Below are 144179 nucleotides of genomic sequence, written 5' to 3'. Positions count from 1 at the left end.
ATTTGCTATTTTCTAGGTTCTCTTAGCTTCTAAAGATACCTCAGGTGCCATCTGTCACCCGGACGCCTTACTGCCTTCCCACTCATTATATGTTCTCCCTTGACTATTTCAGGTTTTCAGTGAAAAATCCCTTAGAAGTGAACAACTGATCCCTTCCTCCTTATCCTGAAGCTGCATTGTGAGCTGTAAACCATGGGTGACACGACTGGCATTTGAAATAACAATGACACAACTTCTAGCATGACAGCATCATGACAACTAACAAGCAAAAATGTTACTTGGAGAATTAAGGTGTGCCTATCCCAAACTGTGCAGGAACCCTGGTGGGGGAGTAGCTACACATTGGGCTGCTGATCTCAAGTTTAGCAGTTCAAAATCACCAGGTTCTACACCCATGAACAATTGTCATCTCAGAGGCAGTTCTATCCTATCCTATAGGGTCACCATGAGTCAGAATTGACTCAGTGGCAGTGAGCTGCGTGAGTCCAAACCATTCTATTTTTAATCGCCTCACATGCATGTTATCTGCTCCTAAAACATTGTTGCCTTAGAAATCCTATATAGGATTTCTATGAGTCACAATAGATTTGATGGCAATGGAATATGCTTCTGAAAGTTGCACATTGAATAAGGCAGATTTTAGAAGTATTCGTACATTTAAATTATGGTGTTGGCAAAAAACAAAATATGGAACGTAAGGACTGCCAGAAAAACAGACAAATCTGTTTTGGACAAACTCCAGCCGAGCTGCTCCTGAGAAGCAATGATGTTGAAACTGTGTCTCATGGGCTTTGAACACATTGTCAGGGGAGAACTGTCCCTGGACAAAGGCATTGTGCTCGGTAAAGCTGAGATCAGTAGCAGAGAGGAAGCCCTTCCATGAGGCGGATGGATACCGCGGGCTCACGCCGACCCACCGTGTGAGGCTGGGGCAGGAGCAGAGTCCCTCGGAAGCTCCAGTCTACTGTGTGAAGAGAGCTGTGTGTTAGACACTACGCCACACCATGCGCCATCATCTGCACTTGGAATCGCCCCTGCCGGGGCCTCAGAAGGACTACAGATGTGTCGTACTTGCAGCCTAGCCTCATGCCTGCCTGCTCATCCCCACCAGCCAGTTTCTGATATCCCCAAACCAAAGTTCTCAACCAGCTCATTCTACTTTAGCCCCTTCTGAGAAGTTGCATTTCCACTACAGATATATTGATTCAGAATCTGTATTTTGTTTTTAAATCACTTTATTGGGGGTTCAATTTTCATCACAATCCATCCATTGTGTCAAGCATTTTTGTACACCTGTTGCCATCATCAGTCTCAACACATTTGCTTTCTACTTGAGTCCTTAATATTAGCTCCTCGTTTTACCCTCCCTTCCTACTCCCCCTCCCTCATGAACCCTTCATAATTCATAAATTATTATTTTTCATATCTTACACTGTCTGATGTCTCCCTTCATCCACTTTTCTGTGTTCATCCCCCCAGGAGGAGGTTATATGTAGATCCCTGTAATCGGTTCCACCTTTCTACCCAACCTTCCCTCCACCCTCCAGGTATTGTCACTCTCACCACTGGTCCTGAAGGGATTATCTGACCTGGATTCCCTGTGTTTCCAGTTCCTATCTGTACCAATGTACATCCTCTGGTTTAGCCAGATTTGTAAGGTAGAATTAGGATCATGATAGTGGGGGAGGAAGCATTTAAGAACTAGAGGAAAGTTGTATGTTTCGTTGTTGCTACACTGCACCCTGACTGGCTTATCTACTCTCCGCAACCCTTCAGTAAGGGGATGTCCAGTTGCCTACAGATGAGCACTGGGGGATCTCCACTCTGCACTCACCCTCATTTACAATGATATGATTTTTTTGTTCTGATTATGTGTGATACTTGATCCCTTCGACACCTCGTGGTAACACAGGCTGGTGTGCTTCTTCCACGTGGGCTTTGTTGCTTCTGAGCTAGATGGTCGCTTGTTTACCTTGAAGCCTTTAAGACTCCAGATGCTGTATCTTTTAATAGCTGGGGACAAGATCATGAGAATCATCTGGGGTTCTTGCTAAAATGTAGCTTCTGATTCAGTGTGTCTGGGGTGGAGAAGTCCAGCTGGAGGTTGAATCAAAATGAACCAATTTGGAAGCCATGGTGAAAAGGCAAGCTGGTTTAGTTTTAGAGCATAGGCCTCTAACTCATTAAATGCACCTGTGAAAAAATGGCCCCCTCTGACACCCAAGCACGATAGTCACTGAAGGAATCGTGTGTCTTTCTGCAGTTGCGGGGAAAGACTGCACTGTGCCTGGTGGGAATTGAGTGGAAATAAAGACAGGGACCAGGTGTGGCGACAGCTGGGGAGGAGCTCCACTACGTGTGCACAAGGGAAGGGGGAAACAATGGACATGGAAGCAACAGGTTCTTTACCACTTAACCAGTCACAGGGAAGGCAGCTAGGACACAGGACCCTCTCCGGGACAGAAGGGCAAACAAGCCCATGCCACCAGCCCTGAGCTGAATTCCACAGAGGCCTTGGCCACTGAGATGGGCCAACACGAGTCTAACATGAATACTCACTGAGATTCTGTCCTAGTCCCAAACTCGGACAGCTCATATATTGCATAGGTGGCCATCAGAATTTCTAGGGTTTCTAAGTACTTTTATCTTTCAACCTTAATCCAGCATATAAATAACTTTTTGGTAAGCTTCAAAGATAATTGGGAGTTTTAAAATGGATTTGACCATCGTCTGACTCTTTTAGTAAGAGGGAAAAAAGATATAAGATGTTTAAGAAAACAAATGCAGTATTATTGCAAAAGTATCAATATCGGGCATGATTTATCTCAGAAGAGTGAATTTCTTTCCTGTCAATGACTGCAAAGTAGCTAAAGATACTTTTTAGTGATTTGCTAAAACACAACTTAGGGTTTCTAGATCTCACTGAAATTGTAAACAAAAGTTCACAACTCCTCTAAATTTACTTCTTCTCTCTCTGACCTGATTACATCTTGAAAATAAACCACGAACAGGCAAATTACAAACTAAAATTAGCTCAACAACAACTTGCCCTAAATTTACTTCTGCTAATTTTTCTTCCTGTTTCTTCTTAAATGATCTGGCCATCACTTTAATGTTTTAAGTCAACTACTTAAAAACTACCAAAAATAACAATATTAACTGTTTCTCTCTTGATCGATAACAAAGTTTTGCTCACCATGCATCAAGACTATAGGAGCTACCACCAATATATGAAGATTTTTTTCTGATATAGCTCATAGGTCTTTTTGAACCCCATCTTCCCTTATGCAGCAACATTTTTGGTACTTACTAAAAAACCAACAAAACAAATAAGCAAACACTGTGGGTTACATTGAACTGTCTTCCTGCACATGAGTTATTCCGATGCTTCCTTCACAAATTATTATCTATCGATCCGATGTTTTGCTCTTTTGCCATTAAAGCAAGAAAGAGAAAGTCATGTCTCTTCAGCCTCACTCTGAAAAGCGTTCATGTACTGGGAAGACTTATTAGTCAGAAAGAATAGCAAGGACAAATAAAATACTCCCATTTTCACAAACAGCTGCACTGACCTAGTTTACTCTTGCCATTGATTTTTAATTCCTGCATGTATGTACAGGCTGTATCCTTATGGCTCAGTAATTATGTGGCCCTAAAGGTTTCCATTATTCCATTGTTATTTTATTACATTATCATTTTATTATTATTGCCCCATATCAATACGGATTTATGCAATAACCCACCAGTATCATTCATGGGCATGGTGGCCTTTCCTCAATATCCTGCCAAGCAGGATGCATGGAGACATTTTCTGAAAGAGATCATGGATAAAGACAGCTCTTGAAATACAATAGAGAGAATATTCTACCGTTATCTTTAGCAACTATCTGAACAATAAAATACCAAAAGGTGATACTGGAATTGTGCTTCCAGATTGCAGAGTAATGCCTGCACAACCACGACAAACTATGTGATTGGCACTATTGCTGTGGGAAGTTGTAAGTACCTTCCTGAAACAGTAAATCTCCAGATGATTAAAAATCTGAACTATCTGGATCAAGTTGGTGAAAGGATGATCTTGTGAGCTCCAGTTTCAGACTTTAGAAAATGGTCATCAAGATGTCGCGAGCCACACGTTGATGCGTTCCTTAGTCTACCAACATCACACTACTAAGGACTATCTAATTCAAGTTTATGTCTGCCACCTGGGTTGTAACTCGTATAATATGGGCAACAGAATTAGAAAAAGAGATTTATCATTCTTCTCAGTCAAGAGTTTGGATCATTCTTGCACATCTCTCAAGACTCTGCAGGGGAGTCTTCTGTTCAATCAGGTGGGAATGGACACTGTGACAGCTTTGATTCTGTGTCAGTCAGTCAAGGCGGTGTCTGCATTAGGGCTAGTTTTCTTTGGGGCCAGTACATGACTAGCCATGTGGGTCACACCTCCTCTAGCCTAAAAGAGTTGGCTACTTGCATTTGAGGGCTAACCCAGGTAGACTCCAGGACATGTTTATACAACCTGGATTTCATATATTGTGACCATAGCTTTGAACAGTTAAACAAATTCTAGTAATCCATTTTGATTTTAATCTGTATCTGTTTAAGTTGCCAAATGTACTCTCCAGAATTTTATAAGTGACTGCATATTTATTGAGCTATCAGCAAATCTCACGACTCAGTATTTGACAAAAGAAAAAAAAGTCAACCCTGATCGTACCCCAACAGTAGTTTCTGAGATGAACATACTGTATCTAGAGTGTCCGGCAATGGGACCAATCTAACGTGAGATTGTTTTGTGGTTCCCTGGCCTGATTAAAGAATGATCAAAGAGGAAGAATAACATTTTCACTTTAAGGAATGCAATTCGAGGTATGTCATGTTTTCTTTTTCTCTTTTGGAGGGCAGTGATCTGCAATTCTCATTAAAATTACTGGGTGGGACCATGAAGACATTCTGTATTTCCCTTTTCCTTAGTGAGTCTTGGTAAGAAAAAGTAGAGGAAGATGCTGATGGAATTATATCACTCACTTGGAATTGATTGCTAACAGGGACAATTGTAATTGTAAACATTTGGAATGCCAACTGTGACATTCAGGGAATGGTCAATTTTGCCACCCCACTGGGTAGACAACCGGCCCTTTCAGAAGCAGGAACGGGGACATCTCACCACGATCCAGTACGAAGAGTGGAGCACCTCGTTTGGACCCAGCACTCCCTGCATGCTGAAAGTCCTGCTTCCAGGAGACAGAGAGCAATGGCGCAGAGAAGAAAAGGGCAGCAAGAGAGACAGCAACAGATGGCAGAAAAGTGCAGAAGCAGAGGTAGGAGCACCAAGAGCCAGAGCACAAGACAGAGTGTGGTTCTGGGACCACTGAGTGAGGAAGGCTGAGTGTGCGCAGGCAGGAGGCTCACGTGCAGAGTGGGGTTTGCTGACCCAAGGCTGGAGTGGAGTGTCTTCAGGCGGAGGCTTAGAGGCAAATTGAGTGCCTTTGGACTTTGGTCAGGAGTGCTTGAGGAACCTTGTAACACGTCCTGTCCTGCCCACCCTCACAACTCTCATTCCCCTTGAGCTTCTTGTAGCCACTGCTACAAGTCAACCGATCTCATCAGGAATCTTCCTCTGCGTGCCATACTCCATGAAGGATGGTGTCCTCTCCAAAACGGATCTTTCCACACAGCGTGTCCAAAACACATGAGTCTTCACCTCGAAGGAGCATTCTGGTTGTGTGTCCTCCAGAGAGTTACGTTTGTCCCGGCAGTGCTCCCAACAAAGTTCAACAACACCCTGCTTTTTTCTTTTGTCTTCTTAAGGTATCATCCAGTTTGGGAATATGATGAGATGAAAGATAACATGGTTTGATGAGGCACACATCCGTCCTCAAAGTAGTATCTTCACTCTGTAATACTCAAAAAAGCCTTGTGCAGTGTATTTGCCCAGTGCAATATACTAATTTTTTATAATTGATTGTTAATCTATGACCATTAATTGTGGATCCAAGTAAAATGAAATTCTTGACAATTTGGATCTTTTCTTGTTTACGTTGGTGTTGTCCAGTGGTCCAGTTGTCAGGATTTTGGTTTTCTTTATATTGGTCGCATTGCATCCTGAAGACTGCACTTGTCTATCGTCACCACTGTCATCCACAAGTGCTCCAAGTCCTCCTTGCTTTCAGCAAGCAAGGTTGCATCATGTACATATCCCAGGCTGTAAATGATCCTTTCTTCAGTCCTGGTGCTGTGTACTTCCTCATATAATCCAGTCTTTCAGCCGTTTTGCTCAGCATTCAGTTTGAGTAAGTGTGGTGAAGGATACATCCCCGATGCACACCTTTCCTGGTTTTAAACGATGTGCATCCCTTTGTTCTGTTTGAATGATGCCTCTTTTCTGTGCGCTGGTTCTGCAGGAGCATAGTTAAATGTTCTAGAATCTTCATTCTTCACAAAGTTATCCATAGTTTCTTCTGATCCGCATAGTTGAATGCTTTTGCGTAGCCAATAAAACAGAGTTAAAGAGATATTCTGATAGTCTTCTGCCTTCAGTCAATATCCATCTGATGTCAGCAATGATATTGTTTGGTGGTTTCACATTCTGCTTGGAAACCTTTCTCTGGAATGGGCACACATATGGATCTCTTCGTTCAGTTGCTTACATAGTGGTGATTTCCTTGGCATTGTTCGAACTCATATTGAGCCTAGGGGACAGACTAGAACCACCTAGGGGTGGTGGGGAGCACCCAGCCCCCCTGCCTGGGGTTCTGAGTCTATAAATCTTTAGTGGAGCAAAAGGTCCAATGTTTTTCCTGAAGAGTGGCTAGTAGGTTTCAGCAGTCCTCCTGTCTATAATCAGAACACAGAACGGATAGACTCTGAATCTAGGAAAATTTAAACCAACTAAAAATGCACTGGAATACACAAAAATCTATATCCTAAGCATTCAGTTTAATAATGCCTATGATATTGATTTTTATGATATTCAATTAAATATCCAATGTCACTAATTTCAATCTTTGTACATTTCATATTCTGATTATTAATGGGTGTTTGAAGCTGTTTTTTCCTTCTCACTTTAGGTTGTGCTGCATCAGCTAAAGAAGGTGCCAAAGCTTTATTCTGTTTGTGTAATCCAGGTCGATTCTTCCTTGAGGAGACAGCTCCTCCCAATGCTTCCCACCTCCTGGCCTCATTTGATATGGCACTGCATCAGACCACTTTCCAATGCTTCTCAAAGTGTTTTCAGTGGCTCGTCATTCAGAAGAGGGCTGTCTCTTCCATATTTCTTGTTGTCAGAGTCTGGAAGTTCTGCTGAAGCCTGTGCACCATGGGTAACACCAGTGGCATTGGAAATGCCCGTGGAGGAGTTTGCTTGCAGGATTACAGCAATATGCAAACCACCACAATGAAACAAACAAACATATGCACCCAATTTTCATACAAGGGGTTACATTTCTTTGTCACTTTAACCCCAGTTTAGTCATAACTGTACACATTTCATATTTTGATCAAGTATAGTTTTTAAAACGTATGACATGACAATGGGAAAATTATGTGATTCATAATTTTTAAAGATTGTACACGTGCAAGGCAGTGCTGTTTTCAATGATAAGAGATGTGACCAAAGCCACTGGTCTCCACTGCGATGTGGTGGGTTCAGTGTAATTGTAAGAAGGCTTGAAGCAGTGCACTGAATGGGCAGTCTGTGCACTTGTGTGGTTGTCTTGCCCTTCTGGTGACTAAACAGAGTGTTTGTTGAAGGCTTCTCAGAGTGATCTGGCATGCTTTGTTTTAATGATAATCACGTTGTTCAGTTCCATGCGGTTCTATTGTACTGATGAAATAAGTGTCCCCTTCAGAAGAGGGTGAATGTCCTACTGGTCGGCAGTTATTGGACTTTTCAGAACCAACCAATGACAATAACATTTTCACGAGGATATTAGATCAATGTCCTGTACATTACTATATTGCTTTGTAAACCATTAGTAAGCTGTGATTACAGGAACATCTGATATATATCTAAGCATCATTTTGAAAGTGATCTATATATATTCCATGGTATTGACTTCACAAATTCTTCTTTCTTTTTTTCCCTCAAAAACTTAAACGTTTCTGACAACTCTGCCTTTAGCAAGTGAAGTAATGAATTGGCTAAGAAATATGCTCACTGTGTGAATGTTTCACATTTTGTTAGTTTACATAATATTTCAAATATTTTACAATGCTATTTCGTGCTTAATAGACAAAGTATGGGGTAAACATAACTTTAATATGCACTGGGAAAACAAAAACATTGTGGGAGTCACTTTATTGTGATATGCAGTTTCTTGTGTGGTCTGGAACCAAGGCTGAATTACTTCCAAGCAATGACTACAGTTATTTTCAAACAATATGAGGGTAAATTGAAAAGTATTGCTAAAAATCATAGACGCTTTCATGAATGAAATATATCAAAAAGTAAAACTGCTGTTTCTTGAAATATCCTCCATCAAGGTCTACACATGTTTGAAGGCTGTGTTTCTATTTCTCTTGTTTCCCTTCCTTGTGTGTCAGTCTGAGTAGACTAGAGAAGCAAATTCATAGACACTCATATGTGTATAAGAAAGAGCTTTATATACAAGAGCAGTTAAATATTGAGAAGATATCCCAGCCCAGTCTAGATCAAGTCCACAGTCTGATATTAGCCCATCTGTCTGATAACAATCCATAAATTCTTCTTCAGACTCACAAAGCAGATGCAATGAAGCTGAATGCAGGAAGATCACAGGCCAGTGGGTGCAAAGTCTTGTGTATCCTGTGGTGGTAGAAGCATCTCAACACTGGCAGGGCTCTCCACTTGGCTCCTCTAGTTCCCATGGCGGCATGGAGTCTATCAGCAAAGTGCCATGTGTCTTGTCAGTAAAGCCTCTCTCAGGGAGTGAGCAGAGAGAGTGTGTGTGTTTCCTTCCTTCAAGGAGGAAAATACAGGTGTTCCCAGAATCCTCAGGAGAAGGCCATGACCACAGAGAGGCCTTATTGGCTATGACCCGATTGACAAACTAGACTCCACCCCTTCTCTCCTAATCCTCTGAAGTCCCAAATTGACATGAGACTATTTAACAACCACACTTGGGTAATTCTAAGTCCTTCAGTTTATACCATGCCCCAAATGGTAGTTGGGACTTCCTTGAGGGATGAAAGCCGTATTCCTTTTAAATGTTCTTTGAAGTTTGAGAAAAAAGAGAACTCTGAATTACAAGATGACAGCTGTAGGGTGGAGGGAGCAAGATTTCCAAAGGAAATACTCCTAGAACAGTCAATGCTATCCTTGAAGAATGAACAGGTGCGTGGTCATGTTGGAAAATAAAAATTCCTCAGCACAACTTTATGGGCCATATTTAAAAATGCAGGTTTTAATTTTCTTTATGTTCCTTTATAATAAGCCAAGTGATCATCCTGTGTTTTTTGAGAAAACCTATCATGATTAGTCTTTGGGACTAAAGCCAAAACCAGTAACGATGACATTCTGAACCAACTTTTCTGCCTTGATTTTACCTGGCTCAGCAGACACCCTTACAAGCATGTTTTGAACACTCAAAAAGATCAACAAACAGATCTGGAACTATTTATAGACTTTTCTTTTTTGTTGTTGGTTTTTGTTTTCTTTTGTTGTTTTGCTTTGTCTTGTTTTTATGCTTACTATTTCTCTGCATGTCTAGCTATATAATATAGGTGGGATAAACAATCTGGAGGAGAAAACAATGGGACCAATGGTTTGGGGTAGGGGGGACATGGGAGAGGAGGAGATGGGGGAGAGAAAAGGGAGCTGCAAGAAATCCAGGGACAAGGGAGCAAGTGATTTAAAATTGATGGCCAGAAAAACATAGGATGCCTGGTGGGACTTGATCAAGGGCAATGTAGCTGAGAAGAATTACTGAAACCCAAATGAAGGCTGAACATGATAGTGGGACAAGAGAAAAGTAAAAGTAAGTAGAAGAAAGAACTAGGAGACAAAGGACATTTATAGAGGTCCAAATACAGGCATGTACATATTAAAATATATTTATATATAATGATAAGGAAATAGATCTCCATACATATATTTATATGTTAACTCTTAAGGCAGCAGACAGACATTGGGCCTCCATTCAAGTACTCCCTCAACATAAGAACAATTGTCATAATAACCTGGCATTGTGTGATGCTCACCTTTCCTGACATGATCACTGAAGACAAAACGGGTGCATAAGCAAATCTGGTGAAGAAAGCTCATGGAGCCCGGCTAACAAAAGATATAGCATCTGGGGTCTTAAAGGCTTGAAGATAAGCAAGCAGCTATCTGGCTGAGAAGCAACCAAACCCTAATGGAAGAAGCACACCAACCGGTGTGATCATGAATCATATCAGTGTGAATGAGGGAGAGTGTGGAGTGGAAACTCAAAGCCCATCTGTAGACAGTTGGCCATCCCCCTTACAGAAAGGTCACAAGGAAGAGATGAGCCAGTCAGAATGCAGTGTAGTACTGATGAAACATACCACTTTCCTCTAGTTCTTTGATACTCATGACCCACATTCTACCTCACAAATCCAGCTAGACCAGAGCATGTACACTGGTATAGATAAGAGCTGGAAACACAGGAAATCCAGGACAGATAAATCCATTAGGACCAATATTGAGAGTAGCCATAACAGGAGGGTAAGAGGAAGGTGGTGGGGGGGAGGGGGAACCGATCACAATGATCTACTTATAACCCCCTCCCAGGGGGACAGACAACAGAAAAGTGGGTAAAGGGAGACAGCAGTCAGGGTAATATATGAAAAAATTATAATTATCAAAGGTTCATGATGGAGGGAGGGAGGGTGTGGGAAGGGGCCACAATGAGCTGATACCAAGAGCTCAAGTGTAAAGAAAATGTTTTCAAAATGATGATGGCAACATATGTACAAATGTGCTGGACACAATGGATGGATGGATGGATGGATTGTGATATGAGCTGTACGAGCCCCCAATAAAATGATTTTTAAAAAGAAGAAGATGTATGTTCTGAATAGAAGTTTCCTAGAAGATACTCTCAGGTGACTTGGACAAGTGTAATCCTGAGAGAAAGTGTCTGATTGCAGAGACACATCTAAGCTGTTTCGTGTGGAGTAAACTTGCCTATGAGTGAATGTGGGAACTCTCCCGGCAATACTTTTTGACCTGCCTCATAGTGTCTTTGACTTTAGTTCCGCTTTGTCTGTAACTTTGTTTTTGAAACATACTTTTATTCTCCTGTTTAGAGGATAGCCTAATATCTTCCATGTGTATATTAAACATTTTTCTAATTATGTTTAAAACCAACAAATGCATTTATATTTCTTTTAACACTTTAGTATCTTTTCATACTTCAAGATCTCTCCAAGCTCTCTGTTCTGTCCTCTACATTTTTGTTTAATATTGTTTTAGTATTGGACATATTTTCAACATATCCATCAAATAATTATGCTTTCTTATCCCATTTTACTTGATAAATAATATATTTAAATAGATAATTTTTAATGGGGCCAGTAAGTTATAAATAATTTTTGCATTTGGATGTTAGAAAATGTCATCTCTATGCTCACCTTCCAACATGATCGCTGAAGACAAAATGTAGTGAAGAAAGCTGATGATGCTTGGCTATCAAAAGATATAGCATCTGGGGTCTTAAAGGCTCTAACATAAACAAGCAGCCATCTTACTCATAAGCTACACAGACCACCTGGGAGAAGCACACCAGCCCCTGTGATCATGAGCTGTCAGTGGGATCAGGTATCAGACATCTAAGACCCAGAATAAAGCCATACCCAAGGTGAATGGGGCGGGGGGAGGGGGGAAGCATGGAGTGGAGAGCCAATATCCATTTGTAGAAAATTGGACATCCTCTCACAGAGGGGTCACAGGGGTGAGATGGGTCAGTCTACAGATGGGCTTTTGGTCTCCACTCCACACTCCCCCTCATTCACAATGATTTGATTTTTTGTTCTGATGATGCCTGATACCTACCTGATCCCTTCGACACCTCGTATCACACAGGGTGGTGTGCATCTTCCATGTGGGATTTTTTTGGTTCTGAGATAGATGGCTGCTTGTTTACCTTCAAGCCTTTAAGACCACAGATGCTACATCTTTTGATAACTGGGCACCATCATCTTTGTTCACCACATTTGCGTATGCACCCATTTGTCTTCAGCGATCATATTGGGGAGGTGAGCACACAATGATATGATTATTTTGTTCTTTGATGCCTGATAACTGATCCCTTCAGCACCTCATGCTCACGCAGGTTGGTGTGCTTCTTCCATGTGGGCTTTGTTGCTTCTCAGTCAGATGGCTGCTTATTTACCTTCAAGCCTTCAAGATCCCATGTACATATGTAAATATATTTATATATGAGGATGTGGAAATAGATCTATGTGCATAAATATATAGATTTAGTATTAAGGTAGCAGATGGACATTGGGCCTCCACTCAAGTACTCCCTCAATGCAAGAATATTTTGTTTTATTAAACTGGCATTCCATGATGCTCACCTTCCCAACACAATTGCTGAAGACAAAGCGGGTGCATAAGCAAATGTGGTGAAGAAAGCTGATGGTGCCCGGCTATCATCGCTCATATTTTTACCTTGAATAATATGTAAATTACATGCAGAATACTAAACTGGCAGGTATTTTCTGTGAGGATTTAAGTTTGATATGTTAATATTTTCTGACATCTACTCTTTCTTATCTATCACTTGTGTGTCAGTTTATCCAACCATGGTGGCTTGTGCGTTTCTGTGATGCTGGAAACCATATCACTGGTATTCAGCAGTTACTCGAAGTGAACAGGTTTCAGTAAAGCTTCCAGACTAAGAACATGCTACAAAGAAGGAATAAGCTGTCTACTTGTGAGCAGTTAGCCACTGAAAACTGTTTGGAAAGCAGTGGAATACAGAAAGCTTCACGAATACCAACAGAACATTGGCAGATGTAGTGCAAGAAGATGAGGCCCAGCTTGGAAAGCACTCAAAATACGACTGAGGAAGAGCTGCCTTCCCAAATGAGAGGCGACTATAATAACATGGGTAAAGTAAAACTTTGGGAGCTTAATTTGTTGACGAGGCACAACTCTAAACAAGAAGAAATAGTTGAATATATATTCATAATTATAACTGGGAATGTACAAAATATGACAGTATAAAAATTGGAATTCTTAAAAAATGAAATGGAAATATATAAAGATCAATATCCTTGGCATTCGTGGTCTGTAATGGAGCTGGTATTGGCCATTTTGAATCAGGTAGTCATATGGGATACTGTTGCCAAGAATGGCAAACTTAAGAGGAATGGTATCATATTCATCATCAAAAAGGTCTTTTCAAAATCTATCTTGAAGCAAAATGCTGTATGTGATAGGATAATGTCTATACAAAGAAATCTAATGAACATACTATTAGTCAATATTATGTACCAAATACTGAAGTTAGGGGTGAAAAAATTGAAGAATTTTACCAATGTTTACAGTCCAAAGTTGATTAAACATTCAAAGTGGATGAATTGATAATTCTTGGTAATTGGGATGCAAAAACTGGAAACTAAAGGAAGGAAAGTGTTTGGATAATACAGAATGGTGGCACAAAGGAAGCTGGGGCCACATGATCCAACTGGAAGACCCATGATTGCTTCATGGCAAATGTAGTTTTTCAGTAGCACATGTGGACTTCTCTAGTTGCAATGTACAGAAATAAAATTGACTGTATGTGTGGGAAGAGATAATGACCCACTGTGGAGCAGGCCATTGATTACTCATATCTAAGTTCAAGTTGAATCAGAAGAAAGTTAAATTAAAGCCATTAATGCCAAAACCCAACCTTGAATATATACAATCTGAATTTTGAGGACATCTCCAGACACAATTGGAAGCATTGCATGTTAATGACAGAAGACTTGATGAGCTGTGGGAAACCTTTAAGAATATCATAAATGAAGAAAGCTGACGTTCACTTAAAAGATGGGAAACATAAAAAATATTAAAATGCCTGTCAGAAGAGACTCTGAAACTTGTTTTTTAAAGCAGGATAGTGAAAGCAAATCAAAGAAATGATCAAGTCAAAACGCTGAAGGGAAGATTTTGAAGGATAGCCGCATAATGCAAAGTGGAAGATTATGATGAAATGTGCAAAGACGTGAAGTTAGAGAGCCCAAATTGAAGAGCAGGCTCATATATCTTAAACTGATAAAACTAAAGAAAAAACTCAAGCCTCAAGTTGAAATATTGAGAGATTCTATGGACAAAATATTGAAGCATGTAGGACACATTAAAAAATGTGGAATGAATGCACAGTCATTGTACCAAAAAGAACTAGTCAACATGAAACATTTCAAGAAACAGTATACGATCAAGAAATAACTGTACTGTAGGAAAACATGCAGGCTTCACTGAAGACACTAAGGAAAGACAAGGCTCTGGGCGTTACAGAATACCACATGGCATGCTTCAACAAGTTGATGAAACCCCGGAAGCATTCGTTCACCTATGCCAAGGGATTTGGAAGACAGCCACCTGTCCAACTGACTGGAAGAGATCTATATTTGTATTCATTCTGAATAAAAGAGAGCCAACAGAATGCTCAAATTATAGGGCAATATCATTAATATCACATGCAAGTAAAATTCTGCTGAAGATCATCCAACAATTGGACATTGACAGGGAGCTGCCAGGAATTCATGCCAGGTTCCAAAGTAATATTGTTGATGGCTGACAGACCTTGGCTGAAAGCAGAAAATACCAAGGATATGCTTATTTGTGTTTTATTGACTATGCAAAGCATTCAATTGCATGGATTATAAGAAACTATGGCTAGTGAGAGGACTGGGAAACCCAGAGCACTTCATTATATCCCTGCAGAACCTGAACCATGATCAAAGGGCAGGTGCGGAAACAGAACAAAGGACTACTGCAGGGGTGAAAATCAAGAGAGTTGTGTGTCAGGGCTGTGTCCTCTCACCATACTTACTTAATCTGTAGGCTGAGCAAATCATCAGAGAAACTGAGCTTTATGAAGACTATCATGGCATCAGGTTTGAAGGGAGGATTATTAACAACCCTTTGTTGTGCAGAGGACACAGCCTTGCTGAAAGTGAGGAGGACTTGAAGCAATTGCTGTTGAAGATCTTGGATTGCAGTCTTTGGTATTGATTCAACTCAATGTAAAGAAAACAAAAATCCTCACAACTGGATCAGTAGGTAACATTAACTTACCTGGAGTCAAAAATGAAGTTGTTAAGGGTGCCACACTGTTGGATCCACAATTAGCTATCGTGGGAGTAACAGTAAAGGGATCCAAGGGCACACTGCATTGGGTAAATATGCTACACAAGAACTCTATGTAAAGTGTTGAAAAGCAAGGACGTTGTTCTAAGGATAAAGATGCACTCCACCCAAGCCATGGTGTTTTCAATCACCTCACATGCATGTGAAAGTGGACATTCAATAAGGAAGACTAGAGAAGTACAGATGAATTTTAATTACGGCGCTAATGGAAAATGTTAAAAGTTCCATGGATTGCCAACAGAAGAAACATGTGTCTGGAAAAACAGCCAGAATGCTTCTTGGAAGCAAGGATTGTGAGATGTGTCTCACATACTTCGGACATGGATCATTCCCTGGAAAAGGACATCACGCTTGGTAAAGTCCAGAGGCAGAGAAAAGTAGGAAGACGCTCAGCAAGATGGACTGGCCCAGTGGCTGCAGACATTGGCGCCAATATGAAAACTGTGAGCATGCGCAGGACCCGGCAGCGTTTCATTCTGTTGACCTCGCGTTGCTCTGAGTCAGAATTGGTTCAATGCCACTTAACAACTACATTCTTGCTTGTGAGAAACCTGTTTTCATTTTAAATGTTATTTATACCTACATAAGTAATTTGCCATTGTATTCTGATCAACAAGATTTAAAAAAATTAAATATAGTCTTACGACAATTATGTATGGATTGGTTTCTAATGATACTACTTATGGGTTGATAATGGTTTATCATATAAAGATGGATTATTTTTTATTTGGAAATGTTTTTTTTCTTTTTCATTTGTTACACTAGACTGCTAGAAAAGCAAAACCAGAGCTTTATATCAATTCAAGAAGGTATCCTGGGCCTTATATCAATTCAAGAAGTTATCCTGGGCCAGTCCAATTTGAGTTCCTGAGGGGAGGCCAGCCGGAGTCCTCAATAGACCCATGCAGCTCCTGGTCACGGAAGTAAAAAAGGGAAGAGGGAAGTAAGGTGGTCACAGACCAGTGGCCAGGATTCTATGTCATGGCAAGGATTCTATGTCACGGCAACATGGCAGGAGGTGACAGCTCCAGGGTCAGCTGCCCACATGGGGCCATCCATGGAGGCAGACACAGAACCCAAGGAAGGAAGGCAAAGGACCAGAGAGAGAAGTCTCCAATGTCTTTCTTAGGAAAAGATCACACCCCTAAGAGGCATCTTTAGGCTATGACCTGATTGATAGGATACTTCCCTACAGTTTTCAGAGGTCCAAGTTGACATAAAATCTAATTCTGACACTTGTTCAAAGTGATTTTATGAATATACTTTTGAGAATGATATCTCGATCATTGTTTTATGTCTAGTGCTTCTTTTGAATATATTAAGTACACTTAAAGTTTCGATTTTATTTTCCATCATCTATGTAAAATATACCACTTGCTGTCTTCTATTTCTTTTCTTGACAGTAAGATACTCTCTTGAAAATTTTAATTTGCAAACTGATCTTCAGCAAGAGCTATTTCCTACTAGAGTTTTCTTTCATAATTTCCCTGTATTTGAAAGCACCCTAATGCAGTGGTTTTGAATCAAGTTTGATCAGTTCTTTTGATGAACAATCTTAATTTTGCATGTGTTATAGTAATTTTGTTCCTGTAAGGCATGAAGCACAGATTTAGGATTCAAATTGGTTGAGGCAATCTTTATTCAATCCATGTTGCTGGTCTATGACATGATCTTCATACATTTTTTCCTTTACCCTCAGTTTATAAATGGTACTGCCCTTTTTAATATGCAGGGAACCCAGTTAAATTTCTGACTTTATCAGTAGTTGTCATCTCTACTACAGGTCTGACATTAACATTCAGTCCTGAAGATTCACACTTCAAATCTTACTCACTGACACAACTTTGCATTTCATCTTATTTTTGGTGTCTGAAGAGTTTTCTTTCTTGTTTTGGACTTTGGTGTTTAAAGATTTAAGAGATGTTTTTCCATGATTTCAATGAGTTTGGAACAAGTGCGGGTATTGGACAGGGCTTCTTATCATCTCAGCTTATCACATCACCATGTCTGGAATCTTACAGGATTCTCAGAATTGGGTCAAATTTAAGGTTATAATGTTCCACACCTAATATGGAGCCTTCTAGTTTACATGTGATCAATATATATCTAAAATCCCTTATTTAGCCTCTCAAGATCGGTGTATTGGGTTCCTTTTTTTTTTTGGATTAAAAAATTATAAGGAACAATTGTGAGCTGCTTTAATTCATTTTTAGAGTTTTTTTTCTTTAAGAACTTGGGGTTCTGAAGTCAAAAATAGAAAGAAACAAATAAAACAAGTTGTCCTTTCAGCTCTACCACACCGTAACTATATTATTTTACACAAGAAGTTATATGCTGTCTAGTTGACCCTTGAGCCATCCGAACTCATGTCATGAGTCACCCTGTCCGTTGCATCATGCACCAACATCTTGGTTAGTAGATGAGTGCTTCCAGAACTCCCTTTGAGGGACCGTTTAGCAATCCCAGGCTTCCATTTCTGTGAAGTCACAGTAACATGAGCTGCTTCCTAGACCATTTTAAAGGAGCTAATGATATAAAGTTTCCAAAATACTTTTCCTGGTACTTAGCAATGTCCTGCTAAGCAATTGTGTTTTCTTTAATATTCAGGATTCAACACCAAGTTGCTTTTTGTTATTCTTCATCTAATTTGCATGCATGTACACACACGTACACATGCGCTCGTACACAGATGTCTTTAAAAATCAGTGTTGGCACCAGTCACTATCTCTTTTGATAGCCGGGCACCATCAGCTTTCTTCACCACATTTACTTGTTCACCCACTTTGGCTCCAGCCGTTGTGTCGGGAGAGTGAGCATCATAGAGTTCCAATTTAATAAAAGAAGGTATTCATGCATTGAGGGAGTGTTTGAGTAGAGGCCCAAGGTCCTTCCGCCACCTTAATACTTGACCTATAAATATAGACACATAGATCTATTTCCCCATCCTCCTATATATATTTGCATGTACATGTCTTTGTCTAGACCTCCATAAATGCCCTTTGACTCCTAGCTCTTTCCTCCATCTCCCTTGACTTTCCTCCTGCCCTACTACCATGCTTCGTCACCACCTGGGCTAGAGTATACCTCTTCTCTAAGCAACCTTACCCTTGATCATTTCCCACCAGGCCTTCCACTCCCCCCTCTCTACCATTTGGGGTCCCATGTTTTTCCCTTGTTTGTTAACACCACTTCCTTACCCCCCCACCCCCCCACCCCAAGTTCCCCCGGAACTGTCGGTCCCGTTGTTTTTCCTCCAGATAGTTCATCCAGCCTGTCCTATTCAGACAGACCTGTGGAGACACTAACATGTACGAAAACAAGACAAGCGGCCATCTAGCTCAGAAGCAACAAAGTCCACATGGAAGAACACACCAGCCTGTGTGATCGAGTGGTCCAGAAGGGGTCAGTTATCAGGCATCAAAGAAAATCAAAAAAATCATATCATTGACTGCACACCTCCATGATAGGATCGCTGAAGACAAATGGGTGCATAAGCAAATGTGGTGAAGAAAGCTGATGGTGCCCGGCTATCAAAAGAGATAGTGTCTGGGGTCTTAAAGGCTTGAAGGTGAACAAGCGGCCATCTAGCTCAGAAGCAAAAAAGCTCACATGGAAGAAGCACACTGGCCAGTGTGATCACGAGGTGCCAAAGGGACCAGGTATAAAGGCATCATGCAAAAAAAAAAGATATGTGTGTATATGTATATATATATGTGTGTGTCTATATATGTATATATGTATGTATGCATATATATATATATATATATATATATATATATATATATATATATATATATATATATATACCATATTGAATGAAGGGGGAAGTGCAGAGTGGAGACCCAAGGCCCAAGTGTCGGCCAATGGAGATCCCCTCATAGAGGGGTTTAGGAGAGGAGATAGGTTAATTAGGGTGCGAGGTAGTACCGATGAAGAACACAGCTTTCCCCCAGATCCTGGATGCTTCCTCCCCCCAACTACCATGATCCGAATTCTACCTTGCAGGGCTGGATAGGGCAGAGGCTGTACACTGGTATATATGAGGGTTGGAGGTACAGGGAATTCAGGGTGGATGATACCTTCAGGACCAAGGGTGTGAGGGACGATGCTGGGAGAGTGGAGGGTGAGTGGGTTGGAAAGGGGGAACTGATTACAAGGATCCACATGTGACCTCCTCCCTGGGAGAGGGACAGCAGAGAAGGGGGGGAAGGGAGACTCCGGATAGGGCAAGATATGACAAAATAACGATGTATAAATTACCAAGGGCACATGAGGGAGGGGGGAAGGGGAGGGAGGGGGGGAAAAAAGAGGACCTAATGCAAGGGGCTTAAGTGGAGAGCAAATGCTTTGAGAATGATTGGGGCAGGGAATGTATGGATGTGCTTTATACAATTGATGTATGTATATGTATGGATGGTGATAAGAGTTGTATGAGTCCCTAATAAAATGTAAAAAAAGAAAAGAGGAGAAAAAAATGATTAGGGCAAAGACTGTACAGATGTGCTTTATACAATTGATGTATGTATATGCATGAACTGTGATAAGAATTGTATGAGCCCCAATAAATTGTTAAAAAAAATCAGTGTTGGCACTGGAAGTACTCATTGACTCTGCCAAGAAACTTGGATTAGAGCTGCCTGGCCAATTGATGGGAAGATATTCATATTGATAACCATTCCAGGGAAAGGTGACCAAACAAAATGCAGAAAATATTTAACAATATCATCAATATCACACACAAGTAAAATTCTGCTAAAGATCATTCAATAACAGTTGCTGCAGAATATCAACTGGCAGCTGCTAGAAATGCAAGCCAGATTCAGAAGAGGATGTGGAACAAGGGATATCATTGCTGATGCCAGATGGATCTTGGAACAAGACAATACCAGAAAGATATTTACTTGCATTTTATTGATTATGCAAAGACATTTGACTGTGTGGTTCATAACAAACTATAGATAACATTGAGAAGAGTGGAAATTCCAAAACATTTCATTGTGTGTATTCCGAGCTTGTACAAGGATCAAGAGGCTGTTGTTTGGACATAATAATGGAGTACTGCTTGATTTAAAATTAGGAAAGGTGTGTATATTCATTCCATTTTCTTCATGTTGTCAGTAGTTACCAGACCCTGGAAAAGAAGATTATCCTTGGCAAAGTAGAAAAGCAGTGACGAAGACAAAGTTCCTCCAGGAAACGCATGATTGCAGTGACTTCGAAAAATGGATCAAACGTCACAATTGTGAAGATGATGGAGGAGTGGCCAGTGTCTCCCTCTGTTGTGTACAGGGTCACTAAGAGTCAGAATTTTACAGCTTCTTACAACAAGAGCATGCAATTCTTGTTTGTCATTTTTTCATTCAGATATTCACTAATATCTTGCCTGTATGATTCCAGCTGAGAAAAATTAACTTAATTTTATTGGTTTTATTTTGTAGGATTTTTTTGTACCTATTAAATTTCCAATTTTCATATGCATATGAGTCAATAGAAAGGAACATGACTTGGGTTAGGCATACCTTAGTCTTCAAAGTTACATCCTGCTTTTCAATACTCTAAAGAGGTCTTGTGCAGCAGATTTACCTAATGCAACTCAACTTTTGCTCTCTTGACTGCTGCTTCCGTGAGCACTGATTGTGGTATTGGCCCAATTGTGAGGATTCTGGTCTTCTTTACATTGAGTTGTAATCCATACTGAAGGCTGCACTCCTTTATCTTCTTCAGCAAGTGCCTCAAGTCCTCTTTAACTTCATGACGCAAGGTTGTGTCACCTGCACGTCCCAGGTTGTTATACGCCTTCCTTCAGTCCTGATGCCACATGGTTTTTCATGTGATCCACTTTCTCTGATTATTTGCTCAATCGATGAGTTAAGGATGGGTATATTGATTACAGTTTCACTTTGTGAATCAGATGGCAAGATACTCTTACCACCTCTATTAATTCTCAGATAATATTCCTCCCATATATTGACTGATAACATTTTTTTCATGGAAAAAGGCACAGGAGTTCTTCCAAATGGTTTGAAGAGTGTGCGCATATTACCCTACAGTTGTTTTAGATTGAGCAGATTGCTCATATTACCTTGTAGTTATTTTAGATCAAGCAACTTGGTCCACAGACACCGTTAAGATACCTCAATGATCCCTCTGTTTTCACTGTTTGAAAACAAAAAATTCAAACAACAAAACAACAGCATCTTGTAATTCCTTTATATGTTTGTCCCTACATGTAATTCTCCTTAAAAATTCAGCACTATATTTGCAGCAGGAACATCTATAATATGCCCAAAGATACGTATAAGTCACTGCATTCAAGTCATATTAGGAGTCTTCCTCTTTTAATTTCATTAGAAAATTGAATTTCCAAAATTTGAAACTAGTCAGGTGAATAATCTTAATATTTTCTTTATTTCTTTGACCTCAGTTTTCTCATGGATAAGTCAAGGGAATTGAGGATAAATAATTACAGGGTTTTATCCAGTTCCATTATTTAAAAATTCTGTAATTCCATGAAACTGGTTCACAGTCTCTAAGCTCCAATCAAATCACAGTGCATTCCAGTGCCATAGTAACCCAGGTGCACTTCACTACAATTAAATCAGAGAAAGCACAAACAATGCCCAGCCAACAAATCTAGGTATCAACCCAACAGGTGATTTTTATTAAGAGAGATTCTGGAGACTTCATTTAAAGCCACAGTTACATTGGAAAGAAGGCGAGGAAGAAATAAAGAAAAAGAAAGAAAGAAAGAAAGAAAGAAAGAAAGAAAGAAAGAAAAAGCAACCCTCTACAGAACCAATTAGCTAACAACCAAGGAGGCAAGAATGAAATGTTATTAGCATCCTGGAAAAAATTATACCAATTCAAATCTATCTGAGGTGTTAGGATTTGAGACCTAAATGTAAAATTGTATAGTTAGATGAAAGCTTTTTATGACAGGAGTCCACCTGCCCCTGATTTTCTTCTCAGTTTCATACCTGATACTGAAAGCTAATATATTCAGTTATTTCCTTTGAGCAGGAGAAACTGCAATGCATTGCTGGAAGCCAGCAACACTGATTAATGTATAGAGCTCATCATTGGAGGGTAGCAAAAACCTATATTATGCCTTCTTGATACTAAATATATGTACTTTTAGGTTCTGTCTTCAGTCTATGTTACAGCCCACCAAGGAAGAAAATCAAATTACATACTGTACACATAAGCCTCAAAAAGGACTGATTACTGATTAGAGAAAGGGGAGAGAAAAGTGGGATAGAATTGCAAAATGCTCTATGGGAAGGCACAAATCTGAATTGTGAAGAACTTATTATCATGCTGCTGCTCTCAGGGAAATGAACATACCCATATATATTTTAATTAAAATATGGAGTATTTAATCAATTCCACAAAGCTCTTAGTCAGCGACTTTGGGAAGAAGAAATCTTTTGTTTTTGTCTTTGTTGAAACCAAAGACAAAGTGATTTATTTGCCTGTGTGTTTATAGTTTTTGAGATGGCATAAATCAACCATTTGGTGGTAATTACTGTAAGTGACAACATACGGAAATTTTTATTTAATAAAGAGAGCTAGGGTTTAGGAGGAAATTAATTTGCTTTAGAATAAATAAAATGCCTTTGAAAAATGAAATATAAATGGATTATTTGAAGTTCTATCTGGAATGGGTCATTTGAAGAAGTGCAATGTTACTTAAAAAGTATTAAAAATATATATACATATCATGTAACTTTATATTCAACTTGGGTGATTATACTGACAAAGCAATCTCACTCTTGGTAATTGAATAATTTTATTGAAAATAATATTTTATTGGGTGTTAAACTATTTTATAGACCAAATTATGCTCCTAATTAATTATACTTTGAATTAAATCAAGTAAGTTTCTACGAACATTTTGTCTTTGGGAATGAGGTACAAAAGACTTTCCAGCATGAGGGAATTGTTCCATAAAACAGACAAAAATCCATGTCCTTATGCAGAAAAATGCAAGACTATCTGAATAACTGAAAAAAGTGAGGTTTAAAAGTCTGGGAGAATTCTGAATCAGCTGATGCTACCCGGTTATTTCTTGCCTATCTGAAAGTCAGCTGTAGCGATGCAGCTGACCGCGCTGATAGCATCATTGTCTTGTTGGCGAGCCCTGGCCTTCGGGTTTCCGTGTGGAAGACACCTGTGGAATCCGAGGGAGGAGAGAAGGCCCAGACTGCTTGCGAGCTTGGGAGAGGCATTGTTCTCTCAGTGCACAGGGAGCCTGTTCCAGACCTGGTTCCCAGAGATCACGTGAATAATCCAAGCACTGTCTGGTAAGTGAACTATGTCTGTATACCAAGTATTTCAAGTACACGTCACACAGGTCTCAGAATACTGTTCTTGTTTAGTTCGGCTCCTCTTTATTGACACCAGTTCGCCTTCCCCAGTTGTCCCCAGGAATCCCGAGTGCTCCAGCCGGAGGGGCCCTGTATTCAGCTCTAGACGTCTGCTCGAGGTCCGTGTCTCTGGCCATACTGACCATCTGAAAGAGGACGTGTTTAGCCGAGATGGCCTTTAATTTTCAGAATCTGGGCCTAGAGTCTTCCCATGGGATTTCGTTCTTTCCTTTCTACACCGGGAGCTGAGCAGAGAATGTGATGATTGTATTTACACATCTTACTCTCGCTTCCAAACATGTCTTCAATGACACTGTAGCTTGAACTCTAAAAGCTGAAAAATGTTGACAAATATATTTTGTTTATTTCCTAAGTAGAACCCCAATACTTTATATAATCAGATTTCTATGTGAGATGTTGAGAAAATTTTGCATTGGAGCTCAAACAAAATATCGGAATCTGACCTGACCCACATGATGTTTGCAAACAAAAACAGTTCGCGTTTCCGTCACTCGGCATTAGTTGGCATTGCTAGTATGTGTTGTTTAACTGTTTGCGGCTGTGCTCCAAGCGTATTGATATAATTTTCTTAGTTTTTGTGGCTGTTTGTACTGTTTTTAGATTAAAAAAAAAATGGGTGGGTCCTAAGCAAGAGGTTTTTTTTAAAAGAATCATCATGTAAGGAACTGGTTAACAGTGCTATTGATATTGTTGATGATAATTGAGTAAACCCTTTTAGAAAACAGTTAAGGAAATGCCAACAGCAGACTATAATAGACGGGTTTCTCCCCACCCCCACCCCCCCTTCGAGAAAGCCAGCCAGATCCTAGTGAAAAAAGGCAAAGAAGGGAAAAACTCCCGAAAAGCAGCTACCAATTGATCTGATGGAAGGGGACTCCCCTTCCTAACTGTGACTCTCTCCATCCCTCCTCTCTGCTTCGTGTCCGCAGATCCAGATCATCAGTCTCAAGGTACGGGCCATCCTATAGTTCTTAAAAAATTTTTAAATGTTGTGTTTCTTATTTAAATTACATTATTTAATTCTGAATGAACTTACTTTGAAATTTCTGTGTAATAATTTTATAAAAAGGCACGGTTAGGGTAAAAGCTTGGTGGTCGAGAATTGATTAGTCAATATTCAGTTATTTCTTTTGGGAAAAATTGATTTGGAGCTTGACTGCATCGCATCACGACGTTTTCTCTAGAACGGATTGCATGGCAGTCTGGGGTTCTGCTGTGTCGCACTGAAAGCTTACAAGCTCCCACTTTAGCTTCCCTCCCTCACTCAAACCTTAGGGTCCTACGAGAATAATCTCCTTCCTTCCGAGAAGGCTTCTGCTCTCAGAAAGCTCAACTTTATTGTCATGATTCCATTCCAACTCACAGAAGCCCTATAGGACAGAGTAAAACTGCTCTTTGGGGCTTCAGAAACTCAAGATTGTTACAGGATTAGGAAGCTTCATCTTTCTCTGGTAGAGCAAATTTGAACAGCTGATCTTTTGTTTCGCCCTGGTGGTGTGGTGGGCTCTGTCTACAGTTGCTTATGGCGTAAGAAGTGAGGTCAATTGTAAATAAGTTATGTCAATTCTTAGTAAAGGAAAAGAGCTAAGGATGATTGCTGATAAATTCTGACATGAAAATGAGGGTCAGACAGCAATATTGGATGGCATAACTTTTGATGCAGGTCTTGAAGATTGAAGAAGAATTAGGGGAAAAGTGTCTGGGAATTATGGTGTATTTATTATGTCCCACCATCCCTACCCCCATCTCAAGATAACGCAGACTGAGCAAATTAACTAAAATTCTAATTAAAATATATGGCACATGTAAATTTCAAGAGCAAATGACTATTCTGTATTGGATGCCTGGAAAGCAATAAAGTCAAGCAATGCTGCCCCATTAATTTCGAAATCAAAGAAGATATGCCTAAAGTTTCAGTAAATACACAATCTTATCATAGATGGAAATGCAAAGTTTATGATAACATATGAATGTTCTTAATGTATTCCCTTTTCTGTCTGAGCCATCTTCATAAATTTTCTAGAGACTGAAATCATGTGAAACTCTCTGTGGTGCTACAGCTGAACCACTTGGCACTCTGGTGCAAAGACAGCAGTAGTTCTGTCTTGTACATAGAGGCAACTCACTCAAAGAGTTCATCTAGGCAATTCTAGGGGCAGCTCTCCTCAATCTTTTAGGATTGCCGTGTCAGAATTCACTTGATGATACATGACAATGACAATATAAGATCATTTACTATAACATTGTCAATACTGAAATGCTTTATTAATGACTATATATATATATATTGACAGGAAGATATACCTTAAAGGGTATTGAGTTTCTATTGTGAAAAATTGGAAACAAATAATTATGATGGTTGTAGAAATGATAAACATAACTCATGTCACTGATTTATACACACAAACACAAAATGTTTAAATATCAAATATTTTAATCAAATATATATTTCACAACAGTGGAAATATTTAAAAACAAGTAATTATCCTTTATCTAATTGAAAACCATGTCGCCAGTAAAAATAATGAACTAATTTTTAATTGTCTTATTTGTGGCAACTTGATTATTGTTAAAAACAAGTGAAATTTGTATGCTCTTCTACCAAAAGTAAAAAATAAACAAGTGTATTTTATTTTGATGTATTCATTTATTTTTGAATATGCAAAGAGTATTTCTAACATAATTATAAAAATTGATAAAATGGTTTTCATACCTCTTAAATATCATACCACAGATTTTTATTACACACAGAATAATTATAATTCCAAATAAGTACTATACAAATGGCCAATAACATATTAACCATAATAAAGAACAAATTTTCACTTACTTGACTGAGAACTCAGTTGTCTTTCTAAAACTGAGAAAGCTTGTCGTTTATGAATTCCAGACAAGTTTTAACCTTATCTATTAAGATGTTCTCTCTCCAGGCTCTCTCTTCTCCTATGGACTTCTCACTGGATAGATAGTGCAGTCTCTGCAGACATCTTTTATATAGCTTGTACTTTCTGATCATCATTTTTGCTGCTTCTGGGTAATTTTTTTGTAATCTTAGATTTGGTATGTCTTGATTTCTGCCTACTGTGTCCCATGAAAATCATATGAGGGGGAGATTGAGAAATGCCTGTTCATTTGTTTCTGATACGAGGATCACTATACTGAATATCTTCCTGTCTTAAAATGCCAATTTATACCATAGGCTTTCCCTCATAAGATGGGAAATGTGATTCTAGTGTCCAAACCATGTAAAAAGATATGATAGAAATTCTAATTGTCGTTTTTAATCAAAAGCATTGTTCTTTCACGGAAAGCAAGACCAATCATCTTTTTTTCTCCCCAGGATTGATTTTAGTTTCCCTTTGTCTGACAGCACTGAGGAACAATGATTTTGTGGAGGGTACCATACCGAATCCCACAGTTTCCACGAATACGAAGGCTATCTCTCTCTGCTGGGTGGACATTATAACATAAATCTCAGCCACGATCCAGGGCGTTAGTTGTGGTAGCATTTGAGCCCATCTCTTTGACCTTCAGCTACCTTTTCACTTCTGATCAGAGATATGTTCTTTGTTTTCAAATGAATTTCAAAAGTTCACTAAATAAAAATTAATTCCAAGTAATAATCCCAGCTCTGCATTACAAATAATTAGAAGCATCTTTCCATGAAGGATTAGGGAAACCAGGTTGTAAGAAGAGATATTTGTCATGTAAATATTTATCAAAGGATTCATATACTGCCCAGTGAGAGGATTTTTATTTTTGAGGAATAACAAAGAGTCTCAGGTGACTATAGGAGAGAAAGAAGGCTAGGGAATGAGACCACAGAAAACCCTGAGGTTCACATCATGAAGACCTTGGGGAACCTAGAAGCCCAGCCTTAATCAGAGTAGGGAAGAAAGACAGGACATCCACTCTGAACAACAGTGACAAGATGATGAGTGAGTAGATTGGTGTCAATACAGTGATTTTACTTTCCTAAGGCTGCTGTCCCCCCCCTCCCCCCAATAATACTATGGATGAGTTTTGTTGTTTTTCATTATTGTCATGTTGATTATGATTCATGGCCACCACCAGTGTTTCAGAAGTTCTATAGGGGGATTTCTTGGCTTTAATCATCATTCATGCATGCATGTATGTATGCAAGTACATATCTATCATCTGTCTATCTCTCATCTGTGGTGAAAATATACACAGCAAAGTATACACGTAATCAACGATTTTTATGTGTATATATTAATTGATTACATAGTGCCACCATTCCTGCTATCACGGCCATATGGTTTCCCCACAGCTACTTTTATTCTGTCTGCTCCACAAAATTCTTACCCATGCTTCAGAGTTACTACTGTTAACCTGATAGCATATAGTTACATTTTATTACAGATTAAATTGTTCAAGGCCGATATTGTGAAATGGGTTAAACTGTTGTTTCCAGATGATTTCTTAGGATTGTTTTAATTCAGGGATTAAAGATGATTTTAGAACAATCCAGTCAAGAGCTCTCCAGTCCCATGGATTGAGGAAGTCTCACTTCCATTGGCAGTTGAAGTTCTATCCCTGTGTTTCCTTGTGTTGGCTGAGATCCATCTATTGGGCATCTCATTAGTCAGTCAGTTTGTCATACTATGGTCCCTTGTGTGTTGCCATGATGTTAGAAGCTATGCCCTTGGTTTTTCAGATGCCAGCAGGTCACCTAAAATGAACGGGTTTCAGAGGAGCTTCCAGACTAAGAACAGATCACAACGAAAGAATTATTCACTCCAGAGAAATTAGCCACTGAAAACTATATTCATAGCATCAAACATTGTCAGATAGTAAAGGTCTAATGAATAGAACCAGAGCATTGTCAGAGATAGTGTCAGAAATGAGCCCCTCCAGTCAGCAGGCACTCAAAATATGACTGAGCAAGACCCGCCTTCTCCAAGTAAAGTTGACCCTAGTGACTCCAATGAAGTAAACCTGTGAGAGGAAAGCCTTTGGAAGCTTCATCTGCTGATGGGCCATGACTCCAAATGAGAGGAAGCACTGCAAACCTCAGTTAATGAGCACATTGCAATATACAAAGAAGGAATCTAGGAAACTTGAGAGGTGCCAAAAATGAAATGGAACTTACGAAAATTTACATTCTAGGCATTAGTGTGCTGACATGAACTGGCATTGACCATTTAAAATCAGAAACTCACACAGTTTATTCCCTGTGCTGGGAATAAAACAATCTAGAGGAATGCTTTTGCATTCATGGTCAAAAAGGCCTTTTCAAGATTTATCTTGAAGTACAATGCAATCTATGATTAGATTATATCTCCCTGCCTTCAGGAAATCCAATCAATGCAACAATTATTCAGATTTTTGGTTACTGAGACTAGTGATGAAGAAATTTGAGAATTCTAACCATGTCTTCAGTCGGAAGTTGATCAAACATGCAATCTAGGTGAATTGATAATTATTGGTGACTGCAATGCAAAAGCAGGGAAGAAGAGGAAGGAATAGCAGTTGGAAAATATGGTCTTGACAATAGAAATTAAGCTGACATGACAGAATTTTGCAAGTCTAATGACTGCTTCATAACAGTTTTTTTAACAAGTAAATGACAACTATACACATGGACTTCTCCAGACAGAATAGATAGAGATCAGAGGGACTCCACCTGTGGGAGGAGACAATGGGGAAGCTCCACATCAGCATCTGTAGGAAATTAAAATGAGTCCACAAGATTTTGGGGAACATATTAAGAACATCATTCACCAATTAAACATATTGACAGAGATATGATGAGCTGTGAAAGGACATCAAGAACAGCATTCACAAAGAAAGCCAAACATCATTAAAAAGACAGAAAAGACAAAAGATCTAAGTACCATATATACTGGTGTATAAGCCGAGATTTTCAGCACAAAAAATGTGCTGAGAAACTGGGGTTCGGCTTATACACGAGTCAGTGGTACCCCAGTGAGGTGTAACATCTCTCTGGGGGCTCCCCAAGGTAACACGATGAGTGCCCGTTATCTCGCGGGTGATTGCCTTTTCTCTGCTGTTCATTCAAAGCCCCGCTGACACTGCAGGCCTTTGAATGTTTGTTTACTCACATCTAACCAATCAGAGCCGTCTTATGACGTGTACCCTTGAATAAGCCTTTTAAAGACCATGTGCGAAGGATGTGGCATGAATGGATGTCATCTGGTCAAGCCCGACTAACAAAAGGAGGAAATCTCATGAAGCCTGACATAGAGTTAATAGCAAAGTGGGTTCGAGATGCATGGGAAGGTATTCCAAAAGACATGGTGTCATGTGCCTTCCAGATTGTAGTATTAGTAATGCTATGGATGGCAGTGAAGACTGCGCTCTGTATGAACATGACAGCAGTGATGGTGATGACAGCTATCTCAGTGAGGGCAGCGTCTATGATGACCTCACACCAGATGAAGCTCTGCAGTGGGATACAGATGATGATGATGAATCCAGTTTTGACAGCTCCTTACATTTTAGCTTGGTTGCTGATTGAGCTCAGGGAATAGTACTCTTAAGGTATCATTGTTGATACCTTATTGTTTTTGTTGAACCTATTTTCCACTTACTGTGCTGGTTTACTAATGTTAAATGACTTGTCCTTTTATTTGTGTTTTTTATTTAAAATAAATATTTAAATACATTACCCCACTGGTGTCTCAATTTTCAGTAATTTTATTTTCATTTGTTTTGATTATTGAAACTCACCAATAGCTTCTGCATTTTCCACCCTAGGCTTATACTCGAGTCAATCAGTTTTTCTGGTTTCCCAGGTGATAATTAGGTGCCTCGGCTTATCCTCGGGTCGGCTTATATTCGAGTGTATACGGTAGGTGTCAGAAGAGACTGAAACTAATGCTTCATCTAAGGCAGTTTGGACTTCTTCCTTCAGCATCACCGATTCATGCTCATATACTTCCTACTAAAAGGGTGGAATGCCAACTAGTTCTTTTGGTACAGTGACTTTGCAGTCTTTCCATCTTGTTTTGATATTTCCAGTATCACTCAAGCTTTTTCCAATAGCATCTTTTAATATTAAAACTTTGGCCTTGAACTTTTTAAAATAGATTTTTAGGTTTAACATATATTTTCCCCAATAGGTCTTTATTGTCTTGGATGCCCTTGGAAATTTTCGATTTAACTCTTTGACTTCATCATTTCTTCCAATTGCCTTAGCTACACAAAGCATTAGCCAACAACAGGTCTCCAGGAATTGATGGAATACCAATGGAAAACAGTTATTCATCTATTCTAGGAAATTTGGAAGACAGCTACTTGGCTAATTAACTGGAAGCTATACATATTTTGTAGCCATTCCAAAGAAAGGTTTCCCAATAGAATGTTCAATTTTTAGAATAATATTATTAATATCAATATCACATGCAAGTAAAACTTGTTTTAGTTAATACAATAAAGATTGCAGTAATATATTGACAGGGAACTGCCAGAAGTTCAGGCCAAATTAAGAAGAGGACATGGAAGTAGGTATATCATTGCTGATGTCAGAAGCATCTTTGCTGAAAGCAGAGAACACAAGAAAGATATTTCCTTGTATTTTATTGTGTATGCCATGACATTCAACTATGTGGACCATAAAAAGCTATGGATAATTCTGAGAAGAATGGGAATCCCCGAATACTAGATTATGCTTATGTGGAACCTGAATCTGAATCATGAGGCAGTGTGCAAACATAAAGGAATACTTTGTTGTTAAAATCAGATAGGTGTGTGTCTGGTGCATCTTCTAACCATTCTTACTCAACTCCATGGCAGGGAATTGTTGTTGTTTTTAGTGATTGGTGCATAAATTTGAATAATTTTTATTGACCGAATTTCCTTGTTCTTGTATATATTTTTTTCTTATCAACGACAGAATTGTACTTCAAGATAGATCTTGAAATTTCCTCTTGGACAATGAAGGTGACATCATTCATCTTAAGTTTATCATTCTCATATAGTAAAGCTATGATGGTCTCATTGAAAATAGCCAATATCTGTCCCATTGAGCTCACTAATGTCTATTGTATCAATCTTTATGTGTTCCACTTTATTTTTCACCTCCTATTTTCCTTGATTCATGCTTCTCATAGTCTAAAGTTCAAAATGTGAATTGATGTTTGCAGTTGTCTCTTCTTGTTTTGAGTTGGCCCCATCAGCAAATGAAGCTTCCAAGGCCTCTGCTCCCGAGGCTGCACTCTAGTCATATCCTTCTGGCCGACTAGGCCTTTAGAAGGCCGCTCTGCCGCAGCCTTACTTTGCTTTCCCCTAAACCTGAGGGGGCTCGTCTGTGAGTAAATACTTCTGAAACGATTTCGCCACTATTCACAAGGTTGTCAGTATCTGACTACATTTCTTTGGTATTCATGAAGTCTTCAGCGGCGAATTCCTCAGAAGCATGCAGCCGATTCTTGCTTTGTAGTCTTTTCTTTGTCTGGAAGCCCTGCTCAAACTTTGCCACTCTGGGTGAAGATCCTGCTATGAGCTAAACTGTCGGTGGCATAGGCTCCAGCATCACAGCGACACACAAGCCCCCAGAGTGCAGCAGAGTGACTGACGCATGATTCATAGAGCCTGATATAAAGCTTCTGAGACCCCAGTCTGCATCAGAGCAGACGGCTTCATCTTCTCTACCTCCAGGAGATGCTTTAAGTCTGGAGCCATATTTTCTAGGAAGCCCGGTATTCCTCCAAGCTGTAATGGCTGTACCCAGGGCCCCTAAGTACAATTTCACAATTATACTTACCAATCACTTAGGAGTATTTATGTAACGAAGAATAATTGTGTGAGCCATGTTTTTTTTACTTGTCTGTTTTTAGTGTGTGTGTGTGTGTGTGTGTATTTTGGGGAGATTTAGAACTTACATTCAACAAAGGAACTTTAAGCTGCATCTTCTCTTGTGCATTTATTTTTTAATTTTTAAAACAGTTATAAGAAAGTACAGAAAAATTACCTTTCATAATAATCCATTTAATTTCAACCATTTTGAGAATTGAATAAATGCAAAGCTAAAGCAGTAGCCTTGCCCAGTGGTACTCAGAGTCATTTAGTCCCAGTTTATGGACCACTGCCAGGCCATGAACTGTTTGCTTCCTACCAGATAAGGAGCTAGCAGCAGAATGCAAGTCAATTGCATCCCTAAGCACATTTCTTAGTACAGACTGGTTCCTGCAACCAGATTTTCTTAATAATTCTTTGCCTATTGATTTACATTCTGGCACAAGTTCGTTACGTGACAGTTTGAATAGCGTTAACCACTCCTTTTATTATACATAATTAAATTGAAGCATAATTATCATAAAGTTGCTCCTGTAAAGTCACATAGCAATTTAATGCACTTCAATCTAAAACTCTAGTCTCGGATCCCATACGCTGTCGAATAAGCCAAGCTCTCTTTCAGAACAGTTTTAGCTCCTCATTTCCTTGAATCATTTGACTCAGCTCTATAAAAAAGTAAAATAAAATAAAACTATTCCTCTCCACGTGTTCTTCAGGTTTATCTTCCCAGAATCCCCCTCCCCCCTTTTCCGGTGGAAAAGAATCCTCGTGTGTTATGGTATTATTACTTAACTGTTTATAGTCTGCCATTTTCCACACACCAAGTCCCCCGCAGCGTCTAGTCAGACAGTCTAACACAGGTATTGTCTGTCCCATCTGGTCCTCCCCGTTCTGCAGGCAGGCCCCTATATGGTGCAGCAGCTGCAGGTCCATATGGTCTCAGGTGTAGCCCTAGGTAGAGCATATTGCAGCACACCAGTCTGCAGGCCTTGTGGCATGAAGAACTGCCAGGAGGCACACAGCTGAGTGAAGTAGCCACCACTGTGCCGAAATCTGAGGGCAGAAGGTGTTCTTGGCCTCCAGGCTGATGTGGACTTCCAGGAGCAGTCGGGGAGCAGGAAGCAATACTGCCTGGGACTGCCAGGGGCATGATGACATCCAGAGCGGATGCACGCTGCTCTGTGAGGGCTCGGAACCCTCCTATCCACAGAGAAGTTCCTTGAATTACAATGGGGATGGAAACCACAGATAAAGGGAAATGGATGCTCCTGAACTTGGAATATGGGATTTTTTAAATTTGTTATTTTCTCCAGTGTTGACATTTTGGCTACAGAAGTTTGTGGTTGTTTTCTTTGTTCACTCTCAAAATATTTAATTTGGAGATAGAATTCCTAAATGAAATCTGCTTTAAGATTTCTAGCTCTCATTCCTTATTTTTCTTGCTTCACTAGTAGTAGCCATCATGGTATGAAGGGTTGCAATCAATAACCATGGAAACATTTTTAAAAGATCATGTCGAATTTTTAAATTCCTGATCAATAGTAGCGCAGGACACAAAGAGGCACTTCCCAGTTACTTTCAGGGATGGGCCCTAGCCTCCCTGTCCTTTCTCAGAAGCCCCAGTCTGCCTATTTCTCACCTTTAACAAAATGATTCTTTTTGGAGCTTTATCTTGTTGGCTGTTTGGGGATACTAAACAAGTGTCAGGATCACATTTGGACATTGTGCACACATCTCTGTATTTTCTTATTTTAAAGTCATCCATAAGAACCACGGATAGTTTATCATGAAGCGTTTAGGCTACTGGCATTCAGCGAGTGTCGGTGTGGACGGATAGAACTCAGCTCTGTGCCTAGGCTCAATCTTGCCCTAAGCAGATTCCCAGGACGTTCTTTCACAGCACCATTGTGTGAACTCAGATCGCTGGTGTTTAGTTTGCAGTGCAGCTCAGTTTGTGTCACCAGAAACATTAATTTATTTCCCAATTCTCATAAACTATGTGATTTTATGGAAAGAAATAACTTCTTTTATGGAATGATATCCATCTAAACTTCACCAATCGCCAGTTACCCAGCATGCATGTATTCAAGAGAGGTTCTGACTTGCGCTGGCTTCATGTATTTCACAGCTGGTGGGATCAGTGTGGACTAAAACCTCCACACACTTGGTTGTGAAACGACTGCAGCAGGGATCTCAGAAGGAATGTTGGAATCACTTTTATGAGCAGTTTGCATTATAGAAAGGAAGGGCATGATCTTTAAGTTTATAAATGACATAGGATTATGAAATGAACTAGAAGTTTACAGTCATCCAATAAGTCAAAGTATAATAAAGATGATGACATAATATATAAGAGTTATCAGTTTTATAAATATCCTGGTTTTACACATGGGGAAACTGAGGCTCATGGAGGTTACATGATTTGTCCAAAATTGCATAACTAATAAGTAGAGGAATAAGGATTTGAAGCCAAATCTGTCTCAGAACCTGACTTCTCAACCATACCTATTGCATCCTCCCACTCAAGATCCAAGAAAGGGAGAGCTAAGAAAAAGATATAAACTTTTATTTTGAAACTACTTTATTAAAAATAAGTAGCAATACAATAGAATTAAAAGATTTTATTTGCATGTGGCCTTTTCCCATTGGCAGAGGGGGGTTGTGCATTGTGAACTTTGGTAGACAGAAGTTTTTCTACGTGAAGAAGCAGATGAACCCCAATTCCTCAGAAGGGCACTCTTATCGGGTCAGAACTATCATTCTCTGGCAAAGTGATTTTTCCAAAGTGCAAAACTTTGAGGTCCAATTCACTGTAAGCATCCTCATGTGTATTGTTTCTATGTCCTTTGGGGGCTAACTTGAATGTGCTATCTGACATTTCCAGCTTTGGTAACTCAGGGATTTGCTTCATGTCTTTACCGGGAGAGTCACAGCACCATGTTTTCAGAGAAGAGTTGTATCCTTCTAAGTGGTTTAGAGACTGCTTAGAGATGTCTGTAGAGTTGAGTGTAATATAAACAAGGGTTAGAGCCAAAGAGGTAGAGCTATTTTATGATCATGGTGTTTGAATTTAGTGCTACACTAAGTGTGTTAAACAGTAATTCTGTAGAGTAATTCTGTACAGTACTACACTAAGTGTGTTAAACAGTAATTCTGTAGAGTACTACACTAAGTGTGTTAAACAGTAATTCTGTAGAGTAATTCTGTAGAGTACGACACTAAGTGTGTTAAACAGTAATTCTGTAGAGTACTACACTAAGTGTGTTAAACAGTAATTCTGTAGAGTAATTCTGTAGAGTACTACACTAAGTGTGTTAAACAGTAATTCTGTAGAGTACTACACTAAGTGTGTTAAACAGTAATTCTGTAGAGTAATTCTGTACAGTACTACACTAAGTGTGTTAAACAGTAATTCTGTAGAGTACTACACTAAGTGTGTTAAACAGTAATTCTGTAGATTAACTGAGATTAAATAGGAATAGCATTTATTTAAAAGTGTAACAATGAACTAAGGTTATATATGTTATTCTGATCTTGAGTAGGGTATTTAATAATGTACAGGGCATTCTGAAGACACCCAAGAAATAGTCATCAAGGAACTATTTCAAAATGCAGTAGGTAACTTATTTTGAATGTCATTTCCCTGGTCTGATCAGGCAGTATTAAATGCTTTATTAATTTAAAAGTAGCAAGCTGTTTCGATAGACGTTATAAGGAGCCCTGATAGCATAATGGTTACATGCATGATGCGAAGTCACCTGCCTGTGAGACTGGGGGTCTGTTCCTGTCATTACAGCTCAGGACCACCCAGGGGCAGGTGTTCCAATGAGTTGGCGTCATCTCAAGGGCTCTCACCACTCCCACTGACCAAGAACAGCATTCTCCTTCCGCATGCCCCCACCCCTAGGCCCTGGAACTGTCTCCTGAGATTGCTTAGGGAGGGGATAAAGCGAAGCTGATATCAAGGAGTTCAAGAAGAAAGAAATATGTTGAAAAGGATGATGGCAGCATTTGTATAACTACGCTTGATCTAATGGAACTATGGATTGTAATTACATAACTAAGAGCTCCTAATAAAATGTTACAAAAAAGAAATAAATAAAAAGAACAATGTTACAGCAGATCTTTCAGGAAAGGGAGTTCTCATCTGATTACATATATTTAATGTGGAAGCTTCTTATTCTCATGGATTATTTGCTGGTGAGGTCAGTATTGCTTTAAAACAAAGACAACAGACTTAAACCAAAAATACCTTTGCGAAGGTAGACTGCAATTTTACACGATTTCTTCTCTTGGCTTCTCTCAACAGTGAAGAACATCTCTGGTTCAAATCCTTCAATCAGCAAAGTACCCTTCTGAGCTCCACAGCGTGCCCACCGTGCAGCCCAAGAATGAGGATGGCTCAAGGCGGGCAGGGTTGGTCCCCAGCAGAGTTATGAGCTGGACGCATTCCATAGCACCTCACAACCGCAAAAGCATGCACAGGCTACAGGGAAAATTGAGCAGGGAGGCATTTGCTAGGTCTTCCGTTTCCTGTTCTACATGCCCAATAATTCTCTCCCCGCGTCTGCCTCCTGAGTCCTTGGCTGCATTGAGTTCCCACTGCTCTATCTCATTCTCACACCCAACATTGTTGCCTTCAACACGAGCCTCTCTCACCTCCAACGAGGGTGGCATTCTCAATACTTATAGCACAGTGTACTGCGCTATTAAAATATTCCTCCCCAAACCAAAAAATAACATCTGCTTTCCAAGAAGTGTGTGCTCTTGAATTCATCAGAAAATTCCTTTTTTCCTTGCCCTTCTTTCGCCTGTTGTTTACAATGTTCATATTTTTAACCCACTCTTGGCAGGCACTGTTATGTCAATGGCATTTCAGGACTTTTGCTGAGGTGATTCTCCTTTTTAATTTTGCATGTGTCACTGAGTCCTGAATGGCTGCAGCTTAATTGGCTTTGATTTGTTGCTAACGGAAAAGAAGCTTGTTGTTCAGAGGGCTGCTTGCTGCCATTCAGCCTCTCCTACAAACAAAGGACTCGGCTGAATTGCAATGTTATCAAAGATTTGCAGACAGGGCCTGCAGAAGTCATCCTTCCTTGGGTGGAAGTAGGGCAAAGGAGTTTGCTGTCGCCTAGCTTTGGGTTTGCTGACACTGGGACTTCTGACAATGTTAGCTTTGTTTGTTATCCTCGTGAGTCCTCACTCAGAAAGGGTAGAAGATTGCATTCCCTTTGATACATATTTGGCTCTATCAGAAGTAGCTCCTGGAAGAAAAGAGTGGATTGCGAGTCAAGAGCAAGGAGGAGAAAGGGATGAGGTTGCTGCATGAAACCCAATACCTCACGGAAAGGAACTACTTGTATAAGCATTTATTCTTCTTGAAAATAGCCCAAATGCCTTACAAGATCAGGCTTTCCCCTTAAAGAAGATAAGTTCAAAGCTACCTTTATGACTACAAATGCCAAGTTACCAGTGAATTTAGGATTTTGATCAGGCTCATCTGTGACTTACTAATTCTCCTTCCCTGCCTGTTTCCCACTTTCCAGGTCCAACCTAACTGTGTAACCTGTTTAATTCTTAGGTCACAAGAACCTGCTCTCTCTTCTACTTATTTAGAACACAAGCCCTGCACGGCCTGCTTCTTTGGCAAGACCCTGAATATCCAAGAGAATGTTTGTTACCCGTCGCCTACGTGGCAGGTGGCCCTGCTTCAAAAGGAATGCACAAACTAGGTGTTTAGAAAGTATTCATTCCATTAAATGTCACGTATATATTTTCAGTTTGAGTGGCAGAAAGCTCTTGGTAATAATGTGTTTCAACTGTCCCTCTAGAGAAGAAACTGTGACCTTTGGTTGGCCACGAGATAATGAGATCCAAAAGTTGTGTGTGAAACACGTATGGACAGAGAGGAGCTCAGGGATTCCACTGAGGAAGTCACGAAGACCACGACCAAAGCATTCATTCCCGTCACCTGGCGAAAACCACAACAATCAAAGTTCACAAAACCAATAATCAGATCAATCTGAAGCCCCTGGTGACAAGAATCACAGATGGAGCAAGAGATAGAAAATAACTGCATATTCATGTGTCAAATATTGTTTTCATAGGAGAGGCAAAATTAACAATTCAACTTAAAGAATTTTAGAAAGGAGTACTAAAAATGAATCTGAACAGGAGCTACAGGCATTTCTTTTGATATTTATAGCTATCTCATGTCACTTGGTAAGACTTCCTGCAAGGGAAAAAATAGATACTTGTGAAATATCTGTTACCTGCATGTCTTACTAACTGCGAGTGTTATGAGGTCAGAGGTTTTGTTATGCACATTTGCAACATGGTCTTTCCTGCTTCCCACCTTCTGGTTAATGTCTGTGTGTTAACAAGTGTTGAAGAAAGATAGGGCTTTCTATTCCTGCAAGAGTCAGTATCTCAGGAGCCATCCTAGCCTGCCCTGAGGGGCGCTATGTGTCAGTTTCAAGACCGAGGCAGTGAGTTTGGTAAATTTTTAAACAAAGTCCCAATGCTAACTGGGGCACTCAGTCATGCGGGAAATATGATTAAGAAATTTCTCAGGGGTATCCTTTTGCTAGATATTGGTGTTGCGAAATTAAATAAGATAAAATTTCTGTTTGCAAGTGGCATGAATTTATGGAACAGTAAAACATTTTTCCTTGTAAATTTCAGCAAATTAAATTAGATAAACAGCATGAAAAGTGTCACCAAGCAAAAGTTGTTTAAATTGACTCAGAAAGGTCAGATCGTGCTGCAAAGAGGAGGGGTTCAAGCTAAACTCTGAAGCAGCATGTTTCTGAGGAGATGAGAAAGGAAGAACTGCCCATGTCGATGGAACGATCTGAGCTCCAGTAGCAATGGGAGCAAGATCAGGGATGTCAACGTATCCGAGCTGGTGTTTCAGTGACTTCATGTGCTCCATAGGGTTATGAGGAAAATAGCCCCCTTACTCCAGCTAGAGGAGAGGAAGGGCAGCTATACTGTTAATACTAATGATGATTTTATTAGTCCTAGTAAATGTCATTTATTAGTACTTAACTTGTACTGACACTCAGTGACTATCAAGAAATAGCAGTATAATTTACATGACCAAAATATACTCATTATATAAGACTAAAAACTTCATTTTCAAGTATAATTTATTGGGCACAGAGCCATAGAAATAGAGTCCCTTTGGTATATTTAAAGAATTCTATCGATAAAATCAGAGCCCTGGTGGTTGTAGGGTATGCCCTGTGCTAAAATCCACAAGGGCCGCAAATCTAAACTACCAGTCACTTGCCAGGAGAAAAACAGAGTTTTCTACTTAGTCTTCAAACTCACAGGGGCAGTTCTACCCTGAACAGATGGCAGTGAATTTGAGGTGTTGTGTGTGTGGGGGGTGGGGTGGGGTGGGGTTGACAGATAAAGTGAGGAGCCCTGCTAATCTCCTATGGTTCAACACCACAATCCAATGTGTAGGAGAAATACTAGGCTAGTTGCTCCCATCAAGATTTATAGCCTTGATTGAGAGACATAGCGTCTGGGGTCTTAAAGGCTTGAAGGTAAACAAGCGGCCATCTAGCCCAGAAGCAACAAAGCCCACATGGAAGAAGCAGATCAGCATGTGTGATCACGAAGGGTCAAAGGGACCAGGTAGCAAGCACCAAAGGAAAGAAACAACAACCATATCGTCATGAATGAGGGGTAGTGTGCGATGGGGACCCAGTGCCCATCTGTAGACAACTGGACATCCCTTGCAGAGGGATAGTGGGAAGAGATGAGTCTTTCAGGGTGCAGTGTAGCATTAATGAAACTCACAACTTTCCTCTAGATCTTAAATGCTCCCCCCACCCCTATCATGATCCAAATTCTACCTTACAAACTGGTTAAACCAGAGGATGCACAGCGGTGCAGATAGGAATGGAAAACACAGGGAATCCAGGACAAATGAACTCCTCAGAACCAGTGGTGAGAGTGGTGATACCTGGAGGGAGGAGGGAAGGGAGGGAGTAGAAAGGGGGAACAGATTATAAGGATCTAACCTCCTCCCTGGGGATGGACAACAGAAAAGTGGGTGAAGGGGGATACCAGGCAGGGTAAGATATGATAAGATAATAATTTATAAATTATCAAGCATTCATTAAGGAGGGGGTAGCAGGGAGAAAAGGGGGACAAAATAGCAATAGCTGACTCCAGGAACCTAAGCGGAAAGTGAGTGTTTTGAGAATGATGAGGGCAACAAATGTATAAGTGTGTTTTACACAATTGATGTATGTGTGGATTATGATAAGAGTTATATGAGCCCCACTAAAATGATTTTTAAAAAGATTTATAGCCTTGATAAACCTCAATAAAACCAGCATGAACTTATATAGTGATCTTGGGTCTTGATTTATGATAGATAAGTTGGGATTGCGGGCTAGGCATTGGGCTGTTAGCTGCAAAGTTGGTGGTTCAAACATACCAGCTGCTTCACAGGAAGAAGATGAGGCTGTCAATCCCTGTAAATATTGATAATCCATGGAACTCTTAATAGGATTCCTGCAATGTGAGTAGGAACTGACTCCACAGGAGGGAGTTTTTAACAAGAGGGGGCCGTGGTTTCGCCATTGGGCTATGAATAACAAGGCCAAAGGGTGAAGTCCAGCAGCCACTCGGAGTAAGAAGATGAGGTTGTCTGCTTGGTGCCTTGACTTGATGGCAGGGGATTTAATTTGGGTTTTATAGACAGCCTGTTTAGTTCTTTCCTTTTACAATGAAGAAACAAAGGCCAGAGAGGTTGAGTGACTTCACTCATGTGACTCTGCTCACTGACCCACACAGTTAACGAAGATGACAGACACATTGGATGTCACCATCAGAAGGGCCATAACCATCAGGTATGATATTGCCTTCAATGAAGGGACTGATGTCAAGAGACACTGACAGAGCGCATGTGTCACACACATGCATGCAGGCCAGTGCTTTCTCTTGAAACCAGGATTATCAGTGCACATACGCAAACGCAGCACAGTGAAGTCTAGAGAAGGAGTTGTGGACACGGGGGACTCTGTAATCAGTTGAGAAAGATGTGCTAAAGAGAGATTACCGTCATTTGTTAAGAGGATGTTTGCCAATAGTGTGATAAAATAAGATTTCCTTTTAACGCAGACATTTCTCAAAGCTTGCATTTTCTGATTCTCTGTATGCATTCAATACCCAGGTCTGTATCTAGCCAATGCCTGATGGCTACTTTTATTACAGAATTTATACCACTGTATCAGACTGATTGGTTGATTTATACTCTACATTAGTTTGAACTCCATAAAGTTCGAGTCTACATGCCCATAATGCATCTCTGTACCTCATAACCAATGGCAATACCTGGCAGATAATTGTTGCTCAATAAATGCTTGCTGAATGAATGGCCCCAACATGACTTCAAATCATTTGCATATTTCCTTTTGCCTCATTCAAAATACCTGGCATTTAACCCAAACTTTCCATATATGGCTTATCTATAATGGGGGGGGGGGTGTGAGTCAGAGAAGAGTGCACACATTTCTTAAATTTCTGAGAACAGATGGTGAATTTTAAAAGTTATGAAAAGATGTTAGTGAAAACGAAGACAATAGCAAGAAAAAGCACTGCATTCTCTGCCAGCATCTATCTGGGTGAAGTCATCAGAGGGACTCCAGAAGTTTCCTTTTTGTTTTTGTTCAACTTTTGACCCAGTTTCTCTCTGTAATCAATCTGGGAGCTATAGCCAAGGACTCTCTGACACTTGATGACAGTCACTCCAATTGGCAAAGAGAATGTGACAATCAGGCTTATTTTTAAATAGCAGTTGAATTGAATTCATGTTAAGAAAAAAGGGAAGGGGCTAGAGAGAATGGGAGAGAGAGAGGCTTCTACTGTGGAAAGCTCCCTCAGTGCCTTGAGAGCTCCCCTCAGTTTGGGTAGCTGAGAGAGGAGTTAAAGAAAAAGCCCAGTCAGGAGTTGTTGGAGGAGTTAACTCCTTCTGTCCTGATGTCTGTCCACAGCCTAATTTTCCAAAAGGGTTTTCTATGACATTCTTCCTGTCATGGATATGATAAGGCAACAGAGATACCATAAGAGACTCAAGGATCCAGTGATTCACAGTCTTGCCCACAAGTTGCTGAGGATAATCACTGGTCAGTAAGGAGGGTGTGTTTGCAGAGGAGGGGAGGGAGGGACACCAGGTGGAAAATGTCTGAGCAAAATCCTTGGAGTTGGCAGCATGTGCTGCCTGAGTTCTGAGTAGGGATAGGACATCAGGGTATAGCGTTCAACTGTAGCTTTTTTTGTACATAGGGTCATTATCTGATTGAGGGACCTAACAACAAACAACAGACGTTCCAAGGATTTCAAGGACTGAAACAATAAATAGTAATAACAGATATAATTGTACGTTTTAGAGGTTTGAGGAAGATGTTAGGAAAAATATTCCATTCTGTCATAGAGTGCACACCACTAATGCGGCATTCTCGATTGGATATGTTTTGTAAAATATGTGTTGTAAACTCTAAATTCAGAGTCCATGCTTATAGACCCCACTTGGACTGGGCTCTTTGTTGAAGGAGCCCTGGTGCTGCCGTGGCCGAGTGCTGATTGCTGGCTCCTCATTCAGTGGCTGGACTCCACTAGCCACTTTGAGATGAAAGATGTGGTGATCTGCCTTCACAAGGTTCAGTTTCTGGAACATCTACTCTGTGCTAGAGGGTAACTCTGTGCAGCATGTACTGGGGGATAATGCGTTTTGTGTTTTGGTTGTCATTGTTAGTGAGGTAGGATTCATGTAGAGCACAAGGGGGTACCCCCCCCAAAAAACCCCAAAACCCAAAACAGGAGAAAGCTCTGAAGGGCAGACCTTTCATAGCATGCATTTTTCCTGCTAGGGGAACATCAAGAAACTCACTCTGAGTTAGTACACCCAATGGTGTCACCTGGGAAGGTTTTCTCTGGTCACAGTAAATTTTTTCATAAAAGAAGTTTTGCTTGAATCTCGTTTTTTGTAATCGCTGATTTAAGAGAACAGCATGCTACTGTGAAATTTTGTTACCTGCTCAGGAAAAATGCCACAGAAACTGTTATGATGGTCAACAAAGTTTACAAGGATAGCGCTATGGGGAAAACTCAAGTGTACGAGTGGTTTCTTATCTTCAAAACAGGTGAAATGTCAATTGATGCCAAACCTCATTCTGGATGTTCATCAACTTCCCAAACAGATGAAAATGTCAACAAAATTCATGCACTTGTGTTCAAAGACCAATGATGGACCGTTGAAGAAATGAGACAGTTATCTGGAATATCTTGGAGCTCGTTTCAGGGACTTTCAATGAGAGATTTGGGGATGAGAAGGGTTGCTGTGAAATGTGTGCCTCGGGTTCTGACCGAGCAGGACAAAGAGAGTAAAGTGGAAATATGCCGTGCTTTGAAAGAATAGCTCTGAAGTGACCCAAGACTCCCCCCCCCCACCCCAAGATCATTACTGATGACCAGATGTGGTGATATTCTTATGAGACAGAAAGCAAACATCAGTCAAGCCAGTAGAAAACACCATCATGCCCTTGTCCCCAAAATGTTCATGAAGCGAAATCAAAGATCAAGATGATGGTCATTTGTTTTTTGATGTCATTTTGTTTCGCCAGGTCAGACTTAAACCAAACTTTCTGGTACTTACAGGTACCAAAAAGACTGTGTTAACAGTGAATGACCAAAAGGCCTGATTTGTGACAGACAGGGCTGATTCTGCCACCACGATAACGCATCTGCACACGCAGCCATCTCAGAGGTCTAGCTTTTGGCAAAACATGGCAAGCCTTTCTTGCCCCATGCACCTGACTCACCTGACCTCCTCCATGCAACTTCTCTTTGTTCCAAGAATGAAGGAAGATACGAAAAAACAGTGATTTGAGGACATAGAAGAGAAGAAAAAAATGAGGGAGGTACTGTCAACCATCCAAATAGATGAGTTTGAAAAATGTTTCTGAAAATAGAATCGCAGACTAGACAAATGTATTCAGTGTAATGAGAGTCCTTTGAAGGTTATATAGTTTTGTTTTTAAATCATTTTATTGTGGGCTCATAAAACTCTTTTTTTTTGGCTCATAAAACTCTTATCACAATCCATACACCCACAAATTGTGTAAGCACATTTGTATATTCGTTGCCCTCACCATTCTCAACACATTTGTTCTCCATTTAAGCCCCTGGCAACAGCTCCTCATTTCCCCCTCCCTCCCACTCCCCCCTCTCTCATGAACCCTTGATAATTTATAAATTATTATCTTGTTATGTCTTACACTGTCCGACATCTCCCTTCACCCACTTTTCTGTTGTCTGCCCCCCAGGAAGGAGGTTATATGTAGATCTGTGTAATCGGTTCCCCTTTTCCACCCCACCCTCCCTCCACCCTCCCCGTATTGCCACTCTTACCACTGGTCCAGAAGGGATCGTTCCCTGTGTTTCCAGCTCCTATCTGTACCAGTATACATCTTCTGGTATAGCCAGATTTGTAAGGTAGAATTGGGATTATGATAGGGGCAGGGGTGGGGGGAGGAAGCATTGAAGAACTAGAGGAAATTTGTATGTTTCATCATTGTTACCCTGCACCCTGACTGGCTTCTCTTCTCCCCGCGACTCTTCTGTAAGGGGATGTTCAGTTGCCTACAGATGGGATTTGGGTTCCCACTAGGCACTCCCCCACATTCACATTGATATGATTTTTTTGTTCTTTGATGCCTGATACCTGATCCCATTGACACCTTGTGATCACACAGGCTGGTGTGCTTCTTCCATGTGGGCGTTGTTGCTTCTGAGCTACATCGCTACTTGTTTACCTTCAAGCCTTTAAGACCCCAGACGCTATATATTTTGATAGCCGGGCACCATCAGCTTTCATCACTACATTTGTTTATGCAACAGCTTTGTCTGCTATGTGCATATATTTATAGGTAGCAGATGGACATTTGGCCTCCATTCAAGTATTCCTTCAATGTAAGAATACTTTGTTCTATTAAATTGACATTTCATGATGCTCACCTTCCCGATAAGTTTTTTTTTAATGAAATACATAGCTTTGAAAACAATTTCTCTGTATTTTTTAGAGAGGGGATCCCTCTCATATATCTTGAGTCCATTTCTTTGGGGATATGAAAGATATTAAACAAGCTTGTGAGCAAGAAGAGATGATGCCAAGCCACACAGAGATCCCTGAGAAACCAGTCACAAGTTGCAGAGACAATGGCCTTCTTTCCCAGCCAACACGGAGACTTCCCCCTGAGGCAGGACGCTGGATTCAAAGTTTCAACCTCCCAAACTGTGAGAAAATAAAACTCTTCTGTCAAAGCCACCCATTTGTAGCATTTCTGTGATAACAACACTCGATAACAATGACAGATAATTATCAAAAATAGTCACAATGAACTGCAACCACAAGCTGAGCTGCACAATTAGGGTTATCTACCATCTTCTTGCTGGGATTAATTTCCTCAGAGGGACAGATTGTGGTTCCTTTGCTTGTTTTCCTTGAGTGGACTAGAATGATGGTAGGAATCTCCTAGGAGATTCTTAACGCCTAGAGAACCAGAAAGAAGTGGTAAGTGGAAGAGGGGACTCCCTCTATGGTTATCAAGATGCATGACATATAGCCCAGTTTCTGGAGTTTTCTTGGCCTTGAATATTGGTTTAGGGCTATAACATGGATGAGAACAAGGTGGGGTCAAGCATACCTACCAGATTGCAGGTTTTCTATTTTGCCACCTCAACTTTCCAGTACTCCATGGCGTTGGTCACCAAAATCACTCGTGTTGCTATGTGAGAGGAGAAAACAGCAAGGGAGCAGGGTGTCAAGTTGGGAGAGGCCAAGCACACAACTCCCAAGATGTAAATGGAAAACTCCCTTATTTTCTTGGCTCTACGATGTGGTCGCAGTCTCACAAGGAGGGAGCAAAGAATGTGACTCTTGGGTTTTGTGGATTTGGTCTTCTCAGGCTGTATCTAAGAGGTAAGGCATCTTGCTTTTAATCCTACAGCATGCACCTCTACCTCAATCTTGAATAGACAGGAGATTCTTTGTCCTTATTTCATAGCGATACTTCTCCACGGACTATTTGGAGCATGAGCCAAAAGGTAGATGTTTATGGAGGCACCGTCAGCACGGCTGTGGTTCTTTTAGGAGTTCCTTACAGCATGGGCCATAGTGGTGCATTGATTATATGTTGAGCTGCTAACCGAAAGATCAGCAGATCAGAACCACCAGCTCCTCCACGGTAGAATGATGAGGTTTTCTACCCCATGAAGAGTAACAGTGTCAGAAACCCATGGGAGCAGTTCTACCCTGTCCTATAAGGTCGCCACGAGTCAGAACCAACTCAATGACACTGAGTTTGGTTTGGTTAAAACATTTACTTGTCTTTTCTCAAATAGAGAAAGATCAAGGCAAAACATACCATTATCAGGTAATGCTAAAGGGGGTATAAGAATCAAACAATTATTTTGGAATGTATAATTTTAAATTGGGGGGTCAGTAATGTTTTCATATTCTAACAACTTAAAATTTTACATACATTACACAGAAATTATAACCACTTATCTTTCTCTCTGCACTGGTATTCTCCATGCTCACCATAGTCTGAAGATGCCTTTTTGTTGGTGTGGGCTAGCACTGGACTATTGACTATAGGGTCAAAACAAAACAAAACTCTGCTGTATTGTCAATTCCTATTCAGAGTGACTCTGTAATATTTCCAAGGTTATCCATCTTTATGGGAGCAGACAGCCACATCTAACTCCCGAGTAGTGCTTGGCGAGTTTGTGGTTAGTCCAACACTTATACCACAGAGCTGGTAGGGCTCTGCCACAAGATAGGTAGTTAAACCCACCCACCGATCCATGGGCGATGGATGACACTTTCTATCCCCTGAAGATTGACAGGGGAAACCATATGAGGTCAGTTTTCTCTTCCCTATTGGTTCACTCTAAGTTGGAATTGACTCCATCGTAGTGCATAAAAATCTTTTGAGGTGTGTTTTTTAAAGTCATATTATTGGGGGCTCGTACAATTCTTATCACAATCTATCCATACATCCATCTTGTCAAGAACATATGTACATTTATTGCCATCATCATTCTCAATACATTTGCCTTCTACTTGAGCCCTTAATGTCTGCTGCTCATATCCCCCCTCCCTCCCCACTTCTCCCACCCCATGAACCCTTCATCACTGATATATTATTATTATTTTGTCATATATTACACTGTCTGACATCTCCCCCTGCCCTTTTCTCTGCTGTCCTCCCCCAGGGAGGAGGCTATATGTAGATTCCTTTGTGTTAAACTAAAGGAAACAATGTAGCAATGCAGTGAAGTCTATGAACCTACCACGCCTTTTCTTGTGTTTTTCCTTATTTGTCTGGCAGGAGTTTCCGAGTGCTTTTGAGGTTCACTAAGTCAAAGAAGAGAATCAAAGAGAATAAAGACTCTTCACTTTCTGAAGGTGTTCTGGGTTTCCTTGTTTTCTTTAACAACAGTGTGTACTCAGTCTTAATCTTGTCATATTAAACTTTCCCCTCTCTTTCTAACTTAATTGTTTATCATGTTCTGAGTAATTTGAAATCTGAAATATTGCCTGGATGAATATCCTCATTATCTCACCTCTTACTCTCTTTAGTCCCATCTTCCTGTCATTCTCTTCAGTGAAGCATACAGGCTTCTAACTTTCTGTAAAATGAACACTGTGCTCCTGAGGAGCCTGTACATGGAGAGGGAGGCAGTTGTAGGAAGTGAACAAGGGCACACTGCATTCTTTAAAAGCAGGAAATATGTGTATCTGGTTTGTGTCCTCTCATCACACTTATTCAATCTGTATGCTGAACAAATAATCAAAGAATCTGAATTATATGATGTAGAATGCGGCATAAGGATTGGAGACAGGCTTATTAATAACCTGAAATATGCAGATAAGACAGCTTTGCTTGCTAAAAAGTAGGGGGACTGGAAGTGCTTGATGAAGATCAAGGGTCTCAGCCTTCACTATGGATTACCACTTAACTGGGTAATAGGCAATATCATGACAAACAGAGAAAATATTGGCTCTGCACAGGACCTAATCTTGCTTGGATCCATAATCAGTGCTCATGGATGCAGCTATCATGAGCTAAAGAGATGCATTTCATTGAATAAATCTCTGCACAAACGTGCTTGAAAGTGTTGAAAAGCAAGGATGAGTGTTTGAGGACTTTGGTGTGCCTGACCCAAGTCATCGTATTTTCAGTGACCAAAAGTGCACGTCAGAGTTGGACATTGAGAAAAAGAAGAATCAATGCATTTGAAATATGGCACTTGCAAAGACTATTGAAAGGATCGTGAAACAGTGGTTCTAAAACAGTGGTTCTCAACCTTTCTAATACCGTGACCCTTTAATACAGTTCCTCATGTGGTGGTGACCTCCCCCCGCCCAAAACCATTAAATTATTTTCTTTGCTACTTCATGACTGTAATTTTGCTAATGTTATGAATGTGGCGACCCCTGTGAAAGGGTCATTCGACCCCCCACAAGGGTCGCGACCCACAGGTTGAGAACCACTGTTCTAAAAGGACAAACAGAACTGTCTTGGAAGAAGTATGGCCAGAGTGCTCCATAGCAGCAAAGATGACAAGACTTCATTTAACATACTTTGGACATGTTATCCAGAGAAACTAATGTTTGGAGAAGGAAGGACATCATGCTTGTTAAAGTAATGGGACAGCAAAAAATAGAAAGAACTTTGACAAGATAGATTGACACAGAGGCTGCATCAATGGGCTCAAGCTTAAGAACAGTTGTGTGGATGGCACAAGACTGGGCAGTGTTTTGTTCTGTCGAGCATAAGGTCACTATGACTCAGGACTGACTCAATGGAACCCAACAACGAAATAAAATGAATAAACGAAACAAAATATTAAAAGTAACCAACTGTCCCCATTGCCGCAATCCCAATTCATGATGGCTATGTGATCCATGAGGTTTTCAGTGACTGATTTTTAGAAAGTAGATTGCCAAAACTTTCTTCTGAGATGCTTCTGGGTGGACAGGAACTTCCAAACTACCAGCTAGATGTCCCTTGTGTTACATAATTGCACCATTCGGCGACTTCATTGAAGTATAGAGGCATGTAAATATGCTCTGGGAGCATAGAAACTCAAAGTACTGTCATCAAATTCATTCCAACTTGTAGCACCCATGTAGGACAGGGTAGATCTGCCTCTGTGTATTTATGAGACTATGGGAGCAGAAAGCCTCATCGTTTTCCTATGGTACTTGGGTGGTTTCAAACTACTGATCTGTCCTTAGCAGCCCAATACTTAAGCACTGTCTCACCAGGGCACAAAGTGGGAGCACAGAGAAAGGGGAAAATACTAAAGTGTGAAGATGGAAATTAAGTCAACATAGGCCTGAGCACAGACTGACCATATAGATAGAAAGCAAGAGGGTTGACCAATTTTTACAATGCACTTGAGAGTTTTGATTTAGCCCAATAGGCTAATGGGAGTCATAGTAGGTTTTCCGAAACTATAAGAATTACACGGTTGCTTCTGTTTCAGAAAGATGGCTGTAGTGAAACGGCAGAGAAGGGGTTGAGAGGAGAGGCGGAGATTGATGATTGCATAAATTCAGATGAAATGGTGATTGGCAGTCCACAGAAAAGACCACAGTAAGTTAGAGTTTCACTCGTGATGTCGAAGCAACCAGGTATGGTTTGTGAAGATGGAGTAAAAGCAGGAGAAAAAAGCCAGGTTTTTCCCTGAATGACTGGGTTTCTGTTGGAACCACAACAGAGACCTCAAAAGCACATGCGGCGTGAGTAAAAGGAGAGTAGACAGGATGAATAATAGGTAATTTTTTAAATGTTGGGTTTTAATTACCTATAGTTTAATCATGATAGAAATGTTTACAAAACCTTCTCTTTAGAAGACAACTGGACCATTTGCTTCAGAGAGGTGGCACAAGAGAGAGGGTGAATGGGTTACTGAAGGGTACACATCAATGCAGTAATGGAAATAGAACCACAATTGTGTGCTAAAATATACACTGTCACATAACTGGCCAATTATGGCAGGAGACCTTGAAGGAAGGAAATTGGATTAAAAAATGCAACGGAAAGATACACTCTCAGGTGAAGATATTGAGTTGAAAGAATCTATCCCTTGACTGGAAAAGAGTATACCCACGGGGCGGCCACAGGTAGGCTCCGTACTGACCAACACGACTCAGCTCCCGTACCCTGTCCCAGATGGTAGTTAGCTCTTGGATAGTGTTCATACCGCAGAAAGAGGCCACGGCTATCAGCTGACAGCTAGACAGACAGGTGACTTTACCTGAACATAACTGGGAGATGAACTGACAGCCACGCTCAATCCATGTGGAAAGCAAGAAAACTTGGGAAGCAGTGAGAAGATATTCTAACGGAGGATTCTTCCAGGCCATTGGAATTAAGGGTGGACACTGACAAAGCAATGGAGAGACGGAGGATGTGCCGAGTCCCCACCAATGACTAACAAGCTGGCCAATCTGGGTGTGTGAGAGGAATGTGGTCAACGTTCCTGTGCTGAATCTCTGGGCTGCAAGAGTGTTATTTAAAAGTTTTCAAGCTCTTTAAGCTGACTAAAATCCATGACAATGAAACATAAAATTAGAAAAGAATATTACACATCTCCATCCCCTTGAGTGTTCCCTCCGTGACCGATCAAATTCCATGTCTTCCTTCACCATAGCCCACCTCAAGGCTTCGTCATCAGAGGGCTTGTGTCTGTAAACTGACTTTGTTTATGACCATTTGAATCAATAGTAAATCGCACTGCATTTTCCCCCTTTATTCTAGTGCTTCATTGCAAAAGCACATGGGATAAATTAAAAATTTTTTAAAGGTACAAAACAATAAAAATAGAAATTAAATAAATTTCCACTTGGAGGACTGGAAGAAGTGGCAATTGAACAGAACCAGTAAAATATACAGGAATTGATTAAATTGAGTGAAAAGGAAAGAATATGCCTGAATTTTTACCTAATGGTGGCTTGAACTTACTCTCCCACCAGGAGTGAGAGGAAAGCACTCAATTCCGGCACCTCAGTGGCAATGCCAGTTGACCCAATCATTTGACCAGAAGAAGACAAAATAACCAGCAGAGTTACCAAATTTCCTTCTGTTGTATTTTTATTTTTAAAGTTATTGCATTGGTATTATGCAGATTCAGGCATAATCTATGATAAAAGGTGTATTGTTTAGGAGGACCAGATTTCCCTTTGCAAAAATAAAGCGAATAGATTTCTTTTTGTTTTGTGTGGGCAGCTTGTTATATTATAAAGGTGCAATACAATGCAGAGAGATTGCCATTCAGAAATGTAATGTGACTCGTTTCTAACTCTTTTCAGTGAAGTGGATGGAGAAATGTCGGGATTGTCTTTGGCTGGCAGGGTGCACATTAGAGGGGGCACCGACACCACTGTTTCCCTGAACACATGCTGAAAGCACTACATCGTTCAGGGCTCTTAATCTTTTCCAACTGAGCAAAATGTTCAGCATGAACTTTTAAATATAGTGACACCTCGTGTGTCCAATCTGCTGAAATTTGCAGCAGGAAACCAGTAATAGGGAAAGCTGTGAAGGTTTGCAGTGATCACATGCTGCCAAGAGTCCACACTTTCTTTATGAAAGAAAAGATGGTTGACTTGGCAATTGACAATCAGATGTGATGGTGGCTTTTTTGCAATGCATAATTATATCTGAATTATTTGCATGGTGAAATCAAGCTTAAGGCTTGAAGCTGTGATGTTTCCAGTAGGGCAAACTCTGAATTTTTAAAAACATTTATTTTAAAATAATGATTGTAATCAATTGTTGTCATTACACAATAACTCATACCATATTTTGCCATTAATTATATAGTGTAATAAACATAATTCATAGTTATATTTATGAATTATATAATTTGATGTTTTTACTGAAAAGGCTTTTTCATTATTGCTATAACCTTGGTCCTTAATTAACTATATATATATGTGGGTGTACATCTACATATGGATAAATATTGCTATATATAGAGAGAGTAAGGTATTTATTATAATATGTATAATGTAATCTCTAAAATATTGGTAGATCATATTTATCCAATAAACTGAGCCTGCCCCCACTTCCATGGAATCCATTCTAACTCAGAGTGGTGCTGTCTGGGTTTTTCAGAAACTAAATCTGGGGCAGCAGCTGGCCTTATTTCTCCCACCCAGCTGGTGGGTTTAAACCATCAACCTTGTCAACCCTTAACCTGCAGAGCCGCCAGGGCTCAGTGAAAGTCAAAGAATGCTTTATTACATGGGTAAGTCTAAAGTATGTAAAAACATATAAACTTCATTAAATAAAAGTTTCAGAACAGGAACTTACCTCCATCTTGGTCTATCTTCTGAAGATGGTGGTATCTGCCGCTCTCTAGCTCTTCCCTGAAGAGTTCTGTGTTTTTTTTTTTTTTTTTGCTTTTCATCATGTCAAAAGACAGTTCTGGCATGCCCAAAGGGATACAAGTTGTGTTCCTTTTAAAAATTGTTTTAATTTGGGGAATCAAAAATATCTAAACAAGCAAGTCAGAGCTGCAGGGTGGATGTGATAAGCTTTCCCAACAAAATGTCCACAGGGTAGCCTTGAAGAATGAGCACGTGCCTGGTTACATTGGGCACGTTAAAAAGTAAAAGAGCAACTGAGCAACTTTCCTAGACTTTTTCCTCACCAATACAGTTTCCAATTTCTGAAAGGGTCCTCCTAATAAATCTCCATGATTGTCCTAATAAAATAACTATGGCTCTATGTCTTTGGAGTCCCAAATAACGAGCTGCCTTATCTGCCTAGATTGAATTGGTCCAGCAGAGAACCCAGGAAGCCACTTTTTAGAACAAGACCTTTGTTTGGAGGCCACTCTCATGAGTTTAAGGCAAAGGTTTGCATTACTGAGATAACTTGTCTGTTGCCATCCACTGATTGCAGAGAGATATTTAAACATACTTTCTTTTGAATAAACCAAACTTGTATGAATTGGAACACTCGTAACAATACACTTCGACTTAGCCTCTACCTTAGGGTGAGTTCACCATAGAAGCAAAACCAATGATGTGTATATATGTGAAGATATAAATATAGAAATGTGTCCAGACATAGACATTTATATCAAGAAAGTGGCTCCTACAGGTGTAGAAGTGGGTAAGTCCAAGTCTAGGTAGGTCTCGAGGTCAAATGCTAGACTGGAGGCTTCTCCAAACTCGGGTAGCTATAGGATCTATGCATCCAAGATCACCCGGGAGACAATAGGCTAATTGCTTTGGAGACAAATGAATCCACGGTCAACTGGCTGATTGCAGGCCACTGGTGACTCCTAGGATTAGCGGGCAATTTGGCCAACCATTGCCTCAAAACCTGAGATTGATGATGAGTCAGACCAGGATCCAGGTTCCACAAAAAACAAGCACTCTTGTCCACTTATCTTGGAGGTAGGCCACCCCACCCCACCCCAAGAAATATCATTTGAATTGCCTCAGGCTGTGACCTGAGATCTTCTGTTGTGGCTTATAGCAGATTACATTATGGAATAAATTACTTATGTTTGGTCACATTGTGGGGTCTTAGCTAGGTCTTAACTGCCAAACATTGGGAATCCTGGCCCAGCCAAATTGACACAAAACCTACTTGTCATACTTACCTATGTATGTTTGTATTAATTATTTTTCTTGCTGAAGTAAACAATTGACAGTTCCCATTCACTGGTATTATTTAGTGAAGAAAAGCAATCTACTTCACTTGAATCAACATTTGCAGTAAGTATTTGCTACAAAATTAAAACTACGGAGAGCATTTGTCCTTTACTTCAATATCCTCTCACTTAGAACATAGTAGAGGAGAAGAGAGAGACATGAGCAGGTCTTTTAAAGGAAATCTAGCAATCTGTGATAAAATGATATACAGAACTTGGTAACATGGAGCAGGAGGGTCTGATTCAACTCTGGGTCAACTGAGGATTTCTACCTGGAGCTGAGCTCTTGTGCCTTTGGTTCTAGCTCTTCATATCTCAAGGGTCAAAGTTTCACAGGACTTTACATGATTATTGAGTGAGTAAATATATATATATGAAATTAGTCTGCAACTTTTGCTGTTCTCTGACAATGTCACTTGTTGACATAGCGAGGAGCGGCCACACTTCCACACGGAGCGCGAGCCTGCTTTGCAACCACGGAAAAGTCACTTACTTTCTGTGGTTGAGTTCTCTTAAATGCCAGGTGAAGGTTTGACCTAGATAGCTTGGAAACCATTCTCTTATCTAAAATGTAGAATTTCTGATTTAAAAATGTAAATACAGTTTTGTTATATATTAATTAAAATAATGCATTTAAAAATCACACAGTAATGTTTAAATTAATTGTGTATAAATAACTACTTCTATATAAATCTGAAATGAACTTTAGAGAGGACAAAATATTTATTTCTTCTCTCTAAAACAGACTTCCTTGAAACAAAGTACAGCTATTTAATATCTGTTGGTATTGAGAGGCAAACCCTCAACTACACCAAATAAAGGGAAAATGCCTTAGATTATGCAGAAATCTCCTTGGGATGATGATATCCATATATCAGTTTTATTGAGTTCTTTAGAATCTTTAGATGGTAGACACCATGTAAAAATTATAACTGTAATAGTAAACAAAACTGAGAAACCACCTGACAAAATTATCTGGAAATTACTCATGTGAAGCTCCGCAGATCCTTACCTGGAAGATGAGCACAAGTCTGGATCTGGGCACCAGGCTAAGTAGCTCTGCCATGGACCTTTGGCGCTCGTGGTGCACGGGGTGCCCTGGACTACTATAAACAGCAAAGCTGATGTAAGAAATCCAAGTTCACTGGTCTGTGCTGTGGAGGCTGCCAGGTGCTTGATCTGGCATAGAACTTCAACCTTTACAGCACAAGCCACGCTCCATATAAGGACCCATCACACCTAGTATTTATGAATTTAGTTTCTTCATCTGTGTCAACACTCTTCTTCCCAGTTGCACCTCCGCACCTTAATCTACTGCTGCAACGATGACCTCAGACAAAGCAAAAACTTGCTGCTTCGTTTGTCCGTGCAGGGCTGTGCTGTGCTTCCTTCTTACCAAGCAGGGCTGCACTCAGTACCCAGTGGCACGCAATGCTAGGTCCCCTGTTTGTCTCGCTCTCCCCTTCTCCCTGCAGGTTGTCTCCATGCAGCCCCTTCATAGGCACAGGACTGCCCGTGTGACGTGTCCTTCCTTAAACCAGCCTCCATCTCCCCTGTGAAGCTCAGACCCACCTCCTCGGAGAGAAAAGGGAAAATCAAAGCTACAAAGCGTAAGTAGCCTCTAGTGGCAAAGATTTGTCTGGTCTTTTATCCATCATTCATCTGAGTACCAGCAATCAAGAGCCATTTAGCTACCAGGTACTTACACTTTCATGTATTTGCAAGTTGTTCTTAACACTCCCTCCATCTGGAAGAAAGGTTTATCAAGGTCTAAATTTCCTTAAAACAAAAACATATTTTTATTGGGGATTGGAGGTGAAGGTTTACAAACAGGTTATTAGTTTTATATACAACAGTTTGCGCACATTTGGTTCCCTCTCACCGATGGCAATCCCCGCAATGTAAGACCACATCTCACTTCTTCCCTCTCGCTCTTGTTTCTATTTCATTCTTAACCCTTCTGAAGTCTGTCTGTGGGTGAAGTTTTCCCTTTGCAGCGCAGTGGTTAATTATTCTAAGATATGAGAACCTCACTGATGTTTTGTCCCCCTTATAGACTTGTTTATTGCTTTATAAATACTAAGCCTTTGGGATTCAGTTTGACCACAGACCTGAAGAATGACAGAGGGCCATAGGTTTGGCAGGTTAACAAATCACTATCAGATCAGTAAGCTACGTTGCTTTATGATTTTGAGGGTGCTTCCCCCACGTTTCCCCACCACTCTGTGCAGGATTTTTAAAAGTGATTCTATTCAGAGCTGTAAGTAGTAGTGGCTGGACACCAACTAGTTCTAGTCTCAGGGTCATGAACACTGACGTTCTTATGACCTGAAGGGTCTGATTTCCTTTACTCCTCCTTCAGACAAGGAGAGGCCAGTCGCTGTTCATGTTTAGGATGTTAACACTTGGAAAGTTAATGGGATAGCAGGAAATAGAGTCAAGAATTTCTTTAAATAATCATTTTGTTGGGGCTCATACAACTCATCACAATCCATACATACATCAATTGCGTAAAGCACCCTTATACATTCATTGCCCTCATCATTCTCAAAATTCGCCTTCCGCTTGGTTTCCTGGAATCAGCTCATTTTCATTTATTCCCTCCCCCTCCTTCCCAGGTCCCCCCTCCCTCATGAACCCTTAATAATTTATAAATGATTATTTTATCTTATCTTACACTGCCCAGCGTCTCCCTTTACCCACTTTCCTGTTGCCCATCCCCCAGGGAGGAGGTTATATGTAGATCCCCGAGATCGGTTCCCCCTTTCTAAGCCCCATTCCCTCCCGGTATCGCCACTCACCACTGGTCCTGAGGGGTTCATCTATCCTAGATTCCCTGTGTTTCCAGATCCCAACTGTACTGCTGTGCATCTTCTAGTCTAACCAGGTTTGCAAGGTAGAATTGGGATCATGATAGTTGTAGGGGAGGAAGCATTTAAGAACTAGAGGAAGGTTGTGAGTTTCATTATTGCTACACTGAAGCCTGAGTGACTCATCTCCTCCCCACTCACTACGCCTCTGCAGGGGATATCCAATTTGCTACAGATGGGCATTGGGTCCACATCATGCATTCCCCTCATTCACGATGATATGATTTTCACCCCCACTTTTGTTGCTTGAAACCTGGTCCCCTCGGCCCTTCATGATCACACATGTTGGTGTGCTGCTTCCATGTGGGCTTTGTTGCTTTTGGGTTAGATGGCCGCTTGTTTACTTTCAAGCCTTTAAGTCCCCAGACGCTATATCTCTTAATAGCCGGGCACCATCAGCCTTCTTCACCACACTTATTTATGCACACAATTGTCTTCAGCGTTTATGTGGGGAAGGTGATCACACATTGATGGATTTTGTTCTTTGGTGTCTGCTACCTGATCCCTTCAACATCTTGTGTTCACTTAGGCTTGTGTGCTTCTTATCTGTGGGCTTTGTTTCTTCCGAGCTAGATGGCCGCTTGTTTGCGTTCAAGCCTTTAAGACACCAGATGCTATATCTTTTTGATAGCTGGGCACCATCAGCTTTCTTCACCACGTTTACTTATGCACACGTCTGTCTTCAGCGATCATGTCAGGAAGGTGGGTATCATGAAATGACCATTTAGCTGAGCAAGGTGCTATTGTATTGAGGGAGTGCGCATGAGGAGACCAGAGTCAAGAATTTCTAATTCCCACTTCAGGGCCCTTTCTCATTTTGTCCACCAGAAAAGCTTAGGCAAGGGACACAATGAAATGGTAGAAAGAATCTGAATGCCCACCACATTGACCTTCACTTCTGTTGAGCATCGTGGATTTCCCCAAAGCTGATGCAAGGCACCATTATGCGCTTGACCATGTGATGAGAGACCCAAGTTTTATTTTAGAGAAAAAATAAAGAGATACAGAGGGCAACTCTGAGATTCAGAATACGTGCAAAGAAAGCTCTGACATCTGTGACCTCAATAATTGGGAAGGTTTTGCCACGCTGTGATGGGAGTGGGGCCAGCAGGCAGCCCCTGTCAGATACTATGTCAGGATTGATAAATGCATTATTTGGTGCCCTGTCAAAATTCTCATGTTAGCTGGGCATGATCTCTCTCTCTGTGTGGAACATGGGTTGTGCCATCTGCTCACTTTGGAAACATCATCTTGAGTCATACCCTGTGCCCAAGTCAAGCCTGTAACTGCCTGACATGGAGAGAACTTAAGTGCACCGAGAGATTCCAAGTCTGATTTTTTCGTGCACAAAGCCTTGGTCCCATGTCAGGACCTCAGAGGATTGCTTGTGTCCAACTGTGGCTCTGGGTGCTGATAAATCGTTGTCACCGGTCTGAACATCCATTCAGGGATTGCTGAAGCCTTGGTTGAGTGCTAATGTTTTTATAATGTGCCGCCTTTGCGACAGATTGGGACCAGAAAGCAGGCTGCTAAATGCCTTTTGTTTCTCTTCAAACAAGGTTCTTTTAAAAATCACCACTCTCATCAAATCAGGGCTGTGTCTCTGCTCAGCAGAACCAACTGTGACCGCAGTCAGCTCGGGTATTCTATCAAGCCACTCAAGCTCCCTGTCAGCTGCAGGGGTCTCCAGCTCAGTGTCAGGAGGAGGATGGGATGAGGCTCTTGATTAATGTTTAAGTCCTTCAAGTACTCCATCTTTGTGTCTAAAAAGCACCAGGGCATTGCTGGGATGATGAGGTGGAATCCTTGATTAGTTAAAATGTCAGACCTGACCAGCGGCAGCAGAGAGCTCTCAGAACGGCATGACAGTGTTGAACTCTGGAAACCTTGAGCCCTGCGTTCCCATATCATCTCTGTTGTTAACTTTAGAGTAACTTTAAGAAAGTTATTTGGTTCTCTGAGCCTTGATTTTGTTTCTTTCTTTAGTGAAAAGGGTTGATTTTGTTTGTGGAATGATTAAGAACACGAAATCGTCTCTCACGATGCATGGCTCCTAACTCAATAAATGTTTGTTTGATTTTTGTGAGTTTACATTCTTCACCATTAGAGATTTTCTAGTATAAAAGTAATTACAAGTTAAGTTAACATAGATTCAACATCTGCATATAATTGAAGTGGTAACCATGTTTTCTGAAGCCTTCCTATGAAATTTAGACTACAAATACAACATTTTTGGCAAAATAAGTAAAATGATACCTTTATCCACAATGAAATAAAATGCATTATTAATAGGGCGGCTGAGAAGTTTGAGAGGCTTAGAGGCTAGCCAGAGCCCATCTTAATGCAGGAATCCGGACGGTGACATTCTTGTTTGATACGCGCCCCAGCTGGAATATGTCCAGTGCTGGCCAACTCACTGTCACGTCACATAGTAAATTATATGCAAATAATTCAAAGTAGGCTCGGGGCTAATTGCAAATGTTGACCCACTTTTTTCATAAGGATCCTGATCTTAAGTATTTTTAGCTTTATGGTTATGTGGTCTCAGTTTCTGCAGCTCACCCCTACGATTGTAAGGTAAAAGCAGTCCTGGACGGTGCACATGCCAATGGACATGGCATCCAATCACTTTGTATTGTTTCTATGGTAGCTGCAATTTTGAGTCAGAAAAAGAAAACAATAAACGGAGGCAGTCTTTGTCTTGCTATTTCCTCGCATTGCCTGGTGAGTTTGCTCTTCACTAAAATGTAGTGCGAACTTGAAGCTGGTCATTCCTGGAGTCTGTCAGTGCAGGCTGACTAGGTGACTGCTCAGCTGTTGACCAATAGATGATTGTGGCTGGGAGCCCCCAGTGGCTCAGCGGGAGACACCTGTAGCAGTCTGCTTCTGTGCACACAATAGCTTTGGTCGTCCGTAGTAGAATTCTACTCCAACTGAGGGAGGTTTTCTGACAGAATAGATCCAGTGATCTTTCAACCCCAAGACAGAGTATCTTTGTCTTCAGCGAGAAGATTCTGATGTATATTTTTAAATCAAGTTTTGAATGGAAGTTTCCCTCAAACACATATTTTGAGATACTAAGCCCAAGCTTAACTTGTGGACGTGACCCTGTGCGTCAGTGAGGCTGGATCAGTTTAGGGGATAGCCTAAACCTAATCACTGCTTCCTCATCAGGAGCAGCATAGACCCAGAGCAAGCAAATACAGGGAATGAGGGGTAGTGGTGGTGGAGGCCAGGGGATAGATGGTACACGAAAATGACAAAGAGTGCTATGAAGGCCTGCTGTCACCACAGGATCTAGAGCAGTGTTTGCTAAAGTGGGTGATATCGCCCTGGGGTCCACTGCAATAATCCAGAGGGGGAAAAAAGAAGCAGACACCTTACCCTTTATCTGGGATTATGGGCTAAAGTAGAGACATTTTTAATTGCCAGGATGCACTGCACTGAGTGATATTTTTTCTGAAATGGGGCCATGAACCAAATAAGTGTGGAGACCAGTGATTTAGGGGAAGAACCTGATGTTTTCTCACATCTGGCAGCTCCAAGCTCTCCTTTAATTGTAGCTGCAGCATCACCCCCTGGGCCAATGCACATGGCATCCACTTTCCCTCTGTCCATGCTCAGGATCTTATCCTCTTACAAAGGACAGTACTCAGAGGAATGGGGCCCACCCTGCTCCAGTATGACCTCATGCTAGCATATCCAATAACATCTCAAATACTTTATGTCCAACCAAAGTCACATTTACAGGTAGCAGATTAGGACTTTATTAATAACAATATCCATCATACACACAAGTGTAAACAATCAATGATTGAAAAGTGCTAGTCTTAGGGACTATTCATATTTATCACATACTCAACCAACATTGAGCATGGGATGGTGATGGAGAAAGCTTGTGCCCTGTTTGCAGGGAGTCAAAGATCGAGTGGTATGTGTGGGAAATACAGGACGCATTCATAGATCACTTGCTATAATGTCTCCAGACGAAGCATAGTGCAGACTTTTACTACGAGGACACATTCATGGATCCTTACTATAATGCCTCCAGACGAAGCATAGTGCAGACGTTTACTACGAGGACACATTCATGGATCCTTACTATCATGCCTCCAAAAGTAGCACAGTGCAGAATTGAACTAAAGCACTATGGGAGTAAGAGCGAGACATAGGAGAGATCTGAAAATACTTGGCTTTTAAAATCAGGTATGGATGGATTCATGAATTTAGATTTTTTCACTTAGATGCGAAGCAGCATTGTATAATTCAATGTACTTCTCTAAGCTTCCTTTTCCTCCAATGTAAAATATTATTTTTGTAGGACTATCGTTATTAATAGAGATAATATTGATGGTTATGGAAATATATAGATATACTGTGATGAACAACGTTTATGATGGCTCTTCTGCTCAGGCCTCTGTAACTCCGCCCAAACGATTGGGCGGGACTCTGCAAACAGTGTGTTTAAGTTGCCACCACTAGCTGTAAGGATAAGACTCCTGGCAGGAAACAGCCAGGAAGCACAAGGCCATTGCAAGAAGAGCACACTCAAAGTCTCTGTGTGAAGTGTGGGAGGCCAGGCCAGAGGAAGGAGCAACGGTGGCACAGAGGCTGTGGGACAGAGGGAAAGGACCCAGGCCGAGATCAGAGGCGGAGGCCAGGAAGCCAGGAGCCAACAGAGGAGCCTCCTGGACTATGGGATGGTGAGGCAGGGCAACAGCCAGAAGCCAAGGAACCACGTGGCTGGGCTGGGCGGCTGAGGACCAGAGGGACACCTGGCCACTGGCTAAGGAGCGGTGGTGCTGTGGACCAACGAGTGTATCCTCACTGTGTGCTGATCCCAACTTGTGGTCACCTGCTAACGTGCCCAGTAAACCCTCATAAGTGTGCACGGTTTCTGAGAGTTTTGTGTGGCTGTTGCAGAGTTCTCAGACCCAGCATAGAAGCGCAGTGGTGTGGGAGGGATGGCTGCTGTCTGGACACGGCAGGTAAAGGGGGATGCAGAGGGGGCACGTGTGACTCCTGCATGGTGGCAACAGGGAAGCCAGTTCTCTCTCTCTCTCTCTCTCTCTCTCTCTCTCTCTCTCTCTCTCTCTCTCTCTCTCTCATGCTAACGAGCTCAAGAGACAATATTTATCTTCTTACTCCTGCCAGTCTCTGGAAGGGGATATCATGCTTGCTAGAGCAGAAGGTCAATGACAAAGGAGAAGCCCCTAGTTGAGATGGAGTGACACAGAGGCTACAGAAATGGACTCACACAGGATTATGAGGATAGCATAGGCCCAGGCAGTCTTTCATTTTGTACACCACTGGCACCTAACAAGTACAACAACACTGAGCAACACCTTTGAGAGGCGTGAGGGGAAAGTGGAGACAGGTGGAGCTGCTTGGAGGTCAGTTTATGAGTCCTTGAATTTGAATTTAAAGACTTGACTGTTTTCTTCATACATTCAGAAAGTAATTCCTTCCGTTCCAGACATAGGACAGTTTGGGAATGTTTTTATAGTAAGTACGTATTTTCATTTCCTTTTGCCTCTACTCTAGCGGTGCTGTGGGTTAGGCATTGGGCTGCTACCTTCGAGGTTGGTGGTTCAAGGCCACCAGACAATCAGGGAAGAGGAGGCTGGGCGCACCTTTGAAGATTTACAGCATGTGGATCCCAAGGGCAGGTCCCCTCTGTCCTCTCCTTCAGGCTCCTGTGAGTCAGAGTCATCGAGATGACTGGAGGCCTTGGGGTGTTGTTTTCACCTTCCTTACATTCTTGTCCAGAGAACTTATTTCAGTACGACTACAAATGAGTGTCATTTATTTTCTGGCTTTGACAGGCACTTGGGACTGTTGGGGGTTGGAGTGGGAGGGAAGGGGTCTGTTGTCGTGTGAAATAAAGCTGTGAGGCTTTGCCTGTTCAGAAAAGAGAAGTTCCAGACCACGTGGTGTGTGTGTGTGTGTCGTGTTTGTGGTATGTGTCTCTGTGTGTGTGTGCATGTGTGTGTGGTGTGCGGTGTCTGTGTGTGCGCACATGGGGAGACCGGGACAGGCATGGCAGTTTCCGGCCTGCCGGGCACACACAGTGATTGATGTGTGTGTGTGTGGGGGGCTGGTATTTGTGGAGTGTGTGTGCATATGTGTGGTGTGTGCACATGTGTGGTGTGTGCATATGTGTGGTGTGTGCACGTGTGTGGTGTGTGTTGTCTTTGCATGCACGTGCATGGGGGAGACCGGGACAGGCATGGCAGATTCTGGCCTGCCAGGCACAGTGATTGATGCTTGGTGGTCCCTGGCGGGGGCCTGCCAAGCCTGCCGCTCTGGCAGCTGTTGGCGCTGCTCCTTGATTGGTGTCTTGCCTTGCCCTTCCGGCAAGCCAGGTGGCTGCCAGCTTGAAGTGGGAGCTTTGCTGGAAGTCCTCTGGAGGTCCTCCGCAAGGGCCACACCCGCTGTGCCTCGGGGGGTGAGGGGTGGGAGGGGGTGCAGAGCCCATTTGGTCCAGTGAACTGCCATCCACGTTGAGAAGATGATGCCTTAGGTGTTGGGCATGAGAAAAGGGGTTCAGGAGCGCCTGGTTATCGCGGCGCAGGTGCAGGCGCATGCTTGGCCAAGCGCCAGGGCATCCAGGCTGCCCTAGGGTTGGCAGGGGCATTTGAGAACGTTTCTCACAGAAACCCCCACACAAAGATCTCAGTGTTTGTCATGTAGTAATACAATCCAGAGGGTGAGTGCACCTAACCAGTCTTTTCCCTCACCTGGGAAGAAATCAAGATCCTCTAGGCGAAATGTAGAAGGTCCTGAAGGGCCTTTCAGGGCTCAGAGGAACCTGGGCGCCAGGATGCTCTACAAGTAGCAGGACTTCCGAGAGCGGGGCTTCTCGACCTGTGGGTCGAGGCCCCTTTGGGGTTGAACGACCCTTTCACAGAGGTCACCCGATTCATAGCTGTAGCAAAATGACCGTGATGAAGCAGCAACGAAAATAAAGTTATGCTTGGGGTCCCCATCACACAAGGAGCTGTACGAAGGCTCGCCGCGTGAGGAAGGTGGAGAGCCGCAGTCCTGGGGTGTCACCATGTTTCTCCGCTGAGTTCCACGCGTGTCAGGAGCAGAGACCAGCGAGGGGCGATGAACACAGGAGCGTTGAGCACAAGAAAGGAACATGAGCGCCATCGCTGTGCCATCCCCTCTCTGAGGCTAGGTGCTTTCTTACTTATTTCTTAATTCTAGTCCTATTTTTCTTTATATTTTACCGTGAACCGCTCTACATGTTACTGCTGTTTCCATTTTCTAGATAAAGAAAGCAAGGCTTGACAGGCTAAGGAACTGGCCCAAGGCTAAGTCCACAGGACTTTAAAGTGTGGAACAGATTTGTGGAGAACTCCGTGTCTTCCACGTTTCACACTGCCACTCTGCAAAAGTCTGCTTCGAGGCAATACTGTGTTTTGTGAGTGGGCAGCTACTTTTCAACACAGCCACTGCTCCTTACGTGCTCTCCCCAAACACACCTGTAGAATGGAAGAACGAGAATTGACCGGTTCTTCGGGTGAATTTCATAGGCAAGTTTTTCAGGTAGCTTAAACTTTACCTTCATAAGATCTAGAGAAAAAGAATGGTTGTAAACCTACTGTGGTAGTAACTGTACAGTCTGCTCGATGTGACTGAACTATGGAATGAGATGCTATATGTATTAACACCCATTTAATACAACATTTTTTAAACAGGAAAAAGATATCAGAATTAAAAATGAAAAAATGACTATAATGTGGTATGTATGTGAATTTATGCATGTGCTATTAGTTATTTTGGGAATAGAGTATATCCACCTACCAATTTTTATATCCATTCGTATATTTGCACACATTCTAATTGCTTCCAATTAATATCTGGAAGTAATAGTAAGCAAAATTATAAAACAAAGTTATGAATTGTAATATGAAGTTCTCTTCAGAAAAATATCATTTTGCCACGAAATTGTGCTGGTTTTCCTCTGGCATAGTGAATAATTTGTGGCCATCCCTCTTGTTTTCATGATCTATTTATCTTATTGTTCTTTTCCAAATTCTGGCTTTGAATCCTCTCAGCATTTCTGTTTGCTCATCTGTAAGCCAGAGTGGTTGACAAGATCACTGGACTGTTTCCGGTTGGCTGCTCATGAAACACATGGACAGATTATACGAAACCCAAATTCAGTGTTTTTTGAAAAAATATTACCTTTTTGGTGAAAGTGTACACAGGAAAAAAAGGTGCTCATCCAACAATTTCTAGACATACTGTTCAATGTCATAGACTTATTCTTCTTTATCCACCACACACAGGAATTATTGACATGTTTGTTTTTACCAAAAAAGCACAACTATCACAGAAACTACAACAGTACATGATCGGTGCCCCATCCACATATCCTGTGATCTCAGATAATCTTTATTACTATTACTTTTGTTATTGAGATTATCTACACCAAAATGTATACCTATCCAAACATTTGTATATGAACAATTTAGTGACACTAATCCAGTTCTTCAAATTGTACAACCATTTTTACCCTTCTTTTCTGAGTTGTTCAGCCACTTTTAACATTCCTGTTCTTCAACACTTTAAAGAAGTCTGTGCCTTTGGTTTCCAGATTGCTGCTTCTATTGTATTGATTGTAGAGCCAAGTAAGATAAAGAACTTTGACAACTTCATCTTTTTCTCTATTTGCCATGATGTTACATATTAGTCCAGTTGTGACAACATTGGTTTTCTTTATGTTGAGTGGTAGTCCATATTAAAGCCTGAACCCTTGATCTTCACCAAGTGTGTCAAGCCTACTGTTATTCACTGAATCCCTAGTGGCCATGCAGGTGAAAAAACCTGGTCCTCGGTCCTCATAAAGACCACAGCCTAGAAAGCCCCCTTGGTGTCGTTCCATGGCAGACCTCCCGGGGACTCTGTGGGTTGTGATTGACTCAAGGGCACTCAGCAACTGCATAGCTCTTCTTCGGGGACAGTGGAAAGGCGATCACTCAGTACTGGTTGTGTGGCTTTAAGTCCCTCAACCATGAAGCTTCTTTACATGGGAACAGAATTCTCAGTAGTGACGATTTCCTTGTCAAACCCAGCAACAGGGGGCATCCTGTGCCTCATGATGTTGAGAACAGAGGCTACTACTTCCCCAGCACATGTGGCTCTCTAGACTAGAAAGATTAAAGGACTATGCCCCTTGATTAGAGAGCACAGTGAAAACATCTGGGTGGCAGCACACTGCAGTTTTTGGAGTTTGAAAGGTAAAATTATGAGGCATTCCCCTTGGATCAGATTGGACCCTGTAGAAATAAGATAGATTTGGCTCATTTGGAAAGGTTCCAACCCAAAAGGTCTGTGTGCCAGGACAAGGTGACCCCAACAAAAATAATTTATCCAAAACAGGCTTGGAGGAAGGGTTCAGAGGAGTCTGATAAAAAGGCATTGCCTGGATTAGGGGAAATTTTACATGGGAAGCATTGGGTATGTCCCAACAGCAAACAGCTGCACTCAGAGGGAGGAGCCAAGATTGAGCTGAAATAATATCAATCAAAATTGGACCCTATTTCCTTAGTTCCAAAGCAATATTCATTTAAAATATTTTTTAAAATTCTGAAATTATGTTTCTATTTATACTTGGTTATATCTCAAATTAAAATGAAATATGGCCATTCCTTGTCACCTATTTAACCACTCTTTGCTCCTTCAGAACGCCTGTGATCGGAAACAGAATAAAAGTCATGGGAGAGAAGCGGAAAGAGACTAGCCCACTGTGCATCGTTAGGAGAATAGATCTAGTGTGCACTGGCAGTGGGTGGGGAAAAACGTTTCCATTAGACAAAGGAAGTTTTGACATTGACTAGAATTGGATAGACGTTTTATACTCAAAAATGAAGGTTTTTGTTGTTATCTTAAAGTTATTGAATACATTACAAGACAGTGTTATTGGCAAAAAAGGAGGTTATAGAGCAGATTTGAAGGTCATGGTGGAAAAGAAATTAATTATTAACTTGTTTTTTAACATATGATTGTTGGTAAGCTTAATAAAGGCAAAATGAATTGAATAGGTAATTCAATCATCTGGAGCTTGGGTAGTATTCAACAAAGAGATGCCTTATATAAAATTGCTTCTTGAGGCGTAAAAAAAAGAAATCCTTTACATGTGACATATCCTTCTTTGCTAGTAGAAATGTGACTGAATTTTCTTCATATCTTTTATTACGTAAGCCAGAATTGTTTTACCCATGAGATTCTCAAAGAAGGATTATTTATGAGTTGAGGTTCAAAGAATGAGGCAATGGAGAACTCCTGTAGTAATTGAGGACAGGGAACAAATGCTTACAAATGTGCAATTAATAGAATGTTATTCATATGAAGCTTATCTTAGTTTCCTAGGACTGTCATCACAAAATAAGTTGAGTGGAAGGTTTTGAAGAACATGACAGTGTTGTCTCACAGTTGTGAAGGAGAAAGCTATGATTTCACGTGGTCAGAGGACTATGCTTTGATTGTTCTAGGTCGGTGCTCAAGCTTCCTAAAGCTGCTACTCTCTCATGAAGTTCCTCAGGTGGTGGTGATCCCCCAACCATAACATTATTTTCATTGCTATTTCATAACTGTCTTTTTGCTACTGCTATAAATCAGGCGACCCCTGTGAAAGGTTTTTCGACCCCCAAGGAGGTTGCGAGCCACAGGTTGGGAGCGGCTGCTAGCAGATCATTGCTTCTCCCGTAGCCTCGTTTGTCCTGCGTGTTTCCTGGCATTCTTGGACTTGTATGTGGTCAGCACTTGACCTTCTCCTTCTGCCGCACAGAAGACACCTGTGCCAGATGCCAATTATACATCCATCATGTGCCTAAGCCTGTATTTCTTTTTCATAAGATGACAATCAGAAGGGATTAGGCTCTGGACTCCTTCTACTCCGTGTAACCACATTAAGAAAATAAACAACAAACCCTATTTCCAAACAAGACAAAAGATTTAAGACTTCAAAATGTTTAGTTTTCTTTTTCTTCTTTTTGTTGCAAGGGGTACTATTAAGTCCCCAGCAGAGCCCTTTCCTGGGAAAACCTTGTATGTCAGTCTGGGTACATTAGAGAAATAAATCCACAGAAACGCATGTATAAGAGAGAATTTTATATAAAGGTTAAGTGAACATCAAGATAGCATTCCAACCCAGTGCTGCCCAAGCCCACAAGTCCAACATTAACCTATATGTCCGACACCAATCCACCAAGTCCTCCTCCATATCACAAAACACACACAATGATACTGACTTCAGGAGGAAAGCCAAATCAGTAAATGTGTAAGCATCTCAGGGCTGGCAGGGTCTTCACACGGCTGCTCCAGCACCCAGGGCTGCATCGGGGTAGGTCCATGTGGTTTCTCCTCTGGATGTCCTGTAGGAAGTGAGCCTTGCTAGCTGAAGCAGGGATCTGGCTAAGGCAGCTGCACCTTGTTCTCACCATTACAAAGCAAGAGACCCGAGAACTCGAAAGGTGAGGCTCACCAAGCTATTTATCGCTCCACCCTTCAATTATCCCCACATGTGTTTATAGGCCAGGTTTGCACAATAAACTTTAACTATATCACCTTGTATTTTCACTTTGTTGCTATGACTCTTCCCTATGCTTGCAGTGAATTTCAATATGACAACTTCAGAGAAAAATTTAGCTTCATAATCCCAGCCATAAGAACCCTCTTTGAACTCTCTGAACACCTACTGTAAGCCTCTCATCTAGATTTCATAGTTTTCTACAAAACTGCTGCTTTGTTGTTATTGTTTTGTTGTATATTGTTGCTTGCTTTTGATCAGTCTTGCTTTTGTGCATGTTATTAACTCCCCAGATCTGTTTAATAAGGTAGGCTGGATAAACAATCTGGAGGAGAAAACAATGGGACCAACAGTTCCTGGGGCGACATGGATAGGGGGAAGGGGGGTGAAGGTAGTGGTGTTAACAAACCCAGGGACAAGGGAACAACAAGTGATCCAAATTGGTGGTGAGGTGGGTGTGGGAAGCCTGGTAGGACATGATCAAGGGTAATGTAACCAAGAGGAATTGCTGAAACCCAGGTGGGGACTGAGCATGATAGTGGGACAGGAGGAATGTCAAGGGAAATAGAGGAAAGAGCTGGGAGTCAAACGCAGTTATAGAGGTCTAGATAAAGACATCTACACATGCAAATATATTTATATATGAGGATGGGAAAATAGATCTATGTGCCTATATTTATAAGTTTAGTATTAAGGTCACAAAAGGACATTGGACCGCCACTCAAGTACACCCTCAATGCAATAATATGTTCTATTAAATTGACATTCTATGATGCTCACCCTCCTGACACAACCACTGAAGACAAAGTGGGTGAATAAGCAAATATGGTGAAGAAAGCTGATGGTGCCCGACTATCAAAAGATATAGCGTTTGGGGTCTTAAAGGTTTGTAGATAAATAAGCGGCCATCTAGCTCAGAAGCAACAAAGCCCACATGGAAGAACACACCAGCCTGTGTGATCATGAGGTTCCGAAGGCATCACTTATCAGGCATCAAAGAACAAAAAATCATATCATTGGGTGCACACATCCATGGTACGATTGCTGAGCACAAACGGGTGCATAAGCAAATATGGCAAAGGAAGCTGATGGTGCCTGGCTATCAAAAGGTATAGCATCTGGGGTTTTAAAGGCTTGAAGATAAACGAGTGGCCATCTAGCTCAGAAGCAACAAAGTCCACATGGAAGAAGCATGCCAGCGATCATGAGGTATAAGGCATCATCAGAGCAAAAAAATCTTACCATAGTGAATGAAGGGGGAAGTGCAGAGTGGAGACACAAAGCCCATTTGTCAGCCACTGGAGATCCCCTTGTAGAGGGGTCTAGGGGAGGAGATGAGTCAGTCAGGGTGCAATGTAGCATCGATGAAGAATACAGCTTTCCTCTAGTTCCTAAATGCTTCCTGCCCACCCCCCACCCCCCGCTTTCATGATCCAAATTCTACCTTGAAAGTCTGGCTAGACCAGAGGATGTACACTGGTGCAGATAGAAGCTGGAGGCACAGGGAATCCTGCCCGGTTGATAACTTCAGGACCAGGGGTGCGAGTGATGATACTGGGAGGGTAGAGGGAGAGTGGGTTGGAAAGAGGAAACCGATTATTAGGATCTACATGTGACCTCCTCCTTGGGGGATGGACAACAGAAAAATGGGTGAAGGGAGAGGTCGGACAGGGCAAGATATGACCAAATATATAATTCATGAATTAGCAAGGGCTCATGGTGGAGGGGGGAGCAGGGAGGACCTGATGCCAGGGGCTTAAGTGGAGAGCAAATGATTTGGGAACGATGAGGGCAATGAATGTACAGCTGTGCTTTACACAATTGATGTATGTATGGATTGTGATGACTTGTATGAGCCTCTAATAAAACGATTAAAAAAAAGAAAAACAAAACAAACCAAAAAATAACATTCTAAGGCAAAAAAAAAAAAAAAGAATAGAAACCCAAAGGAGTCTCTGGGACAAATCTGGCAAGCAAGCAATAAAATTTCCAGGAAGGACTGGGGTCAAGAACACAGGATTTAAGTCAGGAGGATCTGTGGGATAAGTCTAACTCATTTGTTCCCAAATTGAAGTCATCATAAAGATCATAGGACTATGTTTGTTCAAAGATTCCAAGATTTAGCATCTAGATCTAATAAAGTCAGAAGTTTTGGCACCCCCCCCCCAAAAAAAAAACACCTGCGTGCATGTCAGGATTGTAAGTTGGAAGAGTAAAACATGTATCTTCTGAATATCTGATATTCATGTCTTTTATAATAGCAAGGGTGAATGTGTTTGTGTATTGGCTAATTTGGTTTTAGTTTATACATTTGGGAAAAGGGGAAAAAAGTTTTCTGGATCTAATACCAAATATGTGCCTAGCAAGTCCTGGTATTTTCTCATCTTTCCCTCTTGGCACTACTTCAAGAAATATATCATTATACCTACCTCCGTATGATAGAACTAAAGACCAGGAACAAAGTTGTTAATGGCCACAAAGAAAAATAATGGAGTTATAAATTTCATTAAATTTAAAGTTTAAATGCTCCAGACTCAAGTTTGTAAGTAGCAATCTCAAATGGATCCAACACAGGTCTGAAACATGGTATATGTTGATACATACTTCTCAAATGAACAATGTAATTGGAAGAAGGGTTTAAAAATTGAATTACACATTTCAATTAATGATTGGAGTAAATTGTAAATAATCTACCCTTATTTCTGCTCTACAGAAATCACCAATAAAAATGATCTCTATGCATTTGCATTTGGGGGCCCTTTCTTGTCTTTTTAAATAAACCAGGCCATACAGTATCTGTGCTGCTGTGATGAGCGCACCATGCACTTTTCAGGCATGCTATTGTTGTCAGGGGTCATCTAATGGTTCCAACTATGGTGTGACAGAGTGAGACACTGCGCTGTCCTGCGCCGTCCTCACAATTGTTAGGCTCGAGCCCGTTGTTGAAACCATTATGTCAATTTGTCTCCTGGAGGATCTTCTGAATTTTCGCTGCCCCTCCACTTTACCAAGCGTCATATCATTTCCCAGGGACTGGTCTCTCCTGAGAACATGTCTAAAGTACGTGAGATGAAGTTTTGCTTCCTCACTTCTAAGCAGCATTCTGGCTGTCCTTCAAGACAAATCTGTTCACTTTGTTCAGTGTTGAAAAATCTGGTCATTTTGGCAATCCATGGCACCATAATTCAAATTCATTGATTCTCGTCTTCCTTAGTCAAGGTTGAACTGTCACATGCATATGAGGCAATTACCATGGCTTGGGTTCAAACCAGACTCACTCCATTGAGTCAATTCTGACTCAGTGGTTCCATAGGACAGGATAGAACTACCCCTGTAAGTTTTTGGAGACTGTAAATCTTTATAGGAGTAAAAATCCCTGTCTTTCTTCCACTGAGTGGGTGGTGATTTTGAACTGCTGACCTTGTTGTTGGCAGCCCGAGGTGTAACCACTGGCAGCCCGAGGTGTAACCACCAACACTCCTTTGGTTTGGGTCAGGCATACATCACACCTTAACCCTCAAAGCGACCTCCTTGCTCTTCACCATTTTTCAGTGGTCTTGTGTAGCAGATTTGCCAGTACAACGCAGCATTTGATTTCTTGAGAGCGGATTGGCTTCTAAGAGTATTGCGTGTGGACCCAAGTATTTTCTTGGATTGCTGTAGAATTAGAAATGTTGCTAGGTGCATAGTTGGCAGTTCAAACACACCAGCCACTCTGCAGGATAAAGATGAGGTGTCTGTTCCTGTAAAGATTTACAGGAAAAGGAACTATAACTCATAATTATATTTTGCCCTATAAATCCTTATGAATTAAGATTGACGTGGGGGCAGATTTGGCTATTTATTTAATTATCTTTTGAAGCTATCTCCAAAGCTCACCATTCAAGAGGACCTCACAGAAAATCTTTTGGTGAATGCCAAAAGTGATTTCTCTTTCTCCTTTCCTCACCCATTTTCATTTCTTCATTCAGCATACTTTATGTGCTGGGCTCAGCAATAATGAGATGAGAAAGTCTAAATCTCAATATCCCGGAAGCCTATATGCTAAAGCAACAAATTCATACATGCATAGTTCAGACTTTTCCACTTTGGTATTCTTCAAAGCATCACCCAGGGGAGTGCACTGCCTTTGTGCTACGACGCTCTTCTGTTCTGGCTCAGTCCTTTGTTTTTGGCTCCGAGTAGACACATGTCTGTGTGTGTTTTAAAGTGCAGTGAGCTGCACGCTACGGTTCTCTTTTCTCTGCAGATTTTGTAGGTGTAACATCTCAGCCCACACAGCCCACCTGCTCTAAACTCTGTTTCATCTTTCACAACTGGTGTTTTTAACAGTGGTGCTGACTCTATTAGTTACTGAAGCATGAATCAACCAGATAGATTTGAGTTATCCAGCCTGTTGAGGAGAACTTGGAGCCAGCTGTCTAAGTGAGGGCAGCCAGACCTCCTGCCCTGACAGAGAAAAGGAAGGGCATGAGTCTGGCAGGGTCACAAAAGGGGAGACGTGTAAACACAGAAAAATGATTGAGCTGTAGCTGTGCTTAAAAGAAAGGAAAAATGAAAGGCACAAAGAAGTAAAGTTTCTCAGTATGCAGGTGGGCAGTTAGCATTTCAGGTTTTATTTTTCCTGTTTCCTAGGAAATGTTTCTTTCTTTTATTTTTCAGGGACATGACTTGACTTAATAATGTCCATTGACATCTGTGTTACTTACTGTTCTCTCCAGATAACAGTTAAAATCGCTCTGCAGAGCAAGAGTGCTGTCTAGAATCAGAGTCCTCTGATTCTCCAGTCCAGTCCAGGAATCGATTTTACAGTTAGAAAGCCCTGGTGGTGTTGTGGTTATGGTGGCACTCTGAAGGGCAAGATCACAAAGTCAGCAGTTCAGGCTCACAGCTGTTCCCCTGGAGGATGACCAAGCTGTCTCCTCCTGTAAAGAGTTACAGTCTGCGAAATCCACAGGGCCCGTTGTGTCCTGTCTTGAAGGTTCTCTGTAAGTTGGAATTCACTCGATTGGGCAGTGGGTTTGGTTTGATTTTGAGCACAAGGGCAGGTAAAGCTAAGGCAGTGTGCCCGCTGTGACCCATTGGTTCATTCTGCCATCTATTTTTAAAATAAATTCTTGTAATTAGTCAGTTATGGCTATCAGTTTATGCATTATACATGTCAATTTCTTTAGTGCAAGCGAGTTTTGAGATTTCAATAAAAATCTTATGGCTAAAAAAACTCAAACAAAAAATGTTTACTACATGGTCTATCAAAAAATAAAAATTGCTAGATGGATATTATAAATCCTCAAAATATATTGACTTCCTTGATCCAATTTTCAAAATATTTTTATTCTTGATAGGTGCCATCAAGCTGGTTCCAACCCATAGCCACCTTATGCACAACAGAGTAAACCACCGCCTGGTCCACTTCATCCTCACAACCAGTCCTCTGCTTGAACTCCTTGTGGAAGCCACTGGGTCAGTCCCTCATATGGGGTCCTTCCTCTTTTCTGGTGCCCTTCTACTTTACCCATCATGACACCCTTATCTAGAGACTTGTCTCTCCTGACAACGTGTCCAGAGTCTCTCCATCTTTGCCTCTAAGGAGCACTCTGGAAGTACTTCTAGAGACAGATTGGTTGGCTCTGTGAGAAGTCCCTGAAACTCTCCCTATTTTTTAGCCTTCACCACAATACAAATGCATCATCGCCTCCCCTTCAGTTCTCCTCATTCAATGGCCAAGCTTCATAAGCATAGGGGGCAATTTAAAACACCATAGGTTGGGTCAAGCACATGTCCTGTAGCAGCAGACTTACCCAATGCAAGGCATGTTTTGAGCTCTTGACTGTTGCTTCCATGAACACCGATTGCCCAAACAACATAAAGACATTGGCAACTTCTGCCTTTCCTCTATTTGTCGTGATGTTACCAATTGGGCCAGTTGGGAAGACGCCGGTCTTCTTGACATTGAGTTGTCATCCCTACTGAAGGCAGCAATCCTTGCTCTTCATCGGCACGTGCTTCAGTTCCTCCTTGCTTCCAGTAAGCAAGGTTGTATCATTTTCATATTGTAGGTTATTAATATGTTTTTTCCCAATCTTGGTACTGCATTTCCCCCCATATAATCCAGTTTCTCTGATGACTTGGTCAGTGTACAGATTGATTAAGTTTGGTGAGAGGATGCAACCCTGACACACACCTTTCCTGATTTTAAACCATGCAACATTCCCTTGTTTTGTTCCCTCCACTGCCTCTTGATCCATATACAGGTGCCACATAAAGACAAGGAAGTCTTCTGGAATTCCTATTCTTTTCAAGGTTGTCCACTGGTTGTTATGATCCATAAAACTGAAATCCTTTGCACAGTCAATAAAACACAAGTGAACATCTTTTCAGGATTCTGCTTTCAGCCAAGTTGCATCTAACATCAGCATTGACATCCCTTGTACCATGCCGTCTCCTGAAGCTGGCCTAAACCTCTGGAAGCTCCCTTTCAATGCACTGCTGCAACTGTTGTTGGAAGAGCTTCAGCAAACTTATCAGTGATATTGTTCGATAATTTGAGCAGTGTGTTGGGTCACCTTTCTTTGGAATGGGTGCAAATATGGATCTCTTTGGCCACTTGGCCAAATAAGTGCCTTCCTAATGGCCTGGTGTAGACAAGGAAGTGCCTTCAGTGCTTCATCAGATTGTTGCAACACTTCAGATGGTATATTCCATCCATTCCCGGAGCCTTGGTTTTCGCTAATGCTTTCAGTGCAGCTTGAACTTCATTCCTCAGCACCATTGTTTCTTGCTCAGATACTATCTCCTGAAATGATGGAATGTTAACTAGTTCTTTTTGGTACAGTGACTCTTTGTAATCTTTCCATCTTCTACTTATGTTCCCTGCATAGTTCAACAATTTTGCCTATAGAATCTTTCAATATTTCAACTTGACGTTTGGTTTTTGTCTTGAGTTCTTTCAGTTTAAGATATGCTGAGAATGTTCTTTGTAGTTTTCTAACTCTAGATCTTCATACATTTCATTTTAATATTTTGCTTTGTTTTCTAGGACTGCCCTTTCTATTCAGCTCTTCAGCTTTATTATTTCTTCTATTTTTCTTTACCCATTCTATGATTAAGAGCAAGTTTCTGAGTCTCTTCAGACATCCACTTTGATCTTTTCTTTATTTCCTTTTGTTAAAAAATAATCTTTTTTTCTTCATGAATGATGTTCTGATGTCCTCCTACAGTTTATCAGGTCTTCTCTTTCTAGAGTTCAATGTGCCAAATCTGTTCTTGTGATAGTCTAAATATTTAGGTGTGAGAATAAATGTCACACTTTGGTTCTTATAGACTTATTTTAATTTTATTCAACTCTTATATGAGCTTACATATGAGTAATTGATGGTCTATTCCTTTGTCAACCACAGACCTGGTTTTAGCTGTTGACATTGAGCTTCTCCAATGTCTCTTCCAATAAATGTAGTCAATTGATTTTTGTCCATTCCATCTAGAGCATTACACATGTATTTGTTATGGACAAATCATTGGTTTTGCAAAATCCTATCATGCGATATCCAGCTTCGTTTCTATAATAATTTCATATTTTCCATCTACAGTTCCTTCCTCTTTATTTCTAACTTTTGCCTATCAATAGTATTTCAATAATTATCAATGCATTTTGATTGCATGTTTGATCAATTTCAAACAAATACATTGGTAAAATACTTAAATTTCTTCATCAATAGCTTTTGTGTTTGGTGCATAAAATTTAATAATAGTTGCATCCATTGGATTTCCTTGAAGGTATATAGATATATCCTATCACAGAAAGTATTGGACTTCAAAACATGTCTTCAAGTGGTCCTTTCTTACTATGAATGAAATACCAGTCCTACTGATCGTTCATTCTGGGAATAGTAAACCAGGCTAGTTTCTGATTCAAAATGGCATGTCCCAGCCCACTTCAGCTCACTCATGCTAAGAATATTGATCTTTATGCACTCCATTTCTTTTCTGATGATTTCCAATTTCCCTAGAATCACACTTTGCACATTCCAAATTCTGACCATTAGTAGAAAGTTCGCCTGTTTCTTCTTAGCTTGAGTCTTGAACCATCAGTAAATGAAGCACCTGAAGGATCCAGTTCACAGGCTTTACTCCACTCATGCCACCATCCTGACTGCACTCTGAGAAATAGGTCCTCCTCAATCACATCTTGAGTGCCCTGGGCCTGGAGAGGCCTTCCTTCTGGCACGATCTCTCACAATGTTCTGCTTCCATTCATTAGGTCGTCAGTATCTGACAATATTCCCCTGCAATGCTAAGGTTTATAGCAGCCATTCCCTCTGAAAGGGGCAGCTGGTTCTTTCTTTGTTTTCTATTCGTAGTCTGAGCGCTCCACTGAAATCTGTTCACTTTGGATGACCCTGCTGGCTTTTTAAATACCAGTGACATAGATGCCAGCATCACAGTAACACACAAACCACAGGATGACAAACTGACAGATGAATGGTGGTCAAAGGCATTTAATAAAGAAGATTTGAAGTTATGTACCTGAAAAGTGAATGAAATTAAGCTAGTTTACATATTAAATACCACACATCAAGCTATATTAGAGGATGCTATGAATACTTTGAATTTGAATGATTAAGAACTCCCTTTCTTTTCTTCACTCTTTGATTTCAGTGTTTTCCACAATCTCATCTGTAGGTAACGCCAGAATGACTTTGATCTCTTATATGACATGTCGGACTTGAAAGTTTTGGATAGTTCTCTTTGCCTTGCCATTCATTCCCTCCTCTTTGACCTGACTTTCTTAGGTCTGGCCTAACGAGCATCTCAGAGAGAATGCTGTTGAGTCCTCGAATAAAATGGTGTGTCTTTGCTTTACCTCTTTTAGCACCCTGATTTCACCTTCAGCAACACCCATCTAACCGATGTCTGAGCCAACCAGACTAGGTTCCAGACTTTATATAACCGGAGTCTGAATCAATGCCTCCACAATTTATCTTCAGGACCTGCTACAGGGCCTATGAAAAAGAAGAGAGCCAATAAGGTCTTTAGCACTGGCAGGACAGTAGATAATGTACTAAAATCTATCATTACAAAATAATTATGAAGATTCAGTAATGTTGTTGTTGATTGCTGTTGAGTCAATTTTGACAAATAGTAACCCTATCTACAAGAGGAAAAAAGTCAACCCTAACAGTTTCTGCACCGTCCTCAATGAAGGATCTCATTCTTATGTTGGAGTCCGTTGTGGCAGCAGCTCTGTGAATCCGGCTCTCAAGGACCTCTTGTTCGTCTTCCCTTACTCTGTGTTACCAGGCATGCATCTGCGTCAGGGGCTGGTCCCTCCTGATGCCAGGTCCATTGTTCATGAGATGCCATCTAGCCCTTGTCACATTTCAGGAGAATTCCAGCTATGCTTCTTGCAAGAAAAATTTGTTATTTCTTCTGGTAGTTGCTTGTATCAACTTTCCTTTAATCTTCCTTATTCATTGTCCAGCTTTCACATACATATGAGGGGTTCGAAAATCCCATGTTTTCATGGCTTGGGTCAGGTGTATGTTCATGTTCAAAATGATCTCTAACCTTTAGCACTTCGAAGAGGTTTTTTGCATCAGATTGTCCCAATATGGCATTTAAAAAAATCATTAGGAGCTCATACAACTCATCACAATACATACATACATCCATTGTGTAAAGCACATTTGTACATTCATTGCCCTCATCATTCTCAAAATATTTGCTCTCCACATAAGTCCTTGGCATCAGCTCCTCATTTTCCCCCTCCCTCCCCTCTCCCTCCTCCCTCATGCACCCTTGATAATGTATAAATTGTTATTATTTTGTTGTATCTTGCAGTGTCTGACGTCTCCCTTCACCCACTTTTCTGTTGTCCATCCCCCAAGGAGGAGGTTACATGTAGATCCTTGTAATCGGTTCCCCCTTTCCCTCCACCCTCCCTCCCCATACCCTCCCGATATCGCCCCCCTCCTCCCCTCTCTCCACCCTCCGATATCGCCACTCTCATCACTGGTCCTGAAGGAATCAGCCACCCTGGATTCCTGTGTTTGTAGTTCCTATCTGTACCAGTGTACATCCTCTGACTTAAGGTATATTCCATACTGCAAACTGTTAGCCTTAATCTCTCACAGTAAATTTTGAAACCCTCTCCCCCTTTAGCAAATCGTAATTTTATTACCTGCTTAGTAGAAGCTACGAATGAGCCTTCTTCCTCCAGTACTGACACCATGTTCTTCATGCAGAGCAGCTTTCAGATTATTTGCTCAATATTCAGATTGAATAAATATGATGAAAGGATATAATACTGACATGCACAGTGCCTGATTTTAAACCATGCAGTACTCCCTTGTTCCATTTGAAGGACAGATTCTTGATTTATGCATAAGTTCCATATAAGTCTTATAAAATATTTTGGAATTCTCATTTTTCTCAATGTCACACATAGTTTGTTGTGATCCACACAGTTGAATGGCTATGAATTCCTTTTATAGTCAATACAACACAGGTAAATGTCTTTCTGGTATTTTGTGCTCTCAGCCAAGACCTAACTGACATCAGCAGTGATAGTTTGCCTTCTAGGCCCTATTATGATCGGGCATACATATCTGGCAGCTCACTGTGGATGTGCTTCTGCTGTTGTTTTTGAAGTACCATGAACACAATTTCACCTGCATGTGGTATTAATTACATTGTTTGTTAATATCCATATTCTGTTGGGCTACTTTTCTTGGGAATGGGCACAGAAACGGATCCATTCTAGGCATTTGGTCAGGTCACTGTCTTCCAAAGTTTGGGGCAAAGACAAGTGGAGGATGTCATTGCTGCAGCAGTTCTTTGAAACATTTCAATGGGGCTCCATCCATCTGGGATTCTTGTTTCCATCAATACCTCTGGGGAAACTTGAACTTCTTCCTTCAATATCATAGATTCTTAGGCATGCTGGCTCCTAAAATAATTGAATGTTACCCCATTGTTTTGGGGAAAGTGACTCTATTTTTTCCATCTTCTTTAAAAAATCATTTTACTGGGGGCTCATACAAGTCTTATCACAATCCATACATCCATCACTGTATCAAGCACATTTGTACATTTGTTGCCATTATCATTCTCAAAACATTTTTTTTTTACTTGAGCCCTTGGTATCAGCTTCTCATTTTCCCTCTCCCTTCCCCACCCTTCCTCCCTCACGAACCCTTGATAATTTATAAATTATTGTTTTTAAATGTCTTACACTGACCCATTTTACCCACCTTTCTGTTGTCCATTTCTCCTGGGAGGGAGTTATAGGTAGATTATTGTGATTGGTTCCCCCAACCCTTACCCTTACCCTCCTGTTATGGCTACCCTCAATATTGGTCCTGAGGGGGTTATCTGTCCTGGATTCCCTGAGTTTCCATCTTCTATCTGTACCTGTGTACATGCTCTGGTCTAGTCAGATTTGTAAGGTAGAATTGTGGTAATGATAGTGGAGGGGAGGAAACATTAAGGAACTAGAGGAAAGTTGTATGTTTCATCGGTGCTATACTGTACCCTGACTGGCTCGTCTTCTCCCTGTGACCCTTCCATAAGGGGATGTCCAATTGTCTACAGATGGGCTTTAGGTCCCCACTCCATACTCCCCCTCATTCACAATGATATGATTTTATGTTCTGGGACTTTGATGCCTGATATCTGATCCCATCCACACCTCAGGACCACACAGGTTGGTGTGCTTCATCCATGTGGGCTTTGTTACTTCTCAGCTAGATGGCCGCTTATTTATCTTCAAGCCTGTAAGACCCCAGATGCTATATCTTTTGGTAACCAGGCACCATCAGCTTTCTTCACCACATTGTCTCCAGCAATCGTGTCAGGAAGGTGAGCATCATGGAATGCCAGGTTAATATAACAAAGTGCTTTTGTGTTGAGGGAGTATATGAGTAGAGGCTCAATGTCCATCTGCTACCTTAATTCTAAACCTATAAATATATGTACATAGATCTATTTCCCCATTGTCATATATAAATATATTTACATAAGTACTGAGATAGTTAGTTTATTGTGCCAGCCTGGCCAATAAACACAAGTGGGATTAATTGAATGGTGCAGAGATAAATGACTCAGTGAGCCTCACCTTTCTTGTCTCTCGCTCTTTGATCATCGGATCAGTGTGCGGTTGCCTTGCTTGTTCTGTGCCTCAATTTATAGGCTACACTACTTGTGGGACGCCTAGCCTGTGGACTGTGTAAGTTGAGATTCCTTTAAGACCACATGATTGAAATTTACATCTCTTGAGCTAGGGACTGACAGTGGGTGACCTGGCTGAAGGTTGGTGACCTGCCTTGCTGTTTTGTTGCCTGTACTGGGATAGCACCTAGCTCTCTCTACAGAGGACTACCTGGAAGCCCTCAAGACTTGAAGGACTGCCACTGTCTCACAACTCTCTCACAGGAGTGAGTCACACTGAGCCATTTGTACTGCTTTATAATTTAACTGTTCATTTCTTGTGTTATATAGCTATCCTTATAAATATAAATATATTATAGAATTATTAGCAATCTGTTTTTATCTCTGTAGCGAACCCTGTCTAACACATTTTGGTACCAGGAGTGCTTCTAGAGAAATAAAATTTGGGCCTCTATAAATGTCCTTTGCCTCCTAGTTCTTTCCCTATTTTCTTTTACTTTTCTCTTGTCCCACTATCATGTTCAGCCTTTGTTTGGGTGTCAGTATTTCCTCTCGGTTACATTGCCCTTGATCAAGTACTACCAGGCCTCCTAAACCCTCCTCACTGTAGATTTTAGATCACTTGTTTTTCTCTTGTTCCAGGGTTTGTTAACACTCACTTCCTTTCCTCTGCCTTCCCCTCTCCCATGTCCCCAGAACTGTGGGTCCTGTTGTTTTCTCCTCCAGATTGTTTATTCTGCCTATCTTATCTAGATAAACATGCAGAATTGGAAATATGCACAAAAACAAGACAGAGTAAAACAAAACAACAATAACAAAAACCAACAACAGAAAGAGAAAAGCCAAAAATAGTTTAAGGTTTGTTTGTTGACCTTCAAGAGTGTTTTCTGGTTGAGTCTGATGGGGTGCCATGCCCTTGCCCCACAGTCTATTTTTGGTAATTCCCCTGGGACTTCATTGCTCTGCAACCTTTGCTGTTCTGTTGCACGCCCTTAACATTTCACCTTGGTGTGGTGAGGTCAGATCAGGCATAATTCCTGCATTATGTCTCCAATGATGTCCCCTGTAGTGCTATGGGTCAGTGAGGGACATCATGTCTTGTGGTAGGGCCGACCCTATGGTCCTCTCTGTGCATTGGCTGCTCTGAGAAGGAATATTGTCCTCAGGACTTAGTGGGCCAGAATGTGCTCCATTCTCTCTCCCTCCTCCTTCATTTGCTCCTGTGTACTCTAATCAGACAGGTCCCTCTCCGTGAGCTGTAGCTTCAGTGCTGTCCTCTGAAGTGAATTCTTCTGGAGGGAGGGAGGTCTGTCCATGTAGTTGGGATTGAGGCCCATCCCTCAGACCTCTCTCTTGGTTCCCTGCTTCATGCTGGTATGCTGCATTCACATCTTGGAGCACCGGATTGAAGACTGGTCCCTCTTTACCTGTGGAGATATAAACAACACTCTCTCCTTGGTTGGGTTAGTACCCTGTTCCCCCACTGCACGCCACCCCCCCCCCCTTTTAGTTGGCTACGATATGTATCCCTGGATTTGGTCTGGCCCCTGCCATCTTTTTTTAAAATACCTGTATCTCCAGTCAGCATTCTATGACCCAATTAGGTTGTAATTCAAAAAGGTTAGCAGTTTGAAACCACCAGCTCAGGAGCAAAATGAAGCTTTCTGCTCTTGTAAACAGTTACACTCTTGGAAATTCACAGAGACGTTCTGCCTTGTCCTATAGGGTTGTTATGAGTCTGCATTGACTCAATGGTGTTGGGTTTTTGTATGTCTCCAATATTTCCCTCGAAAGCCTTGAATGATATAATATATAAGATAATACATATTATAATATAATATATTATAACTCAAGCCTTGAATATTTTCTTTTTCCAGTTGAGAAATTCCAAGACTAGTCTTCCTTTATTCACTATATAACTCCACATCCTTGCACATTTCACTCTAGTTCTTTAGTTTGCCTTCTGAGCTGCATTAATATTTCCGGTCCAGGTCTTTCACTTCACCATTTCTTCCATTTGTGTTAGCTTCTCTGCATTCAAGAGCAAGTTTCAGACCCCTTCTGACATCTGCTTTGGCGTTTTCTTTATTTCCCGTCTTTTTAATGACTTTTGGCTTTCTTCATGTATGATGTGTTTGATATCATCCTACAACTCATGTGATCTTTAGTCATTAGTGTTCAGTGTATCGCATTATTCTTGAGAGGGCCTAAATGCAGGTGGTATATACTCTGCTCTTTGATTCTTGTCTACTGTTTAAATTTTCTTCAACTTGGGCTTGCATGTGATCGCCCTATAACCCGGTCCACAGTTTGCCCTGGGCTTGTTCTAATTTATGATATGGAGTATCTTCCTTGTCATCTTCCACAGATGTAGTTGATTTGATTCTTGTGTATTTTATATGATGAAATCAACAAGGGTAGTTACATGTTAGAAAAATAGTATTGATAATAGATAACTCGGTTTCTATTTATAAAAGGATGTTTAGTTTGTCAATTCCAGTACCTAAGGAACTTGCTCTATGAACTAAATGTTCCTTCTTTGTATACAATTGAGTCCAATTCAAGGTGCTTGACTTCTCCTTTGTTTTTCTTTTTCTGTGTATGATGGGATCAAGTATTATCTTGGCTCTAGAACAAGGTCTGTTAACCTGGATACCACTTAGAAATTCCTCTTTAAAAATGGACTTTTCTCACCACTGTATGAGTCCTTCCCACTATGCTCCTCACCCCTCATTCATCCAACAGACGCAAAACCTCCCAAATTCTGAGCCTTTCTTGTTGAGCCCATTTCGCTTCCTTGAGGTTATGGATGAACTCTCCGTCAATCCCAGGGACTTTGTTTCTTCTGCCTGTATGCCTTCCTCAAACCTCAGACTGAAACAGTGGGTGGAACCTTAGATTTTAAGTCACGTGTTCTCTAATATTCCATTTTCACGCCAGGTTAGTGATTGCGTGTTCCCTTTTCTAGAGATGGGAAAGATTCCCTTACAGGATCAACCTGTGTCCTTAATGTAATCATATGATATTGACATATTCTTCATATCTCCCAGTTCTGGGTATATTTCAGAGGAATGAATGAAAACAACCTTTTTCTTATTCAGTTGTCTTCCTCTTAGTATTGAACCTGTATTTATACAATAATTGCCTCTAAAGTGAGATCCAAGAGTCTAATTTAGAAGACTGTGCTGCAAACTCCAAGCTCAATATTTCCTGAGGAATAACACACACACACACACAGATTTTTTTCCCCAAGGCTATGTATATAATTTAATTTTTTTTACAAAACAACCTTATCACCTTCAAAGTTCTCTCTTTCACACTTAAAACAGTTGTCAAATCTGCGATTCCATTCATGAAAATATTTTAAAAACACATCTGTTTCAATGGCTGACAGCACCTCCCTCGTTTTTCCTTCACCTCTTCTACATTGTCAAATCACTGTCCTTTCATGTCTCCCTTCATTCATGTAAACAGAAAGAAGTTGCACAGAATGATGACAGGTGAATAATGTGTGGGGGGCAAGAGAAGCCTGTGAGTAGGTGCATTGTTGTGGTGGCAAAACCAGTCCCCCGGATGCCACAAATCAGGGATGTTTTTGTCTCACGCTGTTATGGTGTTTTTTCAACTCCTCTAAATAGAAAGCTTGATGAACAGTCTGACTTGGTAGAATGAAGTCCCAATGTACCACGATTCAACATTTTCATTCATTCAGGAAATTGATGATGTCCAGAATGAGGTTTGTCATCAATCAACATTTCACCTTTTTTGAAATGAGAAAACCGCGTATACACTCATACAATGTAAGCTGTGTTCAACACCACAACCGTGTCTGTGGCATATTTCCCAAGCAGGCATCAAAATTTTACAGCTTCATGCTGTTCTCTTAAATAGGCCATTACAAAAAACAAGATTCGAGTGAAACTACTTTTATGGAAAAATTTACTGTGACCAGAGAGAACCTTCCCAGGTGATGCCACTGGGGATGCACTAACTCAGAATGAGTTGCTGGATGCTCACTTAGTGGGAAAAATGTGAATTATGAAAGTGCTACTCTGCCCAGCACAATATAGATATCCGTTAAGGAGAAAAGAACTCATCCCTTGACCATAAACAGACGATTGTAAGATGAGGAGTGAACTCCTGTACTACAGAAATAGGAGGCATAATATTATGCAATTATAGAAGAACTGTTCCTAAATAACCCAGTCTAGCCCTAATTCCATTGATGGCCTTCTTCTGCTCCATCTGGAGGTCCAGTTCTCCTTAGGTTTCCCCTCAATTTTCGCTTCTTTTCCCTAGAGTACTATATTGGAAGAGAAATATTTACGAAGTTCTTCTAGTTTGAAGAGATGACACTGGGTGATACATGAAATCCAGATGAATGGGATATCTGAGTGGCCACAAATTGCAGAGGTAAAGGAGAATGGAAAGTAAAAGGTGGCAAAGGATCACAATGTAGAGTAATTTCTAGGCGTATAGGACATACAATAAGTGTGAAGAGCACAGGAATAGTATAGCCACCTGAAAGAAGGCTTTCTTCTTCTGTACGTACTCTTCGAGATATATCCAGTATTGCAAACCACTAACCTTATATTAGAAATATTGGAATAAATCTCAACTAATTGGTAATCCATTGGTCCCTAGAATGTGTTTCTAGATTAAGCCAAACACGCATTCAAGATTCCTGCATTGCCTGCCTATCTGTGTTGACCTTACTCCTATATCCTGCTTTAAAAAAAATCATTTATTGGGGCCTCATACAACTCTTATCACAATCCACACGAACATCCATTGTGTGTTAAGCACATTTGTACATTTGTTGCTATCATCATTCTCAAAACATTTGCTTTCCACTTAAGCCCATGGTATCAGTGCCTCATTTTCCCCTCCCTGCCCACTCCCTTAGCTCTCATGAACCCTTGATTATTCATAAATTATTATTATTTTGTCATATCTTACACTGTCTGATGTCTCCTTTCACTCACTTCCCTATTGTCCATGCCCCAGGGAGGAGGTTATATGTAGATCTTTGTAATCAGTTCCCCCTTTCAACCCCACCTACACTCCACCCTCCTGGGATCGCTACTCTCACCACTATTCCTGAAGAGATCATATGTCCTGAATTCCCCGTGTTTCTAGTTCCTATCTGTACCAGTGAACATCCTCTGGTCTAGCAGGATTTTTAAGGTAGAGTTTGGATCATGATAGTGGGGGTGGGGATGGGGGTGGGGAGAGGAAGCAATTAAGAACTAGAGGAAGGTTGAATGTTTCATCGTTGCTACACTGTACCCTGACTGGCTCCTCTTCTCCCCGCTACCTTTCTGTAAGGGGACGTCCAGTTGCCTACAGATGGACTTTGGGTACTCAATCTGTACTCCCCCTCATTTACAATGGTATGATTTTTTGTTCTTTGATGCCTGATACCTGATCCCTTCGACATCTCATGATCACACAGGCTGGTGTGTTCTTCCATGTGGGCTTTGTTGTTTCTGAGCTAGATGGCCACTTGTTTACCTTCCAGCCTTTAAGACCTCAGACACTATATCTTTCGATAACCAGGCACCATCGGCTTTCTTCACCACATTTGCTTATGCACCTGCTTTGTGTTCAGCTATCGTGTCAGGAAGGTGTGCATCATGGAATGCCAATTTAATAGAACAAACTGTTCTTGCATTGAGGAAATACTTGAATGGAAGCATAATGTCCATCTGCTGCCTTACTACTAAACCTATAAATATTTGCACATAGATTTATTTTCCCATCATCATATATAAATATACATGTCTTTTTAAATGCATATTATCTCTCCAGGTCTATCTAAATAATGAACAGTCTGGAGAGAAAACAATGGGAACAGGGAGACATGGGAGAGAGGGAGATGAGGGAAAGGATGTTGTGTTGACCAACCCAGAGACAAGGGAACAATGAGTGATCCAAAATCAGTGGCAAGGAGGGTGTAAGAGGCTTGATAGGTAGGGCTTGATCATGGACAATGTAAATGAGAGAAATTACTGAAACCCAAATGACGGCTGAGCAATATAGTGGGACAAGAGGAAAGTATAAGGAAATAGAGGAAAGAAATAGGCATTTATAGTGGTCTAAATACAGGCATGTATATATCCTGGTTTTTGCCAATTTATCCACTCATCTCTCATTTCAGGATCTTAGTTACTTTTGCTTTGCTTTTGCATTCTTCCTTCCAGCTCATATAAGCCTTCTCTCCCTACCTTAAAGAATTCCTGGTGGTCTGTCCTCTAAGTGTTGGACCGCTAACCACAAGATCAGTGGTTCAAATTTACCAGCAGGCCCATTAGTGGAAATAAAGCTGTCTTGTCCCATAATGATTCACAATGCCTCAGAAATACTATAAGGTATAACTATGAGTTAGAATCAACTCAATGGCAGTGGGCTTTGGATTTTTGGTCACTTCAGAGAGAACTGGTGGCATAGTTGTTACATGTTAGGTTGCTAACCACAAGTAGTTTGAAACCACCAGCCACTTCATGAGGGGAAGACAAGACTTTTTATACCCATAAAGAAGACTTTCTACATCTGTAAAGAATTACAATATTGATAAGCCACAGGGACAGGTCACTATGAATTGGAATTGACTCAATGGCAGTGATTGAGCCCTTAGTATTGCTCACCCTGACCTTTGTGTTCTCCTCAAACATCACAAGTAAGTAAAGCTTGGCATTATTAGGATCTGTCAGGACCGGTCGCCTTTCTTGATTTTCACTCTAGAAGGAAGGTGTTTAAGGGAAAATATCGGGTAGGATTTGTTTCTTTCTCTGTTCTTTATTTTTCCCAATAGGACGAAGTGAAATTCTCCATCCTTAGAAAATGGGTAAGGACACCCCTCAGAGAATGTACTTAGTTTGCTATGACCCCTGGCATAGACACATAAAGCGGAAACTACTTCTATTAAGAGCATCCTACTCACCAAACGCCTTATTTCTCCTCAGCTTCTTTGGATACTGAGTTAGAAGCGGTCTCAGGGAGTATCTTACACTTTGCTGATAGAAAAGCATAGCTGGACAGATCAAATGGTGTGTCCATGACAGAACACCAGCGCATTGGCCTTAAAGTTCATCGTATTCAATGTGTAATCACTCGATAAACTTGGAAATGACTGATCCCTAGGTCTCACTCCACTCCCCAATGGATTCTAATGTAATTTTTGGGGGGAGCTGTGTGGTCATTGAGAGTTTAAAACTTCCCAGGTGAGTCTCAGAGGCAGAAAGAATGGAGCTCTCCTGAGCTCGTTAGTGGCTTGTCGTGAAATTAATCACAGGTGTTCTGTTCAAAAGCCCAGCATGAGTAATTATTTTTTAAGAGGAAGGACTTGGATTTCTCCCATGTCACCATGGCATGGAAAATTGGAAGGGGAATTTTAAGGCCATGTGACTACCCTTCACTTTTTGCCATCTCTCTCACACTCTTTCCACTGTTCAGCCATAACTTTTTAATTGCCAAATCTATGGAGAAATCCTGCTTCAACAGTCTCTGGAGAAATAACAGTGCTTTTCTTGTGCAGTAGAAAATTAAGTGATTTATTATTAAAAGAAAATGGTACCAAACAAAACACTCTCATAGACTTTTAGAAAAGCTTAGATCAATGGCTCTCAACTTTCCTAATGTCACAACCTTTAATACAATTCCTCATGTTGTGGTGACCCCAACCATAAAATTATTTTTGTTGCTACTTCATAACTGTAATTTTTCTAGTTATGAATCATAATGTAAATATCTGATGCATAATGTATTTTCATTGTTACAAATTGAACATAATTAAAGTATAGTGATTAAGCACAAAAGCAATATGTAAATATATATTGTAAAATATTTATTTCTAATGACAAATAAATGAAATTTTGTCTTGTAGCATGGTGTAACATGGGTAACAGTCTTCACATCAGGTACTCTTATGTGGGGTGTCTGCATGTGGGTGGACCTGCCTGGAGACGGATAGAGAAGCGGTGTCTCGGTTCCTAAGACCATCAGAAATAATGTGTGTTTGGATGGTCTTAGGTGACTCCTGTGAAAGGGTCGTTTGACCCTCACACTCACCACTGAGCTAGCAGGTTAGTCAATGCCAAGGGTATTGGTACAATTGAATGGAACCTCGAAGGTCCACAGACCTGGACTTCTAAACACTCTGAAGGATCTTTATTCTCATGCACTTGAGATGCTCCCACATACATCATATAAGAGTCTCGGTTTGAGGACGAGCTTATTCTCAGAGTGGAGCTGGCCCTGGTGACCCAAGTGGAGTAAAACTTATGGGAGTAGAGTCTCTGGGATCTCCATGTGCTGACAGGGCAACTCAAGGGGAAAAGACACAGCAGCAAAAATCTGCTAACGGCCTTGGAACGGTGAAGTATGAACCTCTGAATATTCCTTAAAATGAAATAGAGGCATGAAGATTTATATTATCAGTATTAGTAAGCTGAAATGGATTGGTATTTGGCACTTTGAATAAGAAAATCATATTATTTACTGAGCTGGAAATAACACAATCAAAAGGAGTAATATTGCATTCATTGTCCAAAAGAGTATTTCAAAATCAGTCATGAAGTACAATGCTGTCTGTGATAGGATTATAGCTATCCTAGCTACCTTCAAGGAAATCCAATCAATAAAATTATTACTCAAAACAAGATACCATCCACAAAAACTAGCAATGAAGAAATCGAAGCATTCTCCCGATATCTTCAGTTAGACATTGATCAAATCGGCAATCAAGATGCATCAATAATTATTGGTGACTGGAATGCAAAAATTGGAAACAAAGAGAAAGGAACAGTACTTTTAAAATGTGGCCTCATAGGACAAAAAATCAGAAGTTTAAATGATACAATTTTGCGAGACCAATGACTAGTTCATAGCATATATCATTTTTCAACAACATAAAATATAACTAAGCATGTGGACTTCTCCAGATGGAATCACAGAAATCAGATTGACTACATTGATGGGAAGAGAAGATGGAGAAGCTCAATTCTAGCATTTAAACCCAGGGCAGAAACTGACGGAGGAATGATTGCTCATATGTAAATTCAGATTAAACCTGAAGAATATTGAAACAAGTCCTCAAGAGCTAAAATATAACCTTGGATATATTCCCTAGTTCAAAGAATATCTCAAGAACAGAGTTGTTGGAATGAATATTAATGACAGGAGACATGATGAGTTATGCGAGGACATTAAAAACCTCATTTAAAAAGACAGTAAAAGTCAAGATCGATGGGGATGTTAGAAGAGACTCTGAGACTTGCTCTCAATAGTAGAGTAGCTAGAGTGAGTGGAGGAAATGATGACATCAATGAGCTCAGCAGAAAATTTCAAAGGACAGTCCCAGAAGATAAAGTAAATATAAAAAAGTGCAAAGATCTAGAGTCTGAAAGCCAAAAATGAAAAACTTACTCAGCATTTCTTAAGCTAAAAGGACTCATGAAAATATTTCAAGCCTCAAGTTGCAATACTGAAATATTACATAGGTAAGATATTCAATGGTGCAATAAGCATCCCAAAAGATGGAAAGAATACACAGCCACTATACTAAAAAGGACTAGTCACCATTCCACCACATCGGGACGTGACATACGAGCAAGATCTAATGGTGCTTAAGAAGAAGTTCAAGGTGCACTGAAAGCATTGACCAAAAACAAGGCTCCAAGAATTGTTGAAATAGCAATTGAAATGTTTCCACAAGCTGATGAAGCTCTGGGAGCCCTCAGTTGTCAATGACAGGATTTGGAAGACAGCTACTTGGCCAACTGACTGGAAAAGATTCCCATTTGTACCCATTAAGAGAAAGGTGACCTAACAGAAAGTTCAACCTACAGAACGCGATCATTGATATTGCACACCAGTAAACCTTTCCTGATGGTCATCCAACAATGATTGCAGCAGTCCATTGATAAGGAACTGCCAGAGGTCAGGCTGGATTCAGAAGAGAAGTGGAAAGAGGGTCATCATTGCTGATGTCAGGTAGATCTTGGCTGAAAGCAGAGAGTACCAGAAAGACATTTACTTATGTTTTATTCACTATGCCAGTCACTTAACTATGTGGATCATAAGACGATGGATAACCTTGAGAAGAATGGGAATTCCAGAACACTTTATTATCCTTATGCACACCTTGTACATAGATCTTGAGACAGTTTTGTGGTAACAAGAAGGCAATACCGCATGGTTTAAAATAATGTTTCCTCTATGTTACCAGGCTTTTCATGTCTATTAATCACATAGTGAGATTATGGCTTTGATTCCAATTCTTTTTATGTATTTCTCTATGTAAGAGGTGTGTTTCCTCTCACCATACTTTAAAAAAATCACTTTATTGGGGGCTTATACAACTCATATCACAATCAACACATACATCCATTGTGTGTCAGGCACATTTATTTGTACATTTATTGCCCTCATCATTCTCAAAACATTTGCTTTCTACTTAAGCCCTTGGTATTCAGCTCCTCATTTTACCCCTCCTTCATGAACCCTTGATCATTTATAAATTATTATGATTTGTCATATCCTACACTGTCCAATGTCTCCCTTTACCCACTTTTCTGTTGTCCATCCCCCAGGGAGGAAATCTTTGGAATCAGTTTCCCCTTTCTACCCCACCCTCCTTCCACCCTCCAGGTATTTTCCTCTCATCACTGGTCCTGAAAGGATCATTTGTTCTGGATTCACTGTGTTTCCAGTTGCTATCTGTACCAGTGTATATCCTCTGGTCTAGCCAGATTTATCAGGTAGAATTGGGGTCATGATAATGGGGTTGGAGCAGGGGGAGGAAGCATTTAGGAACTAGAGAAAAGTTGTATGTTTCATCGTTGCTACACTGCACCCTGACTGGCTCACCTCCTCCCTGTGACCCTCCTGTAAGGAGATGTCCAGTTGCCTACAGATGGGCTTTGGGTACCCAATCTTCACTCCCCCTCATTCACAATGATTTGATTTTTTTTGTTCTTTGATGCCTGATACCTGATCCCTTTGACCCTCGTGATCACACAGGCTGGTGTGCTTCTTATGTGAACTTAATTAAATCTTCTCCTACTTTAAGAAGAAGTTGATCTTTACATGTTCCAGTTCACTTTTTAAAACTTCCAATTTCGTAGATTCATACTTTTTACATATTTTTGTTCTGTTAATGAATGTTTGAAGCTGTTTATTCTCAGTTTGAGTTGTTAGAAATTAGTGAGTGAGGGCCTAGAAAGCTTCATCTGATACACACCATGAAGTGCAGCCCTAGCTTTTCCCCAGGCATATTTTGAGTGCCTTCTAGCCTGAGGGTTTCACCTTCCAGTCTGTATCAGACAATGCTCTACTACTTGGCATATAATTTTCAATGGACATTTCTCCCCAAGAAACAGACTATCATGCCACTCTTCCTTTTCTTAGTCTAGGAGTTTCACTGAAACTTTCTACTATGGGTGACCCACCCTGATATTTGGAATACCAGTTGCTCACCACCCAGCATCATGAATGTCGGTAGCATAAAAGTCACAATAATATAACTGACATAAAAGCAGGGATCAAACAGCTTCTGTCAGAACAAGGCCAAGGGGCAAGTATCGAATGGCAGAATAGACCATTAATTGTAAACATGCAACTTCATCTTAAAATAGGAGAAGATTTAAATAAGTTCACATAAGAGAGACTATGACGTCAATTGTGTTCCATTGATATGTAGAGACCATTTCAAGAATACATAAAAGACATTAAACATTAAGGACTAAAGATGAGTTATCAGATGACGAGATGACAAATAGGACAGTATGCATGAAGAAAGTAAAAGGCCCTTGATTTAAACTACAGGGAAGAAAGAAAAGACCACAATTAGTGTCCAAAGAGGGGATGAAACATTTTTTATCCTTATAGGGAAAAAGAAAGGGAGAAAAGAATAGAGGTCACATGAAGTGTCCTGAAAGAACATTTCAAAGGGTAACAAGAAAACAAAATGCAATACTGTAATGAAATGTGCAGAAGCCTGAAGTTAGAAACGAAAAAGGTTGACTATGCTGAGCATTTCTGAAGGTAAAAGAACTGAAGAAATATCTCACACCTCGAGTTGAAATACTGAAGGATTCTGTTCACAAACTACTGGCAGTCGCCAGCTCTTGGCACAATCCATTGTCAAGCTGTGCTCTGTGTCGTCTTGAGTTGCCTTTTGAACTTCTGTTTAGCCCTTTGAACATCTACTTGTTTCTCTTATTTCTTCCCTGTATTTTTAATGACTTCTTTTGCTTTCTTTCTTGCCTTTAATTCTTGCCAACCTCCAGTGTCTTCCTCTGCCTAAATCATTTTTACTAATCTCAAATTATGTATTGTTAAATTAGCATGTTTTACCCTCTAACCCCTAAATTCTCTTTCATTCCTCTAGGTAACCTTCTAGTTTCAGCTTCTGCAGCAGCTTAATTGAAAAACAAAACCTGACTCACTGCCACTGAGTCAGAGTTCACTCACAGGGACCCTGGCAGACAGGGTGGAACTATCCTGGCGGGTTTGTGAGACTGTAACTCTTTACAGGAGTAGAACGCCTGGAGGACTGGCTAGTGACCTCGCCGTGAAAAGCCCACTGCAACTGCCCTGCCCCTGAGGCGCCATAGGCTCCTATGGTAACACAGTGACATGTGTGAGAGGCAGGACTTGTTGGGACTTCCCAGTACTTTCAGGCCTAGCAAGTTTTCCAGTTTAATAGTACAGCTTTCCTCTTTCCCATTGCTCATTTGCCTTTTCTGATTTGTTTCTACTTTATGAAGATCACAGCAAAATGAAATCCTTAGCCATTTCAATATTTTCTCCATTTGTCATGATGGTGTCTTTTGGTCCAGTTGTGAGGATTTTGTTTTCTTTACATTGACTTGTGATCTGTACTGAAGGTTGTAGTCCATAATCTTCATCAAGTGCTTCAAGTCCCCTACTTATCGGAGATTATCAAGGTTTTCCTCCAATCCAAGGAACACCATGTTCATATCGTACAGTTTTTAAGCATTATTCAATCAGCGTGCAAGCTGAGTAAATATAGTGAAAGGACACAATTTGGAAGCACATCTTTCCTGATTTTACACCCAGCAGTATTCCTTTGATCTCTTTGTATGGTTGCCTCTTGGCCTAAACATAAAGTAGTGTTCTGGAGTTCCATTTCTTAATTTTATCTATACTTTGTTCTGATTTCTACAATCAAATGTGTTTTGAAAACTATAGGTAAATACCTGGTATTCTCTGCTTTCTATCAAGATCCATCTGACATCAGAAATGATAGCCCTTGTTTCATGTCCTATTCTAAATCTAACTTGATTTTCTGACAGTTCTTTATTAATGTAATTCTGTAACCATTGTACTGACTTCAACTAAATTTTTACATGCATATGATATCACTCCATGATTTCAAAACCCTGTTGGGTTAGTTTCTTTGAAATGGGAACAAATTTGGATCTCTTTTAGGCAGTTGGTTAGGTAGCTGTTTTCCAAATTTTTTGGCATAAACAAGTGAATGCTTCTAGGGCAGTGGTTCTCAACCTTCCTAATGCTGTGACCCTTTCATACGGTTCCTCATGTTGTGGTGAAACCCCCTGCCCCCAACCATAAAATTATTTTTTGTTGCTACTTTATAACTATAATTTTGCTACTGTTATGAATTGGGCAACCCCTGTGAAAGGGTCATTTGACCCCAGGGGTTGTGACCAACAGGTTGAGAACCGCTGTTCTAGAGCTTTATCAGCTTGTTGAAATATTTGTGTTTGTATTCTGTAAATCCCAAGAGTTTTGTTCTTTGCTAATGTCTTCAGCGTAGCTTGAACTTCTGTAAATAGTCTTGGTTTTCGATCATATGCCACCTCTTGAAATGGTTGAGTGCCAGACAACCATGTTCATATAGTGACCTGGAATTCTTTCCATCTTGTTCTGATGTTTCCTGTAACTTTCAATATTTTCCCGTAGAATCCTCCTACTTTGCATCTTGAGTATTAAATTTTTCTGCAATTCTTTCAGTTTGAGATAGTCTGAGCACCTTCTTTATTTTTTTGGATTTTTAACTCCATGTCTTTTCACGTTATATTATAATACTTAATTTTGTCTCTTGGATCTGCCCTTTGAAATTTTCTTTCTGGATCTTTACTTCATCATTTCTTCCATTTGTTTTAGCTAGTCTACAATCAACATTTTAGATTCTCTTCTATTATACACTTATTAATGTATTTCCTTGTATTTTTAAAATAATCCTTTGATTTCTTCCCAGTTGATGATCATAACGTCATATCCCAGAGCATGTCAGGTCTTCTGTCATTAGTGTTCAATGATTCACATCTGTTCTAGAAATGTTCTCAAAATTCAGGTGGTGTGTTAGGCAGGGTTCTCTAGAAAAACAAAACCAGGACATTTATGATTAGATAGATAGATAAATGGATGGATGGATGGGTGGGTGGATGGATGGATAGATAGATTTATACAGCACAAAGGAATATAACAGCTAATTAGTCCACACAGCAATACAGAGGGCTCAGTTAAACTCACTTCGGCATAAGAGTAAATATACTGGAAATCCTTCAACTCATTAAGGCTCAAGGAAGCAAACAGCTGATTATTCCATTGATCAGTGCAAACAGGATCCCCCCATAGGCAGCAAATAGCATGGTGGGTCACCAACAGTCAGCAGCAAGCAGGAGCTTAGTGAAGCAGGCCTGGATGGGATATTAAAGTCAAGCTACCTACACCCCAGCAGCATAGTGAAGCAGGTCTTGAAGGAACTTCAAGCTCTAGCAACATGATCTATGGGTTGGCTGTTCCACAGGTAGTGTAGCTCACAAGTTGAGGCAGAGAGCTAGCTAAAGCAGTCACATGCTGATCCTATCACCAGAGAGCAAGAAAGAAGGGGTGGGTACAGAACTTGCAGAGCCATTTATCTCTTTGTCCTCCAGTCAAACTGCAACCTGATTAATTCCACATGTTCCTCCTGGCCAGGTTGGCACAATAAACCTACCTATCACAGGTAGGATATATCAAAGATCATATTTTGACTCTCAAGAGCTTTTTTTTTTAACTTTCTTTCTCTTCACCCTGAACGTGCACATGCCAAATGATGACCTGTTCTTTTTAGGTGTTGATATTCAGTTTCTCTATCATATCTTCCCACAAATGTATTCAATTTGACTACTGTATATTCCATCTGTGAGGTTCATGTTTACAGTCGCTATGTTGTATATAAAGGTATCTTAAATGAAGAAATCTTTAGTCTTCAGATCTATCATGTGATTGCTCTCCAACTTCATTTCTAGCACTAAGGCCATATTTTCCAACTGCCATTCCTTCTTCTTTGTATCCAACTTTTGAAGCTTAATCGGCAATAAATACCAATACATTTTGATTGAATGTTTGATCAATTTCAGACTGAAGACATTTGTACAATTCTTCAATTTCTTCATCATTCGCTTTAGTGGTTGGTACATAAATTTGAATACTAGTTCATTTAAGTTCACTAATGCCTATAATGTGGATATTTTCCCATTCTATTTTATTTTTGGTGATTTGCAATCTTCCTAGATTCATAGTTCATAATTTCATGTACCAATTATTAATGAATATTGGAACATGTGCTTTTTCATTTTGAGACATGCCCCATCAGCAAATGAAGGTCTCAATGCTTTAAGTCCATTCATATCATTATGGTCAACTCACATTGAAGAGGAAGGTCTTTCCAAATTGTAGGCTGAATGGTTTTCAACCTTTGAAACTCATCTCAAGTACTATATCTGACATTTTTCTGCCATTCCCATGGTTTTCAAGGGTTAATCTGTCCGAAGTAGATATTCTATTCTTTCTTCACAATCAGTTCTTATTCTGGAACTTCTGTTAAAACCTATCCACATAGGTGACTCTGCTAGTATTTGAAATACCACCGATACAACTTTCAATATCATAGCAACAGGCAAACCACAACAGTATGGCAAGCTCACAGGCAAACGGTAATTTGTTAACAATATTTACTTATTAGGCATTTCATGATTTATATTTGATTATCTTAAATTATTATTTTATATGAATTTCTATGTATAAATCTTGCTTTGTATATAATTTTGTGCATATAATTAAATATTGTATAAAATAAATGTTTATTTTTCCTTATGATCAAATGATAGTTGATATTAGTTTCTGAAATATGCTTTAAATTGCCTTAGTATACAATCAGAGCACCAACAAGGGCTTGAACCTCAATTATTAGTAAATTATATATAAAATGCTAAAATATGTGTACAATTTGCTATTAAATCAAACATACTTTGAGAAGTACATATGAATATATATAAGCAACCCAAATAGCAGATACAAGAAGCAGAATTTTAACTTCACCATTCCTTAGTTTCCTTTTTTAAATATTGAGGAGAGTTAGAGTACCCAATTCTCAGGTTTTCTGTGAGTATTAAATAAGTTAAAATTTACAAAATTCTTAATATGTTGACTGGTGAGATGTTTCTAAGTTGTGCTTCCTAACAATCAATCCTTAATGAAAGTTGGTAGAAAGCTTATAAAAGGAAAACTAGGGACTATGGTACCTGATTCTGATTTTCATTTTTCCTAATCAGTTTGTTTATTTATTCCCTTTAGAGTTTGTATCACCTCATGACTCCTATTTTGTCATGATCTAACTGTAATTGCTCACCTTGAAAATCCTTCTGAACAAGAAAATTCTAGTATAATACCGCTATAAAAATTCCTTAATCTTCACCCTATTGAAAACTATCAACACCCCATTAAAATTATGGATACTTGAGGCTCAGTTCTGGCATAGAATAAAGATGTTGTCAATGATGTTCAATTAAATGTGGAAAAGTTAGAGAGAGTTGAACTAAAGAACAGAATAGGAGACCCCACACTCCCCGATCCTGAGACTTACTGTACAGTCACAGCAGTCAGAGCAGCATAGTAAAGGTACAGTGACAGATATGGACAGCAGTGGAACAGAACTGAAACCCAGCAGTATATCCATCCTAACTGATCTTGGACAAAGGAAGGACTTAAACTAATTTAATGAGCAAGAGATAGTCTCTTTAATATATGCACAACAGAAGGAAACACTGTTCTATACTAGCCTCACCATCGTTATTGTTGAGTTTATTGTGGTAGCTGCTGTGTCTATTAGGAAGTACATCCTATTCCCATAGAGGAAGATAGGTAAATTTTCCTAAAGATTGGAAGGATTCAACACCAAATGAGCTGTTCTAGAAACGAAGAATTCATGCAGTGGTTAAAGAAATTCAGATTCAAAACACAAAGAAAGTGATTGAAATACTGGGGAGGGAATCATACTTTGTCAGATGGTTCTGACGGCTCTTTCAACCCTAAAATTTTCTGATTTTAACATGCATGCTAGAGATTTATATAGCAGTATATTTGTTATGATAATGTACTGGGATGATGACTAATATTGTTATAATGTGCTAAGATCTGATTAATCTGAGTAATAATAACATATTTAGGCTACAAAATAGGATCCAGAATTTCTAAACATTTGTTTTATCACCAAGAAATGTCTGTCTCCTGAGGACAGAAGATGGTAATGAGTTTGACCCATGGAGCCCATATGGCTATAATGAATTCATATTCATTATGTATCTATTGAGAAAAATATGTTTATTGATTTATAGCACATTCATTTGGATGTTAATAGTAGCAGTAATGACAGCAACAATATCATAAATTGCAGTCCCCAAAACTTTTCACAATTTTAATTTTCCTCTTTCTGCAATCATATATTAACAACAAAAAATTAAACTGAATTTTAAAGTCAAGTCCAAAGTTTCTTATAATAAAAAGCCAAGAAATGAACACATATGTAAAATTAAAATATATTTTAATTTATTTATCAAAATAACTTTGAAAAATACAATGCTTAATTTCAGATGATATTTATGGTATGTGCCTTCAGATGGAAGGAACATAGATTTGCTAAATAAAGCTGTTATATTTCTTGCTTTTCTCCCAGAGGGTAAAAAAATGGCTGTATAAGTCCAAAATTCTGACACTCTGGAATTAGTGAAAGCTTGAGGAAGGCTTTGCATAGAAATATGTGAATATGAAGGGGGAAAATACTACATATTTTTAGACCAAATTAAATAGAAACAAATTAAGAACTTAAAAGCAAAAAGTTATAATGAATTTAGTTGAGTGTCTATCTCTGTTAGCTTCGTGATAGTCAGGTAGTTGTAGGATTGAATAATTTATCAAGGTAGCGAATTTGTTTGTATATTTGGGAAGGAGAGGGAATTTCTTAAGATTTCTTTTACTATATTTTATCTATTCAAGATTGTTTGTGTACATTTTGACATCTGTGGAATTGGCAGAATTCTTTAAATTGATATTATAAATAGACTTGGAAATACACTTGATCTTTGGCTATCTGCGTCATAATGGTATTTTTCACTCATTCACTGTCATGCAGTTGATATCAACTCAGTGGCCCTACAGAGCAGGACAGTTCCAACCTGCCCCCGTGGGTTTCCAAGACTGTCATTCTTTTTTTTTGGTGCTGAAACTCAAACTTTAAAAAAGAATCATTATAATGGGGGCTCATACAACTCATCACCATGCATCCATCCATTGTGTCAAGCACTTTTGTAAATTTGTTTCCCTCATCATTCTTAAAACATTTGCTTTCTACTTGAGCCCTTGGTATCAGCTCCTCATTTTTACCCTCCTTCCCTCCCTCCCCCTCCCCCATGAACCCTTGATAATTTATAAATTATTATTATTTTGTCATATCTTACACTGTCTGACATCGCCCTTCACCCACTTTCATCCCCCAGGGAGGAGGTTATATGTAGATCCTTGTTCCTCCTTTCTCCCTCACCCTCCTGGTATCGCCACTCTCATCACTGGTCCTGAGGGGTTCACCTGTCCTGGATTCCCTGTGTTTCCAGTTCTTATCTGTACCAGTTTACATCCTTGGGTCCAGCAGGATTTGTAAAGTAGAATTAGGATTATGATAGCGGGGAGGTGGGGGGGGGGAGGAAGCATTCAAGAACTAGAGGAAATTTTTATGTTTCATTATTGCTACACTGCACCTGAATGGCTTGTCTCCTCCCCGAGGCCCTTCTGCAAGGGGATGTCCAATTTTCCAAAGATGGGCCCTGGGTCCCCACTCTGCACTCTCCCTCACTCACAATACTATGATTTTTTTTCGTTTTGTTCTGATGATGCCTGATCCCTTCTACACCTTGTGAGCTCACAGGCTGGTGTGCTTCTTCCTTGTGGGCTTTGTTGTTTCTCAGTTAGATGGCCACTTGTTTATCTTCCAGCCTATAGGACCTCAGATGCTATATCTTTTGATAGCTGGGCACCATCAGTTTTCTTCACCACGTTTGCCTATGCACCCACTTTGTCCTCAGCAATCAAGTTGGGACAGGCTGGTGTACTTCTTCCATGTGGGTTTTGTTGTTTTTCAGCTAGATGGCTGCTTGTTTCTATTCAGGTCTTTAAGACCTCAGCTGATATGTCTTTTGATAGCCGGGTACCATCAGCTTTCTTCACCACATTTTCTTGGGCACCCGTTGTCTTCAACAATCGTGCCAAGAAGGTGAGCATCTCAGACTGCTGAATTGTTAGAGCAAAGTGTTTTTGTGTTGAGGGAGTACTTGAGTAGGGACCCACTTTCCATCTGTTTACTTAATACTAAACCTATAAATATATGTACATAGATTTATTTTCCCTCATCGTTTATAAATATATTTACATCCTTATATGCTTGCATTTAGATCTCTATAACTGCCCTTTGCCTCCTAGTTCTTTCCTCTATTTCTCTGTGCTTTCCTCTTGTCCCACTATTATCTTCAGCCTTCATTTGGGTTTCAGGAATTCCTCTCGGTTACATTGTCCTTGATTTCGTCCTGCCAGACCTCCTATACCCTCCTTGCCACTAATTTTGGATCCCTTGTTGCTCCCTTGTCCCTGGGTTTGTTAACACCCACTTCCTTTTCCCCGCCTCCCTGTCTCCAATTTCTCCCCATAACTGTCATCTGTCATCTGGCTTGTTTAATCCCTCCTATCCCTTCCAGGTACACATGCAGTGATAACAATATGCATCATCACAAGACGGAGTTCAATGAAGCAACAATAGAAAATAAAACAATAGCTACAACAATCATAATAACAATAACAAACCCTATAAATAGTTTAGGGTCTATTTGTTGTCCTTTATGAGTGCTTTCCAGTCGAGTATGATGGGGTGCCATGCCCTGGCCCCACATCTATCCCTGGGGACTTCATTGCTCTGCTCCCCAGCTGCTCTACTGCATGCCCCCAGAGGCTGGTTTTGGCATAGTGGGCTCAGCGTGGGCAAAATTTCTTCCGTGTGACTCTAGAGTTGTCCCCAAAGGTGCTATGAGTCAATGAGTGTCGTCCCCAATGGTGCTATGAATCAATGAGGAATGCTGTGTCCCATTGTGAGGCCCACCCTGTAGTAGTCTCTGTGCCTTGCTGCTCTGAGCAGAAACATTGTCCTCAGGGCTTGGTGAACCAGGATGTGCTTAACTCTTTTTTTTCCCCCTTCCCCCTTCATAGGCTCCTGTGTCCTCTGATCAGATAAATCCTTTTTCTTGAGCTGTAGCTTCAGTGCTGTCCTCTGAAGTGAATTCTTCTGGTGGGGAGGGTGGTGTTGTCCACTTAATTGGTAATGGGGCTGGTTCTTCAGGCCTCTCTATCGGTTCCCTGCTTCACATCAGTGTGTTGTGTTCTTGTCTTAGAGCTCCGGGTTGAAGTCTTATCCCTCTTTCCCTGTGAAGACACAATTAACACCCTCCCCCTGTGTGGGTTAGTACCCTGTTTCCCCTGCTACCCATGCCAAGACTGTCATTCTTTATGGGAGTTTAAACCTCTTTTTGTCACAGTGTGGGTGGTAGTTTCAAATTAATGACATTGTAGTTAGGATCCCAATGCTGACCCACTATGCCCCAGGGCTCCTTAGACTTACTATAATGAATAGATGTTATAATCCTGATTTTTAATTTGCCTGTGTGGTTTCTCTTTCATACCAAGTAAAAAGTTTATGGATAGGTAGATGATATAACTATGATAGATACAAGTAGAGATAGATGGAGATAGATGTGTATGTTCTGTCATTCTCTTTTTCATTATGTTTGTCTTTTCACTCCATATGTCAAATAGCCTTACTTATCTTACTGGGATCACAAGGGGGGATCTTGGACAGAGTGAGGGAACTATGTAGAACAGAAAATCAAATTCACACAAAAAGACCAGACTTGCTCTTCTGATGGAAGCTATGGGAGACCCTGAAACTATAGCCCTACGATAAACTTCTCACCTGGGAGTGGTCATTCCTAGAGGACATCTTTCAGTCAAACCACAGACAGACCATGAAATAAACAGTCTGCTATTTATTATATGAAATTATAAGCAAATTGAGAAGGCAGAATGGGGCAGAATTTGTATTAAAGAAAATAAAGAACCCAAGTTGGAAATGGAATGGTTGCTCTCATAGAAGAGGTGGTACAACTAGTGTCATGAAACATTGTTGTTTTATGTACAAATGATGGAATGGGAAATTGATTTGATGGGTAAACTTTCACCTAACACACACACGCACACAAACACATACACACACTCCTCCTGCCTTTTTTCTTAGTGCTTTCTGTAACAGGAAAGATCAAGTGACCATTAAATACCGATGTTTCCCTCCTTGAATGTAAAAGATGCTTCAAGAACTTCTCAACAAAGAAATGCATGTCCCGACATTCGTTGCTGTCAGTGAGACTATGTAACTAGTTGTGGCCAATGGGATGTGACTGGAAGTAAATAGGGGGTTACTTCACTGTCTAAAGGAGGTGAAGACACGGCAATTCACTAGCTCTCTTTGCTTTCTCTTAAACTTTGTGTTAATAGGACCAATGGTAAAGCAAACTAGGAAATGTTACCTGCTACATGGAATGTTACCTGACAAATACCTTGCACTATTGTTAAGAGTAAAGCATGAACCTTAATTTTGTAAAGCAACTTTGTTTGGAAATGGGACTCATTTGTTTCCACAGACCAACCTTTCGAGGAGATGGGGGAAGCTGGAATACAATTTTATTTTAAAAATTATTTTCATTTTATCTTGCATGAATAGGTATTATTTTAGATAATTTTAATAATACCTTTAAAGGAATGTTTACTATGGCAATACAAATATATAGCCATAAATTCATTTATAAAGAAATGATAACCAAAGTTTTAAAATTACGTTGAATTTCTCCTGAATTTTAAAACCACATCAAGAACAGATTTGACATATTGGATACTGAGAGCAGGAGATCTGATGAGCTGTCAGCTAACATCAAGAACATTATCCATTAAGAAAGCAAAATGTCATTAAAATCAGAAAAGAAAGCAAAGATTAATGTTGACACCAGAAGACTTGCTCTTCACCGTAGAGTAGATGAAGCAAATTGAGGAAATGTTGAAATCAAAGTCCTGAATAGAAATGTTCAAAGGGCAGCTCTGGAAGCCAAAGTCAAATATTATAATGAGATGTGCAAAGACCAAAAAGGAAGGACAAACTCAACAGGTCTTAAACTGAAAGAACTCAAGAAAAAATTCAAGCATTGAGTTGCAATATTGAAAGATTCTATGGACAAAATATTGAATAACGTAGGAAGCAACAGAAGAAGGTGGAAAGAATACACAGAGTCCCTGTACCAAAAGGAACTAGTCTGCATTTCAGGAGGTAGCAATCTGAGCAAGAACCAATGGTGCTGAAGTAAAAAGTTCAAGTAGCACTGAAAACATTATCCCAAAACAAGGCTCCGGGAATTGATGGGCTGCCAATTAAAATGTTTCAACAGGCTGATGAAGTACTGTCAGCACTTACACATCTGTGCCAGGAAATTTGGAAGAGAGCTACTTGACCAATGTACTGGAAGAGGTCCATATTTGTACCCAAGCCAAAGAAAGGTAACCCCACAGAATGCTCAAATTCTATGATAGCTCATGCAAGTACAAGTATCACAGGGACAGTAAAACGATTAAAGGCCCTCAAGAAGATGGCTTGACACAGTGGCTGCAATAATGGTTTTAAGCATAGGAACAATTGTGAGGATGATGCAGGATTAGGCAGTATTTCGTTCTCAGCTATTGGAACTGAGTCAATGGCAACTAACTACAGCAACAGCAAGCACTGGCACTTCCTATTGTCTCTAAACTTCTTTGGCTTGCATAAGGGTTCTTTTTATAATATCCTTATTTTTCATGAGTACTTCTCTGCAGAATATGCACTTTATCCATTTTTTCATCAGTCCTCCAACATATTTTACCTGGTCAATCCATAAAATGCCAGAATAACAGAATCTATTCTGAATACCCTTTCTGAGAATATATATTTGGTTGAATTTAATATTTATTTCTGTTTACAGTAGCAGCAATTTCTGTAAAATCATAGAATGTCAAATTAAAAGATGTGTAATCTATAGACTATTTTGCTATAATCATTATCTCAGTTAGCTTAGTAAATTCTTATTAAATTGCTAGAAATGGAATGCCGATGTCATTTTTATACCACCTAAGTCATAGGAAATGTTTTTTGTTATAAATTTGAGAATTGACTACTTAAGAACAGACAACTTTTAATGTTGCTCAATCATGAACAATAATTTTATAACGTTGTTATAATTTTCACACAATGAGATAAAATTGCAGTGAACAATATTCCTCACAGCTTTCTACACAGAATACCATTTGGGGATTCCTGTGAATATTTCTTACAATTTCCTTCTGTGTGCGTTAAAGGCAAGATGCTATAGGATAATTCAGCCATATCAATTATACAAGGGCATAAAATTCAGGAAAAATATAAATACATTTAAAAATGATATTGTGTTTTTGTCAAGTATAATTATGAATATTATTTCTCAAAATGAGAATATAAAAAGAATTGGATTGAAAAGATGAAGCTTATTGTTCTCAGGCAAAATTGTGAAGGTTTTGTGTTTTATTCTTCTGATAATGGATTTACCTAGCCTTTGTAGGAAAATATAGGTGCTTTTCCATGCCAGTTACCAGAATGGAGATGAGCCAAGACCAATGGATAGGACACAAAAAATGTAGGGTTTTTTCTGACTAATTTAAATGATACAGAGCAATGGAATCAAGTCCTTAAAGGGTCATGCTATGCAACAGGTCAGATATGTTAGCCTAAGAATTCAAAGTTTTGTTATAGAACATTCAGGAGAGGCACACAACTTATACGACATAATGTTACCAGTAGGAGGCTCTGAGTTTCAAGCCTCTCCACTCCGTGGTTCTTGTACTGTCTGCAGGAAGGTTCCAGGAAAAGAGCAAAAGTCAGACAAGGGTTAGAGAACAGGTTTGAACAGAAGAGTGAGTTTACTAAAGGGGGATATTTTGGAAAAGAAATCCAAAGAGTCCTTAGCTAGTCGAAAAGGCCTAGAACAAATGTCATGTTTGACCTCATATTGGCTGACAGTGAGTGATGACAGCTTCTTAGCAAGGGCTGGCTTTCTGGAGGGTCCTCTGCTATTGACTGGTCCTCTGTAGGGTTCCTCCTCCTTCCAGGTGTGCATGTTCTGTCCCTATGTGGACCCAGCACTCCAGACATCATGCTGAGCTCTTATCTCACATCCCAAACCTGAGTCAGCTGGTCATTGTGAATATCCTGTCTTTCTGGCCCTGGTCTTGTCATGATCTCCGATACCTCTGGTCTCTTCCATTGGAAGGAAATGTATTCTACTCTACCCTCCTTCACCTTCCTTTTACTGGAAGTATGTGAGGAAGCTTATCTCCTCCTCTCTTGTGTTTAAGATTCCTACCAGTTTCCTAACACTTCCCACACCTCTACCCTTGCCATTTTTGTGACTAGCGAATACATTAGATCTAAAAATAATATACTTTAAACAGAAGTCCAAGTACTTGTTAGTCTAAGACACATGGGTTATCTTGGAACATGAAGCATGTCAAATGTTTTATCGGTTCATACACAGAAACTTCTCCAACTAGGTTGCGAAATTCCTGAAGCGGAACACCAATTTATGTACCTTGAAAGCTTGGGTGGTTCCATGAATACTGTACGCATGGCTGCAGCTGTGAGGTGCCATCCACCTGATTCTGTTTCATAGCATCTTTATGCACAGCAGAGCAAACACTGCCTGATCCTCACCATCCTCACAAGGAGCCCGTTGTCGCAGCCTTGGGGTCGGTCCAGCTTGTCAAGGGTCTCCCTCTTGTACACTGCCCCTCGATTTGACCAACCAGGATGCCCTTGTCCAGGTCTTTACTGGCAACGTGTGTAAAGTCCATGAGACAAAGTCTTGTCATTTTCTTCCCTAAGGAGCATCCTGGCTGCATTCCCGCAAAGACAGATTTCTTTCCAACTTCTGGGTATAGACTAGCAACTGCAGCCAGGGCTTCAATAATTTGTTGAAACCTTTCCACTTCTAGTCTGGAGCTTTGCTTTGTGCTCATGCTTTCAGTGCAGCTTGGACTTCTTCCTTCTCAGCACCATGGCTCTTGCTCATCTGCTACCTCTTGAGATGGTTGGACGCTGATTAGTTCTTGTGGTGTAGCAACTCTGTGTGTTCTTTCTAGCTTCTTTTGATGCTGCCTGCCTTGTTCAACATTTTGTCCAGAGAACCTTTCAATTTTACAATTCAAAGCTTGAATTTTTTCTTGAGTTCTTTCAGTTTAAGATATGCTGAGTGTGTTCTTCCCTTTTGGTTTTCTAACTCTAGTCTTTTCACATTCCATCCTAATCCTTTCGTCTTCTACAAACTTTGACTTTTTTGTTCTGCCCCGTGACTTCATCGTTTCTTTCATTTGCCTGGCTATTCTACAATTAAGAGGAAGTTTCAGGCACTCTTCTGTCGCTCACTTGTCCTTTCTCTCCTCCCTTTTTCAAGAGAGCCCTGGTGATATAGTTAGTGGCTATGCAGTGCACTGTGCAGAATCTGCAGTTTGAAACCAGCCACTCTCAGGAAGAAAGATGGGGCTTTCTTCTCCTGTAAACAGTTACAGTCTCAGAAGCTCACAGGGCCAGTTTTACCCTGTCTTATAGGGTCAGTATGAGTCAGCATTCATTGGACGACAGTCAATTTGGTTTGGTCTTGTTAATGACCTTCTGCTTTCTTCATGTATGGTGGTCTTGATGTCCTCCCACAGCTCATCAGGTCTCCTGTTCTAAGTATCCAATATATCAAATCTGTTCTTGAGATGTGTTCAACATTCAGGTGATGATATACTCAAGACTGTATTTTGGCTCATTTGGAGTTTTTCATTTTGGTTTGTTTCAACCAGGACTTACCCATGAGCCATCAAAGGTCTGTTCTACATTTACCTCTAGGCTCACTTTAGCTGATGATATTGACCTTCTCTATTGTCCCTTCCCACGGATGTAATCAATTTGACTTTTGTGTATTCCATTTGAAGACATGGTCCTTTATGCTGTTTAAAAAGATATTACCGATTACAAGGATCCACATGTGACCTCCTCCCTGGGAGATGGATGGCAGAGAAGGGGGGTGGGGAGGGAGACTCCGGATAGGGCAAGATATGATAAAATAACAATTTATAAATTACCAAGGGCTCATGAGGGAGGGGTGAGTGGGGAGGGAGGGAAAAATAAGAGGACCTGATGCAAAAGGCTTAAGTGGAGAGCAAATGCTTTGAAAATGATTAGGCCAAAGAATGTACGGATATGCTTTATACAATTGATGTATGTATATGGATGGATTGTGATAAGAGTTTTATGAGCCACTAATAAAATGTAAAAAAAAATAAAAAGATATGTTTGATGAAGTTGTTTGTCTTGCAAATTTTAACATGCGATCTCCAGCTACATTTCTATCACTAAGGCCATATATCCTAACCACTCTTCCTTCCTGTTTGTTTGCAACCTTAGCATTGTAATTGCCAATAATTATCAATGCATTTTAGTGAATATTTAATCAATTTTGTATAGAAGACATTCATTAAATTTTTCAATTTCTTTATCATTAGATTTAGTGGTTGGTGCATAAATTTGAATGATAGTCCTATTGACTGAATTTCTTCATGTCTAGATAGAGAATATCCTATTCCAGACAGCACTTTATTTCAAGATAAATGTTGAAATGTTTTCTTTAATAGGGAAGTGATGCTATTCCTCTTGAGTTTGTCATTCCCAGATAGTAAATCATATAACGCCCAATTCAAAGTGGCCAACACCACTTCATTTCAGCTCACAAATGCCGAGGATTTCAATTTTTATGTGTTCTATTTCAGTTTTGAGGCTGTCCAATTTTCCTAGATCCATACTTCACACGTTCCATATTCTGATTATAAATTGATGTCTGCAGCTGCTTGTTCTCATTTTGGGTTGTGTCCCGTCAGCAAACGTAGGTCCTGAAGACTTTGCTCCCTGAAGGCTTCCCTCCATCTACATCACTATGGGTGACCCTACTTTCAGAAGGCAGCACTTCCTCTGTCATATTTTGAGTGTCATCTGGCCTGAGGAATTCATCTTCTGGAATTATTGACGATGGCCCGCTGCTAATCGTGGACCTCTCAGTATCTGAAACTATTCCCTGATATTTATAAGGTTTTCAGTGGTTAATTCCTCAGAAGTAGATGGGGTTTTCCTTCTTCATAGTCTGCTCTCTCTCTGGAAGCTCTCTTGAAACTTGTTCACTTTGGGTGACCCTGCTAATATTTGAAATATCAGTGACATAGCTGCAAGCAATACACAAGCCACAGCAGTATGACAGCCTGACTGAGAAATGGTGGATGGACACAGCAGGTCCTAGTAAGGTTTGCTGTTTATAGTAAAAAACGAAACAATAACGAAAATTGCCCATTCTAATGGCAGGGACTATTAGAATAATAAGAAAGAAAGAAAGTGAGAGACACTGTAAAGTCATAGTGTGCGCTACATATTTTTCCATTGCAGGTCTCCTAGTTATTCAAAAGTAGAACGTTCTCATGAAAACTTTTTAAGGTGAAATGACTTAAAGTGAAGCAACAAATACCATTCATTTGCTTGGGAAAGCTTTTGAACATCCACATACCTAAAAGGTAACTTCCCAAACAATACATAAAACTAAAATAGTTCTCATAAGAGTGCTTGCAGTCACAGTGCAGTGCTGCGTTAGCTTGTTTGTGGTGAGTCGGGTGCATTTCCTGGGAAAGGACCTTCAGAAGAGACCCCACTCGTGTTGTTCGAGGTGCACGTTGCCTCTAACAACTCGCTGTGAAATAAAGGCTCAAGGCTACTTTTGCTTTTCACCTAGTTCCCTAAAAGTGAAAATTTCCCCTCTTCCTATTTCTTTGGTGAAAACCATTAGCACTATAACTCTGTTATAAAAACAAAGTGATATAAAGCAAACTTTCTAAAAGTGGAGAATGCCTGCATCTCCTTTAATTTCTGAAAAAAACAGTGTTATGTTGTTTTGTTGTAAACATTATCAGTCACATAACATTTCAAAACAATTTTTTAAAAGATTCACTATCCCACAGGAAAATATACTATTGCTCAAGGGAGAAATCCAGGCCTATAAGTTACTCTGAGTATTTGGGGCAAGAACATCTTGGCAGAGTCTGGTTCTGGAACATACAATGGTGTAGTTTTGAGATAGTATTTAATTTAGCCCCTTTTCTAGCCAGGTGTGATTTGAGATAAAAGTCAAACAATACAAAGTAAATTTGAATGATTAATTTTGGGATAATAAGCAGGGAGATCAACTGACCTAATATTGCACAGTAATAGAATCTTCTCCCCTTGAAAAAATTCTTCTGGTCATTGTAGTTATCTGGATTTTCAGGGACACTGATGTAACAGTAGCTATCAATGTCTCAAGAGGTGCAAGGCCATCAGAAGCAGTGGTACATGTAACAGTGACATGACAGGAGTAGATAAATCTGTGGTCAATTGGTGATGGATCACGCTCTCCAGATTTTTCTTCAGTGGGGCACTTTAGAGAATTCTATAAATGCTATAATTTCAAAAATTCAAACATGAACGAGAAACAATGCACATAGCACTAGACCACGTGAAGCTTGGATTATTGTTACTTAAATATTAAGATGTGGCTTATTACTTAATATTTAAGTAATAAATAAGTTCTTTCCATTTAAGATATGCTGAGTTTGTTCTTCCCTTTTGGTTTTCTAACTCTAGTCTTTTCACATTTCATCATAATACGTTTGTCTTCTACAAACCTTTGACTTTTTTGTTCTCAGCATATCTTAAACTGAAAGAACTTATTTATTACTTAAATATTAAGATGTGGCTTACTTACACACCAATATTTAGAAGTTAATTTTACTAGACATTATAATTCATATTTAAAGAGCTTAACTGCTATTGCAACCAGTGGGCAGTCATATCATCTCATGCCAGGGCCACCAGGTCCTTTGTGTTTGACTGGGAGACCCTATTGACAAAGTTAGCAGAGAGCACTCTTTCGGAAGGGGTCTAGTTGATGGCATCCATAATTAATCTGGAAACGAGATGAAATAGTGACCAGATGTTTTATAAGAAAGGCAATTTTTAACAATAATACAGAGAATAGGACCAGGAATGATAGTGTCAGGCTTCGACTGCAAACCAGGCATGACCACAGTCTTGTATATCCATCACTTTAGGGATACTCTTCGAAAGAACTGTTCGCAAGAGTGCTGACAACTCTTGTAAAGAGAAATATAATCCAGATTGAGTTGAAGTTGAGAGCTAGGTTCTTCAACTCCTAAAGTAGACAAGCAGATTGTCTCTGGCCTCAGTAGACTCTAAGTGAACAGATATGTCACAGTCAGGGTTGTTTGTCTAGGAAAAGTCACATAGGGGTTGAACTCAGGAGTCTAGTTAGACCATTTTGTGGGCCAGCCCCTGGGTCTGGACTGGAATTTATGAGCAGGAATAAGGCGAGACTTCAGTGATTGTCAAGACTGCTGTAAACCTGCTCTGTTTCCTTAGCCTCTGTGGCACCAAGAGCAGTGTTGATGACATTAGCATTACACCACTAGGGGCCCTGCCCTCTTGGTTAGGAGACACAACCAAGACACAACCTTTTCTTATTTCAGTATTCCGTTCTAAAGTACCAAGAAAAGGAATTACTGGTCATCTCGTCTTTACATAAAAATCCATAGATTTCTGGAAATTTGTCTTTAAGAATCCTTTGGATCAGGTATGTACCCATGAGCTAATTTTCTTGGGAATAGAGGTGAACATGTTACAAATAGACATGGTAGCTGTCAGCAAAGACAGGGGTTGCGGAGTGGTCCTGAAATAAACAAGCACATGGTAAGCCTCTCTCCTCTGTGTTCCACCCTGTGTTGACGTCTGTGATGACGCCATAAAATTGCATGTTCATTTGCCTGGTAACCAATACATAACTTTTCAACTTATGACCACCTACTGCACCTGTCCTGTGGGTCAGACATTTATGCTGTCCTGTGCTAGCGGAGTGGTGTCTCAGCTTTCACACTCTGAGAACTTACCATGATTTCACATATAAGGAATGTAAAATCAAATGCACTACATCTGTGGAAGAACCATGTGGCTAATCCTACCTTTCAGAGTTTTCCTAAGAACATACATAATATTGAACAACATGGTGTCTGGGAAGTGCCAGCATTCCAGGTGTAGTGTTGGGCTCAATCCCTGGCCAAGATGTCTGATGTGCAGACGCAACCCCTCTGTCTGTAAAGCCTTGCGTGCTGCTGCAGTCCATTCTGCGGTTCATGGTATGGCCAACTGCATGGCAGCTAACAACAATAACATCAGAAATGTCTGGCTTGCTATTAGGAGTCAAGAAATCTTTGTGTCTTCTATCAACAATCTTCAATGTATGAAATATTTTCATAGTGTATGATGGAAATGTATCATATTATAGCCACTCCACACCTAGAAGGTCTTGCTGATTGTAACTTCCCGACATGGCTAGCACAGTTGATTGGGGCGTGACTTTGCCTTTCTGGAAGCCCACGTAAATGAAGCTTCAAAGGAAAAGCAGCCATGCATGTGAGGAGTAGCAGATCGGTCGCAGCAGATCAGTTGTTCTCAGTATCAACAAAAGAGAAATAGACCCAAGACTGAAATAGAAAGGGAACATGAGGAACACCTATTTAGTCGAGGTTGCCTTCCTTCACTGGCCTGTCCTATGTCCCGGAAGTAAATGCTGTCTTATGTAGAAGCCTTTGGATTAACACAGTGGCTGAACCATGGCTGAGCAGAAATCTGAGACTGACTCAGGGCAGGGCAGGTTTTCACCTGTTGTGCATGGTGCATGGATAGGAACCAGCTCAATGGCACCTAACAACGGCAACAACAAAAACTGAGGCTTTTAGGATAAGGATGGCTACCTTATCCTAAAGGGATTCTCATTTCTAGATATTATGCTTTATTAGTAATCCACAATATCGCCCCTTAACAGTTCAACATTATTGTCCCTCCGTATTTGATAGAAGAGAAGAGTACAGTGGGACTCTCTTTTGTTTCCTCTTCCTCCTTCCCTCCCTCTCTCCCATCTCTCCTCCCTGCCTGTCTCCCATAAGAGAAAGGGGCCTTCTTTCTTTCCCCATTCTTTCAAATGTCTACAGTTTTAAACACATGTATTATTAATTACTGCTTTTGATCAATAGTCACTATGCTCCCCATTGCTCATGACTAAGCCTGGCACATGACCATGGAAGTTTTCAAAAATAAATTCTTGACAATTTAACAGTGAAGAAACAAGCCTCAGCTTCAGAGAATGGGACTCATCAGTTTTGTTTCCAGTTTTCCCTCGTCGTTTTCATTCGGATGCCAGTATACTTTTCCTCTTCTGAGCACTCCCGGTTGTTGAAAAGCTAAGGGTTTGGAATAGAAAGGCCAAGAGGCAAGGCAGGACTCCACAGCTCAGCAAGTTCAGGATATACCACCTGACCGTTGGCACCCCACTGGGCCACCGAAGGACCACTTTGCCTCCACTGAATGTCATTTCAGCCAGTAACAGAATTTACTTCTGGAAGAAAAAATTGCTAAGTAATGTCAAGCCAACTGGTGCTTTTGATTTCAAGGCCTGCTTGGTTATCCCTAAATCTCAGCTTGGGAAAGAATTTGCAATTACCTCTCCAGAACATGCCATTTCACGGGAATCCTGACGGCCTTGCACTGCGAGAAGAGAGTATGTTTTACCATAAGATGTGTCAACAGGCTCCTCATCAAGGAAACGGCTCTTCCCAGACTCAATTTACCTTGGATAGTACAAACCTGCCAATTTTCAAATTTTATGCTAATTTTAATGATTATCCTATCTGAAAATAAGAAGAAACAATAATTTAAAATATACAAATCTCTCAACTCTACAATGCCACCTATGCTTCCTGAGAAAACAACGCATGAGTTCTCACAGCACCCTCTCAGTACATTGGTTGCAGGGAGCATCCACTCCTGGACTGTATCACATTTACTTGCAAACACATTGAGCTCCTTCACTATCTGAAGCATTCCAAGGAGGCTAGAGAGTGTAGCTCCTACATTACTTTGAAAAACATGTTACATTTTTGTTCTTGTTGAAATGCCGACTGATCCTCACAATCATTCATGCAAGCGAGCACATTGTTGCATTCCCGTGTCCAGCTTGCTGACGGTCTTTCTCTTTTGATTGGCCCACGCGCCCTGCTGCAGCACACCCATTCTCGGGGGTACCCTTGAAGTACTGCTTCGAGGACGGACCCGTTCATTCTCTGGCAATCTGTGGCCATCGGTATCCGTCATTCAAAAGCCTTGCTTCTTCTCTGGGCTTCCTTGTTCCTTGGCCAGGTTTCACACAAATACCAGGCGATTCCGAATGCTCGGCTTGAGTTAGGGCCACCTTACTCCTCAGAGTGAAATGTTTGTGTTTCATTTACCAAAACCTTTGTTCGTCATCCCCTCCTCAGTCTTCTGGCTTAGTGACCTCACTGCCATCGAGTGAGTCCAGCTCCCAGAGAGCCCACGGGGCAGGGTCTCAGTGTGCCTGTGGACTTCTCAGCCGGCGACTCTCTAGGAGGGGAGCGCCTCTTGAGAGAAAACGAATGGAATAGTGCGCTTCCAAATAACAAAGCTCTCTGGAACCTTAACACTTTCCAAATGAATTATTTTCTGCGTTGAATTTTTGTCGAAACACATTGTGATCGTTTTTATGTCAATTTGGCGCGTCCAGGACTCTCCGTGGTTTGGCAGGTGAGTCCAGCCAAGGCCCCGTGACGAGATCTAACAGGAAGTACCCCGCGCCACCAGGGGCGCGGCCCCAGCAGCCCGCAGTGGGAGGACTAAGGCGGAGAGAAACGCCTTCCCCAGGGCAAGTCCTGATACCACGGCCAGGAGACCTGCTTGCTTTTGCGCGCCCTTTGGCTGGTGACTGCACGGTGCACCGCGCCTACTGCGAGGCGGGCCTGGAACACACCCTCCGAGTCTAGGCTGAGCTCAGGAACTTACGTTTACTGACCGTCCTTTACTACCTAATGGCCCGCACAAAGAGCCCGGCAGTCTGGAGTCGCGGTGTTTGCTTCTCCTGATCAGTTAGCACAAGTGTGAGAGGCTACATACAAAACACACATGGGAAAATCCATGACCTTTTCTTCACGGTCTTTTTTTTTCCAGGAACTTTTTGAATCCCCCTTGTGTTCAAACTTTAATGCTACTTGAAGATGTTATAAAGCTTGTAGAGGTTTTAAGCAAAGATATAAAAATTGCCCTTGGTTTTTGTTTTTAATCATTTTATTGGGTGCTCGTACAACTCTTATCACAATCCACACATACATCCATTGTATGTCAAGCACATTTGTTGCCCTCAACATTCCCAAAACATTCGCTTTCTACTTGAGCCCTTGCTATCAGCTTCTTATTTTCCCCTCGCCACCCCCCTCTCCCTTTCCTCATGAACTGCTTTGATGATTTATAAATTATTGTTATTTTGTCATATCTTACACTGTCTGAAGTCTCTCTTCACCTTTTCTGTTGTCCCTCCCCCACGAGGAGGTTATCCTTGTAATCAGTTCCCCCTTTCTACCCCACCTTCCCTCCATTCTCCCGGGATCACCATTCTCACCGCTGGTCCTGAAGGGCTCATCCGTCCTGGATTCCCTGTGTTTCCAGCTCTAGTATACATCCTCTGTACCAGTGTACATCCTCTGTACCGGTGTCCATCCTCTGTACCAGTGTACATCCTCTGGTAGAGCTGGATTTGAAGGTAGAATTGAGATAGCAACAAGAAAAGTACTTTCAAATGGAAAGGTGCTTGACAGTCTCATAACAGCCCAACAGGACTGTCTGTGTTATGATCAAATCTGATTGCTGTACCTAGATTCTCAACAATAGTGCAAATATTATATTCTATATCAGTCACTTTCAGTGGGTATTATCTCACCTAAATTATTTGGTTCCAACCTTAACTGAAATTATTAGTAATTGATTTCTTCTTGGGATGGATGGTGGGAAAAATACTACTTTACTTTGGATTTATAATATCCCTCTAATCATCTTTTTTTATTTTGTCATCCTGCATGTCCCATCTTGACTTCTATCATTCTATCCTGTGGAGAATTGTTCTCCATAATGTCTTATCACTCTGAAGATAGTTTATTAGTTTGTCAAGGTGAAGAAAATAATATTTATTGATAAAAGTTCCTGATTAGATGAGGAAAATGGAAATGGAAAACTTAAAACACTTGTTTAAGATGTGGGGCTGATGGGCTTAATGCATTCCTAGGAAACAAACAATTTGGTAGCTTACACTTAACAACTATGTCAATGTGTAGACAACTGTTTCTGTTAAAAATGTGCTCATGTCTACATCGTGAATAAATGACAATACCATGCATCAGCAAGTCAATAATTTATAATAGAATGAGTTGGCCTCACTAACCTAGGCGTTAACTTACCTTTTTATAGCTAAGTGGTCAACCCTTACGTTGCAGGGATTTTAAACTAAAGCTATCTTTGCTACAATCATCAGTGTGTTAGATCAGCTGATGAGAGAAACAAGTCCAGTGACACTCATATATGTGTGAGAGAGAGCTTTATATAAAAAACAGTTATATATCAAGCAACTATCTCCGCCTCAGTCCAGACCAAGTCCATAAGTCCAATACTAGTCCATAAATTCTTCTTCAGATTCATGCAGCCACATGCAATGATGCGGAATGCAGGAAGGTTACAGTCCAGTGGGTGAAAAGTCAGGTGAACCCAATAGCGGTGAAAGCTTCAAGGGCTTTGACAGGTGTCCCCATAGCTTAAGAGGAAGGTGAAGAGGAGAGAGAGAGAGAGAGTGGGCTGCCTCCAGAGCCATTTATCTTGGATTGCACCTCCACAGGAGGTCATAAGCTGAGACCTGATTAATACACTAAACTCAACCCATATTTTTGTACAAGTACCATGTTGGCACAAAAAACCTATCACAGTCTACCCTTTGCCAGTTTAGCACATGAACAGAATTCTTTATCCATATAGAGTGTTTAAAACAAGGGCAATAGTAAAATCATATTTGTGCCTAACAGGATTAAACTAAAATGCATCCAACTCAAAATGTGCCAGCCTCATTTAAACATATTATACCATAGGCAAACAAAACAAAAATATACTTAACAATTGCAGTTATGTGAAAACCTGTACCATAATCCTATCAACATATTCCCCCACCTATGAAAGTTTGTAAACCAGTCACTTCATACCTCCCCACCCCACCTGCTCCCAGATTGGTATTCACTTTCTTTACTGCCCTTTCTATAAACCCAGTGTTCTGACGAGAGTTCTTTGATGTGAAGAATCTTCATTCTGGTTGGAACCTTGCATGTCCATATGCAAAGTCAAATCAAGACAGTCTTCCCATAAAGTTAGTAGCAATATGCACCATTCACAGGCTCAAAAGGCTATCTTTATCTGGTTAGGCTCTGGCCAACTAAATGTGGGCTGCCTCGTTTAGCCTTACTAGGGTGCCCATTGGCTGCCTCTCCTTTTGACCCATTGCAAATTCTCAACAGCCTTACTCCCCTTGTGCTAGTTCATGTGGTAGGTTCAGATTCTGCACAACTCTATAAACTTCAGGTCATCCAGCCCACACTTGTCTCTCCTCTTGCGACTGTGAGTCCATAGGTGTAATTGGCCAAAGTCAACACATCTCTCTATTTTCCAGTCAACAAGTGGATCTAGGTGGTCACCTATTGAACATTTCAGACTGTCCTCAAGCTATCTTTAACTTTCAGTCCTAGAGAGGAGAGTACAAGCTCCAACTTTTTCCATCTTCAAGAACAAATCCCCAGTTCGAAACTCAAAAAGCCAAATGGTTCTTTTTTTTTTTTTTTTTCAATCTGACAGTAGTTCTCTAGGCAAGTTTCAAATTCAAATGTGCTGAGCACTCAAGTCCCTGGGTGGGGCTTAGTTTTTCAGAACATTCTTTGCAGGAATTTCCTACTAACCATTGTTACAGATCCAATGTAATGGGGGAAAGCAGTGAGCTTACAAACTTTCTACTCATTTTTCCCAATAATCATTTCTATCAATAGCAATAAGTAGAAGAAATCAGTATAATCTTAGTACAGCCAGATCCTAAACACATTCTTAAAACAGGCATATTTAATTCCTTTCTTATCTAAATGATCCCTTTCATATGGAATATGGCCTTAGGCCTCTGGCTGCATCAAGTCAGGGCTAAGCCTTCTGTCGGCCATTTTGACTAAGCAGCATGGCCTCAGAGAAGTTCAAGGGGCATTTTTACCCCATAATTAATACATTAATCACATTCACTTTTGCCATTTCAGACAGGAAAAACCAAAGACAACAACTGAAGAAAGGAATCAAAACTTTAACTTCCCATATTCTTTCCAAAAAACAACCTAATAAACTGCATGGACATCTCTGACCTCCAACTAGCCACAGAAGAAAAACTGAAATAATGCAGAGGTCAGACAAGTCTCCACTCTCCATTTTCCTGATTTGTTTTTCTAGTGTCCCACTCTCAAAGCACCATAATGTGTTAGGCCAGGTTGACTTGAGAAACAATTTCAGGGATAGTCATATCTGTGTAAAAGAGAGATTTATATATCAAGAAATAATTATATATAAAGCAACATCCCATCCCAGTGCAGACCAGGTCCTTAAGTCTGATCCTAGTCCACAAATTCCTCTCCAGACTCGTGCAACCACATGCAGTGATGCAGAACGCAGGAGAATCGCAGCTATTGAGTGCAAAGCCACGTGGGTCCAATAGCAGTGGAAGCGCCCAGGGCTCTGTAGGTCTCAGCGCGGCTTGTTAACAGGAAGGTGAAGGCAGCAAAGAAGTGGGTTGGCATCCAGAGAGCCTAGGTCTTAGGTCCTACCTCCAAAGGAGTTTATCAAGCTGAGACCTGATTGACAGACTAAACTCCACCCCTCTCTTCAGACAGATGCCATGCTGGCTAAAAACCATAACTACCACAATCAGCCTCTAACACTCCTCTGTTTCCTATAAAGACCCTCTTATCACTTGAGCCAATGAGATGCTTTATGTAATTGCTAAGTGCTGCTCAGCTCAAACTCTGTAATTTCTCAATAAAACTCCTTTTTCTTTTACCACTGAAAATATATGAGAGTTTCTTCTTTGACCCGGATTTGTCAAGTTATTCCAATTAATGTATTCCAACTCCACTTTCTCGTTCTCATTATTAAAATGGGCTGTTTCCAACAATGTGAGGTTGCTGTGGAAATTGAATTAGAGGAGTTAAATAAAACCATGATTTAAAGTACTTAAAATATATGACATATTTTTGAATGTAGCAAAAGGAAGAATTCTTTAATTGCATCATCATTGAGGGCTTACCCTGATAAAATAAGGTTCTTAAAATGCCGCATATCTTTAGAACCAGTGCCTTAGCAAACCCATTAACATCTAGTTGTTTCTGACTCATTGAGACACTTTGGGACAGAGTAGAATGATTCCTTAGGGTTTCTAAGATGGTAAAATTTTAAGGGCTAGCCATTCGTAAACTGAAGCTTAATCTACTGCACAACCAAGGAACCTTAGCTCAATAAGTGGCAGAAAGCTCAAAAAATTAAACACCTTTCTCTCCAAAGTCAAGCACATCAATTTTAGCATAATTTTAATTTGCTGTGTTACAGAAAGGGGTGGTTAAGGTGTGTTTTCTTGGGTCTATCAATACAGTTATTAGGCCTGGTCTAAAATGTACTACTTGCATGTGTAAGTAACACTCTATATTGAATTTCATTCCTGGGGTGTGGAGAGAAGAAAAAGAAAATAGCAAATGACAAGTCCGTATGTTAGTGTTACTGTGACTGCAATTCAAGAGCTGCTGTCGCTTTGGTTCCTCAGTTCAATTGTTCTCAAGGCAACACTGTCAAACAGAGTAGACTTATTCAGTAGGCAGCAATTTATCAGGTCTTTTCTTCCTCTGAGCAGGTGGATTTGAACTGCTGACCTTTTGGATAGCAGCTTAGAAAATATGGCATTTATTAGCTCACATAATAAAGAATTCACCAATAGGATAAATGCAGGGATACTTATTTTATTGTCTCAAAAATGGCATCCGGGTCTTAGAATGTTCCAGATTTCTACTTTGCTATTCTTAGCATGTAACTCTTGCCTGCAAACTAGTCTAGTCATAGACCCAAAATAACTGTACAGCTTCAAGTGGCATATGCTCACATAACCACATCAAAAAGCAGTATGTACGGTAATTTCTAGCAAAATCTAAGTTCCTTGATATTTCTATACGCTTGCAAAGTAACATGAGAATTTCTGCTTACCTGAATAACCCACTGAATAAACATTCCCCCAACACTGTCATCTTTCTTATTAATATTTTTTGTTCTACAATTTGATTGCTTAACGTCATTGCATAAGTGATATTGCAAACATTTTATTTAATGGTTTTTAAAAATTCTTTTTAGATCTTATTTTTCCCTCATATTTTTTCTTAAGGAAATTTACAGTTAAATATTTGTTTCAGTGATGGCTAATGAATGAGCAACTTTTATATCTATGATAATGTTATTTTTTCCTTATTTGACTGGTGGTTTAGTTGACTGCAGAATCCTAGATTTACTTTTGTTTGAATCCGTTGAACACATTATTGCATTACCTGGCATTTATTGTTGGCATGAAGTTTGGTCTTAGTCAAATTTTTATTTCTTAGGAGATATCTGCTTCATATTGCTAAAATTTAAGAGAATCCTCATTCTTGAAAATTTTACTGTAATATTTCTTGATATTTATTCAATTTCTTCTATCCTCTTATGAATTATGTTTTCAATTAGAGTATTTATGTGATTTTTAAAATGTATATTTATGAATTTTTCCTTATCTCTTTTCACTACAGATCTGCACAACTTGTATTGACATTAAATAAAATTTTTAGATTTTTGTCACTATTTGTTTCTATTGTATGCTGGGAAAGTTTCTCACTAATTTCAAATATATTGATTATATTTTCAAACATGTCAAATCTAAAATTTATTTTACTTGTTGAGAGTTTTTCAGATTTCAAAATTATTTATTTTAAACTAAAATTCCCCTAGTTTTTAAATTCATAATTGTTAATATTGGATGCTATTTTTAAATTTTAGGTATTGGAGAATTCTGAGAGTAGTTTTAATTCATTCAAAGAAAATGTATCTTTAACTATTGACTTATGAATATCTTTGCCTAGACTTTTAGCTTGAAAATCATCTGGGCACTTTACTAGTGTCTCTCTCAAACATTCTCTTTCTTCCCTCCATATATATCAATTTTGAGTTGGAATCTAATGAGTCTATCTAGCTCAGAAGAATAACCTATAATATCTCTTCTATACTTTATTCCAGTTAACATAAGAACAATTTGCTATTGGACAGAGAATAACACATACATAAACATTTAAAATCTACTTTTAAATTACCTTTACATATTCCTTTTCTACTCTCTTCCAAAATTGATGTGATTCATGGTACCAAGAAGGTCTAACTCTACCTATATGAAAACCATTGAGTATGAGCGACTAAGATTGTTACGTTAAAGCAAAGGGAAAGTGAATGGAAGAATGGCGAATAGCTCCTTGACCTTCAACACCCAGATGCAAACATAGTGCGTGATAAAGGAAATAATTGGAAAGGTAGTGAAAGCCAATAATTTGCCCTATAAAACTTTATTTTTATAATAAAACTTATAAAGGATACTATGTCACATACCTAATCTTGCCCTTGACAGATTGCAATACTCCCCACAGCCATCAAGTTGATGTGAGCTCACATCAGTGTTCTAGGATGGAATAGAACTGCACCTGACGGCTTCTAACACTAAGTCTCTGTGGGAATAAACAACTTTATCTTTTGCACATGGAGATGCTGATTAGTTTGAGTTGCCAACATTGTGATTCGCTGTCCAGTGCTTAATCCCCAAATGCCACCAGGGCTTCATGACATGACCATCAGAAACCAACAGTGAAAGCCCTTCACTGCCTTGAAGTGGATTTGGACTCTCACTGACCTGACTAACATAAGAGCAGCACCGGGCCTCCCTTGGCATGACTGGAACCAAAGCAAAAACGATGGCCACCAACCCCAATGAGTCACTTACTACTCATATTGACCAAGTAACAAAGGGTAGAACTGTCTCATAGTTTTTCCAGGGTAGTAAATGTTTATGGAAACAAACTCTACCACATTTTTCTCCCACAGAATGGCTGGTGGGTTGGATCCATCAACTGTGCTATTAGTAACCCGATGTTTAATTGACGATGTTAATTGACTCTACATGATAGATCAAAACTACAGCCAAACCTACTGCCTTCAAGTCAATTATGACTCATAGTGACTGTATATAGGATTTCTGAGGCTGTACAGTTTTTTCAGAGACTGAGAATTGAAGGCAATAAAATTTTTTCAATAGATGGATAAAGCATTGGAAGCACTTACTCATCTAAGCCAGAAATTTGGAACTACCTGGCCAATTGATTGGAAGAGATCCGTATTTATGCCCACTCCAAAGAAAGGTAACCTATCAAAATGCACAAGCTATTGAACAATCTCATTGATTTCACACACAAATATAATTTTGCTGAAGTTAATCCAACAAGAGTTGCAGTCATACATTGACAGGGAGCTATCTTCCAGAGAGTCATGTCAGGTTGAGAAGGAAACAGGGAACAAGGGAGTTCATTAGATTGTCAGGTAGATCATGACTAACAGCAGAGGACACCAGAAAAGTGCTTGTTTACTTGTGTTGCGTGACTATGTCGAGACATTTGTGAATCATAATAAACTCTGGATATTCTGGAGAAGAATTGGAATTCCAGACAGTTCTTTGTGCTTATGCTAAATTTGTACATGGATCAAGAAAGAGTTGTGCTAACAGAACAATAAAGCCGCATAGAAGAAGCACACCAGCCTGTGTGATCATGACATGTCAACGAGAATAGGTATCAGAAGTTTAAAAATAAGCAATCAAATTGATGGAGGAGCATAGACAAAGTTGAGACCCAAAGCCCACCTCTAAGACAATTGTCCAGTCCTTCCCAGAAAGCCACACAGAAGGGATAATATATGCAGGGTGCAGTCCACCTTTTGATGAAACACATAACTATCCTCTATTTCTTTCATATTTCCTCCCCTTATTACTAAGGTCTTAGTTTTACCTTATTAATCTTGTAAGATCTGTGTGTGTTCATTTATATAACTAAGGTCGTTCAATGCATGAAATCCAAGATAGGTAAACCCTTCAGAAATAGAAATGAGAGTCATGATTCCCTGAGGGCGCAGGAAGGCGGAGAAGGGGGAAGAAGTGAAGGGGGAACTGATAGCGATGATGACTGAATAACCCCAATTGAGGGGATTAAATAACAGAATTGTAGGTGAATGAATTCATTTGAAGGTGTAAGATATAGAAAATAATTATAAAAATAATAAGAGTTCCTGGGAACTACAGTGGTAGAGGGAGGGGATGAAGGGGAGCCTGTATCAAAGAGTTCAAGAAGAAAGAACATGTTTTGAAATATCGGTGGCAGCAATTGTACATTTATGCTTGATCTAATTGAACTATGGCTTGTTATAATATCTGAAAAAGTTTCCAATAAAACGGGGGGGGGCAGGGGGAAACAATACTGCATGGTTTAAAATAAAGAACAATGTGTGACAGGGTTGTGTTCAGTGACGGAATTCAGCTGGTTCGCAGGGGTTCAGCAGATCCAATTCCGCAATCTGTTGGTTCTGGAGAACCGCTTGTTACGATGGCCCTTGCAGTCAGGGTTCTCTGTAAGGTGGAGAGCTACTCAATGCAGAAATCGCAAATGTGTATTACTTGTTCTTTTTTAGCTTTCATCTGTGTGACAGCATATTCTAAACACCCATAATAATGTTAATGTCATCCATAGGTCTACAAATTTAGATGGAGCTATGTTTGTAATATGTATTGATTCATTTCATAAAACTGATTGTACTTTTGATGACATACTACATTTCATTCCCTTGCACTTTTTACTTCAGTAAGCAAACATATAAAATAAAGAAACAAGGTGCCAAATAACCAAAGGATGACACACAGTCTTTCCTTTGAGCTTTATGTGATTCCCCAAATTCCCACAAGATATTATGAGTGAATTATGCAATTTCTGATAGGGTTCAAAGAGCTAGAAATAGTGTAAGCACAATTGATATAAGTTCAACAGAAGCAGAAAGGGAATTTTTTCAAGGATGAACATAGGAGGGGGTACCCCCCACCACCAAAAAAAAAAAGCCCAGATGTGATGTGAGGGGCCAGTGCATTTGGAGCTAATTCTACCAGGTCAGACTGTGAAACAAGGTTTCTATTTAAAGGTTCTGAAAAGTGTTCATAAGACTGTGCACAAAAGGCCTGATTTGTGGCTGATGGGGCCTGGCTTTGTCACATCAATGCACCTGCTGATGCAGCCATCTCAGTACACTAGTTCTTGGCAAGAAATAGCATGCCTCTTTTGCCCCACACACCTAACTCACCCGACCTTGCTCCGTGTGACTTCTTTTTTTTTCCACAAATGAAGACGGACATGAAAGGGCAGTGATTTGACAATGTAATAAAGGTGAGGAAAAAAACAAGTGAGGTGCTGTCACCCATCCAAACAAGTAAGTTTATGAAATGTTTCCAAGGATGGAATTGCAGATTTAAAAATGTATTAAGTGTAACAAAGAGTACTTTGAAAGTGATAAGGTTGTTTGGTAAAAAAATTAAAATACAAAGCTTTGAAAATAAAAAATTCTGTTTGCGGGGAGGTACCCACCTTACTATGTTCAAAGAAGAGAAGTTACCTGTTTCTAACTTACCAAACACAATGACTATTAGTCTAATTGGCCCACCTCTAAATGAGACACTACTCCTGTAGTGAAAAGATGATTAAGGATAAATCATACAACTGGTGATGCCTGCATAGAATTGAATACTATTTCAAGTGAGGACATCAATCAAGGAACAATATGGAAATACCTTAAGTAATAATTGTATAGTTCTTTGTCAGGTGTTATTTATTATTTATTTCATCTATACTCTCTTATAAAATAATAGAGTTGAGTGTACCTCTTTCATTCTTTTTATTTAAGTATCATCAACTGTAAGAAATAATAAGCTACCTTTTGGTATATTGCTCTTGTCTACAGAAAAATGATCATTAGGTCAGTGAAATGATTGTTAAATTATTTGAACCCCACCAGTGAGTGTATCCTCTCACTGTACTTATTCAATTTGTATATTGAACAAATAATCAGAATAACTGGATTATATAAAGAGGAATGAACCACCAGGATTGGAAGAAGGATGTTAACAATCTGCAATATGCAGGTGGCACAACCTTGCTTGCTGAAGGTGAGGAGGTCTTGAAATACTTGCCAATGAAGTTCAAGGTTTGCAACCTTCAGTGTGGATTTAAACTCGATGTCATAAAGATCAAAACCCTCACAAGTGGACCAATCAGTAGCATCATGATAAATGGGGAAAGGTTGAAGTTGCCAAATATCTTGTCTTACTTGCACCCACAATCAATGTTCATGGAAGCAGCAGCCAAGAAGACACATTAAATTGGGCAAATCTGCTGCACAAGACCTCTTTATTGAAAAGAAAGGATGTTACTTTGAGGACTAAGTTGTGCCTGACCAGAGCCATGGTATTTTCAATGGCCTCATATGCATGTGAAAATTGGAAATTTAACAAGGGAAACTGAAAAAGGTTAGTATGTTTGAATTGTGATGTTGGAGAGAAATATTAAAACTGTGTGGTACTTACACAATTTCATGTCAACTTGATGAATAGGTTAGAGGGTGGAGTATAGCCTGTCAATCAGGTCACAGTCTGATAGATGCCTCCTTTGGACATGGCCTTCTCATGAGGATTCTGGGAGTTTTCCTCTTTTCTTCCCTAGAGGCAGGACACCCTCTCTGCTTCACATTCCTCTTGACAGCCCACACGGAGCTATGCTGTTGGCAGCCAGCACCCTAGAGCTAGAGGAGCCAAGTGGAGACCCATGCCATCACTGAGATACTTCTGCCACCACTGGATCCACCAGACTTTTCACCCACTAGCCTGTGATCTTCCTGCATTTGGCATCATTGCATGTGCTGCATGGGTTGGAAGAGGCATTTATGGCCTTGTATCAGACCTATGGGTTACTATTGGGCTTATGGACTTGATTTGGAGTGGGCTGGGATGTTTTCGTAATATACAATTACTGTTTTCTACAAAACCCTTTCCTATACATACATGAGTATCCCTGGATTTGTTTCTCTAGTCAACCCAGTCTAACATACGATGCATTTCTAATAGAACAAACTGATGTGTCTTGAAAGAAGTATGCCCAGAGTGTTCCTTCATGGCAAGGATGCTCTTACATACTTTGGACCTGTTGTTAAGAGGGACCCGTTCCTGGAGAAGGACATTATGCTCGATAAAAGAGAGGGGCAAGCCTGCAAAAAGAGAGGAAGTCCCACAAGGAGATGGATGGACATAGTGGCTGCAACAATAGGCTCCGGTGTGGGAAGCATTGTGAGGAAGGTGCAGGACAGGGCAGTGTTTCATACTGTTGTGCATGACAGCCTATGGATCGGAACCTAACAACAGCACAGGAGCTCCACCAGATATTTGGGAGCTGAGAGCAGCATCATTCCCTCTCAGAGCATCCTTTGGCTTGAACTACCAATATGTGGTTGATAGTCCATTACTTAACCAACATTGCCAACAGGGATCAATGGATTACATCTTTAATATAAATATAGGGAGATGTTTAACAGGAATAGCTTTATAAAATTACTCCCAATTTTTCTAATTGCATCAAATAAAATGTTGACCGAGGAAAGAAAAGTCTATAAAACATTGGAGGGGCAACAAAATATGATGCTGCCCAAGTATATATGTGTCTGGCTGGTCAGATTTGGGGTTACCAAGTAATGGAATGAACTACATAAATGAAATGGACCATATAAAGATTGGCAACTTAGGCAATCAATGAGCTGCAAAAAAACTGATGTCAGCTGTTTGAAACAATCATATGGTATACTGCGTAGACTGACAAATTCAAAAAGAATGGTGTTGAATTTCTCATCAAAAAGGACATTTCAATATCTATCTTTAAATGCAATGATGTCTGTGATAGAATGTTATCTATACTCATACAAGTAAATTGAGTAAATACAACTATTAATAAAATTTATGCACCAATCATTAAAAATAGTGATGAAGATATTGAAGAATTCTACTACAGTCTTCAGTCTGAAATTGGTCAAACGTGCAATCAAGATACCATATGCACTCGTGTATAAGCTGAGTTTTTCAGCACATTTTTAATGTGGTTTTTATGGTAAAATTAGGTGCCTCAGCTGATATTCAGGTTGGCTTATACTCCAGTATATACAGTAAATTGATAAAGATTGGCAATTAGAATGGGAAAACTGTAAGCAAAGAGGAAGAAACAGTAGTTGGAAAATATGGCCTTGGTGATAGAAACAAAGCTAGAGATCTTCTTCATCTAAAATACCTTTTTTTCACCAATATAACAACAAGTATAAGCATGGATTTCTCCAGATGGAATACACAGGAATCAAATTGACTACATTTATGGATAATGTATTTTCCCAGAACATGCTTCAGCAATGAGAAAATATGATGGAGAAGCTCAATATCATCAGATAAAATGAGGCCAGCAGCTAAGTGTGCAGCAGACTATCATTTACTTATCTATGAATTCAAGTTAAAGAGGAAGAAAATTTAAACAATTCAACATGAGCCAAAATACAACTCTGAATATAGTTCACCTGAATTTCCAGAACAGTCAAGAATAAGTCTGACTCTTTGAACACTAATAACAGGTCTTACAAGCTGTGGGATGACATCAATAACATAATATAGAAAATATCATTAAAAACAAGGCAAGAAGAGATTCAAGTGGGTGTAAGAAGAGACTTTGATACTTGCTCTGGATTCTAGAGTAGCCAAAGCAATAGAAGAGATGATGAAGAAAAAGAGTTGAAGAGAAATTTTCAAATGGTAGTTCAAGAAGACAATGTAAAATATTATAATAAAATGTACAAATATCTGGAGTTATAAATCCAAAAGAAGGATATAATAAGCATGTATCAAGCTGAAAGTACTGAAGAAAGAATTCAGGCTTCAGGTTGTAATATTAAAATATTGAATGATGCATTAAGCAAAAGAAGATGGAAGAAGTACACAAAATTCCATCAAAAGAAAATGAGGAATACACAGAATCACTGTACCAAAAAATTAGTCAATATTCATCCATTTTAAGGTTAGCTATATGATTAAGAACTAGTGGTGCTGAGGGAAGAAATTTAACCAGCACTAAAGGTATTAGCCAAAAACAAGGCTCCAGGAATTAACAGATCACCAATGGAAATGTTTCAATATTCTGATGAAGCATTAGAAGCAATCATTAATCTATGCCAAGAGATTTGGAAGACCCATCCAATTGGCTGAAAGAGACCCATATTTGTACTCATTCCAAAGAAAGGTGACCAAACAGAATGTTCAAAAATATCATTAATATCACATGCAAGCAACATTTTGCTGAAGATTCTTCAACAAGATTTTCAACAGTATGTTGTGAGGGAATTGCTAGAAACTCATGCTGGATTTATAAGAGACTGTAGAACAAGGAATATCATTGCGGAGGCCAGATGGATCTTGCCTCACAGCAAGGTATATCGGTAAAATGTTCACTTGGGTTTTATTGACATGCAAAGATATTCAACTGTGTGGATCATAACCAACTATGGAAAACATTGAGAATAATTGGAATTCCAGGACCTTAATTTTGCTCATATGGTACCTATACACAGATCAAGAGGCAGATGTGCAAATAGAACTAGAGAATAGTGCATGCTTTAAAATCAGGAGGAGTGCGTGTCAGGGTTGTATCCTTTCACCATAGTTATTCAATCTGTATGCTGAGAATCTAGATCATAAGAAAAATGTGACCTTGGGGTGGTAGGAAGGCTTATTAACATCCTGGGATATGAAGATTACACAACCTTGCTTGCTGAAAGTGAGGAGCACTCCCAAATGAAGATCAAGGGCTGCAGCCTTCAGTCTGGATTACAGCTCAATATAAAGGGAACCAAAATCCTCACGACTGGACCAAAAGGTGACATCATGCCACACAGAGAAAAGTGTGAGCTTGTCAAGGACCTCTTCTTGCTGGGATACACATCTGTGCTTATGGAAGCAGAAGTCACGAAATCAAAGGACACAGCACTGAGTAATCTTCTGCACAAGATCTCTTTAGAGTGTTGAAAAGCAAGGATGTCACTTTGAGGTTAAGGTACTTGTGATCCAAACTGTGGTATTTTTAATTGCATCCTATAGTTGTGAAAGTTGGGTATTTGATAAGGAAGACTGAAGAATAATAAATGCACTTGAATTGTAGTGCTGGTGAAGAATATTGAAAGTACCATGAAAGTACCATGAACTGCCAAAAGAACAAACACATCTGTCTTGGATGAAGCGCAGCTGGGGCGCTTCTTACAAGCCAGGTTGATGAGGCTGAGTCTCCTATACTTTAAATGTGTTATCAGAGAGACTAGTCCCTTGCAGAAGACAGCATGCTTGGTAAAGTAGGAGGGCAGCCCCCCCTCAAAAAAAAGTAACACAAAAAAGGAAGACCTTTGATGTGATAGATTGACACAATGGCTGCACCAATGGGCTCAAATACAAGCGCCATGTGAAGATGGTACAGGTATGGAAAGTGTTCTGTTCTGTTGCACATGGAGCAATGAGTTGGAACCCACTTGCTTCCCCCTAACAGCAACAAATAAAATAAATGATGATTTGGCACGCAACCATTTCAATAACTATCACATACATCATCAATGACCAATGGTAAAAACGGAGTATTCCAAGCCACCCTGAAAACATCAGTGAAAAACAAGGCTCCAGAAATTGATGGGATGCCAATTGAAACATCTCAACAAACCAACGAAGCACTGAAAGTTTTCACTTTTTATGCCATGAAAGTTGGGAAGATAGCTACCTGTGCAACTGAGTAGAAGATGGTTACTTGAGGACTCATTTCAAAGAAAAATAGCACAACAGAATGTGGGAATTTTCAAATAAAGTTAATATCACATGCAAGTAAAATTTTGATGAAAAATTATTTAAAAATGGTTCAGCAGTACATCATCAGGAAGTCGGATTTAAAAGCGAACATGAAACAAGGGATATCATTGCTGACATCAAATGGATCTTGAATGAAAGGAGAAGACAAGAAACCTTTTTACTTGTATTTTATTAAGGTGACCAGACGTCCCACTTTTTAGCAATTTTTCCAGCATCCTGTGGCATTTTTAAAAAGTCCTGATTTTTGGAAAGAATGCATGACAAACTAGGGTACACGGTTTTAGCTGCCATGTGGCTATTTTGCCAGGATATAAGTTTTATCAATGGTGCCAGGCTGGTGTCCCACTACCAATGTTAACATTTTTATTGACTATGAAAAGCTATTCCATTGTGAGGATAATAACAAATATGAACAGCGCTGTAAAGAATGACAGTTCTAGAATAGCTCATTCTAGAACAGTCATGGAGAATCTGTACATAGACCAAAAGGCAGTTACTCAAACAGAATAAAGGCTATTGTATGGCTTAAAATCAGGAATAGTGTGAATCAAGGTTGTACCCTTTCACCATACTTAATCCAATCTGTATACAGAGCAGATAATCTGAGACAATGGACTTTGTAAAGAAGAATACAGGACGTTCTTTAAGATTGGAGCAAGGATCAATAACAATGTGAATTATGCAGCTAACACAATTTTGCTTGTGGAAATCCAAGAGAACTTAGTAAAGTATGGGTTTCAACTCAATCTAAAGGAAATAAAATTCTCATATATGGCCCAATAGACATTATGATAGATGAATAAATAATTGAAGCTATGATTTTCCTTTTTACTTGAACCATAATCAAAATTTATGGAAGAAGAAGTCAAGAAATCAAGAGACAAATCTGAGCAAACTTGCCCTCTGAAGGGAGATAGAAGTTATTTTTGAAGTGTGGAAGAACAAAACTTCCATCCTGATGTCTAAGGAGTGTCTGACCCAAGCCAGGATATTTTCAATCACCTCATATGCATGTGCAAAATGTACATTGAATAAGAATGACCACGATGCATTTTAATTATAGAGCTGCTGAATAATATTGACTGCCAAAAGAACAAGCAAATCTGTCTTGGCTGAAGTGCAGTTAGACTGCTCCTTAAAATGAGAAGGGAGATGCTTTGTCTTAAGTCTGGTATTTTTGATATGTTACCAGGAGAGATCAGTCCCTGCAGAAGACATCATGCTGGTAGACAAGAGGTTCAGCAGAAAAAGAGGAAGATGCTCAGCAAGATGGATTGACAGAGGGACGCAGCAACGGGCTCCAGCTAGCATAGCTACACTTGTGAGTAGTGCTTTCCCTCTTTTATACATAGTCTGTATGATTTGGAACCAACCTGAAGACATCTAATTAACAACCTAGTAGTAGAGACTAAGAAGGCCAAGTGTGCAATGATTAAGCATTCTGCTTCTAAGTGAAAAGTCATTGGTTCTAATCTACTAAAGGCTCTGGGTGAGAAAAGTCCTGGCAATCCACTCACATCAAGATGAGTTTGGCTCTGTCTGAGGGTCTCGGAGTGGGAATGAACTCATTTGCCAACAGCAACAGAGGAGACACAACAAAAAGACATATAGCTACACCTGACCCAGAGATTAATTCATTTACTGTATTGATTGCCCCATGAATAAGAAAGACCAAAGAAGAATTGATAATTTGAATTACAATGTTGGTGAAGACTATCAAATAAACCACAAATTGACATTAGAATGAGTAAATCTATCTTTGAACAAATACAACCAAAATATCCCTTAGAAATGAGGATGGGAGGCTTTGTCATATCATTAGGAGGGACCACTCAGTCCTGAAGGACATGGTAGTTGGTAAAGTCGAGGATCCTTGAAAGAGGAAAGCTCCTAATGAGATGGATTTCCACCGTGACTTCAGCAATGGATTCACTGTAATGAGGATGTCACCAAGACAGATTGTACGTAGAGTCACTGTAAGAAAGAAACTGACTGAAGAGCGACAATATTTCATCGTGTCTATTTTTAAAAATGATTTACCGAGATATAAAATTACGTGAGTTCCCATACAGATCCAGAGTTTTATATGTTTTTTGAAATGAGGCACGGTCACATTAATGTGTATTCTTACATACACCCTCTGGCTGGAGAAATCCACCTGCCACGTTCAACTTGTCTACACTCTCTAGTTTTCCTCCTTGGTTACCACCCTATACTCTTATAGAACAGATCTGTATCCCTCACACGTGTCAACTCTTTTGACCAAATTTGGCTCCCTTCATCCAGAGTTAAAATGGAACAGTATATTCCAAACAACCTCATAAATATTGTTTCTCTCTACCTAGCATTGGGATGATTTAATGCCATTGAGTTGAAGATAATTCCTTCGGTAACTCTTGTGAATATTGTCTTCCAAAATGAAACTCTTTTCTTGCTTTCTTTTTCTTTTTCTCCCATTTCTGGGTTCTTTATTCTGTTCAAGTTATTTTTAAGCCATGTTGTCATAATTGCTATATCTTTAGAATAAGTCTGCATATCAGGTCATATAAATATTTCCCTTTTATCTCTCTCAAAATTGTTTACTATTTGTTTAGTTACTGTAGGTATTTGCATAAACTTTAGAATTAACTTGTTACTTTAAAAATCATTTTATTGGGGGTTCATAGAGTTCTTTTTTATTTTACAAGTCTCATCACAATCCATACATACATTAATTGTGTAAAGCACATTTGTACATTTGTTATCCTCATCTTTCTCGAAACATTTGTTCTCCACATAAGCCCCTGGCATCAGATCCTCATTTTCCCCTTTTCCTCCCCCGCCTCATGAACCCTAGATAATTTATAAAATATTATTTTGTCATGTCTTACACTATCAGATGTCTCCCTTCACCCACTTTTCTGTTGTCCATCCCCCATGGAGGAGGTTATATATAAATCCCTGTAATTGGTTCCCCCTTTCTATCCCACCCTCCCAGTATCACCACTCTCATCACTGGTCTTCATGGGATCATCCATCCTGTATTCCCTGTTTCTCCAGTTCCTATCAGGACCAGTCTACAATCTCTGGTCTAGCCGGATTTGTAAGGTAGAATTGGGATCATGATAGTGGGGGGTGGGGGAGGAAGCATTTAGGAACTTGAGGAAAGTTGTATGTTTCATTGCTGCTACACTTAACCCTGACTGGCTCATCTCCTCTCCGTGACCCTTCTGTAAGGGAATGTCCAGTTGCCTACAGATGAGATTTGGGTCCCCACTCCACACTGCCCCCATTCACAATGATATGATTTTTTGTTCTTTGATACCTGATACCTTATCCCTTCGACACCTTGTGAACACACAGGCTGGTGTGCTTCATCCATGTGGGCTTTGTTGCTTCTCAGCTAGATGGCCACTTATTTACCTTCAAGCCTCTAAGACCCCAGATGCTATAACATTTGATAGCCAGGCACCATCAGATTTCTTCGCCATATTTGCTTATACATCCGCTTTGTCTTCAGTGAACGTATTGGGGAGGTGAGGACACAATGATAGGATATTTTTGTTCTTTCATGCCTGATAACTGATCCCTTCAGTACCTTTTGATCACACAGGCTGGTGTGCTTGTTCCATGTGGGCTTTGTTGCTTCTGAGCTAGATGGCTGCTTGTTTACATTCAAGTCTTTAAGACTCTAGATGCTATATCTTTTGATGGCCGGGTTCCATCAGCATTCTTCCCCACATTTGCTTATGCACCGCTTTGTCTTCAGTGATTGTGTAGGGAAGGTGAGCATCATGGAATGCCAGTTTAATAGAACAAATTGTTCTTGTATTGAGGGAGTAGATGAGTGGAGGCTCCATGTTCATCTCCTACCTTAATACTAAACCTATAAATATGTGTAAAAAATCTATTTCCCCATCCTCACATATATATTTTTATATGTACATGCCTTTATTTAGATCTATATAAATGCCCGTTGCCTCCTATCTCTTTCCTCTATTTCCTTTGACTTTCCTCTTGTCCCATTATCATGCTCAGCCTTCATTTGGGTTTCAGTAATTCCTCTTGGTTACATTACCCTTGATCACACCTTACCAGGCCTCCTACACCCTCCTCACCACCAATATGGATCGCTTGTTGTTCCCTTTTCTTAAACATTCAGTTCAATCTCATTCTGGACCAGCAGTGTGTCTAATAGACTCTACTTATTCGTGCTTCATGCTCTAAATGCCCTTGAAAGAAATGGCTCAGTTTTCCCAGTAGACTACTATGGATTGAATTATGTTCCACAAATATAAGTATTGTACTTCTAACCTCTCTACCTTTTGATGTAATTCTATTTATGAAGGGGATTTTCTTTGTTATGTTAATGAGATTCTCTCAGTGTAGGCTGATCACCTACGAGGTATAAGGGGCACTGTCTTCAAGAAGTTGGGTTTGGTGGCATAACCCAAGCTTGACATGGGTGACATGTCGTACTGCAACTGTAAGGTCAGACATTCAAAACCACCAGCCACTCTGAGGGAGAAGGGGGAGGCTTTCTACTGTCATAAAGATTTACACGGTCAGGGGCAGTTCTACTCTGTCCTATAGGGTCACTATGAGTAAGAATTAATTTGATAGCAGTGAGTTAGATAGATACAGAGTCAAGCAAACACAAATGAGGGTAGACTGGTGTAAACGAGGACCACCGTGCCACCAGAGACTGTCAGGGTAACCAAAGCTGAGAGACAGGTGTTCTTCCAAGCTCTCAGAGAGAAGCAGCCTTCTTCCAGAGCTAGTGCCCTGAGTGTGCATGACTAGCTTTCTAGATTATGATGAAATGAATTTGTGTTTGTTAAAACCACTCACTTGGAGCACTGGTGTTACAGTAGTGTGAGAAAAGAGAGACAAAGTCTGACTTAGTAAGACTTAATTTCTAGTAACATTGGGAGGTCAAGACCCTTTGGATCACTGTATTATAATTTCCTTCTAGAGAGCTAGAGTGGTGGACTACCTTATTTCGAAATGTTCCCAAAGTACAGAGCCCTGTCAGACTGTGGCTTCTGGTGGAATGGCTTATCTTGGGCTGTTCCTTAGCAAAGGTGTTAGTTGCTTCTGTAGAGCAGGGCAGAGGCCAGGGCTGCATGTTAAGAAACAGAGGGCCCGAGAGAGGCCTGTTTGCAGCCATCGCTGAGAAGAGGCTGTCTGGGCTGAAGAACTATATACTGAACATTTTTATGCTGAATTGTAACCTGTTAACTTCCCTAATAAACCCAGTAACTGTCAGAAAAAATAAAAAGTCCCCAAATTTTATGTTCTCGCTTCCTTAGCCAAGAAATTGTTTTCTTCTTCGAGAATCCATACTTTTGAGTCAGGACTCCTTTGAAGCCAATCTTCTACTTACCAAGGTCATAATCTTTTTTTTTCCTTTCATTTGTCATCTCCTTTCCTTTTTGAAAAATCATTTACTGAAGGCTCCTACAGCTCTTATCATGATCCATACACACACCCATTGTGCCAAGCGCACTATAATTTTCAAAACATTTTCTTTCTATTTGAGCCTTTGGTATCAGCTCTTCATTCCCCTCCCTTTTTCCCCCACATCCTTCCCTCATGAACCCTTGATAATTTATCTTTTTTTTCATGTCTTACACTGACTGATGTCTCTCTTCACCCACTTCTCTTTTGTCCATTCCCCTGGGAGGGGGTTATGTGTAGATCATTGTGATCGGTTTTCCTTTCTACTCCCACTTTCCCTTTATCCTCCTGGTAGTTCTACTCTCATTATTGGTCCTGAGTGGTTTAATCTATTGGGCCTGGATTCCCTGTGTTTCCATTTCTTATCTGTACCCATGCAAATGCTCTGGTCTGGCTGGATTTGCAAGGTAGAACTGGGATCATGATAGTGGCGGGGAGGAAGCATTAAGAAACTAGAAGCAAGCTTTATGTTTCATTGGTGCAATACCAGCCCCCTGACTGGCTGGTCTCTCCTTGTGACCCTTCTGTAAGGGTATGTCCAATTATCTACAGATGGGCTTTGGGTTTCCATTCTGCACTTCCCCTCATTCACATTTATATGATTTTTTGTTCTGGATCTTTGATGCCTGATACCTGATCCCATTGACACCTCATGATCACACAGGCTGCTGTGCTTTTTCCATGTGGACTTTGTTGCGTCTGAGCTAGATGGCCACTTGTTTATTTTCAAGCCTTTAAGACCCCAGATAGCCAGGCACCATCAGCATTCTTCAACACATTTTCTTATGCACCCATTTTGTTTTGTCTTCAGTGATCATGTCAGGGAAGGTAAGTATCATGGAGTGCCAAGTTATTAGACCAAAGTGTTCTTGTGTTAAGAGAGTACTTGAGTAGAAGCCTGATGTCCATCTGCTACCTTAATACTTAACATATAAATATATGTACATAGACCTATTTCCCTATTGTTATACATAAATATATTTACATATGTACATGCCTTCATTTGGACCTCTGTAAATGTTCTTTGTCTCCTAGTTCTTTCCTCTATTTCCTTTTACTTTCTTCCTGCCCCACTATCATGTCCAGCCTTCATTTGGGTTTCCATAATTCTTCTCAGCTACATTGCCCTTGATCAAGCCCCACCAGGCATTCTATCTAAGGTCATAATTAAACAAAATCAAAAGTTCTCAGAAAATACTTTATATATTTGTAAGTTTCCTCTATTAATGGGGTTTTACGAAAAGTGAATATGCTCACATACCTGACTAGTTTATATGCATAAAATTTCCCAAACAAAAAATAAAAACAAACCCACTGCCATTAAGTAGATTCCAGCCCTTTCTGACTCTTTAGGACACAATTGACTGCTCCTTAGAGCTTCTGAGGTTGTGCAACCTTTACAAATTCAGATGCCACACCCCCCCTCAACACCCCAGTCCCCACAGTCGGTGGGTATGGTCTGCAGATAATTTGGATAACAGGGGAGTTAATAAATACAGCTCCGTCAGGATTCTTCCAAAATTGCCTAGGCACTGGGACATCAGACTGAATGTTAGGCAGGCACAAAGTCTAAAAGTTTTCTCTGTCAATTTAATCTAGTTAATTCTTTGCATGATTTAAGTTTCATCTCTCACAGAGTAGGTGTTGCCCATTTTTCTCTAATTAGTAAATTACCATATGCCAATATTCTATACATACTTTACAACAGATTTTTGTCAAGTTTTATATCAGTTTAAAATAATCCACCAGAGATCATTAAACGATTGTAGGTATTTATTCAGTAACAGATTTTATCTCTATTTTCTTCAAATGATACATACTTCTCCTTATTTGAAAGCATTAACTAATCCACTGTGCATGAACAATTTCTTTTTTTCTCATACACAGCCAAGATCTTTTAAAACTAAACCATCTAACAATTTAGAAAATACCCCTTAACTTTCTCCATTAGTAGCAAACAAAATGGTATGAAAGAAATGTCTTGGAAATACTATAATTTTTAGTGCTTGCCAATAAGCAATGTTTAGCTATGTAAAATAGTTAATTTTAATGTCCAATTTGGGTGGGCCATGACTTTTCCATGCAATGACCTAATGTAGCACTGTCAGCTCCGTGACTGAATCTTCTCTGAAGCAGCAAAGCCATATTGTAGAAAGCAGGGAAGAGCACGACCTCTTTTCATTTGACATAATGAAGGAGGTTCCATTTGGGGTGTGGCCTAATTTTCATAAAGATTGACAGTGTGTGGGTTCTAGCTCACTTCTGCTAATGGATCTGGATCCTGCATATGATCTATCCACCTCCTGTTAGCTCACCTGTTGATGGCAGGAGCCATCAGCTGACGACCAACCTTGAATCACTTCAGCCAACCTTAGATCCATTGAGCCCCGTACCCACCTGCCTGAGGTCTTCCTGCTTTATCTTCTTGCTTCCTTTGATCAGCTCCTGCTCCTACACAAGTCAGGAGAAGCCTCCAGCTTACATCTGATGTACAGATTAGAGCTGGACTGGATTTACCCACTTCTACAACGATGGGAGCCATTTTTATATGAATCTTTTGCTACACATTCACCCACAGGTGTCACTGGTTTTGCTTCTCTAGAGAATCCAGCCTAATACAATGTCTTGTAGTTCAAGACTGGTGTTTGTCCTTATGGTTAATAATTTCATTATTTAGTTAACTTTTTTTCCCTCACCAGTGGCTAACAAACTCTAAACCAAAGACATTGCCATTGAGTTGCTTCTTACTCCTGGTGACCCTACAGGACAGAGTAGGACTGCCCATGTAGATTTCTGAGACTATAACTCTCTAAAAAAGCTTGTACTTCTCCCAGAGAGCACTTGGTGGTTTGGGGGTGCTGACCTTGTGATTAGCAGCCAGACATGTAACCACTCCACCACCAGTACTCTCTAGTTTCCTAGACTTGTGTGAATTAGAGAACTCTTCAGGTACATATAGTTTCCCAACGTAGGACTGAGTCCTATGAAACTATTCTGTCCATCCCCCCACACTCTCTCACTTTAAAGGACTCCAGTTGGGAGGCTTGAGGAGTGGACAGTGGCATAGTCACGACAAAGAATGAAGACGGTTCTACAATTGTTGGTGCTCTGCTGTCATGACAACTTTCATTTTTATTGTCTCATGTAAATTGGGTCACAGATGTTTTATTGCTGCAAAATGCTTAGAAACTTTTTTTATATGTTCAGTGGGAAAAGATGCCTTTCAAAATTCATGCTGAAATAATTAAGCTTTTTAATTTCACTGTCAATTTATCAGAATAAGTGATAAATCGTTCCTTATACTGCCTGCTCTACACACATGACTTTTCGGTCCATTTCTTTTCTCAGATTTTCTGAGTGTCTTTCTAACATGGGCGAGCATGACACAATTGTTACCCCATTATGATTTAGGCTATATCACCCTTGGAAATCACAGTTCAGGTGTCCGTCAATCTGGAGGAGTTGACCCTGGCTAGTCTGCAGCAGCTTTGCATTGGGGCCAAAGAAATATGCTGATGGTCCTAACTCTTTCTGACTTGGACCTCTCTGTGTTCTGAATTTCTGGAAAGACTCTGTCACTCCAGAGAGAGACTTACGATCAGTGTGGGCACAGCTAATTCAGCTCAGTTATCCCACACATGAGATACGGTGATGAGGAAAGTAAAAGTGTTTGCATCATTTGTACCTGAATCAAAATCCTAGTTGTGCTACTGATCTCCAGTGAGATCTGGGGACATTCCATTATGTTCATTCATGGTGTCCACTTTCCCCAAGTCAAAGATGCAGGAATAGTGCTTGTCTTAAAGGGCTCTTAGAAAGGGTGCTTGTAGGCATAGCTTCTCCGTGAGAATCGATGGTGCATCTTCAATAGACAATGGCAGCCATTCTTTCACTCATTTGACAAAGCCATTTTCAGGTGTTGGAATGGCAATGTGTTGGACATTACAATTCCCACTGCAATTGAATCAAGACCAACTCACAGTGACACTATCGGACAGGGCAGAACTTCCCCCATGGATTTCTGAGGTTGGAACTCTTTACAGGAGGAGAAAGCCTTGCTTTTATGCATTGACTGGCTGGGGGTTAGAACTGCAGGCCTTGCAGTTACTGGTCGCATGTGTAATCACTATGAAACCAGTACTCCTTGTTGAACATAAGATACAGCTAATCTATCCAAATAGATGCAGATTTGCTTACGAGGTTAATAAATCTGTGATCTACCATGCTGCCTTTGTGGTTGTTTCTAGTGGCGGAGTTGACTGACTGGTAGAACTTGAAGGACCACAGATGGACAGTTGCTTGGTCCTGAGTCATCCTCAGAGTTAATGATCTATTCCAGTCGACCATTGCAGCTTTCTGGCCATCTGTCTCCAGGGGTCTCTCCTATTTTATCTGGGCTTTACTTCACCAAACATGAGCTAATCCCTCTTGATGGGGTATAGGGTTACTCTGAGTTAGAACTGGATTGCTAGCATTGAGTTTGGGGATGTTTGTTGCTGCTTTGCCTCCCCAAGAGGAATGCTATCACAGTCAACATCAAAATGGTCATTGCAAGACACCTTTGGAAGTACAGCCAGAATGATCCTTGGAATGAAGACTTTGTTCCAAGTACTGTGTACATGTGTACATGTGATCAGGAGAGACCAACCCTGGAAAAGGACACTCTGCTTGGTAGCACAGACAAACAACATATTAGAGGAAGACCTTCAGTGAGCTGGGATGACTACCAGGGCAGTTAAATAACAGGCTTAAATATAGCAATTGTGGAGATGGCACAAAACCAGGCATTATTTGCTTCTGTTGTACCTGGCATAGCTGAGTCAGAACTGACAAGACAGCACCGAACAGCCACAGAAGCATCTTGAAGCACAATTCTGTCTGTGATATGATCATATCTATCTACCTGCAAGGAAATCCATTCGATTGTTACTGAAATTTACATACTAACCACCAAGGTTAGTGATGTACAGATTGAAGAATTCTACCAATTTCTTCATGCTGAAATTAATCAAACATGAAATCAAGGTGCATTGATAATGCTGGCCAACACATATTTTAGTGCCCAAAATGTTAGACTTGTTTCTGGTGTAATTGGCACACTGACTAAGAAACACCACGCTAATTTTCCATTATAAGCTTTAGTTTTTGAGACACAGAATACCCACTATATACCACTATTCACTCCACCCACCCATAAAAAATCAGTATATTTTACTGTAGTGTTAGCTAGCCTGATATTGAGGGAGAGCACACTGGCGTTATTTAAAGTAGTGTCTGCAGGACTAAATATTTGGGTCAAGTTATACTTCACGTAGTATCCTTTTATGTAAAGACATATTTAAACAGAGAAAATTACATGAACTTGGAATTTTCCCAAGCAGCACTTCATCTTTAATAGGAACTGAATAGCAGGTGGGTCCAATTTATTATCTTAGTATCTTCAATAGAGTGATTTTAAAATAAATAAGGAGCCCAGACAGCACAGAGTTATGCACTTGACTACAAATCACAAGGCCAGCTATTTCATCCCACCAGCCCCTCTGTGAGAGAAAGAAGAAACTTTCTTATCCTATGAAGAGTAACCAAATCAGAAACCCAAGCATAAGTCCCATTTTGTCCTAGAAAGTGGCTATGAGACTGATGGATGAATTTGACACAAAAAGCAGATATTCAAATGTTCTGAACCCAGAATGGTTCTGTTAGAATTCAACCCGATGCACCAAGACGAGAACAGAACATACCGGCATGTACCAGGGAACCAGTAGAGAGGTCTGCAGGGTGGCCCCAACCCTGACTATGTGGATACCACCCCCCCCCAAAAAAATGAATGCACTTTAGAGGACAGCACTGTGGCTACCTACAGCTTGGTGAAAGGGGTGCATTGGATCAGAGCACACGGGGGAAACGCAAAGGGATGGAGAGAGAGGAGAGGACATCCTGGCCCACCAAGCTCCAAGGACGATGTTCCTGTTCAGAGAAGACAACACACAGGGCAGACCATAGGGCTGGTCCCACTGCGGGACATGGTGTCCCTCAGTGAACCATGACGCTATGGGGAACAGTGCTGAAGACACAGGGTGGGAATAGTACATGGTCTGGCCCCATCACACTGGTGCGAGGCACCAGGACATGCAGCAGAACAGCAGGGGGAGCAGACTGATGAACCCCCCTGGGAATACCAAAAATAGATTTGAGATAGAGTATAGCAACCCATCAGACTCGACTGGAAAACACTCGTAAAGGCCAACAAACAGACCTTGAACTATTTATAGGTTTTTCCATTATTGTCAGTGGTTTTCTTTTGTTACTGTTATTTTGTCCTTGCTTTCTGCTGTTGTTATTGTTTTGTTGGTTTGGGGTTTTTTTTTTTTTTTGGAAGTTGTCAATTTTATTTGAACCCATAATTGAAGAAGTCAAAAGTATTTTGTGTTGGGAAACTCTGCATAAGAACTGTTTAAAGTCTTGAAAATCAAAAACGTCCCTTAGAGGACTAAAGTCGGTCTGACCCTGACCCAAGTCTTGATATTTTCAATTATTTCATACACACGTGAAAGTTGGATACAAAGATCACAAAGGACTGATACATTTGAATAATGATATTGGTAAATAACATTAAAAATATTATAGACAACCAGAAGAACAAACAAATCTGTCAATATTTTGTCCACAGAACCCATCAATATTGCAACTCTAGGCTTGACATTTTTCTTCTGTACATATAGCTTGAGGAATGGTATTTTTCCCTTTTGGTTTTCTTTTTTTTAATCATTTTATTAGGGGCTCATACAACTCTTATCACAATCCATATATACATCAATTATGTAAAGCACATTTGTACATTAATTGCCCTCATCACTCTCAAAACATTTGCTCTCCACCTAAGCCCATGGCATCAGTTCCTCATTCCCCTCTCCCTACTCCCTCTTCCCTCACGAACCCTTGATAATTGATAAATTATTATTTTGTCATATCTTTCCCTGTCCGACATCTCCCTTCACCCACTTTTCCGTTGTCCATCCCTCAAGGAGGAGGTCACATATAGATCCTTGTAATCTGTTCCCCCTTTCCAACCTCCTCTCCCTCCATCTTCCCAGTATCGTCAATCACAACACTGGTCCTGAGGGATCATCTGTCCTGGATTCCCTGTGTTTCCAGTTCCTATCTGTACCAGGGTACATCGTCTGGTCTAGCCAGATTTGTAAGGTAGAATTGGGCTCATGATAGTGGGGGAGGAGGAAGCATTTAGGAGCTAAAGGAAAGTTGTATTTTTCATTGTTGCTACACTGCACCCTGACTGGCTCATCTCCTCCTTGAGACCCTTCTGTAAGAGGATGTCCAGTGGCCTACAAATGGGCTTGGGGTCTTCACTCCACACTCCCCCACTCATTCACTATGATATGATTTTTTTGTTCTGATGATGCCTGATACCTGATCCCTTTGACACCTCATGATCGCACAGGATGGTGTGTTTCTTCCATGTGGGCTTTGTTGTTTCTGAGCTAGATGACTGCTGTTTACCTTCAAGTCATTAAGATCCCAAACGCTCTATCTTTTGATAGCCCGGCACCATCAGCTTTCTTCGCCACATTTTCTTAAACACCCATTTGTCTTCAGCGATCATATCATGGAAGTAAGCACACAATGATATGATTTTTTTGTTCTTTGATGTCTGATAACTGATCCCTTCAGCACCTCGTGATCACACAGGCTGGTGTGCTTCTTCCATGTAGTCTTTGTTGCTTCTGAGCTAGATGGCTGCTTGTTTACCTTCAAGCCTTTAAGACCCCAGAGTCTATATCTTTTGATAGCTAAGTACCATCAGCTTTCTTCACCACATTTGCTTATTTACCCGCTTTGTCTTTAGTGGTTGTGTCAGGAAGGTGAGCATCACAGAATGCCAATGTCCTTCTGCTACCTTAATACTAAACCTATCAACATAGGCCCATAGATATATTTCCCCATCCTCAAATATAAATATATTTGCATATGAACATGCCTGAATTTCGACCTCTGTAAGTGCCCTTTGCCTCCTAGCTCTTTCCCGTATTTCCTTTGAATTTCTTCTTGTCCCATTATCATCCTCAGTCTTCATTTGGGTTTCAGTAATTCCTCTTGGTTACATTACCCTTGATCACGCCCAACCAGGCCTCCTACACCCTCCTCACCACTGATTTGGATCATTTGTTGTTCCCTTGTCCCTGGGCTTGTTAACACCACTACCTTTCCCCCACTTCTCCCTCTCCCAAGTCCCCCTGGAACTGTCGGTCCCATTGTTTTCTCCTCCAGATTGTTCATCCAGCCTATCTTATTTGGACAGCTCTGCAGAGATAATAAAATGAAGAAAAACAAGACAGAGCAAAACCAAGCAACAATATACAACAAAACAACAGCAACAAACCATGACAGAAAACAAAACAAAACAAAACATAAGAAAGAATAGCTTGTAGTTAGTTCAAGACTTTTTATTGACATTTAGGAGTGTTTTCCAGTCCAGTCTGTTGGGACACCAGGCCCTGGAAACAAAGTCCACCTTCAGCATTCCCTGGGGACCTCGTCGCTCAGTTCTGTTGCTGTTTTGTTACACCCCCTTAGTGTTTTGCCTCGGTGTGGTGGGATCAGATCAAGTGCAATACCCCACACTGTGTCTCTGGTGTTGTCCCCTGTAGGGCTATGGATCAGTGAGGGACGTCATGTCTCTTAGTGAGGTCAGCCATGTGGTCCTCTCTGTGGACTGGATGCACTATCGGGATCATCATCCTCAAGGCGTGGTAGTCAAGGATGTGCTCCACTCTCTCCTCTTCCCCCTTCATATGCTCCCGTGTGCTCTGATCAGATATGTCCCTCTCCTGGAGCTGCAGATTCAATGCCGTCCTTTGAAATAAATTCTTCTGGGCAGAGGGGCAGATGTCCACGTAGTAATTGGGATTGGGGCCGGCCCCTCAGACCTCTCCACTGGTTCGCTACTCCACACTGGCATGTTGAAGTCACGTCTTGGAGCACTGGGTTGAAGTATGTTCCCTCTTTCCCTGTGGAGATAAAAACAATACCCTCCCCTTAGGAGGGTTAGTGCCCTATGCCCCCACTACCCATTTCTTTTTTATTATTATTAATTTTTCCTTTCCCCACATCCTTTTTAGTTGGCTACCATATTTTTCCATGGATTTGGTCTGGTCCCTACCATACTACCTGGTCCTCACCCCAGGAATGTTTGTATACAGTAGCTTTTACCCTATGTCCCTTTTGCATTTTTATTTTAAAAGCTTACCTCAGTGGACTCTTGTTGTACTTGTTCTTTCATACTTGGCTTACTTTGCTTAGCATGATTTCCTCCAGTTCTTCCCATGCAGTGATGTGCTT

The sequence above is a fragment of the Tenrec ecaudatus genome, chromosome 8 (assembly GCF_050624435.1).
Source record: "Tenrec ecaudatus isolate mTenEca1 chromosome 8, mTenEca1.hap1, whole genome shotgun sequence".
NCBI classification, from domain to species: Eukaryota; Metazoa; Chordata; class Mammalia; order Afrosoricida; family Tenrecidae; genus Tenrec; species Tenrec ecaudatus.
Note: the sequence above shows the minus strand (reverse complement) of the source record.